The sequence below is a fragment of the Budorcas taxicolor genome, chromosome 3, assembly GCF_023091745.1.
Source record: "Budorcas taxicolor isolate Tak-1 chromosome 3, Takin1.1, whole genome shotgun sequence".
NCBI lineage: Eukaryota > Metazoa > Chordata > Mammalia > Artiodactyla > Bovidae > Budorcas > Budorcas taxicolor.
The window spans coordinates 16,662,260-16,769,780 of NC_068912.1; the positions used below are offsets into that span (position 1 = coordinate 16,662,260).

Sequence of the window (107,521 nt, forward strand, 5' to 3'; positions counted from 1 at the left end):
TCTGTTGCCTTGGCTCCAGATGAGGGCTTCATACCCCTACTGAGCTCCACTTCCCTTTCTCTGGATGCTTGCCACTCTTACTCTGCTTTACGTATAGCCACTTCCTACTTCTTCATATTTCAAGCCTCTAATTAAGATTCATTCAATGATGAATCAAGCTCTAGCCCCTAGGGAAACATAGTTTCTGCCCTCCCTAGAGCTGATGCTCTAGTAGGTGGAAGTAGACAATACATAGACTTTTTTTTTTTTTCCTTTGCACCATGCTGCATGTGGGATCTTAGTTCCCTGATCAGAGATTGAACCCGTGTCTCCTTAACCACTGGGCCTCCAGGAAAGTCCAATATACAGATTTTTAAAAATATATATCATTTATGAGGTTCTTGAAGAGCTGGACTATATAACCCCAGGGGCAGGGGTGGGGGTGAGGGGCTCTAGCACAGTCCTGGGCACATCTCTGAGAACTAATACTTCCTTCCTAGGTTTAGTGGATATTATAGTACTCCACCCAGGTCCCCTGTTAGGAGCCAATGCATGCATTCCCCAGCTTCTGGGAACAACAGACACAGAGCACGCAGCTTCTGCCCTCATGGCAGTGACTTCTGTGGCAGGAAACTGCTTCAGCCAAGGTCATGTGCCCTCCTATAGGGCGCAATGAATGAACGGCTGATGCAGGGATTCAAAGACCAAGCAGAATTTGGTAGTGTTGCACATAGACCTGGATGCCAAGAGTGCTGGATCAAACGAAGTGGAACATAAAGTTAGATGTGGAAGAATTTATTGATAAGGGAGCACTCTCCCGGGACTTAGGATTTAAATCCTGGCAAGATCCCCCTGGAATGTGGGATGAATACTCTTCTCGAAGGCTTGGGGAAAATGATAGCTCATGCTAAGAAAAGTAAAAATGTCTAAACGACTCATTTACGTTGATGACCATTATTGAAAAAAGGGAGAATACTCAGACCTTCTGAGGATTTTTGGACAAAGGATCTGAATTAACATTGACAGTTGACAACCCAAATTTGTACCAAGGCCCCTTGTTAGAGAAGTAGCACGTGGGGCCCAGATAATAAATGGAGTCCTGGGCTGAGGTCTGATTCAAAGGATATTCACTGAGACCAGGGATCCGCCAGGTGGTCACTTCCCCAATACCCTAACATATCATAGAAGTGGACATCCTTTGGCGTTGCAGAACACTCATAGTGGTTTTTGACCTGCAGAGTAAGTGATGAAGGCCGACTAGATGCCTGAGACTGCCCGACATCAAGAGAATAAATAAAAACAATACCATATCCTAGGGAAAATGGAAGAGGTTAGTGCCAAAGAATAAAAGAGAGGTGGCCCCTTTCATGCCACCAGTTTGGCTCTTAAAAACTGGATAGATCGTGACAGATGACAATGGTCTACCATAAACTTACTTAAACAGTGATTGCAATTGCAATTGCTGTGTCCCAAATGGTAACTTAACAGGGCAGTTTAATACTGCCTCCAGTTGGGAGTATGTAGTCATTAATCTGGGGAATATGTTATTTTCCATCCCAGACAGATCAGAAAGGAGGTCCACAAGCAGTTCCATCCACATGGGAAGTCTAGCAATACACACGCACAGTCTTACCCCAGGCCTGTGTTAACTCTCTGGTCCTCGGTTGTGATAGAAGCTGAAGGGAGCTTGACTATTTGGACATTTTGAAAAGCATCATATTGGTCCACTATACAATGGACCTTTGAACAACACAGGTTTGAACTCTCTGGGTCCACTTATATATGGATTTTTTTTTCATTAAATATATATTATAGTACTACATTATCTGCAGTTGGTTGAATCCGTGGACACAGAACCATATACACAGAGGGCTAACTGTGAAATTATACTTGGACTTTTGACTGTGCAGATGGTCAGAACCCCTAACCTCTGCATTCTTCAAGAGTCAACTGTATATATAATGTCATGCTAACCAGATCAGAAGAGGACAAAATGAAAGTATATTGGAGGTCCTGGAAAGATACATGATCAGAGGGTGGGAAACATTCCCGTGAAGGTCCAGGAACCTGCCATACTGGTGGCGTTTTCAGAGGTCTAGAGGTCTGGGACATGTTAGATATCCTCTCTGAGGCAAAGGACTGATTGTTGTACCTCATATCTTCCGTCACTAAGAAAAAACACATTTCCTATTTACTCAGGATTTAGGAGAAATATGTTTCACACTTGAGAATACAACTCTGAAAAATTTACTGCTGCTGCTGCTAAGTCGCTTCAGCCGTGTCCGACTCTTCGCGACCCCATGGACTGCAGCCCACCAGGCTCCCCCGTAGCTGACCGTGAAGGCTGTCAACTTTGAGTGGGGCCAAAGCAAAAAAGGCTTCTGCAGTCATATGAGCCAGCAGACCCAATGAGACTAGAATATCTGTAGTGTGTGTGGCTTGGCAAGCTCTAATAGGAGTCATAATGTAGACCCATAGGGCATGGAGCAAAGCCACGCCATCTGCAGCAGAGAAATACATACCATTGGAAGAGAAGCTCTTACAGTTCACCAAGTGACCCAGTAGCCAGAACCACCCATCACAAGCTGGCCTCTACCTGGTCCTCCGTGTCATTAGGGTGGGCCCAGCAAGAACACATTGTAAAATGGAAGTGACATCTTTGGGTTCAGGCATAAGTAGCATCAGAGAGCATAAGCTAGCAGCAAATAAGTGACCCAGACTCTGAAGTCATTCAACAAGCCTCTCTCTACCTCAGCTCACATGACCCTGTTGAGAATCATCTTCATCCATTTGGACTTTTGTAACGCTCAGAATTCTCCAAGCCAGGCTTCAGCAGTACGTGAACTGTGAGCTTCCAGATGTTCAAGCTGGATTTAGAAAAGGCAGAGGAACCAGAGATCAAATTGCCAACATCCGCTGGATCATCGAAAAAGCAAGAGAGTTCCAGGAAAACATCTTTCTGCTTTATTAACTATGCCAAAGCCTTTGACTGTGTGGATTACAATCAACTGTGGATAATTCGGAAAGAGATGGGAATACCAGACCACCTGACCTGCCTCTTGAGAAACCTATATGCAAGTCAGGAAGCAACAGTTAGAACTGGACATGGAACAACAGACTGGTTCCAAATAGGAAAAGGAGTACATCAAGGCTGTATATTGTCACCCTTAACTTATATGTAGAGTACATCAAGAGAAACCCTGGGCTAGAAGAAGCCCAAGCTGGAATCAAGATTGCCGGGAGAAATATCAATAACCTCAGATATGCAGATGACACCACCCTTATGGCAGAAAGTGAAGAAGAACTAAACAGACTCTTGATGAAAGTGAAAGAGGAGAGTGAAAAAGTTGGCTTAAAGCTCAACATTCAGAACACTAAGATCATGGCATCTGGTCCCATCACTTCATGGGAAATAGATGGGGAAACAGTGGAAACAGTGTCAGACTTTATTTTTTTGGGCTCCAAAATCACTGCAGATGGTGATTGCAGCCATGAAATTAAAATATGCTTATTCCTTGGAAGGAAAGTTATGACCAACCTAGATAGCATATTCAAAGGCAGAGACATTACTTTGCCAACAAAGGTCCATCTAGTCAAGGCTATGGTTTTTCAAGTAGTCATGTATGGATGTGAGAGTTGGACTGTGAAGAAAGCAGAGTGCCTAAGAATTGATGTGTTTGAACTGTGGTGTTGGAGAAGACTCTTGAGAGTCCCTTGGTCTGCAAGGAGATCCAACCAGTCCATCCTAAAGGAAATCAGTCCTGGGTGTTCATTGGAAGGACTGATGCTGAAACTGAAACTCCAATACTTTGGCTACCTCTTGCAAAGAGTTGACTCATTGGAAAAGACTCTGATGCTGGAAGGGATTGAGGGCAGGAAGAGAAGGGGACGACAGAGGATGAGATGGCTGGATGGTATCACCGACTCGATGGACGTGGGTTTGGGTGAAATCTGGGAGTTGGTGATGGACAGGGAGGCCTGGTGTGCTGCAATTCATGGGGTCGCAAACAGCTGGACACGACTGAGCAACTGAACTGAACTGAAGCTTGTTCAGACATGAGTTGGCATGGTATGTTGGGTAAAAGCCAAAAATTGACTGCTGCTGCATCGCAACCGATCAGGAGTGGCCCTAAAAGAGAGTGGTGAGGAGAGATCCTTCCAAGGGACAGAAATTTAGACAGTACATCTGATCATCCACTTTTTGTGGAACGAGAAGGTGAGGATATACATAGTCACAGCTAGCCTGGTAGTCTGGTCAGGGGCTTGAAAAGACAGAGAATGAAAGATTAGGGACAAGAAGGTGTGAGGATGAGATGTGGATGGACATTCAGGCGTAGTCAAAGTGTAAAGGTTTTTCTATCACACATTAACACCCACCAAGAAAGCGTCCATCGGGACATCCCTGGTAGTCCAGTGGCTAAGACTCTTGCTTCCTCTGGAGGAGGGGGCACCTGTTTGATGTCTGGTCGGGGAACTAAGATCCCACATGCCTCACTGCTCAACCAAAACAGGAAAAAAGAGAAAGAAAGAAAGAAAGCATTCATCACAGACGAGACACTAAACAACAAAGAAGGCAGGAAGACTTAGCCACTGACCATCATCAACCACCCAGTTCCGTATGATGGATACACTGAGTAGAGTAGCTGGTGGTAGAGCCGAGGTTATCCACAGGCCCGGCAGCATGAGCTCCGACTCACCAAGGCTCAGTTAGCTACTGCTGCTGCCAACAGGCAACGACCGTTAAAAATACCAACACTAACGGGACTTCATGGTAGTCCCATGGTTAAGACTCCAAGCTGCCAGTGCAGGGGGCCTGGGTTCCATCCCTGGGCAGGGAGCTAGGTCCCCTATGACCCAGCTAAGAATTTGCATACCACAACTAAAACTTGGTGCAGCCAAATAAATATATGTATATATAAAATACTAGCACTGAGCCCTTAATATGGTGCAGTGTCTTGAGGAGAAGAAGTAGATAATTAGGGATAAGGTGGGGACGCTAGATTTCCCATCACTTTTGACTGGAATTGACACATATTCTGAGTATAGACTTGCCTTTCCTGCCCATCGGGTCTGGGCTAATACCACTCTATAAGGACTTACAGAGTACTTGATCTATTGATATGGAACCCACATTTTATAATTTTAGACAAAGGGATCCACGTTACAGTAAAGGGGACGTGGCAGTGGGAACATGATCCAAAGATCCACTGACCCTACACTGCCCCACCCAGAGGGCACCAGTCTGATAGACCAGTTTGCTGACCTCTTAAAGACACAGCTTCAAGATGAAATCCCAAGAGGATGAGGTAGCATCCTCCAGAATATAATATACACCCTAAATCAATGGCAACTGTATGATTCTGTATCCCCAGTAGGAACATTACATAGATCTGGGAATTGATTGCATGGATGTAGGACAGAAATCAAGTAGCCTCCACTTATCCTCACTCACAGTGAACATGTGGGGAATTTGATTTTGAGGTCCAGAAGTGCTGAAAACCAGAGGTGTAATGCTTCCTCCAGGGCTCATGGTAAGAATCCCTTTAGAACTTTGGGGTCTTGGTAGCAAGGGACCAGCAGGCAAGAAAAGAAGTCCTCATACTGGCTGGAGTAATTGACTGTGATGAAGGACGGACGGCTGCAGCTACATGAGGGAGCCAGGAAGAAAATGCTGGCGTTCAGGTCATCCACTCTTGCTGTTCCCATGCTCAGTTTTAACAGTAAATAGAAAAATATAGCAGCCACAGCCTGGGAAGGGCATGGTAACCAAGGGCACTCTCAGGTGAAGGCCAGGGTCATCCCACTGTCCAGCTGCCTAGACCAGCAGAGGCACACGCCGAAGATAAGGAAAATCTAGAGTTAGTGGTGCAGAAGGGGGTGGTAATAAGAATCCATCAGAGCCGCAAAACCAATTGCAGTAGTTAAGGCTATAGAGTTTTCCACTAAACATTCTCTTAAATTTCCTCCAAGAAATAAAACCAATCAGAGTCCTATAGAAACTTTCCCCCCAGCTGGGTAAGCTAACCGTAAGTATGGGTCCGAGCAGTGGTAGTGGTAACCGGTAGTAGACACCACGGTGCTTCACCCAGATCCTCTCTTTGAGGTCGTGAGCCTATGTCCCAGCTGCTGGGAAGATCAGTTGCTGATGGCTCGCAGCTGCCTCCCAACTGGAAATTAGCTCAGACACATTGAGCTGTCTCATCCTATCCCAGAAGGTTTCCTGAAGTAAAAAATGGGCTGATTCAGGGACACAAAGTCCAGGCCCCTTTGCCTTTTCAGTTCAGTTCAGTTCAGTATTTCAGTCGTGTCCAACTATTTGCGACCCCATGAACTGCAGCACGCCAGGCCTCCCTGTCCATCGCCAACTCCCAGAGTTTACTCAAACTCATGTCCATTGAGTCGGTGATACCATCTGACCATCTCATTTTCTGTCGTCCCCTTCTCCTCCCACCTTCAATCTTTCCCATCATCAGGGTCTTTTCAAATGAGTCAGTTCTTCGCATCAGGTGGCCAAAGTATTGGCGTTTCAGCTTCAGCATCAGTACTTCCAATGAATTTTCAGGACTGATTTCCTTTAGGATGAACTGGCTGGATCTCCTTGCAGTCCAAGGGACTTTCAAGAGTCTTCTCCAACACCGCAGTTCAAAAGCATCAATTCTTCAGCACTGAGCTTTCATTATAGTTCAACTCTCACATCCATACATGACCACTGGAAAAACCATAGCTTTGACTAGATGGGCCTTTGTTGGCAAAGTAATGTCTCTGCTTTTTAATATGCTGCCTAAGTTGGTTATAACTTTTCTTCCAAGGAGCAAGTGTCTTTTAATTTCATGGCTGCAGTCACCATTTGCAGTGATGTTGGAGCCCCCCAAAATAAAGTCTGTCACTTTTTCCACTGTTTCCCCATCTATTTGTCATGAAGTGATGACACCAGATGCCATGATCTTCATTTTCTGAATGTTGAGCTTTAAGCCAACTTTCTCACTCTCCTATTTCATTTTCATCAAGAGGCTCTTTAGTTCTTCTTTGCTTTCTGCCATAAGGGTGGTGTCATCTGCATATCTGAGGTTATTGATATTTCTCCCGGGAATCTCGTGTCCAGTTTGTGCTTCATCCAGCCCAGCATTTCTCATGATGTACTCTGTATATAAGTTAAATAAGCAGGGTGCCAATACACAGCCTTGATGTACTCCTTTCCCGATTTGGAACCAGTCTGTGGTTCCATGTCCAGTTCTAACTGTTGCTTCCTGACCTGTATACAGATTTCTCAGGAGGCAGGTCAGGTGGTCTAGTATTCCCATCTCTTTCCAAATTTTCCTCAGTTTTTTGTGATCCACACAGTCAAAGGCTTTGGCATAGTCAGTAAAGCAGAAGTAGATGTTTTTCTGGAACTCTCGCTTTTTCAATGATCTAGTGGATGTTGGCAATTTGATCTCTGGTTCCTCTGCCTTTTCTAAATCCAGCTTGAACATCTGGAAGTTCATGGTTCACATACTATTGAAACCTGGCTTGGAGAATTTCAAGCATTATTTTGCTAGTGTGTGAGGTGAATGCAATTATGCAGTAGTTTGAGCATTCTTTGGCATTGCCTTTCTTTGGGATTAGAATGACAACTGACCAGTCCAGTGGCCACTGCTGAGTTTTCCAAATGTGCTGGCATATTGAGTGCAGCACTTTCACAGCATTATCTTTTAGGATTTGAAATAGCTCAACTGGAATTCCATCACTTCCACTAGCTTTGTTCAGTGATGCTTTCTAAGGCCCACTTGACTTCACATTCCAGGATGTCTGGCTCTAGGTGAGTGATCACACCATCTTGGTTACCTGGGTCATGAAGATCTTTTTTGTTTAGTTCTTCTGTGTATTCTTGCCACCTCTTCTTAATATCTGCTTCTGTTAGGTCCATACCATTTCTGTCCTTTATCGAGCCCATTTTTGCAGGAAATGTTCCCTTGGTATCTCTAATTTTCTTGAAGAGATCTCTGAAAGTGAAGTTGAAAGTGAAGTTCTCAGTCATGTCCGACTCTTTGCGACCCCATGGACTATCAGGCTCCTCTGTCCATGGGATTTTTGAGGCAAGAGTGCTGGAGTGGATTGTCATTTCCTTCTCCAGGGGATCTTCCCGACCCAGGAATCGAACCCAGGTCTCCCACATTGTAGGCAGATGCTTTACCGTCTGAGCACCCAGGGAAGCCCATCTTTCCCATTCTATTGTTTTCCTCTATTTCTTTGCACTGATCACTGAGAAAGGCTTTCTTACCTCTCCTTGCTATTCTTTGGAACTCTGCATATCTTTCCTTTGCCTTTTAATCTGGGACGATTCAGAAGAATTATCTCCATTCCGGTTGCTTTTTAGTCACTCAGTAGTGTCTGACTGTTTGGGATCCTATGGACTGTAGACAACAGGCTCCTTTTTGTCCATGGGATTCCCCAGGCGAGGGTACTGGAGTGGATAGCCATTTCCTTCTCCAGGGCATCTTCCCGACGCAGGGATCAAACCCATGTCTCCTGTGTCTCCTGAATTGGCAGGTGGATTCTTTTACCACTGAGCCATCCAGAATTCCCTGTGAAATGCTAGGATCAGTTGAGGATTCAATTGCAACCACACTGTGTCAGCCACTCCCTTTGTGGAATCTTTATTTCTTCACTTTCCTACAGGTATTTCTCTCAAGAGTACTCCTAAACAAACCTTCTGCATTAAACTCTCCATATCAGAGTCTATTTCTAGGGGGACCCAATCTAAGACACATAGTTCTCGCAACCCTACACACTGCCTCCTAAGGGCCACCCTCCTTGAGCCTTTCAGGCTGAAGAATATTAAAACTCACCAAAAGTTCCCCGCGCTCTCTCTCTCTTCTATCATTTTAAAGAAGAAAGGTAAGTTTTATTTTTGTAATTTCTCCTCCCACGGTGGGTGATTTCAAGAAGCCTATAGAAAATGATCTGAAAGGGATATAGCAGTCAGTTCCCTATGACTTTTTAAAACTAACTCACCTAGTCTCCCTTCCAAAACAGGACCCCACATTAAGCAGAAACTGGTGGGACGTCCCTGGTGGTCCAGTGGTGAAGACTCCACACTTCCACTGCAGGGTGCATGGGTTTGAACACTGGTTGGGGAACTGAGATGTCATAAGCTGTGTGGGAAGGCCAAGAAAAGAAAAAGAAAAAGAAGCAAACAAAAACCGAGAAACAGCTGTGCTTGTTAATTTACATGTTAAAAGTTGCATTAAATTTAATGTATATAAATAAATTTGTATACAAATAAATTGTATTTAATAAATTGTATTCAATTTATAGGTAATTTTGGGCAGAATTGCTATCTTAATATTGTTTGTGTTCCAAGGAGTCTGCCCAGGTGGCGCTAGCGGTAAGGAACCTGCCTGCCAATGCAGGAAATACAAGAGGCGTGAGTTCAATCCCTGGGTTGGGAAGATCCCTTGAAGGACGGCATGGCAACCCATTCCAGTGTCCTTGCCTGGAAAATCCGCATGGACAGAGGAGCCTAGTCGGCTACAGTTCATAGGGTCACACAGAGTCAGACACGACTGAAGCGACGTAGCACACACTGTGGGGATGGTATTGCTCTCCTTTTATTTAGATTTTATCTCAGCAATTTTTGTAGTTTTCAATGGTAAGCTTTTGCACTTATTCTTCTAAAGTTATTCTTAAATATTTTACTATTAGTTATGCTATTGTGAATGACTTAATGTCATTTTCAAATTGTTGCCAAAATATAGAAATACATTTTTTTGGTATATTGTTCTTCTATCCTGAAACCTTGTGATACTCACTTATTGTTGTTATTATTCAGTCTCCAAGTCATGTCCGACTCTCCGCGACCCCATGGACTGCAGCACACCAGGCTTTCCTGTCCCTCACCATCTCCCAGAGTTTGCCCAAGTTCATGTCCATTGAATTGGTGATGCCATTTATTACTATTAGTAATTTTTTCTGTTGTTTATTCCTTAGGGTTCTTTTTCTACATATAAAATCATGGTATCTGTAAGTACAGTTTTACGTCTTCCTTTCCATTCCAAGTCTTTCATTTCTTTTTCTGGCCCTGTTATCCTAGCTGGAACATCTAGTATGATGTTCAGTAGTAGTAAGAGCACATAGCCTGGCTTTGTTCCTAATGTTAGTGAGAAAGCATCAGTTTTTTACTATTAAATATCTTTTTATAGCTACCTCTCTTTTAGACTTCTTTCATGTCTAAGCATGACTATTATATTGCCATATTTAATTCATAGCTTAACTGGATATACAATTTTAGATTGGAAACAATTTTCCTTCAGTATTTTAAGTTATCTTGTCTTTTAAGTCCAGTATTGCTGTTTTTGAGAATATTGTGATTTCTCATCCTCTGATTTTTTTCTCTGTCTCAAATTATTTGGATTCTCCTTCAACTCTAGGGTTCTGAAATTTCATATGATGTGCCTTGGAGTGGGTTTATTTTCATCCTTGGTATCTAGCATGTGGTGAGTCCTTTTATGTTAGAAAGTAATATCCTTCCCTTCTGGGATATTTTCTCAAGTTATTGATAAGTTATACCATTCTAGTTTGCTTGTTTCCTCCTATTTTCTATCTCTGTTATTTGGTCTACTGTCTTGGTCAACTTTATCATCAAAATCTTTTGTTAATAGTTTTTCATTTCTGTCATTTTTTTTTTCATTTCTGTCATTTTTTTTTAACTCCCCAAATGTCTTATTTTGTATATTCCTCTTTTGTAGCTTCTCGTTCTGGTTTCTGGGTATATCATCTCATATTTCCAATATAGTAAAGTTTTGTCTCCTTGCTCAATTTTTATCTTTCTGCATAGTCTCTTGTTTCTTCCAAGTTGCTTCTTCTGTTTGTGATTCTACATCCTTCATCTTAAAAGCTGTCCACAGATGTCTGGTAACTTCTAGCTCTGTTTGTGTTTACAGTGGCACTCTAAAAAGCTGATTGGAGAAAGCAATTGCATTCTTATACACTAGAAAAGTGAGGGGGAAAAAAGCGAGAGGACATATTCTACCAAATACAACTATAGTATTTAAAACTGTGATATGGGCACAAAGATAGGCAAATAGATTAATAGAAAAGACTGGAAATTGTAACATTTGTACATATATTTGTATATATTTTTCCAAAGGTAAAAAAATGAAGTTGGTCCCCTGATTCATACCATATAGGGAGATAAATTCTGAGTGGATTTTATTATTTATTTATTTATTTGAATTTTATTTTTTTAAAAATATTTATTTATTTTGCTGTGCTGGGTCTTAGTTGCAGCACTTGGAATCCTTAGTTGCAACATGCAAACTCTTGGTTGCAGCATGTGGGATAGAGTTCCCTGACCAAGAATCGAACCCAGACCCCCTGCCTTGGGAGCGTGGGGTCTTAGCCACTGGACCACCAGGGAAGTCCTGATTTTATTCTTTAAAAAGATAAAAATTTAAAAAAAATTAAAGCAAAATTACCGATCTTTCTCAACTTACCATGGGGTTTTGTTGCTATAAACTCATAAGTTGAACATGCCTTTCATATATTTAACCTAGTGAAAATCACAGCTTAATCTAGCCGACCTTACACATGCTCAGAACACTACAGTTGGCCACAGTCATCTAACACAAAGCCTATTTTATAATAAAATGTTGAATATCTCATGTTATTGGATACCATACTGAAAATGAAAAATAGCACGTTTACCCTTGTGATGCTATCGCTACCTAGCCTCATGAGAGTGTACTATACCACGTATCACTAGCCTGGAAAAGACCAAAACTCAAAATTTGAAGTACAGTTTCTACTGAACACATGTCACTTTTGCACCACCATGAAATTGAAAATTTGTAAGTCAAATCATCATAATTTGGGGACTGTCTCTTGTGTTTTGAGATATGTGTTCTTGTGATATGCATGCCTTTAGAAAAACCTCTTTAGGGAATTCCCTGGCAGTTCAGTGGTTAGGACTACATCTCACTACTGGGGGGCCTGGGTTCAATTCCTGGTCAGGGAACTAAGATTCCACAAGCTGTGCCCCCCCAAATCCCTTTATTATCATTTTATTGGGGTTTCCAGAAGGAACAGAGGTAAATTTGTAAGCTCTGCCATTCTAAACCATAACACTAAAAACTTTTTAAATGAGAAAAATATCCAGTAATTTTTAAAAAGTTGAAGTATACTTGACTTATATTAGTTTCAGGTATACAGAAAAGTAATTCTTTTTGCAGATTATATTCCATTACAGGTTATTATAAGATAATGGGTATAATTCCCTGTACTATACAGTAAAAATCTTTGTTTTATACAAGTAGTTTGTATCTGTTAATCCCTTACTCGTAATTTGTCCTCCTTCCATCCCTCTGCCCTTTGATAACCATAAGTTTGTTTTCTAGGTCTGTGAGTCTGTCTGTCTCTTTTATGTACATTCTTTTGTGTTATTTTTTAGATTCCACATATAAGTAATATATAGTATTTGTCTTTCACTGACTTATTTCACTAAACATAATATTCCCTAGGGTATATCCACATTGCTATAAATAGCAGTATTAATATTTTACTTTTTAAAGGCTGAGTAATATTCCATTCCATATATATATACCATTTTAAAACTATCAAATGTCACTTATTAAATTTAAAATGTCATCAAAACAAAAGAGAGATTTGTACAGATTTTTTTACTTCCTTGCAGAAATCACACATTACAAAAAATTTTTTATTGAAGTATAGTTCTTTACGATGTTGTATTAGTTCAGGTATACGGCAAAATGGTTCAGTTATGTATGTATAATCTTCTTCAGATTCTTTTCCCTTATAGGTTTTTACAAAATAAAGTATGGTTCCCTGTGCTAAACAGTAGGTGCTTGGTTATCTACTTTTTATACAGTAGTGTATGTATGTTAATCTCAAACTCCTAATTTATCCCTCTCCCACATCCCCCCTTTGTTAATCATAAGTGATTTCTATGTCTGTGGGTTTATTTTTATTTTGTATATAAATTCGTTTGTATCTTTTTTTTGGATTTCAAACATAAGCAATATCATATGGTATTTGTCTTCTTCTGCCTGGCTTACTTCACTTAGTATGATAATCACTACGACCATCCATGTTGCTGCAAATGACATTATTTTGTTCTTTTTTTATGCCCAAGTAATATTCCATTGTATATGAGAATCCCATGGACAGAGGATCCTGGAGGGCCACAGTCCATAGCATTACAGAGTGGGTCACAACTGAAGTGACCTAGCCTATGCATATATATAAATACACACACACACACACATCATTTTAATCCAATTGTCAGTGGACATTTAGGTTGCCTCCATGTCTTAGTTATTGTAAATGCTTCTGCTATAAACATTGGGGTGCACGTACCTTTTCAAATTATTGTTTTGATTCTTTCCTGATATATACCCAGGAATGGAATTGCTGAATCATATGGTAGCTCTATTTTTAGTTTAAGGAATTTTCATATTGTTTTCCATAGTGGGTTCATCAATTTACATCCCCATCAACAGTGTGAGTTCCCTTTTTCCCACATCCTCAGTGTGGTTCACTCGCTCAGTCATGTCCGATTCTTTGCGACCCCATGAACCGCAGAACAGAGGCCTCCCTGTCCATCACCAACTCCCGGAGTTCACCCAAACCCACGTCCATTGTGTTGGTGATGCCATCCAACTATCTCATCCTCTGTCGTCCCCTTCTCTGGCCCTCAATCTTTCCCAGCATCAGGGTCTTTTCCAATGAGTCAGCTCTTCGCATGAGGTGGCCAAAGTATTGGAGTTTCAGCTTCAACATCAGTGCTTCCAAAGAACACCCAGGACTGATCTCCTTTAAGATGGACTGGTTGGATCTCCTTGCAGTCCAAGGGACTCTCAAGAGTCTTCTCCAACACCATCCTCTCAAACACTTATTTGTAGACTTCTTAATGAGTCATTCGGACAGATGTGAAGTGATACCTCATTGTGATTTTGATTTTCATTTCTATAATCATTAGCTAAAGAGTCTAATAATGTCCGACTCTTTGTGACCCCACGGGCTATAGTCCATGGAATTCTCCAGGCCAAGATACTGGAGTTGGTAGCCTATCCCTTCTGCATCAGATCTTCCCAAGGAATTAAAGTGGGGTCTCCCATATTGCAGGTGGATTCTTTACCAGCTGAGCTACCAGGAAAGCCCCTAATAATTAGCTATGTTAAGCATCTTTTCATGTGTCTGTTAGCCATCCACATGTCCTCTTTGGAAAAATATCTGTTCATGTCTTCTGTCCATTTTTGATGTGATTTTTTTTTTTTTTTTTTTTGCAGGAGGATGGGGCACATAGCATGTAGAATCTTAGTTCCCCAACTAGGGGTCAAACCAATGCCCCATGCATCAGGAGCATGAAGTCTTAACCACTGGACCACCGGGGAAATCCTGACTGGATTTTTTTATGAGTTCTATGAGCTCTTCATACATTTTAGTTACTAACCCCTTGTCAGTCATATAACCTGCAAGTACTTTCTCTCATTCCATAGGTTGTCTTCTTGTTCTATTGGTTTCTTTTGCTGTGCAAAAGCTTTTAAGTTTAATTAGGCTCCATTTATTCTTGCTTTTTTTTGCCTCGGGAGACTAATCCAAGAAAATATTGCTACAATTTATGTCAGAGAATGTTTTGCCTGTGTTCTCTTCTAGAAGTCTTATGGCTCCATGTCTTACATTTACATCTTTTTATTTTTCTATCTGATGTAATGGAAAGTTCTAATCTACTTGTTTTGTATGCAGCTGTCCAGCTTTTCCAGTACCACTTGTTAAAATGACTAATAATGCTTTGCTAGTTTATTTTCTCTGAACCATCCAATCACAGTAATTTCACACACAGGGAAGCATTTTTTCCCCTACGCTTACATACATCGTTTTTTAAAACCTGATGCATCTGCATGTGGGAATTTCCCTGGAACTATCACTAGTTACCTATTAATAAGGAAAATCATTTCCTAAAGGTACCTGGTCCTTGCTTATCAGAATCAGTTTTGCAAGTAAAGCAAAGAGATAATCTTTTGTGGGCCAAGTCAATTTGGGAAGCCCTGGATACTGTGAGAAAGTGGAATAGCCACGACAAAACCAAGACCAAAGAATTAGCATAAATAAAGGTTTTATTGGTCAGTTTGGGTGACTGACACACTGACAGACCTTCAATTCACTGTTCCACACACCCAAGGTCCTGAGGTGGCAGGAAGACAACTAAGCCCATTAATACCAAGCAAAGGGTGGGAGGTGGAAAGAATCTAAAGGCCTCTGTGATTAATTAGCAAGGCTACCGGGACCGGAACCAACGTCCTAGGAACAAATCCAGGATGGAAAAGGAATCATCCAAGGATGGAGGTGTTGGTGATTCTGGACCTAAGGGAAAGAGTGATACACACAGGCTAAATGAAGGAGATTGGAAAGAGGCAAAGGAGGGCAGCAATGTTTAATGGTAGGAGAGCAACGGTTTCCCTTTCCCGTGGAACTAAGAGATGGATCCCTTTGATTTATACTCTTCACTTACCATCTCTAGGACTGCCGCCTGCCTCTTGATGGGTTACTGTGGTCTCTTTCCGGCCCTCACTGTCCACCACAGTCCGGCGCTCCTCTATAGTCTACAAGAAGAAGTCCCCCCACCATATCCCTAACATCACTAAAGGTGGGTTCACTTGTTTCTTTACATAGTCCCCCTTTCCAGAACATTCTCTGGTCACAGCTGCCTTTACCCGTCTCTCCCAACTCACCCCATCTGGTTTAGTGATCTTGGTCACAGAGACACTCTTGAAATAGGATTTGGGTTGGGGCTGCAGAACTGGGCCAAGACCCTCCTGAGAAACCTGGGAATCAAGATCTAGAAGGGCACAGAAAGGAAACAAGAAAGAGTCCAAAGCGAAGAAGGGGACAAATGTGGCAGACAGAAATTTCAGGGAGGGACACCAAAGGGCTGGTAAATGTCCTCTCCCTCCAGACTTACCATTGTCTTCTCTGGCTCTAGAGTGGGGGGTCACAGACCACGTATCATCGAACTGTAGAAGAAGCCAAAATGGGTCAAATGACACCTTTCAATCTGAAATTTGAGGGGCCCCAGAACCCAAACTATTTCCAAGTTCCAAAACTACTTTTTTTTTTCAGGAGAAATGATCCCAGCAGGATGGCTTTCTTTACTCACTCCTCCTCCTTCCTACCTGATTCACGTATTTCTCTACCAAAAAAGCATTCCTGAACTGACACTTTTCTGTCCTCCTTCAAACATTTCTGCTTTCTCCAAGCATCGTCTACAGTAATTTTTAACAAAAAGCAGAACTCCCATTTCCTCCCAAAGAAAATCCTACACAAAGCTTAATATAGAAAACAGACAAATACAACCCAGGTCTGTTAGATTCCAGCAAGGTTTCCAGTCTTTGCAGTCTTCTCCACAGCTCCCACTTCAGGCCCAGATGTACTCACCCTATGAAAAGGTCTCTGGGGGCCCCAGTCTGGTGCTGGTTTGGGGGATTCAGATCTTGCATCACTCTCCAAGCCCCCACCAAAGATCTTGGGCTGGTGACTATCTGGATACTTAAGCATTGAGTCCCGAAGCGTCTGTCCTTCCTGCCGTCTCTCACCAGGTGTCTCTGACTCAGGACCTGGAAGTTCTGCAGAAAGGTGGCAGGTGGATGCTGGGAGTAGGAAAGGACTTGGGCTCTTTTAAATCTCCTTGAAATCATCAGCTTTCTCACACTTCCCAACACCCCCAACTACTCTCTGCAAGTCTTTTTTTTCACCCACCGACCCAGTAGAAACCACAGGTTCTTCCCCAGGAGCATCCACACACCAGGAGGGCGGGAAGGCAAGGTCCAGGCCCCCATCTCGCTGAAGATGTTGTTGAAATCCCGTACTAGGTCATCAAAGCCGAAGTTATCGTGGAAACGCATTCCTCCTCCTGGGCTGAAGCTGAAGCCAAAGCTAAATTCCTCAGGGGGCTGGGAACCCTCAAACCTCGAGTTCCCACGGCCCCACGTGACTCCTTCCTCTTCCTCTTCCTCATCATCTTCGTCTTCATCGCGAGTCATTCCTCCAAAAAAGGGATCTCTGTGGCTAGGGGTGGAGGCAGATTAGCCACCAAAATTTCAGCACTTAAGCCATAACATCAGCTAAGACTCGACGAGTAGGACAAGAGTTGGGATCTGAGAGCCTGGAGTGAGGGTAGAGGACTGGCCATCGGGTTTGTTTTGCTTCATCAACGTCAGTCCTCACCTGGGGCCCCGCCCCACCCCGCCCCGTCCCCAGCGCTTCCCTGTGGCTTTTCTTAAGTGTTTCCCAGCCCCTGCCCTCCCCCAAGGTCTTGCTCACTTGTCCTGGACTCCAGAGCCCATTGTCTTCCCCACCCGGTCCCCTGTTGCATCACCCTAGATTGGAGAAAGGCTTAAGCGGCTGTTTCTTCTCTTAGCGACCGCCCTGGTTACTGTCGTGGGGTGAGTGTTCAGTGTTGACCTTTTTTTCCCGCAGGAGTTTTAGGAGGGTAGAAAAGGATGTTTTTCCAAAAATAGGGTGTCCAGGGTCAAGCTCCCCTCAGAGTACTCCCGCCCCTCCGTGTCTGGCCGGAACCCGCTCTCACCTCCGAGGTCCAGAAAAGCCGAAAAAGCCCCGAAAGAGGTCAAAAAGGCTCATTCCCGTAGTGGGACTCGAACCTTTGAAGCCCACACGGGTAGCAGCGAGAGCTACGCTGTCGGAAATTGAGCGAAGCGTCAGACCACGCTACCGGAAAGCAAGCATGCGATCGCACACTGTCGTAAAACAACCGTAAGCCGGACGTCGCTGAGGGGCGGGGCGGGCGATCCTATCAAATTCTAAAGGCTTTCACTTTTGCCCCCACCTGCTTCCTGTGAAAGGAGCAGGCGTACTGAATTTTTATTTCCCAACGAACACTTGCCCTCTAAGCCAATTCTTTAGGCCGACCAACCCACTCCAATAGGGTTTCGAGGGTTTGACGCTTGATGGCACTGGAGACAGCAGCCAGAGGGCACTCCACCCACATAAATTAACCGGACCCAGACCCTTCCTCATTGCAGACTCACCACACCCACGGACCAGTGTTCTGCCTTAAACCCACCCGCTCCCTTCTTTCATCCAGTTTGTTTCTCGCCTGACTTAAGTCTAGTATTAGAGGAATGGACAAAATGTATCAAGCTCCTTCTACTTTAATAATGACATCCCCAGAGTAAAAGACACAGGAATGCATGGATTTAACTTCATCTCTCCAGCTGTTAAGTAGTTTGCCAAGGTAGGCTCTGCAACCATCAGAATAGACTTGGTGAGAGCGCAAGGGAAATCTAGTCAAGTTTTGGGAAGGAAGAATTTGGAGCTGTAAGTGTCCCCTTTTGCCTATCAGTGACTTTCAAAGCCTCTCCCCCTCTCTGTGCCCCCACCACCTTCCCAAACCTGGCCTTGCTCCAGCCTCCTCCTCTTCAAGGGTGTGTATATTAGCTATGTGAAATGAAAACACTCAAACAGCAAGATCTACTGCTTCAGTTTCGCTAGCCAACAGTGCATATTTCGCACTCATTTCTTTCCAGTTCATTTGCACGGACCCATCTAAATTAAACTTTGATTCTATCGATACAAAGCGATTTCTTTCAGTTCTTGGTTAATCCTCTCCCTTTCCACCCAGTATCAGCTATCCCACTCCCTTGACTGCCTACAATCTGCTACAGATGACGGAAATGAACATTTGCAATGATTCTTTACAGGCACCACTGTGAAATTTTTGAGGGAGGGCGAGGGAATCCCCTCAAGGGCAGCACATTAAGGTCAGAGGAGTTCTTAAAGGGCGAAGATTTCGTTTTTATTCCACCGCCTTCGGGGCCTGCTAGAGAAGGCCCAGTTGGTACAGTAATATTTATTCACCAAGCTGGTCATCGACGAGACTGAGGACATCCTAGACGGAGCAAGAATGGGCAGAGGCTGAAGGTAGAGGTTTTCTTTTTATATATACAAGACACATTAATCCATTAAATTTGAGGACACAGTACAAAAAAAAAAAACCACTTCAACTAATTCATCTGACAATGCTGTTCATATTCATGACGCCATTTTTTGTTGTTGTTTTGTTTCCTAATAATAAAGGAGGAGACTTAGGGCTGTTGGGCTGATATATATTTGGGGGTCCCCCCTCCCCACCTCACCCACACACCACCAGGGTGAACAGGAGGAGGAGAAGAGAGGGCAGGGCCCACAGCAAAGTTTCATAATCTTGAATGCAAGGGAGGAGGAAGAGAGGAAAGGAAGAAAAAAAAAAAGGAGAAAATACAAATCCTATAATACATACAACAGAGTGGGGATGGTATGGGAATGGGACAGACATGAAGCTGAGGCATGGGGTGGGCCGCTGGGGGTGGGGAGTAGCGGAAGCCCCCCACATTCTTTTCTCTCTTTGATGCTGTTTCCATAGTTGCCAGGCTGAGAAGCCCTCTCAGAAGATGGGACCGGGAGAAGAGGATCGGGGCCTCAGTTGGCCCCCCAGCTGTAGCTGTTGTAGGCAGACTTGTTGGTCTGGGGCTTCTGCGGGATGGAGCTGGTCTGGCTACGTTGCCCGCTGCCCGTCTGCAGGGGAATGGGAGGGTGAATGGGGAGGAAAAAGATGTCGAGTTAGTGGGACAAACTTATGACATCTTCAAGTGGAGATTTAGAAATTGTTTTACTCTCCCATTCCCCTGGCTTAGAAACTACTCTGAAGCTTGCTTCTCAACCGTCAGAAATTTGGTTTATATGGCAGTTAAGAGCACCTCTGACAAATAAAAAAGCAGCTATAAACTTTAAATAAGGGAAAGATGAAAAGAGTGCAGGATACTTTTGGAGACAAGATAGTGAATCAGTTCTACTCATTTTCAATTCCACCTCCCCCCACCCTCAAACCCATCCTCTCCTGTTCCAGAAGGCTACTCTCTAGAGAGAATTATGGCCTCTTGGAGATGGGTAATCACAAGGTGATTTCACTTTCCTTGATCCCTATAAATGCCTCAATTTTGGTATCTGTAGTTGAGAGCAAGGAAGTCCTTACTCTAGCTTCTCAAACCACCTATGAGGAAGGGGGAGAGGTCACTTGCACCACCCCAGGGCTCCCCAGCCCTATCACCCTTCACATCTGCGAGCCTATTTCAGGGAAGATAAGAGAGTCTGAGGCCCCAGGCTCCAGATGCTGTTCCAAGAATCCTTTCCATTCCAGTAACCAAGTGTTTCAAAAGTCAGGGAAGGGTAGAAAGAAAAAGAGAGCATTGAGGAGGGGAGGACAAGAGAGGAATGGGAGGCCAGAGAGCTCAGCAAGGTGTTTGTGTTTGTGTATCCCGACTTGTGACTGTGCAATCTCTTCTCTTCAAGTTCCCTGAGACTGTGGAGGTGAAATGGGGACTGAAAAGGAGTGGGTTCAAGCATATCATCATTCAGTTTCATTACCTGCTCCTCCTGCTGGCGCTGGCAACAGAGAATCATCTGCAAATATGGTAGCTGAGGCAGAACCAGGATATATGGAAAATAAAGGGACAAACTTTGACAATAGAACTCCACCATTAGAAGGGAAAGCTGTACTGTCAGGGAAGGGGGAAGGCTGGGGAGGTTAAGAGGGAGGCGTGAGCCAGGCCTGATGGGATGAGGGCAACTGTGCTATGGGAAGAGGTGGCGGAGAGAGGCGCCAACGGCATCGGGGGTGAGGCTGCCGTCTGGCCCTCCTCTGACGCACCCTTTGCCGGCCACTCGTGTTATGTGCGCTGTGTCTGTATGTGCTGTGTGCCCATGGCTGGCGCTGGGGAGGGCGGGGTGAAGGTGGCGGTGAGGAAGGGTAAGAAAAGGAAAGGGGAGGTAGTTTTAGGGATAGGAAGGAAGAGGAAGGGAAAGGAAAGAGGGGGAAGGGCTATTACCTGGCCATCCTGCTGCAGGTGATGGTGAAGGATCTGGGAGTGCGGCTGCTGATGGGGAGTCAGGATGTGCATAAAGGGGGCAGGTGGGTAGGCAGCAGCTGTGGCCGGATTGATGGGCCCCCCACTTCCTAGGGCTGAAGGCAAGTTGAAGGAGGCAGCAGGAGTACCGGAATGAAAACCTTGTTTCTCAAAGGACTGCTATCCAGGAGAATAGGAGGAGAGAGAGTAAAAGGATCAGCAAACTCTTCCTTGGAATTTCTGAACCTAAGATCCCCCACCCTGAGAGAGCAGCATGGTGTCACAGAGGAAAGCTGCACCTGAAGTCAGATAGTCAGGTCTCAGCCTCAGTTCGGTCTTTTAATAGCTGTGTGATCCTGGAAAAGTCTCTCAGCCTGTTTTCTCTTACATGAATCAGGGATGCTATTAACCCCTCAGTTGTAAGGACCAAGTAAGAGGACAGATGTGAAATCACTTTGTGAAATCTAACATCATTCATGAACACAGTGAAATATGTTGACTACTATTAGCACAACCTCTGGAGTTGGGTAAAAATTAGAACTTGTTGGATATTAAAAAGAAAATGAATACACACTGAGGTATCTTGAGTGTTAATGGTCTTGGTTATGAAGCACTCCACCACAACTCCTAACACTTTACCTGGAACTTTTAATTCTTTATGGTGTGTGCGTGTGGGAGCAACACAATACTAATCTGTGCATAATCTGGATGCCTCGGTTTCATTACTGGGCTGTGTTGTATCCTTTCCCACTCTGTTACAGACTTACAAAGAATGGCAAGACTAGTTTCCTTTCATTCTGTATCTAGTCTCTGAGAAACTTATGAAAAGGTTGGGAGTAAGTAAAGGGCCAGGAAAACTTGCAGTAAACGACATGACATCACAACAATTTACCACACTTCACCTTCCTGTAACATTTTTCTTGTTTTTTTCCAAGAGGGCTAACTTTAAACTTCAAGAACTCACTCACTTTCTAGTAGAATGGGTTTCCTGATACCTCTCTTAAGAGGACTGTTCTTGTTCACTGTATTTTCCCGCCCTTTGGCCATATGGCTTGTGGGATTTTAGTTCCCCTGCCAGGGATTGAACCCAGGCCCATGGCAAGGAAAGTGCCAAGTCCTAACCACCGGACAGCCAGGGAAATCCCTGCAACTCCACCTCCTCGATGTCCATCTCTTTCCAGTTCTATCCAGAGCCAGGCACCTACCTGGGTTTTGGAGTACACAGAACCCGAGATATCTGGCACGCCTGTATTACTGGAGGTGACTGACACACCTGGGGGAGGAGGAAACAGACAGGAGGATTAGCTCAGCTAACTGCCTGGCCCCATCCCTGGGAAATGATGATGTATGTGGCTTTTCTAGCGATAGCAATGCAAGGGAATTTTGGTCTGTTTTTCCAACTTCATGTCAGTCCTGAGGAGTAAGAGCTCATGACACGAAAAGGTTCCCTAAGGAGTTCTCTTGCCCTTTCCCGATGTATATCGTTTATGTCAGAGTGAGCTGTGGTGTTTTTGGGAGCACCAGGGAATATAGCCAACCTTCACTAGCCTATGGCTTTCAAAACTCTCTGTGCCAAAGCCCAACAGGACTGTATTAAACTTTTCACGTCCTTTTCAAATCTGTCAGCCCAAACTCCACTCAGTTCTGCAGTCTTGCTGCTAAGTGGGCTCAAAATTCATGCCTCCACAGCATAAGGAAAGTACTAAAGGAGCAGTTCAGTTCAACCCCCAAAAGCACTTTCATTCTCAGAGCCTCAGTTTACTTGGTCCAGCTTCCCTATTGTCTTGGTACTACCAGGCTACATACTTATGATTTAAAGAGCAAATTTCCATTTACTCAATTTAAGCTTAAGTATGGAGAGGAGAGAGGGTAGACAGGGTTAGGCTCTTATAGCCTAGGCGGAACACAAAATCCAACTGTCATTCTAGTTTACAATTTCAGCTTTTCCATGGGGTAAAAGCTCTAATCCATACTCCAGCAACTTTTTTATTTCCTATTGAAAAACTCCCTACCACCATTATGATTTTATGGAAACCACAACAGTACAATTCCCCATTTTAATCTGTACTCCTTAAACTGAAATACACATACTGTACCTCCCAGGCTATGGTGGCAGTAAGAACAGGAAAAAAAGCCATCAGGTAAAATAACCCAGCATCTTACTAGCGAAACTGTATGCAAATATTGAAGAAAAAAGTAACTGAAATTTTACCAGGAATTTAAAGCTTGTTTTCTAAATATCTGTTAAATCTCAGAAAGTGAGATAAAATGAGACTTCAGAAAAACTGTGCTTCAGGCTGGGTCTTTGGATTTTCCTCTGCTGTTAGGAGCACTTTGATGAGTTTTTTAGAACTAAACTGACGGAGTCACGCCCACGCACGCGCACACACACACACTGATGGGAGTCACAAGTGAGGAATCCTCCATTTACCCACAATTCCATAGCAATCTCCATTCAAACGCCGAAATCCAAGTCCTCCCTAGACCAAGGCAGCCTTCAAAAGCTAAGCCCACCTTGGACAGCCACTTTAGAATCTTCCCAAAAGAAGTGGCGTTTACCCTGGAAAACCCTCCCGTAAGTCCAGTTTCAGGGAAGAACAAACACAAACTAGGAAAATAAACGAATTAGAGCCACTAATGGCTCAGTGATAAAGAACCTGCCTGCCAATGCAGGAGATGCCGGTTTAGTCCCTGGGTCGGGAAGATACCCAGGAAGAGGAAATGGCACCCCACTCCAGTATTCTGTCCATGGAAATGCCATGGACAAAGGAGCCTGACGGGCTACAGTCCGTGGGGTCGCAAAAGAGTCAGACACGACTTAGCAACTAAACAGCAACAGAAACCAAGCATGAGAAAATACTTTCCCATCTTCAAAGTATCAACTGTACAGTTTAATGGCACTGGAGTAAAAGGGGACAAAGCAGGAACTAATCAGGTAGTTTTCTCCCCTTCCTTTTTCAGCTTTCAGGTGCCCATTTGGCAAATCACTGCTAACAGGCATAACTTTAAGAACAGGAGCTCATTTATGGAAAAAGCTAAGCTAACAAGGAGGTCTGTGTGGAAGGGTTCAGAGTAAGGTGTAATGGACAGGAAACCAGAAGAGACAATGACCTTTACAGTGAAGCTTCAAACAGCTTGCCAACACCCCTTGGTCATCCCGTACAGAATGGGAGAAATCGCTGTTCTCAAGTCTAGTGGTAGGAAGGAATTTAGTTCCAATGTGCACTTAACTGGTCTCATTCTTTCTAGAGGCTGGACTGGCTCAAAAACAGCTTCTAGTCTAGAAGCCTTGATTGGGCTACTGGTTCAAACAACTGGAGATGCAGAAAAAAATAAGAGTGTAGTAGCCCTAAATGGCCTCAGTGTAAGCATTTGAGACCCTAGAAAATAGGCATTCATTTCCCTACCTACTGTTCATCAATTAGAAATCTCAGACTACAGTTTTGCTTTCCTTCCAACAGTCAACATCCCCTGGTTAATCCACACTCCCAAGCAGTGATGATCATACAAACACAATGTGGATGGCGGGGAGGAGAAACAAGAAGAAACCTCTCCCAGCCTGGCAACCCCTGAAAAAGCTGGGCACACTCAAAAGACAAAATTACTTCAGAGAGCTGGGAACAAATACAAAGGTGGTCAAATATCTGGGTTTCCAATTAACCAAGGACGGAGTTCTCACTGTCCAAGTTAACTCTCTGAATGAAGGGCATTAAGAGGGGATGAGAATTTCCGTAACCCAACAAGTGCGAATTGACTAATAATCCACAATCCCTAAAAAGCCATCAAGGGACTCTAAGAACAATGTTCCAGGCTAGAAGAGCTTCCATAGCCCGAGTCATCAACTAGCTGGTCACGCAAGACTTCATCAGATCTCAGCCAGCCATGTGGCCTCTGGGAAGCAGATGTGGGTACTAAACCTGGAAGATACTTTCATAACAACAGTTCTGAACACCATCTCTTTAGCCTTTCACAATGACATGACACTAACTTTTCTGTCCTTTCCTCTCTGCTTATGTCAGAGACAAGGGGACAATCTAAACTGTAAAGTGAAGAGCTATAAGCAGCATGGAGGTTGGGGAATTTTCTACAAATAGCTTTCTTTACCAACTAATCAACAGGCTGAGGACTGAGTCCACTTCCCCTCCCCCACCTTAATAGATTCACCATACTGAAAAGTTAATGGTTCTTTGACTATGCTGGGGTTTGACTGAAAAGGCCACCCTCCACCCATAGCACAACATTGGCTCCTAGTGTCCAGAAAGACATGCACGGAAAGAACGCCAGAGTTAGCTAAAGAAATACCACAGTTTATTGAAGACTACAAATATTTTGTTACAAGTTGAAACTACATGCCTTCCAGAAATCAAAAGCAACAGCAGGTGTGTGCATTGATGTTTCGGAGGAGGTGCTGCACCGCTTGAATTCGAAATGGGTAAGACAGGGTCAGACACATGGGGGAGAGGGAAATGAGGCAAGGGCAAGTTCAAAAGCCCAGAAGGTATCCACCAACTCATTCCCCCAAGCCACGCAGGCCATGGCCACAGCTCAGCAGGCTCTCTCCTCAGTGGTCTGGTTTCTGAAACAAGACTTCAGTGCAAATTTATACACACACACAAAACACAGCCCCCAGCCTTGGGCCAAATTAGCTCTCTGCCGTCCAGAAATGCTTGTAAGGGGGTGGATATTTTCTTCCTAAAAGGAATCAAATACATAAAAATAAATGAATTTAGAGCTTGATGAGGAATGGGATGACAAGAGCCCTTTGTGGGGTTGGGAACTGGGGGTTCTCAAAGGGTATAGGTTTCTGAAATCTTAGGGAAAAAGCTGGGATTTCCAAAATCCGGTAATGCCACCTTCTTATATTACCAATCATCTACCTCTTAAAATTCTTGACTCTGGTCCAGCTAAGACCTAAATCTAAATTCCTGTAATAGGGCCACTCCAAGACAAGAGCTTGTAAACCTCCCTACCAAGGACTGGGGCTGACCTGCTCAGATAGAGGGGTCCCTAGCCACAAGGAGTCTGGGTATTAACGATTTAATCTCAGTGACTTATCTCAGGATTTCTTTAAATCTCAACCCACTGTAAGTCATACAACAGAGTTCAAAGCTCCACATGACTGATAGTTTCCAGACCTACTGCGCTCTTTCTCAGCTCAGCTTCCCAGTTATTGAAAAAACCTTGGACAAGTTTAACCATGTGGAGCCCATACAAGGGTGAATAACACAGATGCAGCTCCATCCAAACCACTGTGAAACCATAACTGAACTAAGAATTTTAAAGAACAACCCTCAACCTCAACCCCAAGCAATGGCAACCACCTACTCTCCATACGCAACTACAAGGCACTGAGAAAAGTAGACAGAATAGTTTTATTCAAAACCTCTTACTTCCTGTCCCCCTAAAACAGACAGTAGGTGTCAGGTATGGGAGCAAAGGATAGGATAAATATCTTTAGGTCAGCGTCCATTCAGAGGATCCCCGTATTTCCCTCCCTGCCCTGAGCTGTACAGTGGACTTTGCGAAAAAACCAGCCACACAAATGAAGGAACCCAAAGGTCCAACTCTCCCTCTACCGAGCATTTGTGCCCTACTCCTTTCTTTCCACATCTTAGGCCCTCTAGATAGGGAATAAAATGAGGGGCCACATGAGGAAAGTTGTACTATAAAGAGATTTCAGCCAAACCTACCACAGCATGCTAGCTAAGAACCCATTTAACTCTTCTATTCAGTGAATGAATATATCACCTACTGTACTTACCAGTACCTTAAATGTTAACACCTGCCCCCGACTGAAAAATCTCAGTAAAATCTTGCTTAGATTTGGGTGGGCCCCTTGCTTCCCACCCAAAGTTTAGGCCAGCCAACATACTCTAATGGCCAATTTGCGCCCCAGGGCATTCTTGTCATGAGTAATGAATACATGTTCTACTATTAAGCTCCTCTGTTGGTGCTGCTCAGACAGAAACCTAAGTCAGACAAACATGAACAATCATACCTGGAGCAGCTGCACACCCTTACAGCCCTACTTTCTCAAGCTTCGAATCTTCCTCCCTGAAACTCATTTAATAACATCCCAATGACAGCCAGGGTCAAGGTGAGCTTACCAGTGTTGTATCCATGAGACCCATAACCACTTGGCTGTTGGAAAGGGGTGGCTGATGCATTCACACTGACATTCACACCATGCTGCTTGGAAGAGGTAGGAGCCACCTGAAGAACAAAAGGCCAGCACTACAGTGAAATGGCGGCAAAGTACCATTTTAACCCACTCCAGAGACTGGGCATTCAAGATGGCTACCCATCCTGATGCAGGCTGTCCTGTTGGTTTAGCAAAATGGCTCAGGGAATGAATGACAGTCTGAGGGAAGCAAAGCTATACATTCCCCCTTTAGCTATTTCTAACAACAGGTAGTCCCTTATCCCAATACCACCTATCCAGCCCCAATCCCTCTCCCAGGCCAGAAGTGGAAATTGTTCCTCCTTTTCATTATTAAAAAGTCATCTAGCTTTGAAAGTTGCTAGGATAGTGTCAAGCACTCTTCACTACAAGTAAAGACCAAGTCCAAGCACTTACAGGGAACACAGCAGGCCCATACTGGAAGGTGCTGGGGAGGCCAGGAACCCCTGTGTAGTATGGCAGGCTGGTGTAACTGTAGCCAGGAGGCAGCGCCGGGTTCAGGAATGTCTGCTGCGTGGTGTGGTGAGTCTGCGTCTGGTTCTGTTGGGGTTGGGCCAAGGTTGTGGCTGGGGCGGGGGAGGAGGCATCCCCGCGGCCGAACTTTGTGAGGTCACCTGTGAAAGGAGAGGTTCAATGTATCTGCCTCTTTTACTCCCCACATCAATGTAGAATTACCTCTTCTGGTTTCACATGATCCAGGACAGCCTTGGTTAAAGTTCAGTTCTGTGAATTTTATTTTTTTGAGGCTCCATTTAGCATTGCTCAGGACACACTCTGCACAGTGCCAGTCAAGGACTAATAACACACAGCTGTGCAATGCTGTGGCAGAGCCAAGCTTCCAGAATAAAGCTCCTATATGGTTTCTCTGCCCACCTGTGTTCTTTCATCTCTTCCCTACCCCACCCCCTACTTCCTCTCTCTGCGTCTCCTCCATGGGGAAAACTCCGTATTGGACCTGAAAAACAATCACAGTCAATAAGGACAACAGGTCAGGCCTATAGCCTGGCAAGGCAATAAGACTGCCATGTAAGTAGGGAACAGGAGCAGAGATGAGCAAAGGAAGGCCAGTTCAACCACTATACTTATTCTGAATCTACCAACCCTCTACCAACCCTGATTCATGACATCCGTTTTGTATAATATTTCTGTCAAAGATCTTAATTAAGGTGAAAACTGGATCTACTAATCAGGTTTCTGCCACCAATACCAACACAGCTTCCCTTTATTCAGCCCCATCCCAATCCTACCAGAATAAGGGTTGCTGGCCAGGCTACCATCCCTCCCAGTCAGCGGAGTGGTGGGTGTGGGAAATGGGATGCTGTAGTAATCCTGAAAGACAGAAATAAAAGAGAAGAGACTCAGTGCCACTCGTTATTGGCATGACACATCATACAAGGTGAGACGCAAGAGAATGTTGGAGAACTGCAGTTTATCCAGCCATTAATGAACTGGCAAGAACTAGCACAAACTCCATATTATTCTTGCATACACTGTCCCCCCTGCCTGGCCATGGGGATAGTCAAGCAAGGTCTACAAGTATGCCCACCAGGAAAACACTTCAAGTCCATCAATACCAATAATCTAGATAAATTCTAAACCTCTAGATATAACCCCTAATAGTCTATTGCTATTGAGAAAATACATCTTCCTTCTAGAATTCATTAAAGTGTTTGAGACATAAAGGAAGCTTAAAATATGTTTAATTCAAAGATGCCACAACTTTTTTTTTTTTTTAAGTGACTTTCTGTTAGAATCACTCTTTAAGTACATTCTAATATATCTTAAAGTATGCATATGGAGGTATGGGTTGAAAAAAAGCCAAGTCTGTGACTCATCAAGTAAACATCTGGAATAATTCAAACATTAATTTAAGATCACTTTCTTTCCCTAAGCTCTACAACCATATACTCACCAATGGAAATCTTGTCTGAAGCATCTGCAAGTCATCATAACCATATACCTGTGGCTGAAAGATACAAACACGTTAATATTAATGGGAACTGGTCATGATGGTAGCAAACCAAGGAACTAAGAGACAAGATAAATCAACAGAACTTTCATCCTCATTCATGAGAAAAAAGAGGACATAGATTATTTCCTTCATTTTCTTTAAGAAATGAAATGCAAAGAGATTGCATGATTCATGAACAGCCTTAAAGTTTTCCTTGAGCTACATACTGATTCAACTAGGCTGTCCTCTGGGTAGCAGTGGGGTACATAAGTCACACACGAATAGTTAACTTTATTTTACCCGTCTTTTTCTCCTTTATCCTTCAAAATATGGCTTAAAATTTATCTCTCTCAGAAAGGATTCACATTTTATTCTACTGGGTGCTAAGGTAGTGTTTTAACTATTTAGAAGTGCTACTGGGTATTTCATTTGTATGATAATCTAAACTCTCTGAAGGCAAAAACAGGTGTTTTGGGGTTTTTTGGGGGAATCTTTACAATGCTGTGTGAGTTTCAGGTGAGTAGGTTCTCATATATCCACTCCCTTCTCATTTATCTCTCCCTTCCTGTATCCCCTGGTAATCATAAGTTCGAAAAACAGATATTTTAAAAAAATGTTTTTAAATAAATATCCTTCATCTTAATAAGCAGTGAATACATGAACCTTGCACAAAACACAGCAAGACAAAAGGCTACTCCGGTTATTCACCTATTCTCAGAGAACCGCAGACTAACTCAGGGAACTCTACTCTCATCAGGTCAGAGCCAGCACAGACCCCCAGGGATTAGGAATCAATCCAACTAGAGAAAATAATTTTCTAGGAAACTGTGAGGGATTCCAGTTAGACATTCGCCTTTGGCTTCTGAGGCCCAGTAACTGTTTCACACAGAAAAAATATACAACAGAGGACCTAGTCTGAGTCTTTCCTCTTAAAAAAATTATCCCCCTCCCAAACTACAAAGATTAAAGACTACACATGATAACCGCTCATTTATTATGTACAGTCTTCCACCTGAAGTCACAGCAATAAAGACTAGGTATACCACCTTCCTCTTCTGGAAAAGATCATTCAGTCTCACTTACCGGGTAGGCATGTAACAGCCCTGGAGCCATAATATATGGATTAGGCAACAACGGCGGGACCCCAGGAGGGAGGTTGGGAGGAGCTTTTCCTAAAAGAGAAATTATATTTTTATCCTGTCACACCATCACTTTGCTCCTCCATCCCAAAGGAAGGCAATCCAACTTCCACACAGGGTTACCTGAAGTCGTAGCAACTGAGCTTCGAGTGGAGGCTGTGACGGTAGAGTTGCTGCCTAGGCTGAGGCCCAAGCTACTGCCACTATTGAGACTGGAGGAGACACTGACCACTGGGGGGGGAGCAGAGACTGTGCTGGATGTGGTGGAGAAAGTGCTGGAGGAAGAATGGAGATTCGCCTCACTCTCCACGCTCGTGTGCTTCAAAAAGGCAGTGCAGTGGAAAACAGGAGGAGGAAACAGTGATTAGTGTAACAGGTCAGGAAAGACATTCCCTTCTGTTGATTTTAGCACACCAACTTCCCAATTAAAGAGGCTGAGGAAGGGTATTGCGCATCCTCTGCCAAAGTAACTAGAAACTAGAATAAATGATTAAATACTCTCCAGCTACACATTCACCAAGATTTATCTGGTAAAGATGGTTAGCAACGGACCCACTGCACATTATCACCCTGTTCAAAAAGCAGTAGAGTGAGTAGGGACAAACTCCCCAGAAACCAATACCGATCGCCCAATAAGGAGACAAAAGATAAGTTAGGTCTGAAAAATACATCATACCCTCCTCGCCCACTCTTCTTCACTAGGCTAACACAACAGACAAGTTCACAGGCTAGATAAAAGTACAAGTTCTAATGCATTTAAACCTGAAATAGTGTACTGGAGGAAAGGAAGGAAGGAAGGAAGGAACATCGCTCAGTTGTGTCCGACTCTTTGCGACCCCATGGACTGTAGCCTACCAGGCTCCTCTGTCTATGGGATTTTCTAGGCAATAGTACTGGAGTGGATTGCCATTTCATCCTAAGAAAGCCTTAGCCCTCATTACCTTGTCTAGGCTCTTGACAAAACAGATATGCTTTCCCTGGAACAGGTCCTTTTGAAGTGAGTTTTCTTCCTTACCATCTCAGCTTAATTCCACAAATATAGTTGTCACAAAATCACAACAGTGAAATTAATTCTTTAGCCAAAAGTGCTCATCTGGCCTTTACTTTCATAGGATGCCTAGACTCAAACTGCTTATTTTCAGGACTCAGGGTTGGCAAATGCGAGTGAGAATGGCTGTATCAGTTAGAAAAACTATTCTTACAGAATTTATCATAGCATATAAAGCCCCACCTAGTTTTAGTGTCTTTAAAAAAATTTAAAAAGTCATATACTCAGGAAAGCCGTTTCCAGGGCTTTAAGACCTGGCCCACAGCTCTGCAGTATTTCTGGATTCTTCTGCCTTTCTTGGCTTCAAGAATACTTTTATCCCTTTTTCTGCAACCTTAGATCTGTTGTCATTTTGCTACCTCATGAACAAATTTTCAAGAGTTGCTTCTTGGGAAAATCTTATGGCTGGATAATTGTTTGAATGTAGAAAGACCACATTTCCTTTTACCACATTCACACTTACCAAAAGAGTGGATGTTGAAGTGCGCCCAGAAGATGTTGATGACGAAAGGGTATTCTGCTGCGTAGATAACGTGCTGTAAGGATAAAGTGGTTGCCATCAGCCACAGTGCTATGGTTATCGCCTGATGTGGAGCTTCAGTCAAGAACTGGGGACTAGGCTGGGGACTTCCCTAGTGGTCCAGTGGTTAAGAACCCACCTGCCAATGCAGGGGACACAGGTTCAATCCCTGGACTGGGAACTAAAACCCCTCATGCCTCAGGACAACTAAAGCTCATACACTGCAACTACTGAAGCCCGCATGCCCTAGAGCCTGTGCTCTGCAAGAAAAGAAGCTACTGCAATGAGAAGCCCGCACACCACAACTAGACAGTAACCCCTACTCCCTGCAACTAGAGAAAACCCATGTGCAGCAACAAAGAACTCACGCACTGCAATGAAGACCCAGTGCAGCCATAAAAATTAACAGGCCAGACACAGAGAACTAATTTGTGGTTGCCGAAGAGAAAGGGATAGAATTGGAGTTTTGGCTTATCAGATGTAAACTAGTATATACACAGAATGAACACACAATAAGGTTCTACTGTACAGCACAGAAAACTATATTCAATATCCTGTGATAAACAATGCAAAAAATATAAAAAAGAATGTATGTATATGTATAACTGAATCATTTTCTGTACATCAGAAATTAACACATCATAAATTAACTATAATTCAATTAAATAAAAAAAACAACCTAGGCAAAGAAGGCAGAATATGGGACCAAACAGATCTGAGATTGTAAGGTCAACACAATAGTCAGCGAGGGGTAGTGAGCAGAACCCAAAACCAGAATGGGTTTTGAAAAAGGGAAAAAAGCCTCTTCTGTCTTTATTTCCCATAGCTTGTAGGTCATCCACTTAGATAATGTGGTCTCTGCTAGGCTGAGAGGGTAAGACAGAACCAGAGAGCTCTGTTATTACTATTCACCAACCTAAACCTCCATCCTCACCCCAAATCACCTGCTGTGTTGTGTGGTGGTAGTATTTGGAATCTCCTCATTGTGGCTCAAGCCACCCAAGGAGGATGAGTGCTGATTGGTTGTCGTCAGTAAGGAAGCTGCAGATACCGTTTCACTGAGAGGGGGGATGCCAGAAGTGGAAGGTGAGTCAGATTTCACTGCAGAGCCCGTAGCACCTGGAAATAAAGACAGGAATTCACATCATCAGAGGAAGTTAAGATGTGACGATAGTCCTAGGCTGTCCTGAAGACAAGAGTGTGAGTGTATAAGTTATTTAGTAATGGACTGGTGGCATTTAGGTGCAGTCTTTTTTTTTAATTTCACAGCACCAATCTCATTTGTCCAATAAAGGAAACCAAAAGGATTATCACTGTTACAAGACCGAGAACCTGAAATTTAGGAAGGTTTGAGATTAAACATAAACAGCAAGATAGAAAAAAATCAAGCTAAGAATAAAACCAATAGTTTTGATCACTGAGGCAGGGGTCTTTTCATGACCATCTACGACATGCAAAAATATTTTGAAAGGGGAGTGAAAACACTGTAATTTAGAGGAAAAAGCCTGAGGACCCTCACCTTCAACAGATTGCGTGGTCTGTAACTGCGTGGCCTGCACAGAACTGAAGCCATTCTGGTAAGAAACAAACAAAAGAACAGATTAAGTTAGTACACTGACTCAGTTTAATTTCTGCCAACCAATTTCTTTCAGAGAAATTCTGCAAGTTAACAGAAGGATTAACATAATGTACACAACCCAAAGGAAAAACAACAAAAATTTTAAAACAACAAAAGATATACCGACGCTGTGTGACCCAGGGCAATAAGAGGCAATGCCCAAACTGCTGAAGAGATCCCGAACCCCAAACAGATAAAGGAGAGGTTGAAATCCAATGATCCCTAGGGGAAGATGTGGGAGTAAGACAGTTCAGCCAAACCACTTATTCTGCTGGCTGCATCTGACAGTCACTCCACATTTCCTCTGGCATATGCTGTCCCCCTCACCAAGCCAAGACACAGCAAGGTGAGGTCTACTGATATGCACTCAGAAGTCTAGCAACCAGATCCTCCAAGAAAACAGGTACTGGAGACTGGTTCTACTAGAGAGAATGAATCTTTTTAGTGCAAAGAGAATGATCTAGCTCTGAGTCTCCAGGATTAGTGCATAGAACTTTTATTTCACCAACCACAAAAATGAGGTTAAGCTTCAGAATCAGCATTTTAGAGATATCTTAGCACCATTTGTCAAGAAGTAAAACACTAATATTTAAGAGACTCTGTCTGCTATTCTCCCAACCCATGCCCAGGGGCTGGTAAAGCCAATACCTTCGCCTGAGTCAAGTCCTTTTGGGGTGATGAAGAGATGGAGCTGGGGTACCGCCGAGTCTGTGTGGATCTCTGTTCATATAGAGGGCCCTGAGCATTATTTTGGGAGGTATAGGTTGTCGACTGAATTGGGCCACTCTGATAACCGGACTCCTGACTCTGGTTAGATGAAATTGTGGATGAAGATTCACTGTGGGGAATGGAGAAGGAAAATCTCAAGAGAAACGAATAGAACAGATCCACTGATACTAGAAAAGTGAGTTACTCTAGTAACTTACTAGAGTTGATTACAATCAACTTATAATCAGATTGATTGTAATCAAAAAAACAAACTTCAAGAACAAATAAAAGACAGTGCGACAATTTTCTCCTGGCAACAGTAGCAATTTCCACATCCTATAAAGCCAGGTATCTAAGCTAAGAATCGAGCTTAAAAACATTTTCAACTCTTAAAGGAAGAGAAAATTTTCTTGTGTCCCTACGTTCTGCTGTTATTAGAAAAAGAGGCTAAAAGTCAGTAGAAAGGATACATTACTCTTGGTCCCTTTCATACAATCTTAACAAGAACCCTAAGCACAGGAAAAATCACCTTTTGCTCATTTTAAGGAATTCTGAGTTCGTGGCTCTCTCAAAAACCCAAGAATAAAATTCTCTTGAGAAGAACTTTAAAAATATTCACATGCATTAACAACAATTATGATTCAACAGAGCTAGGCAGGGGCAAGACATCTCTACTTTTAAATTCTAGGGATTGAAAGAAAAAAAAAACTAAACCCACCTATTACTCCAAAATTCCAGGATTTTCTATTGCCTAAGATAGACTTCCTTGATATCTATTCATAGGAAAAGCAAAGGTTCTACAGGAAAGGTTTCTTTTAATTCTGTAATACTAATTTTAATTTTACCTCCTTCCTAGGAGTTCAAAGTTAAAACTTTCATAGGCTTTAAATCCACACAAAGGTCTCAAAGTGTCAAAAGCACTGTTCATTGTGGCAGATGTCAAGGTACTTTAAAGGTGGGGTACACATCTCTAGGAACTGTGCTTGGACATTCTGTAAGTACCCAAAGGATATATTTCTATCTGTTTAGAGTTATGAAAAAACCTAGTAACAAAAGTGCTCAATAAACTGCTACAAGTGGCTGCTTTTCCTTCAATCAGAGCCTTGGTGTGTCCAGAGTTCTAGGAATCAACTGGAGACTTACAAAAAGTGGTAAAAGTCTAAAAGAAGTCTATGACAGCTGTTTCCTCTACCTGGCCGTGCTGGTATAGAGGCTACTTGGAGCCTGGCTTGAAGAGGCGCTCGTGGTGGGGGTGGACTCATAATCAGAAAGGACAGGCTCTGACCCAAACTGCAATGCCCCAAACTGCAGGTTTAGCCCTGAGATATCTGCTGAGCCAGGCATCTCCACAGCCAGAGCAGGAATCTATAGAGAAGATAAAGAAATGGTTTACTATAACCTTATTGTAAGACTGATAGCAAACTTCCACATCAGACTTCCAAACTACATCCTTACAATCTCAATTCTCAAATCCCACAGCCCTTTGCCCTAAAATAATATCTATCTAAAAGTTCAAATACCTTAGAAGTCAAGGAGGCTTTTTTCTTCTGCTGTTTCAGTTTTTGCTGAGCCGGCTGAGGGCTGGAGGATTGGTTGTCTGAAGACCCAGGAGACATTTGTGGAGCCGAGGTGGATTTGCTTGGCAGAGGAGAAGACGGGGGTGGAGGTGCGGCTGTGGAGGTAGCCACAGCAGGTGGCTTCTCCTGAAGGAACACCTCCATCATGGTTGAAGACGGGGTGAAAGCCTGGCGCTTTGTAAAGGGGCTGTGCACTGTTGAATCATTTGGGTTCTTCAAATCTGCATGAGGAGATCCAATACGTATGAGGCCAGAGGTCCTCATTAACCTCAAGAAAATACTATTATTCTGTGACAACCATTGGATTATATCAAATTAACACTATTACACTGCCTTTGTAAGAGAGCAATCTAGAAATGGCCCATATTCAGAGTATAAGGTCCTAAAGTGGCAAAGTTCATAAACTCTTCCAAAGGCAACACATTGTTTTCAAGTACTGAAGATAAATCTAGGAAAAATCCAAAACATCCTCACATCAACAGAAGACTACAAATGTGTACAGGGTTAAATTTGATGAAAGAGATATACAGCCTCAACTTATGTATTTATTATTCCTCAGCTTTCTAAACTGAGCCTCTCTGACAAGGGGAAATCAGTGTGGGAACTACTCCTGCCAGCCTCTTGGCAGTAATCCTCCAACGCTTAAAGAATTCAGTCACTTTCCATCTTTCTCACCATACTGCACCAGCGAAGGAGATTGTGTGGTAGAGCCCATGTCCCAAGAGGAGGTGGTGGTGGTTCCAGATTGAGAATGCTGAGCTGCCAACTGAGCCAGGGCCTGAGCAGTCTTGAATTGCTCCAAGAACTGGGAGCCTGTGGTGCTGCCGCCTTTAGCTTCACCAACATCACCAAATCCTTTCCCTAACATGCTCACCTGTAGATCAACACAGAGATTAGAGAAATCCACAGCCAAACAACCTTGTTCAGCTACTCAAAAAGACACTCATCTCGGTTAAGAGTCAGTATAGATATAAAGAATGTCACTAAATGGAATAGTCTATTACAGCGTGAAGTCTGGACTGAGACTGTCTAGACTTAAATCCTGGTTAAGTAACTGTGGAAAAATGACTTTTAGTTCATCTGTACCTCATTTTCCTCACCTGGAAATAAAAGTAGTATCTCATAAAGGTGTAGGGGGATTAAACAAACAATGTATAAAAAGCATTTAATATGTGCATGATACATAGAAAGCAATGAAAAATTTAAGAGCCATTAAAATTTATACCATTGCCATCACCGTTCCCTCCCTCCTTCTCAGGGACTTCTTTTTCTTTTTTGGCCATGCCAGGTCTCAGCTGCCTAACAAGGGATCTTTAGCTGTGGCATATAGGGTCTTGTTCTCTGAACAGGGATTAAACCCGGGACCCCTGCACTGGGAGCATGGAGTCAGCCACTGGGCCACCACGGGAGTCCCCAGGAATTTCTCTAATGACTGGAGGAGGGGGCTCCCCTCCTTTTGAATTTTTAAATCAACTGATAACTGATTATTAAGATAATATGAAGATGACATAAACTTTCACTTCAGTCATTAATGTCTTTGCCCCTTCCACTGCAAAGCTCAAAGGGAACAAAAACAACTAACTGGAGCTTCATCTCAGTGCTTCTAGTAACTAGCAGAGACAAAAGAGGCAAGATTAGGGGCCAGCCCAGCTGCTGCACTAGACCATCATGATGATAAAACAAAACTCACCCTCGTTGCTTCTGGGGGATCCCCAGTACCAAGTAAAACTACCACCCTAGACCAGAAAATTAACCATTCTAAAGAAACTCTAAGGAGATTTAGTCTAGTCTTTCTTAGGTTCTTATTTAACCACATCATGATTTTCATCATTAAGCAGCACTTATACAAAAATCAATCTGTCCAACTCAAGGTAAGACTTTTTCTTTCCACTTCAGTCTGTATTTCAAGATTATACAAATAATAACAAAAACAGCCAAAAGCTAGTTGAAAGTACAGGACTGTAGCAGAGAAATGATCCCACACAGTAATGATTACCATATACTCTGCAAGCATGAAACATTAAAGACATAGAAAATTACTTAATATTCACATATTATGATAATAAGGGCTCCTATATTACTTACATCTATTAAATTTTTAGGGAAATTAATCCTTTAATTTATCCTGAAAGGAAAAGAACTACATTAAATAGCACCCTAATTAACACAGGTAATAAGAAAGAATTTATGTTTAATTTAACATATCACATGACACACATTAAATAGAATGTAAGGGTAAAGTGGAAATATACTGAAATTTTTATTTTTGATGAGAATTTGGATTTGGGTATAAATCCTAAATTCTAGGCTTTAAAGGTAACTTAAAGTGACACAAAGCACTTAACCCTTTTCAAGTCATCTATCTTAGGGGTTGGCAGTTATTTTCTGATCACCTTTGTCCCATTTTCTTTCTTTTTGGTCCCAACACTTCTCTCCCTTTCTCTTCTCTTTCACCTTTTCTCACTTGTCACCATTCATATATGGCAGAATATTAACCACCAAATTAACACAGGAAATTATTTTAGGATAATGGTTAAAAACTAAAAAACTTCTGGATTAGAGGCTGACTCCGCAATTTTCTAGTTGAAGCAATTACTATTAATATAATCTTACTACTAGAAAAATCAAAGTATATGCATATACATTGTCTCTTACCTCTTGACAACCACCAAAAAGTAGACAGTAAAGTAAAAGAAAAAAAGCAGTACTTTAAGGATTTATTGACCATAAGAAAGTTGGTCCTTGTATCATCTTTGTTTATTTAGCCTTTCCCATAATTGATGACCTTAAATTTTTAAACAATAATTCTGAATCAACAAGTCATTTGTTGTTAAGTGCTCCAAGTTGTTAACAACTGATACCACTACTGCCACCACATTTGTATAACTTTTACTCATCATCTTATCTATCTTCCTGAAGCCCTGTAACACAGGCACAGCAAGCACCCTTATCCCCACTTAAGGAGAAAGGGAGAAACAGTTATTATATGGGCAGATTCAGGAAAACCCCAAGTTTTTAGAAGCCTAGCTCAGAAATGTACGATTTAAATAAATACATATGGTAATTGTGCTCTATCAAGAAACACGGAAGTGCTACCACCTCTCATCAACATTTAATTACTAATTAGTATTAGCATTAAAATCGTCATTGATTTTCTCTCTTCAAGAATAACAGAAAATAAGGACTTCCCTGGTGGCCCAGTGGCTAAGACCCCACATTTCTAATGTGGGGGGCCGGAAGAGAGGACTGGGTTTGACCTCTGGTCAGCAAACTGGCCCTGGACGCCACAATTAAAGATCCTGCATGCCACAACAAAGATCTAAGATCCCACATGCCACAACTAAGACCCAGCACGGCCAAATAAATTAATTTTTCCCCCCCAAAATTATTATCCCTCCCCCCCAAAAATACATTGTTCGGCACCATAAGTACTCAGTAAATGGTGCCAGGGCTTCCCAGGTGGCACAGTGGTAAAGAATCCACCCGCCAATGCAGGCGATATGGGTTTCATCTCTGGGTCAGGAAGATCCCCTGGAGTAGGAAATGGCAACCCACTCCAGTTTTCTTATCTAGAAAATTCCCTGGTCAGAGGAGCCTGGTGGGGTCCATGGGGTTACAAAGAGTCAGACACACTGAGCAACTGGCCACAAATAAAATGTTTATTCATTTTTATCAGATGATTCTGTCTGTCCACAACTAAATCCTCTCCTAGAGCTATCCCCTATTACCCAAATCAACATTTCTACACTCAAGTCTGCTTAGGAAGACAAAAGATGCTTTCTACCTTGCCCCAAACCTTTCAGGTGTCACTGAAAGGAATTACTGTATTTGTACGTATGAGCTGGGGTTGCAGAAAACTTTAAGATACACCTTGTTTCCTACTTACCATACTGTGATGAGAAAACGTGTTTCCTGAAGCAGGCTGTGATATGGCACTCTGCTTCGAGTTACTGAACACCAGAGGCTGGGCAAGAGAAGGAGCCTGAGAGGGATCCAGATTAGATGAATCATTCTCCATGGAAGATGGTGTCTTTCCCAACAGAACAGCAAGGTCAATTCTAGTGGAGAGAGAAAGTTTGATGAATAATGACGGAACATTCTTGTCTCCAATACCCGACTCAGATTAAAGATAGATCAAAAGGAAGTCACTCCCCAGAAACACAAAGCTCTAAAATGCTGAACTCATCAAAAATAACAATAGTATCCAGATGTATTCCAATGGAGCTGACAACCTTAATGTTGTTTAAATTTTTAATTTTAGTAAAATTTAACTTAATGAAATATCAAATGTTAGTTTTAATACAGCAGCTCCATATCTGGCCCCAAATTTCCTTTTACCCATGATTTTAATACTGAATAGCTGTCATGACCAACATCTAAGACCACAAACAGAATGCTGGCATCCTCAAGTTGCTTTAGCACAAGAAGGATTTAGGCAATTTTTTTCCCAGTTTTTAAAAAATTCCCAAAGTCACCTGTGGTATAATAAAAGTATATACCGGGGCTTGGCAAATTTCCTTCGTAAGAGAGGTATCTTTTCTTTTTCATAATTGGTCCCTTTCAACCACAGTTTAAGATAATAGTTACTTGGGGAGGGGGACCCCCACACACATAGTTTTGAGAAGGTGGCTGGTCACCAAAAACACCGAGAACGTGAATGAGAGTTGGAACTTTCAACCCCACTACACTCCACCCACCTCTAGGAAAGAAAGGGGAATTAAGAGATTGAATTCAATTACCAATGACTTCATCAATCATGCATATGTAATGAAACTTTGATTAAAACCTCTTGAACAGTGAGATTCAGTGAGCTTCTGGGCTGGTGACCACATGTGACCCACAAGGAGGGCAGAACACCCAGAGAGGGCTTAAAAGCTCCATGCTGCAACCCCCACACCCTGGCCTGTGCATCACTCCCATCTGGCTGTTTCGGAATACTGGTTAAACTAATAAATCAGGAACGCCAAGGAAAATTTTCCTGCATCCTATCAATCATCCTAGCAAATTACTGAATCTGAAGAGGGGGCTGTGAAAACCTCCAAATTTGTAGCCAGCTGAGCAGAACTGTGTGAGTAGCCTGGGTACCTCTAAAGTAAAGTCTGTCTTAGGATACTGAGCAGTCACCTTGGGTCTGTGCTAACTCTGCAGAATTACTGTCAGAACTGAATTAAACTGCTGAACACTTAGCTGAACACAGAACCCATGTGGGAAAAAATTCACAGATATTTGGTGTCATTAAAAACAACAATTAACCTCTGGCAGTGACATCCTTAAACATCCTATCACACTTTTTATTAGGATATTCTGAGTCAGTTCAGTTCAGTCACTCAGTCGTGTCTGACTCTTTGCGACGCCATGGACTGCAGCACACCAGGCCTCCCTGTCCATCACCAACTTCTGGAGCTTGTTCAAACTCGTGTCCATCAAATCGGTGATGCCATCCAACCATCTCATTCTCTGTTGTCCCCTTCTCTTCCTGCCTTCAATCTCTCCCAGCATCAGTCTTTTCCAATGAGTCAATTCTTTGCATCAGGTGGCCAAGATATTGACTGGAGCTTCAGCTTCAACTTCAGTCCTTCGAATGAATATTCAGGGTTGATTTCCTTTAGGATTGAGTGATTTGATCTCCTTGCAATCCAAAAGACTCTCAAGAGTCTTCTCCAACACCACAGTTCAAAAGCATCAATTCTTCAGCACTCAGCTTTCTTTGTGGTCCAACTCTCACATCCATACATGACTACCGGAAAAAGCACCGTTTTGACTAGACAGACCTTTGCTGGCAAGGTAATGTCTCTGCTTTTTAATATGTCATCTAGGTTGGTCATAACTTTCCTTTTAAGAAGCAGGTGTCTTTTAATTTCATGGCTGTAGTCACCATCCACAGTGATGTTGGAGCCCAAGAAAATAAAGTCTGGTACTGTTTCCTCATCTATTTGCCATGAAGTGATGGGACCAGATGCCATGATTTTAGTTTTTCTGAATGTTGAGTTTTAAGCCAGCTTTTTCTCTCTCCTCTTTCACTTTCGTCAAGAGGCTCTTTAGTTCTTCTTCACTTTTTGCCGTAAGAATGGTGTCATCTGCATATCTGAGGTTACTGATATTTCTCCCGGCAATCTTGATTCCAGCTTGTGCTCATCCAGTCTGGCATTTTGCATGATGTACTCTGCATATAATTTAAATAAGCAGGGTGACAGTATACAGTCTTGATGTACTCCATTCCCAATTTGGAACCAGTCTGTTGTTCTGTGTCCGGTTCTAAATGTTGCTTCTTAACCTGCATACAGATTTCTCAGGAGTCAGGTAAGGTGGTCTGGTATTCCCATCTCTTTAAGAATTTTCCAGTTTTTTGTGATCCACACAGTCAAAGGCTTTGGCGTAGTCAGTAAAGCAGATGTTGTTTTTCTTGAACTCTCCTGATTTTTCTATAATCCAACGATGTTGGCAATTTGATCTCTGGTTCCTCTGCCTTCAAGCTGGATTCTGAGTCAATAACTATCATGAAAGTGAAAGTTAAAGTCACTCAGTCATGTCCGACTCTTTGCAACCCCATGGACTAAACAGTCCAGGGAATTCTCCAGGCCAGAATACTGGAGTGGGTAGCCTTTCCCTTCTTCAGGGGATCTTCCCAACCCAAGGATACAACACAGGTCTCCCACATTGCCGGCAGATTCTTTACCAGCTGAGCCTCAAGGGAATCCCAAGAATACTAGTGGGGTAGCTATCCATTCTCTAGTGGATCTTCCCAACCTAGGAATTGAACCGACAGATTCTTTACCAATTGAGCTATCAGGGAAGTCCTACAGCTATCATATCCAGGTCCAGAAATAATCCAAGAGTTTTTCAAGGGATAAAAATATTCGCTGACAAGTGTTATCTCCCTCTATTAACCCCAATACTTATGTTCAAGTCCTAAAAAATTCATAAGATAGATGCTAGGGGAAAAAATGATCATCATACCCAGTTGGCTAAAGCAAAGACATAAGTATAAAGCAAGAGAAGAAGCTATTGAACAGTTCTGCAAATTTCGAAATAAATAAAATCTTTCCACTTTTAGCTTTTCTTTACCTGACTTACTATAAGTTTATATTATTCTAAGTTTTAATCAATATCTGATATGCTGACAAAGCTAATGTATATATAAATATTTTTTTTCTGATGTATGTATTTATAAAGGACTATCTGGAAGAGAGTTAACTTTAAAATTATACAGATATCCATTCAGTAGACTAACTACTATCAACTCTAACAAAAATCTACCTGTAAACTAAATAGGACCGTAATGTGATTTGATCCTTAGTATTAGCAACACCATGGGAGTTCATGAAGGCCCAGTACCACTCCTTCCTTATAGCTCACTTGGCAGATCCCTCTGAGAAAAGATACTGACAGTTCACACCACACACTTGCCTCTGACCAGCAGTGATTGTCACATTCTCCGCAGGCAGAGGCACTGAAGACACATTAGAGGCAGTGAAGATCTTGGTCTCAGAAAGCTGGAAAACAGAGGCATTAGTCACTCCTAGTGTTAGGCTAGTTACAGTCCAGAAACCTGGCAGAGGTAAGGGGAATGCAACATAAGAAAAGGGGAAAAACTCTTAGAAGAGAGAACTATTTACCCTAAGGAATCCTGAATGGACTGCCTTTCAAGCCCCTTCTATCTATCTTCTATAGATCTTATGAAAAGAGTAGAATCCATGAACCCAATAAAATCTAGTGGAGTCACATAATAGGCACCCTGAACTTACAAGAAAGTGAATATGCTAGACAGAAAAATAGAGAAAGCCCCTTTATATTTTCCCACTTTGCCTCCCATCTCCTACCTCAATCCAAACCATACTTTATCTTCCACTAATCCTCTCAAAGAAAGGAAGACCCCAGCCAAAATGAAGACAGAAATAAAAATAATTCTTTGCTTTTGAGCAGTAAGGGCCCAAGTTCTGATGTGCTGAAGTTTGTAGGAATAACTTTAACGTGTTTTGCCTTAAAACTGACTTTATTACATCTAGTCTCTCCCCTGTAAGACACTAAAATCAAGTATGCAATTGCAGGGAATAAATATTTCTACTATTCAAAGTTGATTTTATTTTTTCAGTCATGCTGCCCAGTTTGTGGGAGCTCAGAGTTCCCCAACCAGGAATTGAACCCTGGACCTCAGCAGTCAAACTGTCCTAACCACTGGACCACCAAGCAATTCCCACCCAACTTTAAAAATAAGTTTTTTAAAAACACTTTCTGATTGAAACCTCCCCTCTAAAGACAGGAAATCCACTCCCCCCAATATATCATTCTCTGAAAGGTGGTTAAGCAGACAAGCCAAATCTTACAAAGTATTCACAAAGCAGTCTAGCTCAGCTACAACAGAAATGTAGCTGATGTACACTCTGATGCTGATACATCTGCAATTTTAAAACTCAGCCCTGAAAACCAAAACAGCTTGACACACCATTTTCTCTTACCATATTCCGTCTTGCTTGAGTAAATAAAAAACACAGGAAAGTTCATCCATGATCACTATAATTCACAGCAAAGTCTTGACTGTGACCAGTGATCAGCAAAATCCTTTAATCCAGGTACTACTCTAGTGAATTCACATAGCTGTTTATGTGCCACCCATCTATGAGGTTTCCAAGTTTAGTCACTGGAAAACAGCCAAACCTACACATTCATCTCAATTAAAATCACCCAAGTTGGGCTCTGAGTACAATAACAAAATGGGTTTCACAGTCAACCAAACTTTCACCATGTACCCACCTCTAAACCAATTACCGGACCGTACACCAAAGCCTGAATGTGAACCAAATAACGGTACTGCTCCAAGGAGCATCATGTGCTACCAGAAGCTGCTACTCAACGCACTACCTGCCTGACTCCATCTCTGGCGCCCTACCCAACCACCATCGCTTCCTGGGATAAATCCGACAATCAGACATTGGACTTACACAAGTGCACTTGCCCTCTCCATAGTCTGGTTCCAGAGAGTCCTGTTCATGCCCAGTCTCCTTCATATAACATATGTGAAATGTTCTGGCTCAGAACACTATTTTGGATGTAAAAGTTTTGGGTCAGAATCTTAAGGGTGAATTTTGAGGGGTAGAATCATATCCATTTTCTATCCCTAAAACATCACTTAGGGATAGAAGGCACTAATGAGGAATAGCATGGGAATACTCACATCTTCATTCCAATCTTCAGTTCCCCACTCCTCTGTTGCAGTCCTCCATGCGCCTGGGAAAAAAGGAAAACATGGTGAAATAACTTTAAATGCCAGTACAAAGCATGTGCAGAAAACACTAATGCATTAAATTTTTTGGCAGCCAAAAGTGTAACCAGCATTTAGTAATCAGAAAGGATTCTTGGGCTTCAGAGGGAGGAGAAGACTTTTCAGAATACCTCAGAACACCAGGGTTCTAATTAGATTAAATTTCACAGCAACTTTTAGTTTTTATCACACAGCTGTAATAGGAAAGAGTGCGAGACAGCAAGAGAGAGAAACAAAATGCAAGAGAGAGCAAGGCTCCAATAGATCCAGCACTCCAAGCAATCTCTTATAGACCTTCAGGCCTGACTCAGTGGTCTGTTCAGTGAAAAGGCAGCAGACAATTCAAGCCAAAACATGCAAACTCTTATCTATTGAGTATAAGACAATACTGCCAGCAGTCTGAAGAGACGTGGCAGAGGAACACAAATGGTCTCGACAAGATAGTCGAAGGGCAATGAAGAAGCAAAGGCCTGAAATCCAAACAGAGCACTGACACCTATCTGCTATGGGAACTGAATTTAAAAACCCTGCTGGCTGTTATTTTCAAAAGACACAAGGCGAAACTGGAAAAATCAAGTATGTGTGATAAATACCGTACTAATCCTAACTATACGAGACATGAAATCTGACCTGCTGAGCTCATGGCACAGACAATAGAGTTATACACTCTCCTCCTGTTGGTAGTAACGTAGTGCAGATACACTTTCTGTAGAAGAGGTCCATAAATAATCAAACTATCTTCCACATTCCCCTTGTTCTGCTTCACATATACAAATGTCCTCCTCAGAAAAGGAACCTGCCTTTTCTTAAGGAATATGGGTGAGTTTCTGAGACCTAAAATTTATCCCTTCAAGCAAAGGACCACACTAAGAAATAGGCACTTATCTGTAGAAAAGACAAGAAAACTCCTGATTTCCTTCTCTAGAATAATAGTATATATTTAATAATTCTTACAGCATTCTCTCCAAATGGAGAAAACTTCTTACAAGAATCATCAATGAAGGTCTGGCATTCAGATTTCATCACTGAAAAGAAACATTCTAATACCTACAAAACCCACCTTCTATAAATTCTTCTATATATTTAATAATGAAAAATCCTATTTCCTAGAGAAATATATGTCAGTGCAATGCCTTTCCCCGGACAGTGTTAAAATTGTACCCCAGAAATTTCAAGCCACTTAACAATGACAATGTTCTCCAAATCAAATTAAAGTCCAATCTCAATTTATACAAGCTACAAACCACATTTTTCTCTCCCTCTCTGGTGATACCATTCTTCCTCCCCATTGACATTCATCCCACTGTTGTTAACTGGAATCCAAAATGTGGGTTAACACATACAATCCTAGAATTAGAAGTGATCTAAGAAGTTACATACTACTTAGAAGCTATCTTTCACGCAAGAAAATTTTCCCCCCTGCACTCTGGTGACTGTATTTGGAATGGAAAGGAAGACAGTAGACAGCTACTTGATACCTTCCTGTACAGGACTTACGGTCACGGCTAACGAAAAGACTACACACTGAGGAAGCATTAAGACGCAGAAAGTGTTCAAATATTCTAACAGATTAGGGCTTCCACTCCATCAGCAAAAAGCACAAAGTAAATATTAAGTGTTCATTAAGCAATTTTCTAAGTAAGAAAAACAGGCACAGAATGGAAGGTAAAAGCAGAAAAATAAAAAGCAGTAAGACATAAAGATGACATATCCACAGATATTTCAGTTCATAAAAATCTGTTATTAAATATCCGGGGCAGTTAGGCGCCTGGATGTATCATACCAGGAGCAGTCTCAAATTTTCGGGGATAATTTGACCCCTCAACCCCAATGAAATCAAGTCCTGAAACAAAAAAGAAAAGAAAAGAAAAAACAACCAGTGAAATTTTGCTTGTGAATGAGAATGATTGCCCCCAACACACAACTCCCACTGTACCTGTGGATATTTTAAGGGTAGATTTCAGTCTCTTTTTAAAATAAAAAGGGAATTTGAAGTTTGCTATCATGAAAACATAAAAAGAGATCATGCATGAAAAGTTCAAATCACCAAACTAACAAGGATGAATGCATGGAGCTAACCCAACACTAACAAGATGACAGTAGCAGCACAAAATCTTTCATTCAGCCACAAATCAAAAGTTCTGATTCTAGCCTCCCAAATTTGCTCTTCTCTACATGGTATAAGCAAACACACACCTCTTCCTCTCCTCTTTTTCCAACCAACCTAGGACTGGGACTCCATACCTCATTTTCTGTCCACAACTAAAAACAAATCCGTCAACTTTTGTTATTCAGACTGCTACCAATGCTCTAAAAAGCCATCAAGAGATGAATGAAGAGCAGTTCTAATGCCTCCAAAGTTAAAATAGAAAAGGACGTTTCATGGCCAATAAGGAAGCTCAAAAAGTTATCTAGCTTGACAATAACTTTAGCCTCCATCCCTGAAAAATTTGTATTCAAAATGAGCTTTTAAGACACCTTGATGAACAAAAAGCATGTAATACTCAGGACCTAAGGTATAGCATACTGTGGGCAGTAGGTGAGAAGAAGTTTGTGCCAAAGACCTTCCTAAAGATGCAAGATTAAGATAACAGATCTCTGAAAGGGGGGTAAGGCAAATTTAAGTGGATAAGGAGTCAAGAGAGCCTATTTCATGCTCCTCTATTAACCCATCCCCCCTTTGTAAGACAAAAAAAGTCTCAGGCTTTTCTTTCCATGTGCTGACTCAGCCAGAAGGAGATAGTTGATCTCCTCAGAAGAAAATTCTCTGGAACCCAGAGGCTGCTCTCATTTAAAGTAATAAAAGTATCTTTTACTTCCAAATACATCTTGGTGTGTCCCACAAGCCTAACATATCCACAAACATCTATGCTACCCAGATATGCACCAAAGTCAGCTAACAACAAAAAAGCAAATCCCATAATACCCTACCATACCCAGAACACTATCCAACAATGAGAGGCTGAAAGTCTCCAGATTTTCTCCTTGCCCAGATACTGATATTTCCCAAAAATTAAAGGAAAAAGACATTCCTATCTCTGTATGCAGAAACAAATTAACAGTGGGCTTTGATTCTGGGCCCTGTTCACCTCTACAAGTAGTGGTTTGAGTAATCCTGGATATCTTGTCAAAAGGCAAAGCCAAACAAACACTAGGAAATACAACTGGGAGCTGACGGTATAATGGAAAGAGCATACGGCCTTACAGGGTCGAAAAATTCTAAGTTCAAATACTAGCAAATTTCATAATCACTCCTGCAATCTAAATCTTGTCATCTGAAAAGTGATCATAAATAATGTTTGTTTTATAAAACAGTGACAGATCAGGTGAAACAGCATGTATAATGTGCCTGTAGGCACACAATAAATACAGAGTATACAGTAATATAACCGTTATCCCTTTCTCTCCCCGTCTCAGCACTCAAAAACTATACCTCCACTTTTTTGTTAGTACAACCTCAAAAAAATTACTTCCTTAGGTTCCTAGAGACAAAAAATGAATAAAACAGTCACTCACTCGTCCCATCATCTGGTTCAAAGTGGCCAGTGTTGTTCCATGTATTGCCGCTATTATTGCCATAGTTATCATCAGTATTGGCCGGCTCTGCATAATCAGCTGGGTTAAAGGTTCTGGGAGAAAAAATAAATAAAAAGCTTAAGAGCCTCTGAGTGCTAAGCAACATCAGTTGAAATTAAAAGGAGGGCAATTAGAATCTTGTCTGTTCACTTTTCCTCTTTTTATCAGCTTACCTAAAATTTCATGATATAATCTTATATGTATCTATCATTCCCCTAGCAATAGGCCACCAATAAAATCCACATGAAGATTTTGGAAAAACAACAGGTATATGTATCCATATGAAGTTATGAGATAAAGTGATCCAGGTGGTAAACGCTTATCTCACTAAAATAAGCCCAATGTCTGCACACATCTGATGAAATACTGTAGCAATCTATCTGATCACATTTGGTTACTTAGCTGCCTATTATCCTCAGGATACCAGAATATTAACCACATCAAGCTACTATGGTAACACTTTTGAAAAAAAAAAATCAAAGACTTTGACATTGGATCAATGAAACTCACCCCATTCCTTGAGCAGAAAACCTTCCTCCGCGCCTACCAGAGCCACCTAAAGAGGGAGAGGGAACATTTTAAAAGTTGATATAAAAGCACCATGCCAACTGAGGAAACTGTGGAAAGTAAGTGGTTGACATCATTAGATGTTCCGTCTCTCACTCTGCAGCTTATCAGTTAATATAAGAGGACAATCCTTATTATTGACAAGATTGTTTCTTTGCTGACTGAACTGCCGGATCCTTAAGCAAATATAGTAATAACAATAAATACTAGAGGAAATGACATCTACCTTCATCCCCACTGCCCTCACAATAATCTCTAGAATTTGCACTACATCTCAACAATTAAGGTATCCAGCATCCATTTGAATTTTTTTTTTTAATAAAGCAGACCCCTACTAAACTAATAAGAGTATCATCCCCAACATCCATTCCCCCAACAAACTGATCACCTCTGCCTCGGCCACGACCTCTTCTGCCTCTTTCTGTGCCTCTTCCAGAAGGCCCTCCACTCTTGGTGCCATCTAATCCATTTTCCTGACCTCGAACTGAAATTTAAAAACAGAACAGTACAAATGGCCAGAGTAAAGTGAACAGAAAAAATATATATAAATGGTATGCATACATGATGGGGGGAAGACAAAAACAAAGAAGAGAAAATGAGCTGGAAGGACAGAACATGACGGTTACTAGGGGAATGGTTCCCAGTCAGAAAAATCTTACACACAGCTAAAAAGGTCATCTCATGCTAACTGGTGGCTGTTGCTAAAAAAAACTATATGTAAAAAATGCCAAGATCTCAGAACAGATGATCATAAGAAAAATGATAATGGTTACTAAGTCTAGCCTCACAAGGCCCTGACACCCCTCAAGTCTAGACATTACTAACCCACAGCTGGTTTTGTTAAAGCCCCATGCATACACTCTCGTCCACGGCTGGCACCTCTTCCCCGTCTTGGTGGTCCACCACGTCGCCGACTATAGTCTCTGTCCCGGTCTCGATTTTCTTTGCCTTCCTCGTTGGATTCCGTTTGGCCACCATCCTTCTGTCCTGAGACTCCCTTCTTCTTCCCGACCATCTCCCAGGAATGCTAAAGAAGGGAAGAGCATTCATGGCAGATCAGTATAGGCTGCTACCAGGAAACCAGAGATCAAAGTTGAAACAACTGTTAACCATTCTCTCAGTATCCATATCTAAGATACTTCTGTAAGTTTACTTCTGCTTAAGTTGAGGGCATAGACAGGACCTCAAAACAAATTCTGCACCTATCACTGCAAAATTGAAGCCCTTTCTGTGGAGGAGGTGCTTATGAGCAAATGGACTGCAGGAATTGTTCCCAAAAGGGCCACCAAGATCTCCATCCAGTTCAGTCACTCAGTGTCGCCTTAGTCAAAGGGCCTAGTCACTCACTGGTCCTTTCTTTCAAGTGTGCTTCCTGGGCTGAAAACACTAATTCCCTATGCATTCAGTAATTTCCAATTTTTTATAGCCTTATCCATGTCAAATAAAGCTGAAAACTCAAAAGTTTCTAAAAGTTAACTTTGAATTCAGAGTGAATGAATAGCACATTTGACTCCTGAGTAGAGTCTCAAATTAAGCAACCTAGAATTTAGGAGGAAAACAACTACACCTGCTCTCTAACCCACCCCCCTTCCACACACACCAATTTCCTTTCTTTAAAAGAAGACCAAATAGCAGTCAGGAAAGCACAGCCCTGACCCTGAGACATGCTGACTATAGGAAGCATGTCTCATTTTACTCACTGTGTTCTCCTTATGCATCTGAAATTGCTATAATACAATTCAACCTTCCTCAAAGCAGATCGGGAACAAATATTTATAGCAAGGAAAATAAGCTAAACAGTCGTGCAAAAACTCATTCCCTAGGAAAATGAATTTTATAAACTTAAAGTTCTTTTTTTATTTGCCTTGCCCTGTGGCTTGCAGGTTCTCAGTTCCTTGACCAGGGACTGAACCCAGGTGCTCAGCAGTCAAAGAGCAGAGTCTTAACCACTGGACTGCCAGAGAATTCCTTATAAATTTCAAGTTTTAAACATACACATATACTGATTTATAATTTTTGCAGAAAATATGTACAAATAAGTTCAAATATGTACAAGTAAGTTTCAGTTCAAATGCCAAGACTATCATGTTTACCATCCTGGATACCAGGATTCCAAATACCAAATCACGATGCCCGTGTGCTCAGTTCAGTTTAGTTGTGTCCGACTCTTTGCGACTCCATGAATCGCAGCACGCCAGGCCTCCCTGTCCATCACCAACTCCCAGAGTTCACCTAAACTCATGTCCATCAAGTCGGTGATGCCATTCAGCCATCTCATCCTCTGCTGTCCCCTTCTCCTCCTGGCCCCCAATCCCTCCCAGCGTCAGAGTCTTTTCCAATGAGTCAACTCTTCACATGAGGTGGCCAAAGTATTGGAGTTTCAGCTTCAGCATCAGTCCTTCCAAAGAACACCCAGGACTGATCTCCTTTAGAATGGACTGGTTGGATCTCCTTGCAGTCCAAGGGGCTCTCAAGAGTCTTCTCCAACACCACAGTTCAAAAGCATCAATTCTTTGGCGCTCAGCTTTCTTCACAGTCCAACTCTCACATCCATACATGACCACTGGAAAAACTATAGCCTTGACTAGACGGACCTTTGTTGGCAAAGTAATGTCTCTGCTTTTGAATATGCTATCTAGGTTGGTCATAACTTTCCTTCTAAGGAATAAGTCTCTTTCAATTTCATGGCTGCAGTCACCATTTACAGTGATTTTGGAGCCCCCAAAAATAAAGCCTGACACTGTTTCCCCATCTATTTCCCATGAAGTGATGGGACCAGATGCCATGATCTTCGTTTTCTGAATGTTGAGTTTTAAGCCAACTTTTTCACTTTCCTCTTTCATTTTCATCAAGAGGCTTTTCAGTTCTTCTTCACTTTCTGCCATAAGGCTGGTGTCATCTGCGTATCTGAGGTTAATTGATATTTCTCCCAGCAATCTTGATTCCAGCTTGTTCTTCTTCTAGACCAGCTTCTTCTCATGATGTACTCTGCACGTAAGTTAAATAAGCAGGGTGACAATACAAAGCCTTGACATACTCCTTTCCCTATTTGGAACCAGTCTGTTGTTCCATGTCCAGTTCTAACTGTTGCTTCCTGACCTGCATATAGGTTTCTCAAGAGGCAGGTCAGGTAGTCTGGTATTCCCATCTCTCTCAGGATTTTCCGCAGTCTATTGTGATCCACATAGTCAAAGGCTTTGGCATAGTCAATAAAGCAGATGTTTTTCTAGAACTCTCTTACTTTTTCCATGATCCAGAGGATGTTGGCAATTTGACTTCTGGCTCCTCTGCCTTTTCTAAAACCAGCTTGAACATCAGGGAGTTCACGGTTCACGTATCGCTGAAGCCTGGCTTGGAAAATTTTGAGCATGACTTTACTAGCATGTTGAGATGAGTGCAATTGTGCGGTAGTTTGAACATTCTTTGGCATTGCCTTTATTTGGGACTGGAATGAAAACTCACCTTTTCCAGTCCTGTGGCCACTGCTGAGTTTTCCAAATGTGCTGGCATGTTGAGTGCAGCACTTTCACAGCATCATCTTTCAGGATTTGAAATAGCTCAACTGGAATTCCATCACCTCCACTACCTTTGTTCATAGTGATGCTTTCTAAGGCCCACTTGACTTCACATTCCAGGATGTCTGCCTCTAGGTGAGTGATCACATCATCCTGGTTATCTTGGTCGTGAAGATCTTTTTTGTACAGTTTTTCCGTGTATTCTTGCCACCTCTTCTTAATATCTTCTGCTTCTGTTAGGTCCATACCATTTCTGTCCTTTATCGAGCCCATCTTTGCATGAAATGTTCCCTTGGTATCTCTAATTTTCTTGAAAAGATCTCTAGTCTTTCCCATTCTGTTGTTTTCCTTTATTTCTTTGCATTGATCGCTGAGGAAGGTTTGCTCATTAACAGCTATCAAGTAACTTTAAAAATATGGAATAGTAATATGAAATTACTATTAACTTTCTCAGGGCTAACAATAATTTTGTCATATAAAACAGCATCCTTTTAGGAAAACATGCTGAAGAATTTAGGAAATCAAAGTACTCTGATGTCTACAATTTATTTCCAAATAATCCAAAGTGTTCGCCAGTGATGAGTGGATATACAACATGTGCTATAAATGCACAACACAATATACTCAGTCTTCCGAAGGACTGATACTGAAATTCTGACCTAAGTCACAATACAGACAAACCTTAAAAATATTTTGCTAAATTAAACACTAAAGGACAAGTATTTGGTTCCACTTTTATGAGGTACCAAGAATAGGCAATACCTTATATGAGATACCACAAACAGAAGATTTTACCCAAGCTGGGAGTGGGGCATGGAGAGTTAATTGTTTTATGAATACAGTTTCTAACTGGGAAATGAAAAAGTTCTGGAAAGGGTAGTGGGAATGGTTGCCCAGGGCCTCCCAGGCGGCTCAGTGGCGATGAGTCCACCTGCCCAGCAGCAGACACAGTTTGGATCCTTAGATCAGGAAGACCCCCTGGAGGAGGTCAAGGCAGCTCACTGCAGTATTCTTGCCTGGGAAATCCCATGGACAGAGGAGGCTGGCGGGCTATGGTCCATGGGGTTGCAAAAGAGTCAGACACGACTTGGTGACTATACAACAAGAATGGCTGTCCAGCACCATGAATGTCCTTAGTGACAAAGGATTGTTTACTTAAAATGGTTAAATTGGTCAATTTCCTCTAGTGTATTTTACCACAATTTAAACATTTTTAAGTTCAAAACAAGTAAATTTAAAACTACACTAAAAGATGCCACAGAGCAACTAAGCCAACACACTGCAACTACTGAAGTCTGTGTGCCTAGAGCCTGTGCTCTGCAACAAGAGATGCCGCCGCAATGAGAAGCCCGTGCACCGAAAGAGCTGTCCCTGCTTGCCCCACCTAGAGAAACACCCTCAAGCAGCACTGAAGACCCAGCATGACCAAATAAATAACTATACTAAAGAACTTCCCTGGTGGTCCAGTGGTTAACAATTCACCTTAAAATACAGGGGACACAGGTTCAATCCCTGGTCAGGAAACTAAGATCTTGCAGGCCACACAGCTTGGCCAAAAAAAATATTAAGCATCCACCTAGGACCTAGCAGTAGCGTGTTGCCTATTCTTCCAACCCACCCTGATTCCACATTAAGTTGTAGGTCACTTTATGCTCATAGTAGCTTTGATTCATAAATTATAGTAACCTCATACCTAAACCTGCCATCAGGAACTCTGGAAATGAGACTCAAAACAGTTAGTCCTTAAGAGTTTGTGCTAATCTGTATCAAAATCTGGAAGGTTTCAGAAACCTGTCACCTTTTGGCTTCTCTATGGTTATTTATCAACTGCTGGCACCAGATGGGTTCTATAGATAAAAAGAATTACTATGCTTTGCCCAAAGGCACTGCCAGTTCTCTGATATGATCTCATCCACCCAAATACATGTAACATTCCTGGCAACTGACTGATTCCCATTGGTTTCACTAGTTGCTGGTTTATTTGGGGCATAAACCTACATTCTCTAGCTTATTTTTTTAATACTGTGGAAGAAGGTTAGACTTCTAGTACTAGAAGGTGAAACAAAATGTGATGTGCAAAAGAAAATTTTTTCACACTTTTTTTCTGCCGCATTACACAGTATGCAGGACCTTATCCCCCGACTAGGGATCAAACCCACAGCCAGCGCATTGGGAGCTTGGAGTCTTAACCACTGAACTTCCAGCGACGTCTCAAAAAAAAAAACACACTTTTAGAAAGCATAGGTAGTCCCACTTCCATCTCCATCCTACTCCCTGAAAAATCTTGAGGCAATTACTCCAGAGTAAACTCAAAATGAACCAAAACTGCTATCTGAGTATTCAGGTAGTAATTTTCAAACAAAAGCAGTTGTAAAACCTAATCTAGGACCACACTTCTGAAGAAAAAAATCTACAAATCTAAACTCAACGACTAAAAACAGTTTTCACTATTATTTCCCACTGTCTCAAAGAAACTGACAAACCTCCAACATTCAGCTAAAGTAACACTGTAACACCAGTTAATCTAAGGATGAAATCTGGTTTTCAATCGCAACCATCTCGAGTAAGATCAAGTAAATGAAAATGACTTCAAATGATACACTGCTCATTCAAAAAACTAATAATAAAGATCTCTACTCGACACTGCAGAACATCCCAAAGATTATTTAGTAAGGCACCATCCTATTCTTAAGGGACATAACAATCTGATACAATAATAAGACAGTAACAAAACACAGCATTCTCATTAAGTGGAAAGGAAAGGAAAGGAAAGGAAGAAGTGAAATCAACTCTAAATTCCAGAGTGAGAGTTCCTCCAATATCCCCTACCATCTCCAGGAATAGTCAACAAGCTGTAAAGTTTGTTTCTCAGGCTTCCCTGGTCATCCAGTGGTTAGGAACCCATATGTCAATGCAGGGGACATGAGTTGGATCCCTGGTCTGGAAAGATCCCAAATGCATCGGAGCAATTAAGCCCTCGAGCCACAACTACAGAGGCCGAACGCTGCAACCACTAAAGCCCGTGTGCCTAGAGCCTGTGCTCTGCAACAAGAGAAGCCACCACAGTGAGAAGCCTGCACACGTCAATGAAGAACAGCCCCTCAGTGCAACTAGAGAAAGCCTGAGAACAGTAACAAAGACCCAGTGCAGCCAAAAATTCATGAACAAAATAAATTATTTTTTAAAAAGGTTTCTCTGTTACTTCAACAAAAATAAGTTCACATGATAAAAAGGTATTGTGGAAAAAAAAGGTATTGCGAAATGTAAAGCCAATATTGGTGGGACTGTTCTGAAATCAGAATCCAGTAAGGGCTGTGGCTTTGTTCAACAGCAATAAATCTATTAGTAACTAAGGCTATTTAGCAGCAACTCTTCACTCAGACTAACCAAGTCTTGAAAGTAGTCATTAGCCTAGAATCAACAATTATTCCAGGCCAACTAAAAGAAACTGATTTTATCTGTTTCTCCTATTTATTGCACATAAATTTTAAGTGTTTGCAACCTCCAGCAAATATAAACAGAGTTCCTTGCTTTATTTGGAGAATAAGAGCGTATGCTTTAAGTTGGCCCCACTTGCTATTTTTGGAATTTACTAGCCTCTCAACCAGGGACCCACTTTTAGAACACTTTATTAGCACTCTACCGTATCTGGGTTTCCTTCCAGCAGTACATTGATGGCTCTGTTGACATCTCCATTGCAGTCATGCAAAGCAATGACACATTCATCCTGGTTCTTGCCTGTGATATCAATCAACTGAAAGAAAAAGATCAACAACCATTATGAACAAGCTTGCACTCTCCCAAAAAGGAAAATAGATGAAGGAAAGGGAGAAGACACAGCTGAGTTTGAAAGAATTAGGTTTAAAAAAGCAAAACATGCAGAATTTTGACATTCTAGCTCCAAAAGCAAAATACTAACATCTGTGATTAAGGATGGGGCAAAATATTTATAAAACAATCGAACAATAAAGTATCTAATAGAGAATCAAATGCAGAAACACACAGGCTTCAGTATACCATGACTCTCCATATTTCTTAGATAACACAAATGCTCAATGTTGCTGTACAACAGTACTAACAAAGTCATTCAATAAAGAGGTTAAAATTAAGATAAAATCTCTTTGAACAAGTATCTGTCAAAAGGGGCACAGTAAATCAGACAATAAAAGCACTCATGTATTGGCTTAACCTATCATATTTCAGGTCAAAATTCTTTTAATACCTAAAGTGCAAAGTATCCTGGTAGGCATCAATCTTATTAACTGTGCTTTAATCTTCATGTTTTTCCCCACAACTTATGACAAATCAAAAATACACTCACTTGTTTCACCTTTTCCTCAAAGTCAGCATCATTATGGTCCGAAATCATCTGTGCAAGTCGAATTTGTTCTGCAGTGGCCTAAAAAAGCAAGATCAAGAGACAATAGTTTAGAGAAATGAGAGGGACCAACACAGTCAACTGGGCTTCCCAGGTGGCTCAGTGGCAAAGAATCCACCTGCCAAGCAGGAGATGCGGGTTCGATTCCTGAGTTGGGAAGATCCCGTGGAGAAGGAAATGGCAACCCAGGCAGCGGGCTACAGTCCATGGGGTTGCAAACGAGTCTGACACAACTTAGCAACTGAACAACAATCAATATTCATCATCTCCCACCCCAATTTCCTTCTCCCTGTTACACATGGCCAAGTAATACAACATTTCCACCACTTCACTTCAGTTGCTCAGTCGTGTCCGACTCTTTGCGACCCCATGGACTATATAGCTGCTAGGCTCTTTCCACCACGTAAGATGCTTAAATGAGCAAAATAACAACATAGAGTTAAGCTGTCATTATTTCACACTATCTTCTTCAAAAAAGCATGGAGTTTTCTCTTATGTTCACAGTTAAAAGAGACTCATTTTGGGATCAAACACCACTTTGAAACATCTGTGCCTTAATTCAATTTCATGTATTTGCAAAATCATGTGAAAACTCTGTTCCTGTTTCTGCAATGATCACTGTCACTCCCTTATTCCCTAGGGATGAGAACAGCATAAGGTTTAGTCTGAGGATACACTGAACATATCCTCTAAGTATCCAATGTATGCTTGTAAGATGTCAGAAATTTTAGCCCCAGCTGAGATAAATACTAGAATTCTGCTAGAAATTCACCTGTAAAGAGAATTAAAAGAAAAATGAATAAGAGAAAAGTTCTAATCTGACATTTAATTTATCTGACCATAACCAAATATAACTGACTCATTCATATTAGGTGCCAACAAATACCAAACTGGTTGTTAAAAAAATATATCTAAATTCAACTTAAAAAAAAAAAAAAAACACCTCATAAACCTCAGTGCCCAGGTTAATTTACTCTTTAAAACTGAGCAGGCAGGGGAGGTGGGAGGGGGGTTTGGGATAGGGAACACGTGTACACCCGTGGCGGATTCATGTTCATGTGTGGCAAAACCAATACAATATTGTAAAGTAAAATAATAATAATAATAAAGATAATATTAAAAAATAAAATCTTGAAATAAAAAAAAAAACTGGGCAATACCCTATAGAGTGTCTCATTTGTTAATCTTAAAGGAACACAGTAAAGACGCTAACTCCTCATGGGAAAGGAAAAATCAGATTAGACCTCAATGAGACAAGAGAGGAAAATAAAAGACAAGTTAGGGAAAACAAGAGCAAAGGAAAGGAAAAGGTGGCAAGACAAAGATTGGCTAAAGAGATGTCAAAGTGGAAATTCTAGGAAATAAGAAATATATTGCTGAAACAACCCAGATGAATAAAGGAAACTATCTTAGAGATACAAAGCACAGGGCCCATTCCTTCCAAGCCTCATAATGCAGTAAATTAACAATAAAAATAAGCACACTGCATCAGAGTGTGTCATTAACAGTTATTAGGCCCCAAGTGAAAAGAGGAAAGGATAAGAAAATAAGAATAAAGAACCCAAACTAATAACCCAAAGCATAGAACTTCGCAAGGCTACCCCATGGATCCACATCCCTTGGGTTCTTTACCTGGGGCCGCTGCTTGTGCTGTGTCTGGTTTTGGTTTTGAGGTGGTTCCCAGTTTCCCCGGGCTCGGTTAGTGCCCACCGACGTCATCATTTACAGTATATACAAATAACAGTATTTACAAGGTAGAATACTGAAAGATTTAAAAAAAAAAAAAAGAAAAAAAAAGTTTAGATGTTAAATGCAGGTAAAATGTTTTCAACCTTTTTCATCAGCACCTTCACGACTATCATTTCTTCAAAGAAACCAACATGCACCTGTTCTTGAGACATTTATAGTCTGATGAATTCTTTAGGGTACTAATCCATTTTTGCAGAACAATAAATGTATAAAACGTGTTAAGTGATGGTTTGCTTATTTTAAAGTTATGGGCACAATCTGGTTAGTGTACCTTATAAGCAGGCTTTGTTAAGTTTTGCTATCTTAATAGTTAGCAAAACAATGTTAATAATGAAGTCGTCCCACAAGTGAAAACATCCAAAGTCCCTCTGACAGAAGAAAAGATAATCAGCAAAGCCTGGAAACAAAAGCCTTCCAGGAAGGGGATTAGCCTATACTTCAAATAAAAACAATTTAAAATGCTGTACTCAACCTACCTTTGAAAACAGCTTTACCTGCCTTACAACCTTTTAAACATAAGCTGCATGTGTCCTCCATCATTTGGGAAAGGACAAGCTCAAGTCTAGCTTTTCTCCCTCAAGTTTCTGTCCCTCAGTATGGTGCAGGGGCTCCCACAACTTTCCACAAGGCATGTATTAGCCCCAGTGACTGCTCAGAATCTCAGTTCCTTGGATAATAATTCCAGCACCCTGCTTTTGTGGCTGCTTATGTTGGTTTCCTAAGTCCGAAGTTCCAAGAAACCAGAATGGCAATTACCCTCCACCACTCACCTTAATATACAGAGAATCCCAAATTTGTCCCAAATCAAAATTATTTGGCACAAAGTTTTATTTGGAAGAAAGTCCTTCTGGGAAATCATTTTAAACTTGAGACATTATTGCCAGCAAGATGACTTTGTTGAGTCTTTAAAGAGACAAGGAACACAAAGGGCCTTCCCAAAACCAGATCAGTTTATGTTACAACACTTCTAACAAGCAAAGATTCTAAATGCAATCTCAGTTGCTGTATTTAGCAAACAAAGAAAACATTCATACTATGGAGTGCTCAAAAGGAGGTTACTCTGCATGTTTTATTCCATTCCAAAGAGGACAAGTTTTTACTTTTCTGCTCTACATTATTTATTTTTCATTAATAAAACTTCACATAGGGTAATTCTAGGCTGCCCAGAAGACACTGCCGGATTTGAGGGACAGGTAGGTTGGGTTTCTAAGGAAATATGCAAGCATGAACTACTGAGAGTGAATTTCACCTATTTCTTGGGTCACAAAGTAAGCTAACTTCCCTGTGGATAAATCCTTCACCCAATTGGGTCAATGTGTCACATAGGTCTTTATTGTTTGATGCAGTTATTAAGAATTAAGAGTTCTACATTCCCTATCACCAAGAAAGAGTTTTAAGGAAACTTTGGGGCTAATTTTTAACCATTACCTCTTCTCCCTACACATGTGCACAAAAAGGCCTGTAAATCTGTCTAGATAGTACAGGATTATTTGATATACAGAAGTCCATTTTCCCAGGCTGCCATTATTGTCAAGTTTCAAAACTTAACTTACAAAAAATCAAGTGTTGTTCAACCAAGTACCTAGATTCAAATAAAACAGAAAAAAAAGAAAAAGAAAATACCTAGAGGAAAACTATTAGGCATTATTGTAATTGGCTCAAAGATGAAGATTCTAACCATGGGAGTAGCCTCTCCTAGAACTTAAAAAATATAGATTGTGTTCTACTCCACGTGTGTTTCCATTTGTGAGCAGGAGTTGTTAAGTAGAATTTCATGACTACCTGTAAAGACAATTGCCATGTACAGTACCTGTCAGCGTAAATACATTAGTCATTTCAAAACCCACATTAATTACTTAGGAAAAGCGGGGGGAACCTCCTGATCATTCTATTAACTTCCATTTCTCTCTTATAAGTGCTTTGAAATGTGTGACTAACAAAATTTTACCACCTATATAGCAGCAACACTGAGCAACAGGTCAAAAATAAGTGATCTGAGTGGATCACTGGAGGGCAAAGAATTAGTAGCCTTTTAGTAGTAAAAAGACACATACCCAAAGTTATCACAGTAGAGGTGAGGAATCTTGTTAAGTACTCTTTCATATAGCATAAAAATATTTAATGAAAGTAGGTGAGAAGTATTGGAGACAAGGGGATAGTGCAGGAACAAATACAGGTTTCAACACAGGAGTGCCCTTGACCATTTTTTGAAAACCAGCTACTTAAAAAAATAGCCAGAGAAATTTTACAGAAAAAAATAAATAACAAGTATTTATTGAGTATCTACTATGTGTCCAGTATTTTAGTAAATACAAAAGCAATATGACTTGGTTGCTGCCCTCAGGGAGCTTACAATCTAATTTGAGAAACAATTCAGAAACTCTGAAGCTGGACGGGGATGGGTAAGGCTTGCTACTTCTAAAAGAGCAATTAATTCTCCTAGATGCTCTGTGGAAATTATCCCTGCAACTCCTTCCCCATCAACTTGAACCTAATTTAAAAAAGAGTACTTCCCAGTTAGGACACATTTTGGCAAGAAGGGGCTTTAAAAATCATAATCAAAACAGTACATTTTAAGGTCTTTCATCATCAGTTTTCATGCCAGCAACACTTTCCGACTTCCCGTTCACAACGGAAATAATCACCGGGAGAGCCTAATCTTTTTAAGGACAATGGCTGCAGGATCTCAAAAGCAGTTTTATCAACCCATACACGGCCAAAACGTTTTAGTTCTCCAGGAATTCGGGTTGTCAATGACCCTCATCACATCCCAGCAAGTCACATCAGATATCCATCCCCAAAGCAGAAGGTGGGCGGTGGAAGTGAATGGGGAGGAGACAAAAAAACAAAACAAAACACGATTTCACCATCTAATAATCAGAGACAGTCAAAGGCAAAAAGGATAACAATAACACCAACAAAAAAGGCCTGTTACTGTGGTGTTTTTCTTTCACAATATCCTACACCAGAGATGGCTACATTTCAAGAAGAGTGGAAAAGGAGCAACCTATTTGTCACATCAGTTTGCAAAGCAATTTAAGGACTGCCCACAAGGTGAAGGGTCTGAAGAAATTTGGGATTCCTGTTCCATTATGAGAAGAGTGATCAAAACCCCACTGTTCTAGTGACGTCCCTTAGGCGTAATATACCCTACGGGGGCCTCCCATGCCCAGCTTCCCAGATAACATAATTGTTTGGGGTACCCAAAACGACAGTATGGACAACAGGAAGCTAAAGACAGCAGCAAAAATATATATTCCAAGAGCTGGGGCGGTGAGAAAGAAAGAAGGGTAATAAGAGGAGCTGACAAAGAGGCTGGAAACGGAGAGGGGACGCAAGCCCACGCGTGGAGGATGGGAGGCTCACCCCGCTCAGCACCACATCGGGAGCTCACAGGGCCAATCGCCTCCTTACCTCCCACCCGGAACAAATTAATCCTCCGCACTCCAAACTGAGGGCCACATGGGGGAGTTTGGGGCAGCTCCACCCCATCGTCTTCCCTCCCCCCCTCCCCGCCACCCCTAAACCAGGCCGGATCCGGATCAGAGGGGGCCCGCAGAGGGTTGGAAAGGGAGGAGGCCTTCTCCTCTTCTCCACAGGAACCGGCCAGCGTAAAGAGAGGGCCCTACCTCAGGCGGGGCCCAGGCCTCGCTCACTCGCGCTCTTTCTCGCTCTCCCCCGTCTCAGGCTCTAGCCGCATGGCCCCCCCCCGCCGCCGACTGCCCCAAGCCCCGCCCCGGCCACGCTCCCAAATCGAGGCCCCGGCTCTGGCGCGGCCCACTAGGCCGCGAACCCAACCATAAACAAAACCTCCAGCGGCCGACTCGAGGGGGGGGCGCCAGGGCTCGTACGACTAGGTGGGGGGTGTACAGTGGGGAACACGGTGCGGGGGGGCCTACCGAGGGAGGGGTATACGGCGGGGATAAGGGAGAAAGGAGGGAGGGTAAAAAGGGGAACGCGGATTTAAAGGGGCCGCGGACAATACCCGGCCCCGCCGCGCTGCCGCTGCCGCCGCCGCCGCCGCCAACGCCGCTGCGCTCCCAACTTTACCTCAGTCTCCTCCACACTGACACCCCGGGCCGCGCCGCCCCTGTCACGTGATATAAGGTTCCCTCCTCCCCCCTCCCCTTTTCCCTCTCGCGCTCGCTCTCGCGCCTTCTCCCTCCCACTTGCCTTCCTGCGTCCCCCAGCACGTGACGCGAAAAGGGACGCGCACGTAAGCGTGCGCGTGCCGCCTCGCCACGAGACACCTCATTCCGGCTGCGCGCGTGTGCCCCGCCTCCTCCGCGGCGGCCCCGCCTCCGCCACGTGACGAGCAGAGGGCTTCTGCTTCCTCTTACTGGCGTAGTTCCGCGTCTCAGCACTCGCCGGTCCCGGTTGTCTTTGCGTGCCTGAGTCACGTGCTTGGGGGAAGCGGGAAGGCAGCGTTCTTCTTTCCTAGCCCCCCCCATCCGCCATGTTTTCAGGCCCGGTCAGCCTTGGTCTGTCCCCGTAAGGAAATGGCCGGGGAGTTTCAGGAAACCCAGGCGCCGTTGCCTCAGCGGAGCCCGGGCTGACGAGGCAGGGCAGCGGGTTAAACCGGAGCAGTTCCGCGCGGGGTGGGGAGGCCATGGCGTCCGGCAGTAACTGGCTGTCTGGCGTGAATGTCGTGCTGGTGATGGCCTACGGGAGCCTGGTGAGGAGATTCCCCCACCCCATTCCTGCGGTCGCGTCTGACCCAGTAGAGACCCTCCTCTTGAGCAGTCCCCCGTGTCCTCATTCTCCACCCACTCACCTGCACTTTTTTCTGGCTTTGACTCCTATCCCAGGAGTACCTGGGAGCGTAAGTCACCGACTCGCACCGCCCCGCCCCCAGCTGAGAACCCTCCCTCTAAACCCTGGGACGCAGACCCCCCACGCATATCCGCCACAGGTTCACCCGTACCCACCGTATCGGTAGTGGCCTTGCTTTGCCCCAACTTATATCCCAAAGCACCCCTGAGAACCCCAATTGATATTTGAATTGAAGGCATGCCTTTTATTTGTTTAATTTTTTAATTCAAGGTTCTCTGCCTTTTGGACAGGTGTTTGTACTGCTATTTATTTTTGTGAAGAGGCAAATCATGCGCTTTGCAATGAAATCCCGAAGGGGACCTCATGTCCCTGTGGGACACAATGCCCCCAAGGTAGGTCCTTAAAACATGAGATAGGCGTGGTTCTCCAGATCTATTAGGGCTCAGAATGAGATTTCCTTTGCCTTTCGGGAGAAGGCAGTGGCACCCCACTCCAGTACTCTTGCCTGGAAAATCCCATGGACGGAGGAGCCTGGTAGGCTGCAGTCCATGGGGTCGCTAAGGGTCGGACACGACTGATCGACTTCACTTTCACTTTTCACTTTCATGCATTGGAGAAGGAAACGGCAACCCACTCCAGTGTTCTTGCCTGGAGAATCCCAGGGACGGGGGAGCCTGGTGGGCTGCCGTCTGTGGGGCTGCACAGAGTCGGACACGACTGAAGCGACTTAGCAGTTTGCCTTTCGAAATGACTCAATTCCTGTATTCTTTGTCCAGTTACCCACGTGCTTGCTTTAGTACACTGAGCGATAAAGGTCACTGGCTTACCTGCTCACTGCTGTGGCACAGCTAGTAACTTACCCAAGGACTTCAGTTTCTGCATCTGCAGAATGAAGGACTTGAATTAAAATTCCAAACTTTCTGTGGTAAGATATTTCCCTGTTAAACTTCAGCTACCCAGTGTTTTCTGTTTGAAGATTTTGTTTTGTTTTTGGTTTGGGATGGAGTTAGAGTGATTAGAATTAGCCCCACGTCAGTGAGGAGGCAAACTTTGCAAAACTTTAGATTTATGAAGTGAAATCACTCAGTCATGTCTGACTCTTTGCGACCCTATGGACTGTAGCTGGCCAGGCTCCTCTGTCCATAGGATTTTCCAGGCAAGAATACTGGAGTGGGTTGCCATTTCCTTCTCCACAAGATCTTCCCGACCCAGGAATCGAACCCAGATATCCTGCATTGCAGGCAGACTCTTTACCGTCTGAGCCACCAGGGAATCCATTTAGATTTATGAGGGCAGCACGAATCATCTAGTTCCATCATTCGTGTTACAAACTGAAACCTAAGAAAAGGAAGCAACTTACTGAGGACATACAGGAAGTGAATAACCAAGTAGTCTCTGTCTCTACTGTCTCCTGAAGATAACTGCCTTCCTTTCCTCACTTTAAATAATCTACTGAAATTTTATTTATATCCCAGTCCTCCCTGAGTTCCATACTTGTGTATCCAGATGCCTACCTAACATTTCCAGTTAGATGTCTGATAGGCATCTCAAACCCAACATGTCAAAATCAGAACTCTAAATACCCTCCTGCCACCTCCACCCTGCTGCTCCTCTCTTCCACTTCTGGGTAAAAGGTGCCTGCTGCCCCTGCCAACCTCCTTTTGTATGGCTCTCCATTGATCACTGGGATCCAGCTGCGCTGATTGAGTTTCTTATCTTTATGTGTGCTGTCGCTGGGGCAGAATGATCAACCTCTGGTTTTCATGTAGCTAGTTCATTTGATCTTTAGAGCTTACCTCAAGTACTATTTCCTAGAAAGAGGAATGCTTATGACTCATTATAAACTAGGTCTTTTTTTTTTTTGAGATAGCATTTTACTACAAATTGTCTTTTATGTGTATTTGTTTAATGCCCGTCTCTTCCCTAAGCTCTAATAACGTAGGCACCATGCTAGTTTTGTTCACTGCTATAGAGCCACGGCCTACGTATAGTAGATAGTTAATAATTAATTCATCGAGTGAAAAGCAGGTTAGTGGGAGGGCTAGAGCTGGTATACAATTATGTCAACTCCTAGATCAGTGTTCTTTCATTAAATAGTGTTGTAACTCTTCTCATTTTTCTGTGATGATATATTTCATGGAAAGCCTCAAAGATGTGGCCTGAAACCTCAGCAGTGCTTCCACACTCTCAGTTCTCCAAATGCCAACTGCCTCCCATAAGAAGGACACAGGGTTAGTTTACACTATATCATGAGTCAGTCAAAACTTGGACTATTAGAAACACCCCATCACTGCCACCCCCTCCCGGCAACCATAGACTAGATGAGATTAAGATTCCTTTTGCTCTAAATCATTCTGTCTAAATTCTTACCCGTTGCTGGTGAAAGTGTAAATTAGTAAAACTGCTTTGGAAAATACTGGGATATTGTCTCGTAAGATTGCAAACCTACCTAATCCACAGCCCAGCAGTTCCATTCCTACCATACAGAAATTAATTTTTGCATGTGTACCAGAAGACATGTACAAGAATAAAGCATTGTAATTTTTTTTAAATATGGTACGCTAAATTTCCACTTGAAAACAATATTTGTGTTCTGGAACACTATGAGAAATGAAAAGAAACTGAAAATAAGAATGTGAACACAAATGAATCCCCAAAATCTTTTTGAATGGAAACAATAAATTACAAACATGAATGAATCTCAAAAACATGCCGAGTGAAAAAAATGCCAGAAAGCCATTCACAAAAGAGTACATACCATATGATTCCATTCCATTTGTAGAGAATTTTAAAACGGATAAAACATCAGTGTTCCCTGGGTCATGGAGGAGAGTTTAACTGCAGAAGAGGATGAAAAACATTTTGGGATGATGGAAATGTTCTGTATCTTGTTTGGAATGGTAGTTGAATGAAAGTATTCATTTGTCAAGATTCATCAAACAACACGTAAAATGGATGTATTTTATTGCATTTGAATTAAACCTCAATAAAGTTTATTTAAAATTTTAAAAGATTGCAGAGAAATTCAAAATATTTTTCCATTTGTATAAAGTTCAAAGCCAGGCAAAGCTAAACATCTTCAGGGTAACATGATAAAACAGCAAAGAAAAATAAAACTTGAGAAATTTAGGTTGGAGGTTGCATTTGACCGGGGGTGGACACAAGGCTTTGAAGTCATTGGTCATGTCCCAGTTCTTAAAGTGAGTAGTGCATTCAGGTGTTCATATTAATGAATTTTATAATTATTTAAGGTGTACATAGATGTGAAATGTATTCTATGTATGACATACTTCATAATGGAAGTTTCTAAACAGTTACAAGAGAATACTTCTTGGGACTCTGGCAGCCCTCTTAAGTTAGAAAATGAATATGAAACTGTTAACAGTGGTGTGTGTGTATATATATATATATATATATTTTTTTTTTTTTTTGTAATTTGACTGCAGCAAATTTTGCTGTAGCATGTGGGATCTAGTTCCCTGACCAGAAATCAAACCTGGGCCCCCTGGATTGGGAGCTTGGAGTTTTAGCTCCTGGACCACCAGGGAAGTCCCTAGTTTCTTTTTGAATTACCTACTTAAAAAATTAAATATGCTCTTAGAAGAAAACCTCTAGAAATCCTGTGGTCCACCAGGTAGAGATAGTTCCCAAACTTCTAAACCACATACAGATCTCCTTATAGGGTTTTAGAATAGATTATGACCTACAGTTGATGTCCATTTTTTCCCAGCTCAGGAAAAAACAGCTAACCAAGACTCTTCTAAATCCAATTGAGGGGACCTCCCTGGCAGTCCAGTGGTTAAGACTACACTTCCACTGCAGGGGATGTGGGTTCAGTCCCTGATGGGGAATCTAAAAGCCTTCATGCAGCTCCCTGGTGCAGAAAAAAAAAATTTTTTAGAAAGTCAGAAATAATAAAACTTGAAGGAATTCTAGCAGATTAAAAGATCTAGCTTAGAGATACGTGTTTTGGAGAGGTTCTTAGCAAGTCCAGTCCCATTCTCTCTTAAATTATTTCTTAAATTCTTGAGTCTTAACCTGGCGCTTTCATTAGCCAAATGAGCATTTTCTTTGCTTCTGTTGTCTTAGTTGTTCCCCACTTTGCCCCATTTCCAGATTGATAGGAAGCAAAGTACAGGCTAAATGGCCGTGTATTCTTTTCTCCGCATGAACAGGACTTAAAAGAGGAGATTGATATCCGACTGTCCAAGGTTCAGGATATCAAGTATGAACCTCAGCTTCTCGCAGATGATGATGCAAGACTGCTACAGCTGGAAACCCAGGGAAATCAAAGTATGTAGCATGTTCTTGGACAGTACTTCAGTGAGGGGGCTCACAAATTCTGAAGTCCTTTTCTCAGTTGTAAACAGCTGCTGTCAAATTCAACAGCTGTGGTTCCTTGTTACTGGGCATATGTTAGATTGGGAAGCACTAAGCTTGCTGGAGTTTGGAGACTCTTTTGAGGGTTATTCCTGACACCAGTCTCTTTCTCAACAGATTGCTACAACTACCTATACAGGATGAAAGCTCTGGATGCTATCCGTGCCTCTGGTAAGGGCTGCTCAGCAGCTGTTCTGTATTCTGAGAGCTCACCCAGGAAAGAGAGGGAGGAACCTAATTTATGTTAGAATTTGTCCTTTCTACACCTACCCAACTGGTAGGAGTTTGCTAATTTTGAGAGTACTGGGTTACTGTTTTGCCTTAAGGAAATGATGTAGGTAAGTTATTTTTCTCCAGAGAGTCTGGATTTGTTTTGTTCTTTCTATACCTTTAGTTGTGAGAAGGCAATGGCACCCCACTCCAGTACTCTTGCCTGGAAAACCCCATGGATGGAGGAGCCTGGTGGGCTGCAGTCCATGGGGTCGCTAAGTCGGACACGACTGAGCGACTTCACTTTCACTTTTCACTTTCATGCATTGGAGAAGGAAATGGCAACCCACTCCAGTGTTCTTGCCTGGAGAATCCCAGGGACGGCGGAGCCTGGTGGGCTGCCTTCTGTGGGGTCGCACAGAGTCGGACACGACTGAAGCGACTCAGAAGCAGCAGCATACCTTTAGTTTCATGAACTAGTGGTAATTTGCTTGTTTTTCCACAGGAGACAGGCAACATCTGCTTTTTCACCAAGCCTACATAGATGGTTCTTGATTTTTTTTTTCCATTTGACCATTGTCAAAAATGCTCTTGAATTTTTTTTTCCATTTTTTTCCTATGAGTGTTGTCAGAAATGCTCTATCTCTACCAAAACATAGTTTATATCTTACACTAAGGGTAGGTAGGAGGGTAAATAGGAAAATGACGCTGTTGTATACCATTGGTATGATTTAACAGTTGTATTGCCACCACTGTGTGACCACGCAGGCATAGCTCCAGATCTCTAGCCCTCTTAATTCTCTTAAAATGTTCCCCCAACTCACTCATTGTACCTGTTTCTAAGTTTGGGAAATTAATTAGGAAGACTAAACAAACGGGAAAGGGGGTATCATTGTTCTGTTATCTCCACAGAGATCCCATTTCATGCTGAAGGCCGGCATCCCCATTCCTTAATGGGCAAGAATTTCCGCTCCTACCTGCTAGATCTTCGAAACACTAGTACTCCTTTCAAGGGTGTGCGCAAGGCCCTCATCGATACCCTGCTGGATGGCTATGAGACAGCCCGCTATGGGACAGGGGTAAGCCACAGTGAATGGCCACTTTTTTCTTCAGGAAACTAAAGGGATGCCCCAGACTGAGAGATCCTCATTCTTCCTTCCTCTTTCTTCAGGTCTTTGGCCTGAGCGAGTACCTGCGCTATCAGGAGGCCCTGAGTGAGCTGGCCACAGCGTGAGTTTGGAGGGTTAGAGAATACAGTAGTCCTGGGTTGTTTTCACAGTTAGATTACTTTCAAAAGCACTGTGAACAAAATCAGGTCCTAGAGCTGTTTCTTTCTTATGGTGGAAAGTAGATGCAAGTTAGTAAGAGAAGTTTCTCCTACTTTTTTGTATCTCTTTTTCTTATTTTGATTTTTTTGTCCAACTCAGTAAAATGTCAGAATTGGTGTAATCTGTTATACCAGTAAAAGGAATAAAATAGCTTTTCAGCAAACAAAAATGTCTTCCTTTGTATCTTGGTCTGATAAAAGTAAGAATGAATTGTCAGCCAACTTTATTACCACTTAAAGTATTAATAACCCTGACTGAAACAAAAGGTATCACTAAAGAGCTAGCTGTGTTTTATAGAAGAGACTTCATGACTTTTTGCTGGGAACATTTTAAATACCTGCTAACAGAGCTTCAATATGTTGTTTATGCATGTATGTAAACATAAGAGTAAAGGGGGAAAGCCAATCTGGAATAAAGAGTTACTTACCAGCCACAAAAATAATACATCTGCTTTCTGCTGTGTTGATTATGACTCTTTCTCAAAAGATGAGGGGTATGTCTGTCCTGTTTTCTGTATATCCTTATATGTTCTAAAGACAAAGGTCCTATAAAAACTACTTAGAAAACTAATGAAAACCCTTGGAAAGGGTGGAAAAGGCCTGTTCAAGTTCAGTTTCTTTGAAAGTAAAATACTGTATGACTCCACTTATGTGAGGTACCTAGAGTGGTCATATTCATAGAGACAGAAAGCAGAATGGTGGTTGGTAGTGGCTGGAGGGAAGGAGGAATAGGGAGTTGTTTAATGGGCAGAGAGTTTGTTTTCCAAGATGAATTCTGGACATTGGTTGCACAACAGTGTGAATGTACCTAATACTACTGAACTGTAAACATTTAAAAATTGTTAAGATGGTAAATTTTATGTGTATTTTACCACATTTTTAAAAATTTAGTCTCTTAGATCTCAGTTTCTAGAAAGTTGCAATAGGTATATTGAAGAGTATAGGCTCTAAAATCTGACAAACTTAGATTTTAATCCCAGCTCTCTGTCACTTACTAGCTTTGTGACCTCAGGCACCTTCCTTGATGGACCCTCAGTTTCCTAATCTGCAAAAGGGGTGATACCACCATAAAGGGATAATGGGATGTGAGTAAATTACATGTTGGTAAAAGAACCAGATTTAGTGTCCTAACTTATGATAATTCAATAGTTAATTTCAATATTATTTTTTGGAGGTCAGTTGTTTCAAAGGACTCTTTGGACTGGGAGTATATTAGTAGCATGCACACATTAGGTGAATCAGAATTAAAAGTTTTCTTTAAGCACAGTGGAATGAACACGAGGTTGAGTCAGAGGCAGGGACTCAGTGGTAAGCTACCACATGGGATTTTAGTAACTAGTTTGTAAGATAGGACAGAGACGATTTGTGGCTACAGTTGCATGTATAGGATATGGAAGCCTTGAATTGTTTTCTTCCATTAGTCCTCTGTCTGTCCATGACCAGCCCTCTTTGTGTTCTTCAGGGTCAAAGCACGAAGTGGGAGCTCTCAGCGACAACACCAGTCAGCAGCCAAAGACCTAACCCAGTCTCCTGAAGTCTCCCCAACAACCATCCAGGTGACATACCTCCCCTCCAGTCAGAAGAGTAAACGTGCCAAGCACTTCCTCGAATTGAAGAGCTTTAAGGACAACTATAACACACTGGAGAGTACTCTGTGATGGAGCTGAAGGCCTCTCACTGTTGAAGGAGCCACACAGACTGCAGTGTGCTTGCCGGGTGGCCTCACTCAGGTCACCTGGGTCAGCCCAGCTCTGGATCAGCTGAAGCCCTGGTTGTGTTCAGAGCTCTTAAGATTTCATGCCTAGAGGATCATTCTCCCACCCGTTCTTATGGCCAGTTTCAGAACATCAGTTAAGACTTTATTTTCCCTTGGTATCACTTTTCTCTGGAGTTGAATTAGATGTTTTTCTCAATATTTCTGTCAAAGCTTCCTTAAAAATCCGCACTTGGTTTTTTGATCATGGTTCATCTGTCATTTTCCAGACTATAAATTATCCCAAGGGTGACCAGGCTTGGTGTCTTGTCTTCTGTACACAGCTGAATGGGAGCCTTTTGGTTTGAAACATCTAAGAGTTGATTGGTGGAAATGGTATACAGAATGCTGGGGAAATTGGTGGAGGCCATGAGTGCTACCTAGAACAACTTACCCTGGTGCTCCACTTAAACCAGGATATTAACGGGAACATTAACACAACTTCTCTAACATGCGAGGATCTGCCTTCCGCTTTCATTGTATACTGTCATGAGTAAATTGAAAAAGGAATGTTATAATCTGATATAATCCCGTCACTCCTTATTTGTGGGATACTGTGAAGGAATAGACCAATATCTTGATCTGACTTTATAAACCATTTAATGAACAATTAAAAAATAAAGCATATGATTCATTCCTCTCTAGTTGTCTTTTAATAAAACAGGCATGTGAGGACTTCTTTGGTGGTCCAGTGGCTAAGACTTCATGCTCCCAAGGCAGTGAGTACTGGTTCCACCCCTAGTTGGGGAAATAGAGTTCGATCAAAAGTTCGATCAAAGATCCGACATTCTGCAACTAAGACCTGGTGCAGCCTAGTTTTAAAAAAATGTTTATTTATATTTGGCTGCACCAGGTCTTAGTTGCAGAATGCGGGATCTTTGATCGAACTCTGGATTTGTGGTATGCAAACTCTTAGTTGGGTCATGTGGGATCTCAAAAGAAGAAATCCTAAATTGCAACTGGGGTCCTTGCTCATAAAAGTGCCTGTGTCACTAATAGAAGGCTGGAGAACCAGGATTCCCTTCAGGTCTCTGGGGCAACAGGCCAGGTGACCAATGAACTCTCGTAGGCCTAGGCTCATTGTTGGAGGTGTAAATGTTGCTATGACTACTGAATCCTTGGTGACTAAACAGAAATGAGAGCTTGCTCAGTCTCCTAAGACTACATCAAGCAAGTCTTTAGACATGTCCATGGAAAAGATCGGAAAAGTAGAAGAGGTATGCAGAGTTGGAAAGGCTGCTTTGGATGAGTTTCCCCTGGATAAGGTTTCCAGATGAATTTCTCAGAAATTGACAGTTCTTGAGAGGCCCTTGATGTAACTGAAGGGTAGCAGCGGGGCGGGGGGTAGTGGGAGACTGGCACATGGTAGGTATTCAAATATTTGCTGCATACTAACCCCTGCATGAATAGGACTTTCTCCACACCTGCCCTCGGAACTTGGCTACTCCCCTCTCTCCGAAAAGAAAGATCTTTGTCTCCCACTATGTTAGGGCACTGAGGGTGAGGTACTGGAGATCAAGGCAGATAACAGAACTCCCTTTTCTTGCAGCATTTTCAAAGGGCCCTGGGACTTAAGAAGATGGTGGAGAGGTAATCTCTGCTTCTGTCCTTTCTGTTACGCTTCAGCTTGACATTTTCACTCTCCTGCCCTCCTCTGATATCCACTTCATCTTGTTAGAGGTTCCTCAAAAAGGCAAATAGGTGTGAAGCAGGCAAGCAGCAGCCTTTGTTTCCTTGCTTCCCATTCTCTGAAAGAAAATTGGAGCAAGTTTTTGTTGTTTTACTTTTTAAGGAAAATTCAAATATTTGTTGTCTGGTATCACACTCACCAACCATGTGGTAGGTAAGCGGTAGGTGTTTATTGAATGAATGAATAAGAAAACTCAAAAGATTAAGCTGTGTACCTCTTATCATCTGCGGAGTTTTTTTAAAAAAACAAAGGTGTTAGGCCTTCCCCAGTGGTCCAGTGGTTAAGATTGCTCGCTGCCAATGCAGTGGGTGGGGAACTAAGATCCCATGTGCTGCATGATTTGGCAAAAGATTAAAATAAAGGCTGTAACCCAGAAGAAGATTCTGACTAAAATGGCCTAAGATTAGCTAGGAAAAGCCTGTTTTTTAAGGTTTCATAGGTTATACCCAGAGATAGCAAGGATGTGAGATAAAAAGAATGCATATAGTTTTCATGGGAGTCAAGATTGATCCAGCCTTTTTTGTAAAATCTGTCAGAATTTTAAATTCACAGATCCTTTGAACTGGCCACTCAACTTCTAGGAATACCTTATACACATACCTACAAAAGCAATAGAATGTACACACATGAGTATTCATGACAGTATTGTTTATACAAGTAAAAAAGCTAGAAGTAACATGTAGCTGGTGAAATTATGTTATAAAAGTACTTGGCAGCCTTTAAACAGAATGAAGCAAATCTCTAAGTGCTGATACGAAAAGTCCAAATTGTTATGTAATACTGCTTATGTAAATGTATGATTTCATGTTAAAAATAAAAGTTATACTTGCTAATACATGATAGAAAATTTTTCTGTAAAGATGCACAAGAAACTGATAACTTTGTTGAGATGAACTGGGGCAGAAGAATGATGCTTCCAGCTTTCATTTACTATATATCCCTGTATATATTTTTCAGTCATCTGTAAAAAATACTTGATTTTTAAAAGAAATGTCAACAAGATTATCTGAACAGAGGATATGTGTGTGTATCACGTGTATAATCCTGCTGTGTATTAGAAAACTTTCCAGAGTGTGTCTAGCCAAGACTGAGTATCACTGGATGATGGAAGGAATCAATCCTTAGATTGGACTTGATACGCAGGTCTGCCATTAGGTGACCTTGGGTAACTCACCTGAACTAAGTTTCCTTGTTTGTATAATGCAAAAATTGATACCTATGACACATGGTTATTATGGTGATTGAATGATATACTTCCTATTAATATATGCTAGGTTCTAAATCAAGGTTTCCCTGGTGGCTCAGATGGTAAAGAATCTGCCTACAATACAGGAGACCCAGGTTGGATCCCTCGGTTGGGAAGATCCCCTGGAGAAGGGAATGGCAACCCATTCCAGTGTTCTTTCCTGGAGAAGCTAAGCCAGTACTAGTCACCTTTTCAAGGAGTTTGCAGTCTTCTCTGACAATGGTACAGAAGTTCTGATGAAGAAGAGCCTCCCTGACAAGGTTTTGTCTCTCCTCCTAACTCTAACCTATTCAACCCCTACCTTTGTGCCTGGGACAGGTGGCAAAATTCACACAAGAACTGTCTGTGGCAGATAACATTAAGCCAGAGGAGAAACCCATATGCTGTCCTAAGGATGCAGGACACCATGGTACAGGAGTTGGCACTGGCCAACAAGCAGTTGCTGATGGTGAGTTCATGGCTGAAGGTTCACCCTCCACTGCACTATTCCTTTTCCCACTGGGATTCCCAAGCTCCTGGTCTCTGCCATTACACCAGAGCAGCAACTCTTAACCCTGAAATCAAAGCTCCTTTTCACCGATTCTTTGTATCCAGCTGCAGAGTCCCAAAGCTGTCTAGTCTTTGCTCCTCTCACCTTGGCAAAACTGTGCCTTAGTGCCTAGCATCTGCCTCTGGGAACCTCTCTCCTTGGAGTCCCCTGTTGCTGTCATGTCACCATTGCATCCCAGGTGCCTAGAAAAGTTTGTGGGTTTTGGAGTGTTCTCAGAAAAGACGTGGGTCTGCACACCCACAGAGAAAAAAATGGGTTGGCTTCCCCTCTAAAGTTTAGTCTTTGTGCTCCTGCTTAATTTTAAGCCATAGCTAATTCCATATCCAAGAGAAAACGGGATGGGAAAGCAACCAGGGAGAAAGAATGAGGAAGGCAAGTACACAGAGGGCAAATATCACACTCTTCTATCCACCCCACCAGGTCCGTCAAGCTGCCCTGCACCAGCTGTTTGAAAAGGAGCATCAGCAGTACCAGCAAGAACTAAATGAGAAGGGCAAAGCTTTTTACGTGGAGAGACTCTGATGGCATTCGAAACATTGTCCTTCCATTCTCACCGCATCTGCTAACCTAGCCTTCTTGAGCCCCACTACCTCCAACGTCCCTTCCTAAACGCACTTTCCTCTGGTTATAGTTATCTGCCCAGAGCTTAGGACAGTGTTCCCACTCTCACATCTCCTGTTCTTGTCAACCCCCGGTGCTATCTGGAAAATGATCTATGAAACAATGGTAAAAACAAGAGTGACGCCTTGTGGTCAGAATGAGGTATGCAGTATTGACGTGAGTGGAGGGGAGGTGGATAGATGAACAACGTGAGCAGAGCATCCTGATTTGGTTTAATAAATAAAGCTAGTTCTTTAAAGTTCAGACTTGGACCACTGGCTTATTCTTTCAGCCCACTTCAAAGTGTTTATTCACAGCTGCCAGTATCTTAATAAAGCTTTCTGGATTTGCTCACCATCTCTCTGATCTCACTTCCACAGATCTCTTCTGTATACTTGGACAATAGCTCTGAATCTGCCTATTAATCCACAGGCACTATGGGGCTTGATGTCAGTAGGACTGGATTTTTTTTTTTTACTTTATTTTACTTTACAATACTGTATTGGTTTTGCCATACATTGACATGAATCCGCCACGGGTGTACATGAGTTCCCAATCCTGAACCCCTTTCCCACCTCCCTCCCCATACCATCCCTCTGGGTCATCCCAGTGCACCAGCCCCAAGCATCCTGTATCCTGTATCAAACCTAGACTGGCGATTCGTTTCTTACATGATAGTATACATGTTTCAATGCCATTCTCCCAAATCATCCCACCCTCTTCCTCTCCCACAGAGTCCAAAAGTCTGTTCTATACATCTGTGTCTCTTTTGCTGTCTCACATACAGGGTTATCGTTACCATCTTTCTATTTTTTTTTTATGAGTTATTTTTTTTTTTACATGCGTTCCCAAACATGAACCCCCCTCCCACCTCCCTCCCCATAACATCTCTCTGGGTCATCACCGTGCAACAGCCCCAAGCATGCTGTATCCTGCGTCGGACATAGACTGGCGATTCGATTCTTACATGATAGTATACATGTTACAATGCCATTCTCCCAAATCATCCCACCCTCTCCCTCTCCCTCTGAGTCCAAAAGTCCGTTATACACATCTGTGTCTTTTTTGCTGTCTCACATACAGGGTTATCGTTACCATCTTTCTAAATCCCATATATATGTGTTAGTATACTATATTGGTGTTTTTATTTCTGGCTAATTTCACTCTGTATAATCGGCTCCAATTTCATCCACCTCATTAGAACTGATTCAAGTGTATTCTTTTTAATGGCTGAATAATACTCCTTTGTGTATATGTACCACAGCTTTCTTATCCATTCATCTGCTGATGGACATCTTCCATGTAGGACTGGATTTTATGTTTTGACTTTGCCAATTATTGTGAGACCTTGGAAAAGTCTCTTTCCTCTGAATTTCTGTCTGAATGCTCACCTCTTCGAAATGACAGGGTCCCAAACTCAAATGCCTTCAGGGGTTAGGCAGGTTATATAGCAGTTATGAGGGGGAAAGAAATGGTGGGATTTATGGGGGACTAGAAAGAGCATGTGACATCTTAATCCATTCAAAATTCTGAAAAGTACTAATTAATCATACGCATCTATAGGCCACAGAGAACCTTACTCATAAAGATCCACTTTACATACAAATGATATCTCAAGCCAGAGAGACTCCCACTTTGCAGCCAGTCACAGGAGCAGAAACACACCATCACTGCTTAACTGCCATCGTACTTCTTTTCCCCTCATCCCTCACCTTGCCATCTGCATTCTCATCAGTGACTCATCCTTCCCACATTGATTTCCTGCTCTCTACACTGTGGCTCTGTCCACACTGCAAAACTCACACCTTTTCTTTCCCCTGTGCCCCAAGTCTGCCTCTGTCCTTCAATACGCCATTTTCATCTTAAGCTGTCAGAACTTCTCCTTCCTCCTCTCCTCACCACACTGATGAGCACAGAGAGGTAGCAAGGTATAAACAGAAAAGCACACACTTTGGAGTCAGGTTTGGGTTCAAAGTCTGGCTTCACTTCTTGTGTATGTATAGGTTATTTCTCTGAGCCTCAGTTTTCTCTTCTGAAAGTGAATATAGTACCCATCTCATAGAAACATTATGAGGATTAAATAAGATAAATGTGTGTAGAGAGCAAGCACCGCCCTTGGCATGCAGTAGGTATCCTCCCACTTCCCTCTTAGGAGATTTCCTATGACCCAAGCCCTTCACAGATGCCCTGCTTGGCCCCCTGGCCAGCCCCCTTAGGCAGCTCAAATATTATTCTCCATCCCAGCCCTGTCTTTCTCTTTCTGTCCTAAATGTCCATTCATCCTCCAGTCTCCATCAGCCCTGCTTTCCAAGCCCTCTAATCTTTAGTCAATAACTGCTCTTGAGTTGTGACACCAAACAGTACATGGAGCTCCAGGCTAGTGGAGGAGGCAGGTGGTGAACAAGTCATGACGAGTATGGTGGGAGTTTTATAGGAGACAAAACCACACACCTGTGTCCTGGGTTTGACCCATTAAGCTGAGACTGAGTCTCCCATTCCTTCTGCCTGTTCCTCCACTCTGTTCCCTATAGGTCTGTCTCACCTCCCTTCTCTCCTCTTTGTATCTGTCTGCCAGCCACCCGCTGCCTCATACAAGGCAGCATAGCCTGGTGTTAGGAGAGCAGGCTTCCATATGACGGATTTGGGTTTGAATTCTGGCTGTCATTTACTGCCTGTGTGTTCTTGAGCAAGTAATTTTAACTTTCTGGGTTACAGGGCTCTACATGTAAAATGGAGATAATGCCTACCTCACTAGATGACCGTAGGGATTAAACAAAGCACTTAGCAGAGATGATAACCCATAATGATGTTTCCCTGTCCTTTGACAGTTTTTCTATTTTTATTTCAACTCCATTACCTGGTTGCCCCTTACCTCCCGCCACATTCTCTCATCAACCCCTTTTATTTCTTTTCTGTTCGTTTGGGCCCACAGAACGCCCCACCCCTCTGCCATGATCCCTGACCTTGGCCTCTCTCCCCAGGGCTTGTCAGTGCCAGGCTAGCTCCAGTATTGGCAGCCCGGCCCCCTACGGAGCCCATCGCCTCTGATCCTCTCTGCCTGCCCTGTCTGCTCTCATCACATCAGCTGAGTAATTCACCCCTTCATGCCTCCCCAGCCCCTTTTCCCTCTGTGGCCAGTGCCTTTCCCAGCTCCTCAGGCTCAAAAGGACTCAGTCTGGTTTGAAATGGCTACACAGAAGGTACTTCCAGGAGAGCTGGAAAGCGTTCATCAGAGGCCATCTGAGGTTTCCGCCTGGACATGCCACCCTGTCAATCTCTTCCTGGGAGAGCTGCTCCTCTCCTACATCAATATTTCCTGTCTCTGCCTCTGTTTCCCGAGTTTGCCAAACACTGCTGCTGCTGCTAAGTCGCTTCAGTCATCTCTGACTCTGTGCGACCCCATAGACAGCAGCCCACCAGGCTCCCCCGTCCCTGGGATTCTCCAGGCAAGAACATTGGAGTGGGTTGCCATTTCCTTCTCCAATGCATGAAAGTGAAAAGTGAAAGTGAAGTCACTCACTCATGTCCAACTCCTAGTGACCCCATGGACTGCAGCTTACCAGGCTCCTCCGTCCACGGGATTTTCCAGGCAAGAATACTGGAGTGGGGTGCCATCCACTAAAGTCCTTTCAATTCCTGCTAAAATCCCTTTCCCAGCCTCTTGCCCTCCAGCCTGTGGTTCTCCAGGGCAGTCAAGGTTTCCAGAAAAGGGAACTAGAATTTGGGGCAGGTGTGGGTGTTAAGGGTAAAAAAGGAAGGTCAAGAAAGTAAAAAATTACACACAGACTGAAAGCCATAAGACAACACCACAGGTGTCTACCTTGGGGCTTGTAGGCCCATTTGTTAGTCTTCCCTGGAAGGCAAGAGCCACACAATACGAATTGACTGGAGCTTGGGACAAGCTATCGATCTAGATCAAGGGCACTGTCAAGTTGGCAGATTGTTTGTGTGTGCACGTTGAGCAGGGTGGGGGTGTCCGGACTAATGGGAACAAGGACACATGGAACAGGCCTGGGGGCTGAAGCAGAGCCTCCTCCTCCCACCCCACGCTTCCATCCAAGCCCCCCACCCCACCAGTGCAGCTATAACTCGCGCTCCTTTCTGCCACAGTAGAGAGAAGCAGCTGCCTGCCACAGGACATTCAACAGACCTGATTCTCTTCAGCAGAGAAACCTCCCAGAAAAGCAGGCCCCTGTGAGGAAAGACCCTTAAAGGAGCCAACTCAGGAGCTTGCGTTGTAAGAAGCCCCAGAAGAGGAGGGTCCCAAGGACTGCAGGCTGTTTCCTGGCAGAGGCCTTTTCCTCCCTCACCTTGTCCTTCCAAAATCCTGGTTTCAAGTCTGCCAGGCAGGAGAGGCTGTCCTTAAGTCTTCTCTGGAGCCTGGGCTGGAGCCTGCTAGTAAGACAGGTCACGCTTCTCTTCCGGACAGCCAAGGGTGACTTTGAGGAGGAGGATGCCTGGAGGGCATGGGGAGAAGGTGAGAAGGGACACTATGGCGGGGAAAAGCAACCAAGCCTTCTGGAAGTTTCTCATGGCTACTCATCTCCAGTTCTCAAGAGCAGGCAGGTTCCAGGAAAGGGTCCGCTGAAAGGCCCTCAGCAGCCTTGTGGGGGCGTTGGAAAGGTAAAGCAGGACGTGCAAGCCCCCACCCCCTCTCCCGGAAAGCCTTGGGGGCAGCTGGAGGGGAACTGAGGGGAGCAGGTGGCAAGGTTGACAAGGGGCTGCTGACACCGTTGATCCTCTGAGCGCTGAGGCCGTGACACCAGGGGAAGAAACTGTGTTGGAGCTTTTGGAAAGGATAGGTGCCCGGATGCAGAGGGCTGCCAGATATTCTTCCTGGTGTAGGCTAACGTGATCAAGCAAAGGCCAGGCACTGGTAGCAAAGGAGCCAAGACAGGGATGGCACGAAGAGCCGATGAGTAAGAGCCGGCTGTCTTAGGAGGTGAAGAGCAGGGGTTGGTGCCCTTTCCCCAGACAGATGGCTCTCAGGGGTTGGTGCCTGACGTGTCTGCTCTGCCCTTTCTTTGCAGTGGGGAGGAAGGCAGAGGGCCATGAAAGCTCTTCTGCCTGCTTCTGTGTGATATGTTTGATATTGGGTTGTTTAATTAGGAACCAACTAAATGTCAAACATATTCTTACAGCAGTAGGCAATTTGGCATCATACTCTTTCTTACCCCAACTTCTGGGGCTCTGGGGTTCCTGTTTTTTTTTTTTTTTTACTGAACCTATTTTCTCCAGGACCCCTTTAGAAGACTAGTGGCTGCAGCCCATGTGGGTTTCAATCTTAACCTGGAGGGATAGTGTGGGAGCAGGGGAGAACTGGAGTCTGGGTATCAAATCTTCCTCTCTCTTTCCCTTGTGTGTGCATGCTAAGTCATTTCAGTCATGTCCCACTCTTTGCAACCTCCCAGACTATAGCCCACCAGGCTCCTCTGTCATGGGATTCTCCAGGCAAGAATACTGGAGTGGGTCGCCATGCCCTCCTCCAGGGGATCTTCCAGACCCAGGGATCGAACTCGCATCTCTTACTTCCCCTGCATTGGAAAGTGGGTTCTTTACTACTACTGCCACCTGTGAAGCTTCTTTTCCTTGTGCTAGAAGGGAAATGGCTCTGATCTTTTCCTGTCCTTGTGTTCTTCTCCTCCTTATTCAATCTCCCCACCTTATTATCCAATGTTTCCTGTCCCTGGGACTCCTGTTCCCTAAGGCCAATAGTAGGGGTCTTTGGTTTTTCTGTTTTCTTTCAAGATGGTTCAGCTGATGGTTCTATCTGTGTATTTACCTCTAGTGATTAGAGGTAGGTGTTTCAGTCACCCCATCATTGGAGCCTAGTATTAACACCATCCATCTATCCTTGACATAATGACTAATGAGCACCATTTATATTTTTCCCTGGTAGTCCGGGTCACCTTGAACAGTGCCCACCTCTCTCTGGCATATTCTCAGATTGTATGGTGCCCGTGTCAGGGATCAACTACCACCTGTCAGTAGCAAGGCTCCAAGTGGAATGAACAGAGCCTGGAGCTAAGCCAGGGAGAACAGAGCTGGTAATGGTGATGATGATGATGACTGGGGGCAGCTGTGAAGAAGGGAGCAGAGGGTGAGAAGAGTAGGGAGCAACAAGACCTTGGTCTATGTGGGTATGAAAGTTCTATTTAAAGATCTCTATGGAGAAACAGAGGACATGACCCTATCTGGTTTACTGTGTCTCCCACTTTTCTTTCCCTGCCCACTGGCCTGAAACTCTGGGATGGCCATCCAAACCCCAACCCTATGCTCTTACTCCATCCCCCTGGTTCTTAAGCAGGGAGGAATAATGTCTCCCTGCCCATTAGAGACTCTCAAAATAGCACAGTAACTTGATCTGGGGATCTGGGGAATAGTCAAGGATCATGGGTGATCTCCCCTCTTCACTGTTGCTCAAGATCCCTAAATACCAGGAATCAAAATGTAAAACTCAACCAATGGAATTTGATTAGCATCCAACACAGTCTGGATGAGAGTCAGGGGAAAGCTGAAGGGCAAACTAGGAAAACTAGTCATGCTTTGGGTGAAAACTACCATTCTAGAATTGCCAAAGTACCCTTCTCTGTTTCAGTATCCTACCCCTCCCCCTTCCTTGCTCTTTTAAAATATGCATGGAGTTGCCCAGTGTGAGTGGAAAGTTTCAGGGTCAGGGAGAACCTTTCCCTCCCCCACTTTCCATTGTCTAAAATCAGCCTCAGCTGTTCCCTAATTTTTCTTTGCTGGTGATGTCAGTCCATCAAAGTGTCTCACCCTGTGTTCCCCTGAGAACAATGATGGGGCAGAGGGAGCTGGGAAGACCATATTAGGAACAAGAGGTGGAGCCATGGGCAGAAATAAAGGCCCAGGTCTGGGGAGCTAGTCACTCAGCCAGCAGCCCCTCCTTTCTTTCCCTAGTCTCCAGTCCTCCAGTATTCACAGGTGAGCTCCCCAGCGGCCGCTGTTCAGGATGGAGGCCATCAAGAAAAAGATGCAGATGCTGAAGCTGGACAAGGAGAACGCTCTGGATCGGGCAGAGCAAGCGGAAGCTGAGCAGAAGCAGGCAGAAGAAAGAAGTAAGCAGGTAGGCCTTAGCCTTGGTCTCTCTTACCGGCTGGTGAACCAAACTGAAATGGAAGAGTTTTGGTGGGAAAGGCAGTGACCACTGGTGCCAGCTCATCCTTTGGGCAGGAGGGATTCCTCTTCTTCCCCAGCCTCACAGCACATGAAGAGGGCATCTAGGGTATTTGCCTTAGACTGACTGTGTGACCTTGTGAAAGTCAGTGGCCCCTTCTGAGCCACAGTCTGTCTGCTGGATTTAAGTGGGAGTGGATCATGTTTTGGAATAACTCCTGACTTCTAGAGGAAAAGGTGGGAGCTTGGCATGCAGCATCTCTTTTCCCTTAAATGGGGTCACAGACATTGACATCTGAAGATATTTACCATCCCAGTGTCTTAATGAAAACTCAGCATGGCCTGGTCATTTTAGGGTCAGAGATTACAAGGTCACAGGCCAAGGCCATAGCATCATTCCTGGGGCAGTTGGCTGAAACTGATGAGGAAGAACGTGTGCTGTCTCTCTGAGGATGGTAACATAGAGGGTGAGCTCAGGGGTCTGTCAGACTCAAGGGCCTAGGGTCTGTGCCTGCACTGTTGTGTCTGCGTGTCTTGTGTGTGACTCTTGGGGCTTCCACAGCTGGAAGATGAGCTGGCAGCCATGCAGAAGAAGCTGAAAGGGACAGAGGATGAGCTGGACAAGTATTCGGAAGCTCTGAAGGATGCTCAGGAGAAGCTGGAGCTGGCGGAGAAGAAAGCAGCCGATGTGAGTACAGGGAAACTGGGGGGTGGGTTCAACCTGTGCAAATAGATCTTCGTGTTAACAACTGAATTCTAAACATACTTGGACATATATACACTTGTGGATTCTCAGAACATAGGCGTAGATACCCACATACATTTTCCCCACATGGTGGTATACCCTTATTGGCATATACTTTCATTCTTTAAAACATGCAGAAGTCTCATTTTTCTTACCCTCAATCCAGGATTTAATTATCTTTCCCAGGACCTGGACAAAGGGAGGGAACTCCAAGTCCACAGTGCTATCACTTACCCCACCTCCTCCCCCATGCCACATTCTTAGCTTTTGTGTCCAAGGACTGGCATGTAGATATGTGTATTAATAGGGAACCTCTCATCTCTCAACTGCCCAGCAGAGCTAGCTCAGATTTCACAATGGGACAAAGGAGGTCACACTGACCCTGGCCCTATATGGGTTTATTTATCTTGGCCAATGTGGGCATCTGACCTTATGCCACAGAGATGCCATAGAAAGCATTGCTTATAGGGCAGCTGAGAGAATCTTAGAATGATATATCAGAAATAAGAAGGACCAGGGAGTAAAGTTGTTACCACCAGACCTCACTCTGTGACCTTGATTAAATTATTCAGCTTCTCTAGGGCTGAGTTTTTCCACTTGAAAATGAAATAAACTCTCTTTTCCACTTCATGTTATCTCATAGTCACCCATTTCCCTTTATCGTCAACCTTGAAGTTAACCACAAAGATAAATGAGAGACTACAAGAAAAGATTTGTGGAAGAAAAGTAACACAGGAATCTTAACAGCAACAAAAGAATGTTCTGGTATTGATGGAAATACAGTCATTTTTCAGCATTTAGTAAGAAAGTATTTTTAAAATCACATCTGGTTTCGGAAAACAGCTAGAAACAGAGTAGGAGGTTCAGAAATGTTTTCGGATCCTCTCGCTCACTTCTTTACTCTTAGGTTTCTGATCTCCCTGCTGGCTTTCTGCCACTTTCAGTGACCTGGGGAAGTGGTGAGCGTTGTTGAATATATCACACCAGAGGTCACAGACAGACAGCGTATTATATACATGATACATGTTCATAGTTTCCAAAAGTTTACGCCACTGCAAACTACTCATTCTCTCTTCTTGGAAAACTGTGAACATCACAGGTTACTCCAGGACTCTGGGCTAGAGCTTGATGGCCTGCTGGACTTGCCTAACTTAGGTTACAAGGATAGATGACTATATCTCTCTGGTTCAAATAAATAGGCATAGGAGTAGGTTTTCACAAATGGACACAATGTCAGGTTGATAACAATTTTGTGAGATGTAACAAAATTGTAACAACTCTCCGGGAAAGTCCTTAGGCTGGTATAGCTAGCATATGGGTTTGAGGAGGTATTTCCGGGAACAATGAAAACAACAAACAAGATTAACCCAAGATTTGGGGAGAGAAAGAATGACATAGAGGCTCTAGACAATATACTGATACCATTGGAAAGATAAAGGAATTTGTTGGAGATGAATTCTATTTGTCCTTACACATACACACGTAAGCACACGTCAGTCCCCACCTAGACAGGGTCTACTCAGTATATGCATTTGAAAGAAACTTCTCATAGACATATAGGAAGCTACCAAAACCATTTAAATATGTAAAGTATGGGTAAAAAAACTTCATTCAACTTCTCTCCCTCTTGTTAGCTTTCCCCAAAAGTCATGAAGTCCCCTCAGAGATATGTCAGAGAACAAGAAATAGGAGGAGAAGCTTGTAGGCAAGAGGCAAACAAACTTGGGGTTAAGATGGAAATCCATCTTTTGAACTGTGGTGTTGGAGAAGACTCTTCAAAGTCCCCTGGACTGCAAGGTGATCCAACCAGTCTATCCTAAAGGAAATCAGTCCTGAATATTGAAGGACTGATGCTGAAGTTGAAGCTCCAATACTTTGGTCACCTGATGCAAAGAACTGACTCATTTGAAAATACCCTGATGCTGGGAAAGATTGAAGGCAGGAGGAGAAAGGGACAACAGAGGATGAGATGGTTGGATGGCATCACCAACTCAATGGACATGAGTCTGAGTAAGCTCCGGGAGTTGGTGATGGACTGGGAAGCCTGTTGTGCTGCAGTCCATGGGGTCACAAAGAGTCAGACACGACTGAGCGACTAAACTGAACTGAAGATGGCAACTGGAAGAAAGGTTTCTTTTCTCAAAGCTGGGGTCAGCAAACTATCACCTGTGGGGTAAATGATGCTTCGGCCTGGTTTCCTACAAAGTTTTGTTGGAACATTTCCATGCCCATTCATTTACATATTGCCCTACTGCACCCCACTCCAGTCCTCTTGCCTGGAAAATCCCATGGACGGAGGAGCCTGGTAGGCTGCAGTCCACGGGGTCTCGAAGAGTTGGACACGACTGAGCGACTTCACCTTCACTTTTCACTTTCATGCATTGGAGAAGGAAATGGCAACCCACTCCAGTGTTCTTGCCTGGAGAATCCCAGGGACGGGGGAGCCTGGTGGGCTGCCGTCTATGGGGTCCCACAGAATCAGACAAGACTGAAGCCGCTTAGTAGCAGCAGCAGCTACTGACTTTCCCCCTACAAGAGAGTAGCAGCCACACACTACGGCCCACAAAATCAGAAATATTTACTATCTGGCCCTTTACAGAAGTTTGTTGGCTGCTGCCTCAAAGGGTCAAAGAAGGAAAGGAAGGTGTCTATGGGAATTGGGGAAAGCACTAAATAAAGAGGAGGCAACAGGTTTCAAGTAGAGAGCGAGAGTCAGAGTCAGCAGCACAGAATACATGCATCTTTGAAGGGAGGGCGCTCTTTCTAATAGCAAGGGAGTTCACAGCTCAGCTTCTGCCCTTGAGATGAATAAACAAGCAAAGAAAGCACATTCAGTTCAGTTCAGTCGCTCAGTCATGTCCGACTCTTTGCGACCCCATGAATCGCAGCACACCAGGCCTCCCTGTCCATCACCAACTCCCAGAGTTCACCCAAACTCATGTGCATTGAAAAGGTGATGCCATCCAGCCATCTCATCGTCTGTTGTCCCCTTCTCCTCTTGACCCCAATCCCTCCCAGCATCAGGGTCTTTTCCAATGAGTCAACTCTTCGCATGAAGTGGCCAGACTATTGGAGTTTCAGCCTCAGCATCAGTCCTTCCAATGAACATCCAGGACTGATCTCCTTTAGGATGGACTGGTTGGATCTCCTCGCAGTCCAAGGGACTCTCAAGAGTCTTCTCCAACACCACAGTTCAAAAGCATCAGTTCTTTGGCACTCAGCTTTCTCCACAGTCCAACTCTCACATCCATACATGACCACTGGAAAAACCATAGCCTTGACTAGATGGACCTTGGTTGGCAAAGTAATGTCTCTGCTTTTTAATATGCTATCTAGGTTGGTCATAACTTTCCTTCCAAGAAGTAAGCCTCTTTTAATTTCATGGCTGCGATCACCATTACTTTGATGTAAATATAAGGGGAAGAGAACCTGGGAGTGCTGATTACCTGAGAAGCCAATTTGGAAAGCATAGGATTTGCTAGGACTCCTTGAACAAAGAAAGGGTGAGGGTGTGGCAAGGTCAGTCTGAACTTCATTTATTTCCTCCATAAATTCATCCAAGGTCCTTTTTGTTTTTTAATTGTGAAAAATATATACATACTGTAAAATTTGCCCTTTTAACCATGTTTAAGTGTACAAGTCACTGATGGTAAGAACATTCACACTGTGGTGCAACCATGTGGAAGGTTCTTTTGATCTGAGATGAAATCAGAAGCTGTTGAAGGTAAAACAAAAGGAGAATGCAATAGTTAGGACACACAAGTTATACTTTTTTCAAGGCTAGGAGGTGAAAGGGATGGGAGAAGAGGGAGAGGACAGACATATACACCTGTTGATATACTGTACTGTTGGTTACCAGGAAAACAATAGCACTAGGCCCCGTGCTGCCCATCCATCATGCTTTTAAAGGTCATTAGGAGTCAGTCCACCTGTTTCCCTGGATCGAGAGATTATCTGTTCAAATCTACCAGCCTCAGGAATGCAGTGGTGCTCTCAACACTCATTTGGTTTGTCTAAGATGAAGTCCTCTAGTTCTTCAGTAGGGCAAGGGAGCAGTGCAATAGTGTCCCCTGCTGATCAGCACTGAGATGACAAAGTCTCATTTTTATTTACATAATCCCTCTCATTCAGTTCAGTTCAGTGCAGTTGCTCAGTCGTGTCTGACTCTTTGTGACTCCATGAATCGCAGCACGCCAGGCCTCCCTGTCCATCACCAATTCCCGGAGTTCACTCAGACTCACATCCATCGAGTCAGTGATACCATCCAGCCATCTCATCCCCTGTCGTCCCCTTCGCGTCCTGCCCCCAATCCCTCCCAGCATCAGAGTCTTTTCCAATGAGTCAACTCTTCACATGAGGTGGCCAAAGTATTGGAGTTTCAGCTTCAGCATCAGTCCTTCCAATGAACACCCAGGGCTGATCTCCTTCAGAATGGACTGGTTGGATCTCCTTGCACTCCAAGGGACTCTCAAGAGTCTTCTCCAACACCACCGTTCAAAAGCATCAATTCTTTGGCGCTCAGCTTTCTTCACAGTCCAACTCTCACATCCATACATGACCACTGGAAAAATCATAGCCTTGACTAGATGGACCTTTGTTGGCAAAGTAATATCTCTGCTTTTCAACATGCTATCTAGGTTGGTCATAACTTTTCTTTCAAGGAGTAAGCGTCTTTTAATTTCATGGCTGCAGTCACCCTCTGCAGTGATTTGGGAGCCCAAAAAATAAAGTCTGACACTGTTTCCACTGTTTCCCCGTCTATTTCCCATGAAGTGATGGGACCAGATGCCATGATCTTCGTTTTCTGAATGTTGAGCTTTAAGCCAACTTTTTCACTCTCCTCTTTCACTTTCATCAAGAGGCTTTTTAGTTCCTCTTCACTTTCTGCCATAAGGGTGGTGTCATCTGCATATCTGAGGTTACTGACATTTCTCCCAGCAATCTTGATTCCAGCTTGTGCTTCTTCCAGTCCAGCGTTTCTCATGATGTACTCTGCATATAAGTTAAATAAGCAGGGTGACAATATACAGCCTTGACGTACACCTTTTCCTATTCGTAACCAGTCTGTTGTTCCATGTCCAGTTCTAACTGTTGCTTCCTGACCTGCATATAGGTTTCTCAAAAATCCCTCTCATTAGATTTCTCCAAAGAGAGCTGGGAAAGTTCGTAGGCCATCAGGGCAGAGTTTACTGAAACTTCAAACCCTGCTTTTTTCTTTCCATTTCCTGGGGGTAGCGGGGGAATGGTGGTGGTAAATCAGTGAATAGGTTACTCTATCAAGCACATTATTTATTGTCTGAGTTGTTTCTGTTTCTTCTGATTAGTCTAAATGCTCATTATTTCTAAATGCAGATAGTTGAAGACAGCCTCTGGTGGGAGTGTCTTCAGAACAAGGCATTGAGCGCAGCACCAATGTCTTACTTATTAATCTTCTTGGGGGTCAGGATTCTTAATTTTAAATCCTGGTCGACATCCTAACTCCCTAGAGAAAAAGAGATCTGCACCAACAGGAGAGGCTTATTACTATTACTTACTGAGAAGGTGGGAGGAATACAAAGAAATAAGAGGGAAGAGTAAAATCCTCCAGGCTCTTTATTACTGTGCTTCTAAAAATCTCGCATGGCAATGCCTATAGGGGTGGTTTCTAACTGATAAATAGCTGCTGGGGTACCTGGAAGCAGAAGTAGTGTGAAATTGGTGAAAGTTCTAACACAGAGGGAAGGCTGAGATTCACAATACTGTGTATGTTTTTCAGATGCTCCTATCAGTGCTGTTGCACAAAGGATCTGGTGACACTAGTCTGTAATAGAGGACTCCTTCTGATAAAATGGAGGCTTAAGACACATTCCTCACCTACAAAAGGAATTGTAAGCAATGATTAATTACAAAGTCCTGAATCATTCAAGGTTTGGAGAGGCTGGTAAATCACTGGTGTATACTGATTCTCAAAAGTAACAGGGGAAAAGACCAGTATTCTGAATTGAACACGTTCATAACTGGTGTCAAACAGAATGAGAATTTTGCAAACTGCCCATCTCTTCACCCACTGCCCATCTTTTCACCCCCCATTAATTCCCTTCACTGACTTTCAGGAGACAGGAGAGCACCTACCTGACCTGACTTTGAAAGGAGGCTGGAGAGCAGCACTCTTGAAGATGAGGCCCAGAAAGTCTAGGCTTTTTTTATCACTTGGGTTTGGAGCATTTGTGGGGTGGGTGAAGTAGAGGCTTGTGGGGTGTTTATGTTCTGGAGAGGACACAGGGTGCCAGGAGTGAGGGGTCAACCACTGTGGGCAGCCTGCCCAGGGCTGGAGAGGCTTAACCACTACGCGCCTTCTGGTTACCATGGTAGCCCTCCCTCTTCCCAACCCCGCCCTCCTTTGCTGGCCGGAGGGAGAGTCTGGAAGCGGTCGCCCAGGGGTACTGGGCGGGCTCGCCCCGCCCCTCGCTTTCGGCCCCTGGCCTCCCTCTAGCTGACTGCATTCCCGCCCGCCTGGTGGTGGGAGGGCGCGGCGGTCGTAGCGTCACATCCGGGCGGGTGGGTGAGTTCCGGTATTTCAGGGCGGAGCAGGCGGAAGTAGGGGTGAGAAGCGGCTGCAACGCCGAGCGGAGGAGGCAGGAACCCGAAGGCAAGCCGACGCTGGGTGGGGACCATGGCCGGGATCACCACCATAGAGGCGGTGAAGCGCAAGATCCAGGTTCTGCAGCAGCAGGCCGATGATGCAGAGGAGAGGGCCGAGCGCCTCCAGCGGGAAGTGGAGGGAGAAAGACGGGCCCGAGAACAGGTACGGAGAGGGCGAGGCGCGTGAGGGAGAGGCAGGCGCTGGAGCAGATGGGACCCCGAAGTGGGGCCGGATTTTTGCGGTGGAGCACGGTCCTTAGGGGCCAGCATAATCCGAGATGAAGTTGAAGTCCGGAGGATGGGTGGGGCTTAGCTTCACTTGGACCTCAAGTAGGTGAGGCGGACACTGGCCGCTGGAGCAAGCGGACTTGACTTTTGAAGGAATTGAGCCTCCCGGGGTCTGAGGCGTGGCTTTCTTCCTCTTTTCTCCCGGCTCATTCATTCAATCCCTCCGAGTCGGGCGCGGTCAAGGGAGGGGCTCAGCGGCCTCTCCCTCCCCCACTTCCCCGGTGGGGTGGGGTACTTTGCTCTCGTTTGGGGTTTCCGGCCCAAAGGGTGAGAGTAGGTGGATGCCTCTCTGATCTGGAGGGGAGCAGAGCCGAATTTACCGTGGAAGGGTGGAGGGTAGAGGGTGGGAACAGCCGGAAAGCCCCCGGCCTGGCCTTCTGGCAGCTTTTCCGCTCCCTCCTCCTGCTCAGGAAATGAGGCAGCAGTCGACTGAGGAAGCGCGGTGCCCTCCCTGGAGGAGGTTGAGGCCACAGCACCGCCTCCCATCCTCCGGTCTGGGGCCCTTTCCTCTTAGGGGGAACACTTGCAGCTGCTAAACCCACTCTGTCGACGTGAAACTGGAGGAGAGGAGGTAGTACCTCACTGCCTCTGTGAGTGCAAATGTAGGAACTGACAAAACCTGCCTAGCTTCCATGACTACCTGGAAGGCGGGATCTTCTGCCAGATTGAGGCCTTTATTGCTGAAGTGTGAAGAGTGCAAGCTGAACCGTTTAAGAACACTTCTTCCAAACAGAGCTGATAAGCGAGAGTATGTGGTAGAGAATCTGATGGAGTGCCAAATTTGTTCAACTAAAAGTTGAGACATAATGTGCTCATAGATTGAACGGTGATTCTTGAAACTGCTTTCTGTTGAGAAATGGTGGGCTAGTTTTAGTAAGCCATAGGTTTTCCACGATTTAAGGTGCAGTCTAGTGGGTAGAACTGATTTCCTGAGTTGAGGCTTTGATTTTGGAGGATCCTGAGGCAGGAGGGGAAAGTAACTGTTGCTAAAATTTGAAGACCTAATGAAAGAACTCTTGTGGTTTATTGGTATTCCTTGTTCTCCCCTCCCCACTTTTGGCTGCTTTTTTGGGGAGTGGCTGAGAATTAATGTTTTGGGGAAATGAGAGAAGCAGCTGCCCTCCAGGTTAATACTTAAAGATTGTTAGAATAGTTATTTCTTTTTACAACTGGGCATGGAAATGCTGGGAGCTTGGTTTCCTCAGTCACTCATTTCTCAGTGGATTTTTCCTCCGTTCATTATGCTTGTAACTTCTAATTATCATTCTAGTGAGATGAACTGGCTGGGTGACTCTTTATGACTAGTGACACTTTCTCATCTCCTTTGTTCTGGAGACCAGATCCCCTTAACGGGGGAGACTGGGTGGCTGTAAGGAACTGGCCACGTGTTGACCTAGAGCATGGGCTCAAAGTAAGGGCATGCTAGGAATGATTCTAGGGTAGATGATGTAATTACCCCCACCCTCAGTAGCCCCCAGGACTTGGTTTCCCCCCTAGGATATCCTGGACATTCACTCCACTCAGGATTTGGTAATTTTCCTTGCAGGGAAACTTCACTCCTTTTTTTTTTTCCCAACCTAGGCTGATAGGTGAGAGAGCAGAGTGAGCAGCTTCAGGTTTTTCTTAAGCTTCTCCCTTACTCAGAGCCTGCCAGATTTGCTTACTGAGCTGAGTGAGTTCTAGTGAGGAAGCCCTCACTCAGATGGGGAAGTAGAGTGATAGTTAAATATTTATGAAACCAGTATTTTCTACCCCCCAGCTTGAAAAGTGCCAAATCTTTTGACTTTCTGCTCTAGTGAACTTTGAATTCCTCCTGAGGAAACACCTGTGGGAAGGGAGAGAGGGGGAGTGCCTGAACTACCTGTTATCCTCTTAGGGCATTCTGGAATGTGGATTTTGCAGGCTCTTCCCGCCTGGAGCTGGAAGCTTTGCCCTCCCTTATGTTATTGCATGCCGTTAGTGGGATTGTCACGTAATTACTTTTCTGGTTGCTTTGTGTTACCATCCAACCCTTGTTGGGAGGCTGGACGAGTCCAGAGCCGACTGAGTGGTTCTGGAAACCATCTCTACTGCTCTTGACCTAGAGATGTATCTTTTGTAATGTAAGGTGAAGGTGAAGTCGCTCAGTCGTGTCCGACTCTTTGCAACCCCGTAGACTGTAGCCTACCAGGCTTCTCCGTCCATGGGATTCTCCAGGCAAGAATACTGGAGTGGGTTACCATTTCCTTAATCTCCAGGGGATCTTCCCGACCCAGGGATCGAACCCAGGTGTCCCACATTGGAGGCAGATGCTTTAACCTCTGAGCCACCAGGGAAGCCTATATATAATTATAATGTAGCACCTTGTCAAATCCACTTTCGATTTTGAATCTCCTTTGTACTTTTTTGCGAAACTGAAACAGATGGCAACATAATATTTCAGTACAGTCTTTTCCCTCATCTGTGTGTGTGTGTTGTGGTGGTAAAGATACAGTGGTAAATGTTGACTGTTTTAACCATTTTTAAGTGTACAGTTCACCTTATCTGTTTTTAATACTTGTCTCCTAACTTCTGGTATTTCTCCCTCTTTTTTTTTTTTTTTTCTCCTGGTCTAAAAAATTTAGGAATACTATTGAGGGAGTGAGTGGGCTTTGAATAGCAGTTTGATTGTGGCCTTATTCCCAAATTCCTAGTCTGCAGGGGGTGGGTGGTGGTGGTGGTTAGACTGTCTGCCCATTGTGTAGCTCTCTTCTGTTTGTAGGGTCTGGTGGGATAAGCCACTGACTTTATCACCTTTCCTTGGTTTAGGTTTGCTTTTTTTTTTTTTTTTTCTTACTTCATACTAAGAGCACATACTCATAGGGGAGAGGCAAATAGCCCTTTGCTCTGAGTACCTCCGCTTGGTCTCCACCTTTGTTTACTCTGGAACAGATAACTGCTCCCTTCCTTCCAACTTGCCTCCCCCTTGATGAAATTTAAAGTCCCCAAGGACACAGTATCTCCCTGGGTAGATACATTTGTGAACACTGTAAACCAGAGCAGTCCTTTACTCACAGGGCTCAAGCCTAACTTTTCTATTACTCTTTTCCTTTGAATTTCATCTCTGGCTTTTGTCTAAAAAGAGAAACCCTGGAGTGGCAGAATACCAGATTTAGGCTAATCCCCTCTGTCCTTGGCCCTGATCTGCCTCTGAACACGTCTCCTGTCTTTCCTGCCTTGATGGGTATGGTGCTCTTCGGCAGTCTCTTTAGTGTGAAGGATGGTAGCACTTAAACTCATTTACTAGCTGAAGCTGTTGTCAGCCATCTTCTGAAGTGAGTCAGTCGCTGCTTTGTTCTCCTCTCTGGCCTTGGAATCTTTGCCTACTGGGTAGTGGAGAATCCTATTATTACCTGAAGGAAGGACCTCACAGTGTACCTCCAACCTAGGTAGAGGTGAACAGGCTGAAAGATCAAAACCACATGCTAAACCTAGGATGATAGACAGCATGAAGTTAATGTTTCCCGGGGCCATGTTTCCCATTGTCACCTGCAGAAGTTAGTCCCACTCAGTTTCTGGGTACCACTTAATTGACCTGAAAGGGACAGGCATTGTGCATAGGTTCTGGCTGGAAGGAAAAGTCAGGTAGGTGTCTTCCCTTATTCCTTTAAGTATTAAACAGATCTTGATTCTGCAAGCTTTTGTTTCACTGTAAAGAGAACTGATCCTCTGTAGGAAGAGAAAAAAATAGAACAGTGACTACCTTGCTCTCCCTCTGCTCCCCACGGGGGTCTCCAAAGCTTTTGCTGTGGGACTCCCATCCTGCGTTCTGTTTTTGGTACGGGCTTGTTCAGTGTGCGCATGCTCTGATTAGGGCACCAAGATGTGTTTTCTCCTCCTCCCTTTTCAGCCTTGCGAAGAATTCTATTGTAAATGCTGATTTGTGGGAGAAACTGCCTGAGCCAGCTTGTTGTCATGGAAACTATACACCCCCGCCCCCAAAGCCTGTTATCTTTACTTCATTTGGGTAACTGCCGGTGCGCTGGGTGGGGACTTAGATTTCATGAGCTTCCTTCAAATCTGGGTTCCGTCTTCTTTTTTTTTTTTTTAAGTTCTAGGCAACTGAAGGTAGTGGGGTGGGGCAAATAAATGATTGAATTGTCAGTTCTCAGTTCTTTCACAGTTGTTGCCTGATCGCCAGATTCATAATAACTTTGACCTGTTAGCCTTTTTGAGCTTGTGAGGTGAAATCTGTGTTTTCCTAGGTTTCCTGAGACAGGACCAGAGAATCCTCGTCTCTGTGCTATTTTGAATAGAGATGCAAACGGTTTCTTAGTAATTTCAGCTTATGTAGACATCTTGATTTTCTTTTCCTGTAGGGCAGTGGTTATATAGCCCCGGCCCCTGCAGTTCCTTGAATCGCCCATGTTTGTATTTGGAAATTTTTGTGTGCTATGTAACCCAGTTCTTAACAGGAGTCTTTTGGGCTATATCCCTTCCCATAGGGGCTGGTGGCCCAGATTATTTCTATAGCTACCCCCACCCCTGACTGCCAGGAGGAAATCAGGGTAATAGAATTCAGGCGCAATCTGGGCTGTAGAGGAGAGATCGTGTTTACCAAGTATTTGGATAAGCATCTGAACTGGGTAGTGTGCAGGGCAGATTAAATTCTTGTGCAGTTGTGACAGTCAGTGTACTTGCCACCAGCAAAGGTGTGGGGAGGGGAAGGGCAATCATAAGAGCGAGGCTTCTCTACCAGTAGAATTCTTGCTTATGCGGCTGCCTCCTTCTTTCCTTGCTTCTTATTCATGGCCCAGGAAGAGGCATGGGATTACTTGGACTCCAACCTGTGCTTTTTATTGTGGGGTGGGAGCCAGGGAGAAGATTGTCCTACACTGTAGTGGAGGGTGAGGCTAAGGGAGTGACTTGAGGAATAGATAGGGTCACAATTCAGAAATTTGGATGGGTGGTGGAAGGCCTGGAGGGAACATTCTCTTCTGCCCCCAGTTTTTCTGGTAATGCCATCAAAGCAGATCATTTTAGCCCAAAGAAACTCCTTGTAGTCAACTTTCAAAAGGCGGGAAGTGGGGGCCAGTTGAAAGGGTGGAAAGTCGGTATCCCAATATTCCATCCTTTTGTTTTCTGGTCTGGAAGGTCCTTCTGGAAAACATTCTCTTGGCTAGTCATCCTCTTGTTGGGTGTGTTAGAGTAAGGTTATCAGAGGGTCAACAACTTGAGTTAAGCAGCAGATTAACAGATAATCCAAAATTCCCGCTTTGAGAAACCTTTTTAAATTTTTCCGCTTTATGTGACACTTATGGGAAAGCTGCTGCAGAATAAGACATGTCTCTAAACCAGAACTCAGGCAGACCCCTTCACTGGTTTACCTTTTCTGACACTAGTGCGTTTAGGAATTTGAACTGAGTCCAAAAAGGGGGTTGTACTAACTGACACTGGGCTGGGCAAGGAACTGAGTTTTGAAACACTTTTCCTGTGGAACATATGGGAATTCATTGATGGGAAAGGGAGGAAAATACCTGTCATAACACAGAGTATATAAGCATGTCTGCTCGGCCTAACGTGCATCTGAGTTAAGACAAGTTCTACCCTGCAAGACTCCGGCTTCCTCATGGTGGTATTCAACCCGTCTTAGTGTCGTAGTTCAGTTTCTTTTCATCATGCCTCTGATTCTTTTTCCCATTCTTTCACTTAAACACAGGCTGAGGCTGAGGTGGCCTCCTTGAACCGTAGGATCCAGCTGGTTGAAGAGGAGCTGGACCGAGCTCAAGAGCGCCTGGCCACTGCCCTGCAAAAGCTGGAGGAAGCTGAGAAAGCTGCTGATGAGAGCGAGAGGTATGTAGCGGGGCCTGATGAAGTGTGGATTTCAAAAGTTGTTCATAATGGCTCTAATCAAACAGATTCCTTAAAAACCTATTTTTTTAAAAAAAAACAGTGACCTGTCTTTACACAGGATCTTCTTTCCTTCTGTCCCTCATATTCTCTACATATGAAAACCGACAGAGGAAGGGTTACCTGGATCCATGACCCTTGTGTAACTGGTGTTTCTCTATAAATTCACCTAGTAATAGTATCGCTGTAGTGGCCTCCATTTAGCACCCACTCAAAGTGGTTCTCAAAGTGAGGTTCCAGACCAGCTACACCAGGAATTTGGGAGAAAGGCCCATCAGCAGCCTTTGCCACTCATCAGTGGATCAGAGGTGGAGCCCAGTAATCACTGATTTAATAAGCTCTCTCGTCCCTGGCTGCACTGTTAGAATCATGAGAGTGCATGGTAGGGATCTTTGGGGAGTTTAAAAAATACATCAGAATGCCTGGGTCCCCTCTCAAATCAGTTAGAACCCGTTGTGAAAGGGGCCTGGCTATTTTTAAAGCTCTCCAGTAAATTTTGGGGGAGTACTGCATGGCCTCGCTTGCAGAATCTCAGTTCCCCAACCAAGAATTAAACCCAGGACCCAGCAATGAAAGCCCAGAGCTCTTACCACTAGGCAACCAGAGAACTCCCCCCTCCATCGATAATTCTAATGTGTACCCAGGGTTAGAACCACAGTCCTTGAACCAGATCATCTTTGTTGAAAATAGCCAATTGGCTTCTTGCCACATGTGACTTAAAATGAGAACAAAAGTGTGTGATGACTTACACAAACTAAGACTTTTCAGAATTAAAAAAATTCCTTGTTGGGAGTACATTAACACAGTGCAGCCATGAAAATAAATAAGAGTGCTATGTGTATACTATTATAGAATAGTGGCCAAATTATAGAAAGTGAGGAAAACAAATTGCAGAGCAGTGTAGTATGGTTCCTTTGTGGCGTGGGGAAAGGTGATGAGATTTTTGGTATATAAAACATTTCCAGAAGGATTATCAGGTATTCAATTACTTTTGATGAGCAGGACTAGAATTAGAGAGACTTTTTGCTTTAGACTGTTTATTTAAATGTTTAATTTTTAAATAAACATGTATTTATAAGAAAAGATTTTAAGCAGAATAACTAAGGTGAGAAGGTGCTATGAAAATTGTTTTTGAGCGACACAAGCAGAGAGGCCTGGGCTTTACATGGTGCAGTCCTGGGTCCCTTAGAGTTGAGCTGCTGACAGGCTCCGCAGGCTGTCAGCGCTGCATCTGTCCATGTTGTTTCTGGCAGAGGTATGAAGGTTATTGAAAACCGAGCCTTAAAAGATGAAGAAAAAATGGAACTCCAGGAAATCCAACTCAAAGAAGCTAAGCACATTGCAGAAGAGGCAGACAGGAAGTATGAAGAGGTATGGCACTCTTCGCTTGTCCCTCTCTCCAGTGATATCGGCCCCTTCTCTTTGCTCCACTGAACTGAACCGATGTCGTTTCCCGTAGGTGGCTCGCAAGTTGGTGATTATTGAGGGAGACTTGGAGCGCACAGAGGAGCGAGCCGAGCTGGCAGAGTCGTGAGTATCTTGCCCCCCAAATCTTGCTGCACCATTCTGCTCCTTCCCTTTTGGCTTGGGCACTAATGTGAATAAACTAGCATTTCTTCAGCCTTGTTAAACAGGACCTAGAGAGTGGGAGTCATCTAGAATGCTTTTTTCCTTTTAGCCCCAAGAATGGCTTTGGGCTTTTCTTAACTGTCTTAATTCACACCATGTGACAAATGAGCCTTCCTGATTTCTTGTTGGGAAGGTTTATAAATTGAGGGGAAGATGAAATCTGGAAAAAAAAAAAAATGGTGAACTGTTGGCCAGCAGGCCTACTGGGTCCTTCCAACTGGGTTCTGCTTCTCCTTGAGGCATTGAAGTGGCTGTGCTGACTTAAGATCTGTCTCTGTTTTTACTGCTTCTCGAAGCTGCTGGGGAACTTTTGGGCAAAAGCAGACATGACCTGTTCCCCTGATGGCACCTTCTGGGCCTTGTTTAACAAAGTCCATGCTGATACAGATTTATTTGTGCTTCCCTTGCATTTCCCTCTCCTAGACATAACATATCATGACCATGGTGATGTTTTTCTTTCCATTTTTTTTTTGATTTTTTCTCCCCCATTTTGCTGCTTGTTTCCTTGCTGTGTTCCTTTTTGACCTTTCTCCCTCCCCACCACCTGGCTTGTGCGATCCCTGTGACTATCACTAACAGCCGTTGCCGAGAGATGGATGAGCAAATCAGACTGATGGACCAGAACCTGAAGTGTCTGAGTGCTGCTGAAGAAAAGGTACTAACCATTAAACCCACAGAGCGGTTCTGTGTATGGTGTGATTTTGTTCGGTTTTGTTTTTGTTCTGTTTTGCAGCTGCCTCCCCTCCACTGGTTGGTTTGTTGAGTGCTTTCTCATCTCTTCATGGAATGCTCCATTCCTCTCCACTTACTTGGCATCTTTCATCTCTCCTTTCCTAATTACTTCACTGCCTCTCCACAGGGTCTCGCCTTCCCTTGGGTGATTTGGGGGACTCTTTGGGTTGGGCATCCGTTCCCACTTCCACCCCAGGTAGCTGTTCTGATTTGTTCCTGGTAGTGATTTCTCAGGTGTTTTCTTAACTAGTGTCCGAACACTCTGAGTCCCAGCCCAGGAGGGCCCAGCTCCTGATGTGTTCTCTGGTAGAGGGAGGAGGGTTGATGCTTGCTCAGATAACCTGGGAACTTCTCTTTCCCCCAGTATGCCTTCCAACTCTCTCTACATATAGGTTCAATTCATGTCTGTGTGTCTCTCTCCCTTTTTTTATTCTCTTCTTCCCCTTTCCTCTCCTGCGGTATTTAAAATATTCACAGTAAGTGTTCTGAGCTGGAGGAGGAGCTGAAGAATGTCACCAACAACCTCAAGTCTCTTGAGGCTCAGGCGGAGAAGGTAGGGGCTGGTTTGTAAAAGTGACAGGCTTTGGGGCCTGGGCCCAGCCCTGCCCTTGATGAAAAATGGGAGAAACTCATTCCTTATATAATCCAGTGAGAAGTATCCACCTGTTCTCTCCAGATTCGGGTTTAATGCCAATTCCCGCGCACTTTGATTGCTGTAGTTAAAGTAACTTCTTGGTCTCACGTTCCCGGGGTGATTGATGTTCTCCTCAGGCTGATACTGCTATGCTGATGTTTGGGGGCAACAAGTAGTATCAGATCTGAAACCTAATGGGCATGAAGAAAGATGGCTTGTCTTTAGCTTCTTGTGGGACTGTTTCAGCCACATGGCCTCCAGGTGTCGCCACATTGACTCATTAGCCTGGAGGCAGGAAGAATGCCTTCCTGTGTTGATCAAGGCCTAGGCCCATTTTAAAAATAACGGTCCTGGTGGAGTCTGAGGTTATCGTGGCTCCAAGGACATTGATTTGTAGGTTTTAAGGACTGTTTGTTCTGAAACAGCCTTGTTCTCTCTCATGGATCATTCAACACATTCAATCTAAGGATGTTGAATGTAAATGTTGGGAGTGGGGTGTCATCTTTGTGAGTAATATCTATTCTGAGATGTTTATTCTACTTCTCTTACAGTACTCTCAAAAAGAAGACAAATATGAGGAAGAGATAAAGATTCTTACCGATAAACTCAAGGAGGTGAGCTGGGGGGATTATGTATGAGGAAGGGGCCCCCAAGGCATTGAGAGGCATATAAGGCATTTTGTTGACTTAGGCTAGCTGGCTTTGGTTCTGAAAATTATAGAAGCAGAAGGTGGAAAAAATAGAGGCCCTTCTCGAACTGTCTTATTTATCTCTGATTCTGACTCATTTCATGTTCCCCTAGGCAGAGACCCGTGCTGAGTTTGCTGAGAGATCGGTAGCCAAGCTGGAAAAGACAATTGATGATTTGGAAGGTATGGAGCCTGGTGAGGGATTAAAATGAATAGAGAGGAAGACCTTGCCCTTTGACCCTCTTCCCCTCAACACCAAAAGGATTTGGTGGTGACCTGGCATGCATCCTATGCCCTGTCCTGTGCCACAGCCAGGTGAAGTGGGCCAGATCTTGGAACTGGATTTTTATACTTAGTCTTTTCCTTTAATAAGACTTAACCTAATATTCTGGAATTTGTATCCTCCCCTTGGAGGAGATAGGTCATGGCATGTTACCCCCATGTCACCCCATGGCTACTTTGGGCAATGTTGTTCACCACTCAAGTTGAAGGGGGACCTCACCAAGGGACGCAGCGGTGGAATGACCACTTCTCAGAGCTGACCAATGCCAGGGGCTTTCTGAATGCTTCCTGCCCCTGCAATTTGGCAGCTGCATCTACCCTAGCAAGAGAAAGTTTGTACTTTTCTCTAAGAAGTCTTAGATATACTGATTTGCTACACTCTGGGTAGCAGAATATTCTTTGGGAGAGTTTGGGGCAGGCAACCTGTAGAGCAAAGGGGCCAAGAATATTGGTCATGCTTGGTATGTCTGAATATTAAGTGTCTGAGTATTAAAGTGTATTTTCTCCTTTTTCTATTTTTGTTAAATTCAGTGTTATCACTACTAGGAATCAGGTTCGCTGGGTGGGAGTGGTATCCTCTTGAGTGCCTTTGGTAATTGGAATTTCTAGTCACGACTGTGCCCAGGTTCTCAACCTTTGCTGCAGTTGATTAGAAGTATCAGAGGTATCAAGTCTGGTTGGTCTTGGGGACAGTGGATCTGAAAATGGCCAGTCATGGCTACCAGGATAGATATTCTCCTCAAGGTGGGATTAGACCCATGGTCACGCTTTCCCTCATTTCTAACGATTCCCTCTCTTCATCTGCTTCTGATACCTATTACTGTGTGTCCTCATTCCTCCCTGTGGTTCCTGTGCCTGTCCAGATGAGCTCTATGCCCAGAAACTGAAGTACAAGGCCATTAGCGAGGAGCTGGACCACGCCCTCAATGACATGACCTCTATGTAACTATCTGACAGCAGAGTGGGGCTGGGGCCTTGGCTTGTGGGTGGCTGGGGGTACAGTCTCTGCGTAGTGTGCTCTGCTTTTGTCTTCTGGAAACTAGAATCTCCACTCTTACCTTTAAAACATTGGTGCTGGTTACTTGTTGGCAAAAGCTGCGGAGGCATGTCATCCTGGATCAGCAGTAGAACCCTGATCTACGTGTAATTTTTGTACTTTTTATTCATGGTCCCTTCATTATGATGCCGGGATTTTCCCGTTTGTTTCTTAAGTCTCATCTCAGAAGAGTTACTGCTTAAGATAATTGTGTTGTCATACAATTAAAGAACTAGGGCCCAGAGAGCCAGTGACTTGGGCCATAGCACCCAGACTTCCTGGTGTGTATAGTTTGTACCCTGATACTGAAGTTCAGGTGGAACACCCATGATTGGAAATACCAAATTCACCTAAAAGGTTGAGCCAAGTCCCAGAGCAAGCCAGGCAGTAAAAAGCACCAAAAAGAGTTGTGGGGGCCTTCATCTGTTTGCTGTGGATCCCTGATCCTTGACGCTAATCTGCCTTTTCCCCACTAACTGAAAAGAAGCCAAATTACTCAGGCTGCAGTATCTGGCTGTCTTTTTATCATTCCTACTGCCACCGACCTTTTTCTCCTCTTCCTCTCTCCCGAATTGCTGTCTAGATTGATGCTTGTCCTTCTCACCTAGAGTCTCCTTACTTTTTCACACAGATAATTATCACCGTTTCTGCTCTGTTCTGGATCTACCCCCTTTCCTCGGGGAACCCAACGCCCCACTCTCGCTCTGGATTCCATTTGGGTCAGCCTGGCTGATCCCCAAGGCATTACGATGGGCGGGGGGGAGGTGGCCACAAAACAACTTATGTATTCTCTTCCACCCCTCACCCCAAATTAAAATGTTAAGCTGCCGGAAGCCTCATGCTACCCTGCATTTGTGTCATTGACAAAGCTGCTGCTGTCCCTAAAAAGGAGCCTTGGGGGTGTGATGTGGGGCGCAGCTATTGTAGGCTCTCCCTCCTCTGACTTATATAATCAAAGCCACTTTTGTGTGTGTCTATTTTTTCTTGACATTTAAATTCAACTGATCTATCAGAGTGGTGGACTAGGAGAGGTTCCTTAGAATAGGAGCTCTAGTTTGACACTCAAGCTGAATGAAATTATCCAAGTCCTTTACTTCCAGGTTCTTAAGTCATCCTGTCTGGAATGTTTGTCTTCTCCTTAGGTTCTTCTTTTAGAGACCACTGAAGTACCTCTCAATATATCCTCTCTACCCTTTTACCACTGGCTCATCCTCAGAATACCCGGTGGACCCAAATATGTGACTGCTGAAATTGACTAAGTATATTGCCCCAAGTCAGAGAAAATACATCATAGGTAGAATTTCCAGCAGTTATCAACCTTTCTTACATATTTGAGGCTCACTAAGTAGTTTGCCTGCTAGTATATGCTAGTGGAATATAAGTGATAAATGATTGTAACTGGAAAAATGAAAACAATCAGTAATGCATATTTCAGATGTTATACACAGGTACCACTTTTTTTAGTACAAGCATAAATATGGTAAATTGCTTCTAGTAGGATTTTTCCTAAGTTCATGTTGTGGAATTAAATATCAATCTTCCGGAAATTCCTATGCTGATTTACATAGCAGAGATAGTTTAATCTCAGTAGTGTAATCATCGTTTATACTTACCTAAATACCTAAGTGTAATCCACTTAGTACTTCAGTTTCTCAGCATAGTATATATTTAAAATTTGGCTTTCTTTTAAACACATACAGCCAGGTATAGAGGTTTTCTCTAATTTAAAACTTTAGGTCCCGATGAATTCAGTTTTCTTTCTGTCCATACCATTTCTTTTTGCCATACAGCCTTTGTGATTAAGGTACAGGTTATTACTAGTTTAGGCACAGGGTATTAAGGCGGAGGCATCTTCCTTACTCTCAGGTTGCTCAGAATCTAATAGGAGAGAAAACATGTGTATAAAACTAGAGATGTGTGATGAGTACCCCAGATAATCAAGTACCCTCAGGGAGGAAGAGGTTGATTGCAGTGCTGATGATAAGAAAAGTGTCATGATAGGAGGCACATACAAGTTACTTAATAAACAGGTTAAAACTTTCCTCTTCATTTTTATTGGATTTCAAAAAGATTGGATTTTTGACAGTCTGGTTGAAGGAAAGTGGATCTTCAGCATTTTCATCAAAGAGAACCAAAAGAACAAAAGCATAGACTTGGGAAGGACACCAGAGGTTTAAGGGTCCATTTAGATAAACTAGGGAACAGGTATGTGCTGTAATCAGGCTGGGGAGTTTTAATTTTATTTTGTAGGTGATGGGGGTACCACTAGAGATTTTGAACAAGGATGTGTTCTGAGTAGAAAGAAGAGTTAATTTGGCAGCTAAGTTAAGAACGTATTGGGAAGGGAGCAGATTATCAAAGTGATCCATTAAGGCAGTGATTCCCAGATTTCATTCATTTGCATAACGCTTTTGACTACTTTTTCCATATTTATATGCAGCCTACATTATTTTTTAAAATTTACTCATTTAAAAATTTCTCATGCTAAAAAAAAAAGTTCTTACACTACACAATTCTAACTTGATATCAAGTTTTGACATGTGCTAGTGTTTTTTTCCTAATGAACATTAAAGTCATATAGCTAATTAAGTTCACAAAAGTATGCTGTCTGCAGTCTTCTCACATATCACTAACAGTGACTGTACCACAGTTTAGGAAATACTGGGTTATGTTATTGCAGTTTCCCAGGGAGAAAAATCTGACCTAGATAGTGGTGTTAGGGGATGGTGCTGACCGTGGGTGTTAGGAAGAATGGTCACTAAATGCAAGAAGGAAGCATCAAGGATGACTGGTTTTGAACCTAGGAAAATGGTGGTATTAAAGGTGTAGGGAAGTCATATGGTCCTGGTTTGGGAAGGCAAGGGAATAAGTCTGTAAAGCTAGCTGGTATCCAAGATGAAAACAAATCCTAGCACTGGAGGGGGAGAGTTTGATACAAAAGAGATTTAGGAGTCCCATCAGGTTGGCAGGCAGGTTAGGCCATGGAAGTAAATTCGAATCCTAAAGACACTTGCAAATGGAAAATGAAAAACTAAGCAGAGGAAAATCTCTGTAGAGGTGGAAGCCAAATGGAACTGGTTGGAAGGATAGCAGAAATGAGTAACTTAAAAAAATTTGAGTCACTGGGTGATTTCTGGTGATTCTCAACTTTAACAGGTAGAGAAGGATGATAATTGAAAATTATGAAAACATAATTGTCATTGATGTTTTATTAATTTAAGGGAATATTTTGAGCATTAAGGACAAGGAGAGGACCCATACTTCAAGGAGCAGAAGCAAACTGATGGAAAGGAAAAAAGAGGCTTGGAGTATAGTCTAGAACAATGATGTCTGTCCGAACCTTTGACAGTGATTTCCAGTATCTCAGCCACCGGCCACATGGGGTTGTTGAGTACTCGGTGTGGTTAGTGTGACCCAGGAACTAAATTCTAATTCTGCTGACTTTTAGTTCTGAATTTAATTAACCACATGTGGCTAGTGGCTGCTCCGTTCATTGTATAGTACCAGCTGTTTTAGTATGTGGGCAGAAGGAATTGACTTTGGCACAGAGGAAGGCTTCTAACAAGGGAAAGAACTAAGACTGGAGAAAGAAGAAGAGTGAGGTGTAGAAACCATCTTATGTTACTTGAGCCAAGACTTGCTATGGGAATAGGGTGAAGCATCAGAGCATTGGTAATCTCAGAGCAAAGTGCTTCACCCCTTAATTTTCCTCATCTTAATTTCTAAGGAAAAAACCACAGGCTGATGTGTTGGGATCCATTCTTCCCTTCCTCATTACCATTGTTGGGACAAGGAATAAAAATGTGACTGGATCCCAAGTTACCTGATGGGTGGAACTGACCTGTTATGTTAGGCAGCCTTGTCTTAGCCACACCCAGACTCCTCCATTCACATGATATTGGTTGAATATTCCTTAGCCTTAACATGAGAGAGGAGTTTAAAAAAACAAAGCAAAATCTGTTCTACATCATTCCTTGAATGTGAGTCTTTAACACTGATAGAGTTTCCCTTATTCCAGGCACACCCATCCTTTTCCTGTTACAGAATGAAATTGACCTGATTCAGACTAGTGAAGCCTAAGAATGTGTAGCATCCGTGGGATTATTCCCTGAAAGGAAAATCAGACCAAAGGGGGATTTTCTGACTTGCTTTTTGTTTGTTCGTTTTATTTGCTCTTACAGGGAACCAAGAAATTTAATGAACTAGTATCTGGTCCTGAATTTTTAGTTAATAGATATAACAGAGTTAGAAACCTTACTTATTACAAAGTTAAAGGTTAGAAAACAATCACATTTATCTTTCTGACCTGATGCAATTCTAAAGGAACTAGAAGTTCTAGGATTTAATCAGGCAATAAAATGCTTCCACTTCTTCTCTGCCTCTTTATTTCTTCCCTAAGTGGAACAAAACTCTCCCTGACCAGACTTTTTAGAGTTAGGATCCTAATAACACCTATCTTTCCTAAGATAGTGGGAGTCACACTAAGACTAACTTAGATATAGATGTTATGGAACAGCCAGGTTGCAAATGGTCTCTGGATGTAATATAACACCAAAAAGTTCAAGGAATGAGATTTTAACACAATATGAACCCCTACTGTTGGTCAGCGTTGCCCCAGTGAATAAGACAGGTCCAATCCCAGACCTGATGGACTAGTGTAGACTAGGACAGTGTTTCTCAATGGTGGACTTTAAAGCCCTTTAGGTCAGGATAATTCTGGGATGTATAGAACAATGCTATTTATTGCTGTCCCCTGCCCAATAAATATGTCAGACCCTCCAGTTATTGTGACAATTAAAACCTGCCCTCAGACATTTCTCAAATCCCCTCTAGGGGGAGGGGAGGGAGAGTATTCCTCCTATTGTGACACTGATTTAGTAGGAAGTGCAGTTTTTAAAATTCTCTCCAATTCTGCCCCTTAGTCCCCTGCTTCTGGGTAGAACTGGGAAAACCTCAGTCCAGAAGGCAAGGTAACTGGGCAATGCCCACAGTGAGCCCACAGATGCAAGACAGAGAAGTCTTTTTCATACTGAGTTTCTGAGACCATTTTGAAACAGACTGTAAAACATAGGAAGAAACTTGTTTATGAACACGAGGCCGACATTAGGCGTAGACTAGGAGCAGACTAGTAGACCAGTACCCTTGTGTTGGTCTCATGAATTTGGAGTCGCTGTAGCCCCTCTTTCTCGTTTATTAAAAAAAAATTTTTTTTCTTGTGATGAGAACTTCTAGGATGACTTTTTAAAAACACCTTTCATATATAAAACATACAGAGCAGCACTGACTGTATTATATTGTATATTACATCTCTGCTGCTAAGTCGCTTATTTATTTTATGACTGGAAGTTTATACCTTTTGACTGCCTTCATCCAATACCCCCATACACACACTCTCCCCCTCTGGTAACCACAAATATGATCTCTTTTTCTGTGAGACTGTTGAAGTATAATTGACTTATAACACTAAGTTTATATTAGTTACTGATGCACAACATAGTGATTTGTGATTTGATATTTCTATACATTACAAGACGATCACCACTCTGTACCTCTTTAAGATGTGCTCCAAGTGGAAAATCCAGATAAAGCCAGGGGATTTGAGCACTTACTTGTATCAGGAACGCTTTTAGTTAAGACACATCTTAATAGCAGCTTAAATAAATATGGGGTTATTTTTCTCTCATAATAAAAAGTCTTGATTTGAGTAGCTTTGGCTTGATGTAGTTGGGGTTTCTGTGATTCTTAAGGCCCTTTTTTCTTAGTCGAAATTTGCTACTCAAGTCATCATATCCATGTCCAAGGCAAGAAAGAAGGCTAGTTTTTCCAGAAGCCCCCAGACAAAACGCTACCTCCTACATCATTGGCCAGAACTGGATCACGTGATCCCCCTAAGCTGCTAGTGAGGCTGGAGAAACAGGATAGTCTTGACTGGCTTGCATTAGTAATCCACCTTCCCTGGGGCTGGCGACTGTGGCCACTAACAGGTTCGGTGAAGTTGGGTTTTGATTGGATGTGCCACTATAATAGGTCTTTCACTCAACACCTACCACAAAAAGCATTACAAAGTGTAGGGTTGAGTGAGTATGGGCTATGTATCCCAGTCTCCCGTTCATAATGCTGTATTAAATGCTTTTATAGAAGAATATTCAACTATTCGCATCAGTTCCTTACAAACTCTAATTTTTGTAAATGTATTTCTTATAAGCCAATTGTATTCCTTCTTTTGCTATTTCACTTATCTCAGTTTCTTAATAAATACTGTGAAGGAGGTATTTTTCTCTCTCAAAATGTCATCCTTTCAGCTTGTTAGCCTGCATTTTTTATTTTATTCCTCTGTTGGTCTTTTCACCAACTGACTGAATCCTTGCATCCATCCAGCCTTACAGATGCATGTTATATATACCAGGTAGTTGAAAGTCTCAAGATTTACTTCCGGTACTCTACTAACTTTCCCTTTTTCTCTTTCTCTTCCTCTTTCTCCTCTCCTTCTCTTGTTTTCTCTCCTCTCCATTGCTGCTGCAGAGCGTCTCTACAGCCAACTTGAGCGAAACCGCCTGCTTTCTAATGAGCTGAAGCTAACGCTGCATGATCTATGTGACTGATGGGCAGGGCTCACTGATGCCCATTAAACCGAGCTTACGGCTCACTCCACTGACCTGGACCCCAGCAAAAA

The 107,521-nt window shown here is 43.2% G+C and overlaps 5 protein-coding genes and 2 non-coding genes across 31 annotated transcripts; 3 read left to right on the forward strand and 4 right to left on the reverse strand.

Annotated features, from left to right (window-relative positions):
• Positions 1–15,074: 15,074 nt before the first annotated feature.
• Positions 15,075–17,695, reverse strand: HAX1 (HCLS1 associated protein X-1). Of its 2 annotated transcripts, none has more exons than XM_052637500.1 (7): positions 17,561–17,695; positions 16,778–16,896; positions 16,411–16,598; positions 15,938–15,989; positions 15,708–15,814; positions 15,488–15,578; positions 15,075–15,339 (listed from the first exon to the last, which is right to left on the reverse strand). In XM_052637500.1, the coding sequence occupies exons 1-7, from the start codon at positions 17,611–17,613 to the stop codon at positions 15,254–15,256; spliced, it is 696 nt and encodes a 231-aa protein (XP_052493460.1). In that variant the 5' UTR covers positions 17,614–17,695; the 3' UTR covers positions 15,075–15,253. The 2 variants fall into 2 exon arrangements, with proteins under 2 accessions (XP_052493460.1, XP_052493459.1); XM_052637499.1 differs by having other exon boundaries at positions 16,778–17,040.
• Positions 17,696–18,673: 978 nt separating this feature from the next.
• UBAP2L (ubiquitin associated protein 2 like) lies at positions 18,674–62,782 on the reverse strand. Of its 22 annotated transcripts, none has more exons than XM_052637442.1 (29): positions 62,710–62,782; positions 58,543–58,672; positions 56,854–56,931; positions 56,176–56,286; positions 49,843–50,044; positions 49,406–49,501; positions 48,961–49,006; positions 48,391–48,503; positions 46,658–46,717; positions 44,788–44,840; positions 43,023–43,108; positions 39,502–39,673; positions 36,291–36,489; positions 35,559–35,836; positions 35,231–35,403; positions 33,979–34,168; positions 33,232–33,286; positions 32,657–32,831; positions 31,656–31,728; positions 30,268–30,463; positions 30,089–30,177; positions 28,967–29,020; positions 28,302–28,383; positions 27,451–27,668; positions 26,981–27,086; positions 22,079–22,146; positions 20,856–21,053; positions 20,395–20,445; positions 18,891–19,545 (listed from the first exon to the last, which is right to left on the reverse strand). In XM_052637442.1, the coding sequence occupies exons 2-29, from the start codon at positions 58,630–58,632 to the stop codon at positions 19,450–19,452; spliced, it is 3,408 nt and encodes a 1,135-aa protein (XP_052493402.1). In that variant the 5' UTR covers positions 58,633–58,672; positions 62,710–62,782; the 3' UTR covers positions 18,891–19,449. The 22 variants fall into 22 exon arrangements, with proteins under 22 accessions (XP_052493418.1, XP_052493413.1, XP_052493417.1 ...); XM_052637447.1 differs by having other exon boundaries at positions 49,897–50,044; positions 62,645–62,735; XM_052637445.1 differs by having other exon boundaries at positions 49,876–50,044; positions 62,645–62,735.
• LOC128045879 (small nucleolar RNA SNORA58) lies at positions 28,464–28,598 on the reverse strand. Its single transcript, XR_008199209.1, has one exon. It is a non-coding gene; the product is annotated as a small nucleolar RNA SNORA58 (small nucleolar RNA).
• On the reverse strand, positions 33,561–33,697 carry LOC128045880 (small nucleolar RNA SNORA58). The gene has a single exon (XR_008199210.1). It is a non-coding gene; the product is annotated as a small nucleolar RNA SNORA58 (small nucleolar RNA).
• A 265-nt stretch (positions 62,783–63,047) lies between the features above and the next one.
• On the forward strand, positions 63,048–71,761 carry C3H1orf43 (chromosome 3 C1orf43 homolog). 2 transcript variants are annotated; one of them, XM_052637465.1, is made up of 7 exons: positions 63,050–63,334; positions 63,723–63,824; positions 67,608–67,725; positions 67,930–67,983; positions 68,935–69,101; positions 69,194–69,252; positions 70,812–71,758. In XM_052637465.1, exons 1-7 carry the CDS (start codon positions 63,269–63,271, stop codon positions 71,005–71,007), a joined length of 762 nt encoding a protein of 253 aa, XP_052493425.1. In that variant the 5' UTR covers positions 63,050–63,268; the 3' UTR covers positions 71,008–71,758. The 2 variants fall into 2 exon arrangements, with proteins under 2 accessions (XP_052493426.1, XP_052493425.1); XM_052637466.1 differs by lacking the exon at positions 63,723–63,824 and having other exon boundaries at positions 63,048–63,334; positions 70,812–71,761.
• Positions 71,762–71,990: 229 nt separating this feature from the next.
• CFAP141 (cilia and flagella associated protein 141) lies at positions 71,991–75,110 on the forward strand. The gene is made up of 4 exons (XM_052637609.1): positions 71,991–72,319; positions 72,652–72,692; positions 74,357–74,486; positions 75,009–75,110. Exons 1-4 carry the CDS (start codon positions 72,287–72,289, stop codon positions 75,108–75,110), a joined length of 306 nt encoding a protein of 101 aa, XP_052493569.1. The 5' UTR covers positions 71,991–72,286.
• Positions 75,111–82,056: 6,946 nt separating this feature from the next.
• TPM3 (tropomyosin 3) lies at positions 82,057–101,681 on the forward strand. Of its 2 annotated transcripts, XM_052636631.1 has the most exons (10): positions 82,057–82,275; positions 82,888–83,013; positions 95,657–95,790; positions 97,101–97,218; positions 97,307–97,377; positions 98,686–98,761; positions 99,394–99,456; positions 99,644–99,713; positions 100,676–100,754; positions 101,480–101,681. In XM_052636631.1, the coding sequence occupies exons 1-10, from the start codon at positions 82,162–82,164 to the stop codon at positions 101,481–101,483; spliced, it is 855 nt and encodes a 284-aa protein (XP_052492591.1). In that variant the 5' UTR covers positions 82,057–82,161; the 3' UTR covers positions 101,484–101,681. The 2 variants fall into 2 exon arrangements, with proteins under 2 accessions (XP_052492591.1, XP_052492592.1); XM_052636632.1 differs by lacking the exon at positions 101,480–101,681 and having other exon boundaries at positions 100,676–100,758.
• The last annotated feature ends 5,840 nt before the right edge of the window (positions 101,682–107,521 follow it).

Coding starts and splice junctions, on each gene's coding strand:
- HAX1 (XM_052637499.1), bottom strand. CDS start 17,613: ATGAGCCTTTTTGACCTCTTTCGGGGCTTTTTCGGCTTTTCTGGACCT. Junction 15,579..15,707: donor AGATCACTAAACCAGATGGG/GTGAGTTGGGAG, acceptor TTCTTCTTGTAG/ACTATAGAGGAGCGCCGGAC. Junction 15,340..15,487: donor AGGCGGCAGTCCTAGAGATG/GTAAGTGAAGAG, acceptor TCTTTCCCTTAG/GTCCAGAATCACCAACACCT.
- UBAP2L (XM_052637442.1), bottom strand. CDS start 58,632: ATGATGACGTCGGTGGGCACTAACCGAGCCCGGGGAAACTGGGAACCA. Junction 43,109..44,787: donor CTGAAGATTGGAATGAAGAT/GTGAGTATTCCC, acceptor TCTGTTTTCCAG/CTTTCTGAGACCAAGATCTT. Junction 21,054..22,078: donor CTGTGTACTCCAAAACCCAG/GTAGGTGCCTGG, acceptor TCTCCTGGATAG/CAGTCCTTTGAGAAACAAGG.
- C3H1orf43 (XM_052637465.1), top strand. CDS start 63,269: ATGGCGTCCGGCAGTAACTGGCTGTCTGGCGTGAATGTCGTGCTGGTG. Junction 67,726..67,929: donor GGAAACCCAGGGAAATCAAA/GTATGTAGCATG, acceptor CTTTCTCAACAG/ATTGCTACAACTACCTATAC. Junction 69,102..69,193: donor CAGCCCGCTATGGGACAGGG/GTAAGCCACAGT, acceptor CTCTTTCTTCAG/GTCTTTGGCCTGAGCGAGTA.
- CFAP141 (XM_052637609.1), top strand. CDS start 72,287: ATGTCCATGGAAAAGATCGGAAAAGTAGAAGAG. Junction 72,320..72,651: donor AGATCGGAAAAGTAGAAGAG/GTATGCAGAGTT, acceptor CTTTTCTTGCAG/CATTTTCAAAGGGCCCTGGG. Junction 72,693..74,356: donor CTTAAGAAGATGGTGGAGAG/GTAATCTCTGCT, acceptor TGCCTGGGACAG/GTGGCAAAATTCACACAAGA.
- TPM3 (XM_052636631.1), top strand. CDS start 82,162: ATGGAGGCCATCAAGAAAAAGATGCAGATGCTGAAGCTGGACAAGGAG. Junction 82,276..82,887: donor CAGAAGAAAGAAGTAAGCAG/GTAGGCCTTAGC, acceptor GGGCTTCCACAG/CTGGAAGATGAGCTGGCAGC. Junction 83,014..95,656: donor CGGAGAAGAAAGCAGCCGAT/GTGAGTACAGGG, acceptor ACTTAAACACAG/GCTGAGGCTGAGGTGGCCTC.